General features: G+C 37.4%; 1 protein-coding gene and 1 pseudogene across 2 annotated transcripts; both read right to left on the reverse strand.

The window, feature by feature from the left end:
- Positions 1–10,716: 10,716 nt before the first annotated feature.
- RDX (radixin) lies at positions 10,717–109,831 on the reverse strand. Of its 2 annotated transcripts, none has more exons than XM_054592283.1 (16): positions 109,559–109,831; positions 90,519–90,593; positions 81,266–81,349; positions 74,900–74,995; positions 74,109–74,383; positions 65,826–65,909; positions 65,486–65,632; positions 62,735–62,831; positions 61,704–61,867; positions 55,861–55,991; positions 48,043–48,203; positions 47,116–47,208; positions 43,002–43,244; positions 41,924–42,084; positions 14,313–14,410; positions 10,717–12,414 (listed from the first exon to the last, which is right to left on the reverse strand). In XM_054592283.1, the coding sequence occupies exons 2-15, from the start codon at positions 90,528–90,530 to the stop codon at positions 14,344–14,346; spliced, it is 1,815 nt and encodes a 604-aa protein (XP_054448258.1). In that variant the 5' UTR covers positions 90,531–90,593; positions 109,559–109,831; the 3' UTR covers positions 10,717–12,414; positions 14,313–14,343. The 2 variants fall into 2 exon arrangements, with proteins under 2 accessions (XP_054448258.1, XP_054448259.1); XM_054592284.1 differs by having other exon boundaries at positions 10,737–11,306.
- A 32,209-nt stretch (positions 109,832–142,040) lies between these two features.
- On the reverse strand, positions 142,041–142,585 carry LOC129085872 (ferritin heavy chain-like; annotated as a pseudogene).
- Positions 142,586–144,179: the final 1,594 nt, after the last annotated feature.

Here is a 144,179-nt window from a genome sequence, read left to right on the forward strand (position 1 = left end):
GCACATTGTGCTGTTGTGAATGCACCTTAAACACTGAGAATTATAAAGCAAGGAGTGAGCAAAATGCCTGTTCTAGTCCAAGCCCATCTTCATGGACTATGTTGAGCTCAGGGAGGTGGCGAGCAATGGAGGGGGCATGAGTGGGGCTTGAGGTGTCCCATGGGGCAGTAGGTCAGCCCCTCTACCACTCCCAGGTTCTTACAAACCTCAGAGCAGAACCTCCCTCCGTAGGGCATTCCGCTTTTGCTTTCACATGTCCCACCATCTCTTCCTACACCCAAGTCACCCAGAAAGAGGAGGATTCTCAACTATGCTGCTCAGCCCCCCCAACCAGAGGTTGCCTAGAGACATTGAGATCTCTGGGCAGCAGTGGTCACGGCTGTGGGGAAAGAGGAAGACAGCAACTGGCTTTGACAGCTCCCACTTTATCTCTCTAACAAGAATTTAATACACTGGCTTCTGCTGCCACTTCCCAGATTAGTAACAGGAAATGCCAAGAGGTAAAGGGGTGATATAGGGAACATTTGAATCCAGCCACAAGCTCTAGTTATGTGGTTAAAAAAAAATATATATATATATATATATATTTTCGAGGATGTATGTATTCGAGGATTAAGCAACCGGCCCTAGAAGGCCAAGCAGAAGTTAGAGGAGAACAGTCCACAGAGCTTGCTTCCTCAGCTCTAAGGAGCTAGGTGGCGGGTGCACTTCATAACTGGCAGCCTCTCTTGCAGACTGCCTTCTGAGCCTTCTTTGCACCCCGGGGGAACCAGTGCAACCTCCCCACACCTGCCTCAGGTCACAGCACCCAACCTCCCCCATGGCCCTCCCTTCCAAGAGACCCAGTGTTTCTCAGGCTAACTATACCCCCCAGAGGAAAAGAAACACATTTTGAGAGGCATTGGCTCTTTCACGTTGTAAAGCCAAAGCTTGTGTTTCCCAATGATACTGTGTCTAGGGCCTCGGGCAAAGTGGAAAAATCCTGCAGCAAGGAGAGATGGGGAGAGGGAGCCAAGGTCTCGTGGGGAAGAATTGATTTTTCCCACCTCTAACCAGTGACCAAAGGAGTGTTAATTTCCAACCACTCTCTGGTTTTTGGATTTGAGAGAAGCCCTGCTAACCGCCACTGGGGGGATCTGAGGTGGCAGCGCACCATGGAAAGTGCACGCACTTCAGAATCAGACAGACCTGCTTGCCAGTCTGGTAACCCCATGGCCATACTGACAACCTTGAATGGGTCCTTATCTTGAAACTCAGTCACTTCCTCTATTTAAAAATGGAAGCTTTCACCAGCTGGCTTATTTCACTTAGCATAATATTCTCCAGTTCTGTCCATGCTGTTGCAAAAGGTAGGAGTTCCTTCTTTCTTTCTGCTGCATAATATTCCACTGTGCAAATGAACCATAGTTTTTTGATCCACTCGTTTACTGATGAGCACTTAGGCTGTTTACAGCACTTGGCTATTGTAAATTGTGCTGCTTTGGACATAGGGGTGCATTTGTTCTTTTGAATTGGTGTTTCAAGATTCTTAGGCTATAATCCCAGCAGTGGAATCACCGTGTCAAGTGGCAGTTCCAGTTTTAGTTTTCTAAGGAAATTCCATACTGTTTTCCACTGTGGCTGCACCAGTCTGCTTTCCCACCAACAGTGCACCAGGGTTCCCTTTTCTCCACAGCCTCACCAGCACTTGTTGTTTGTTGATTTATGGTCATCCTGACTGGTGGGAGGTGGTATCTCATTGTTGTTTTAATTTACATCTCTCTGATGGCTAGTGATGTTGAGTATCTTTTCATATGTTCCCCTTGGAGAAGTGTCTGTTCAGGTCCTTTGCCCATTTTTAATTGGATTATTTGTGTTCCTGGTGTTGAGTCATATGAGTTCTTTATATATTTTGGAGATTAAACCTTCCTCCAATGTATCATTGGCAAATATGTTCTCCCCTACTGTAGATTCCCTTTCTTACCAATAAAAGGAATCTAATGAACAAAGTAAACTAACAAACAAAATAGAACCACAGGCATGGAAACAAGGAACAGAATGAAACTGACCAGGGGTGGGGTGGGGCGGTTGGGGTCTAATGGTGGAAAGAAGGGGAAGGGACTAGACAAAGAACATGTATGAATGACCCACGGACATGGACACGTGTGGAGACTGACTGCGGGAGCGGGAGGCGGGGGTGGGCTGCGTGGAGGGGCGCAAAGGAGGATAAACTGGGACAACTATAACAGAACAACAATAAAAATGATTTAATAATAAATAAATGACTACTAATGTCAGAAGGGAAAAAAGAAAATGAAAATACATTCTAGTGATATATATTTTTAAAAATAAAATAAAATAGAAAGGAAAGCTTTTAACCCACCTTCCAGGGGTGTCAGTGTAATGAAATAAGATATGTGTCAAATGTCCAGCACAAAGGCTGGGATGTGAGAGCTGCTGAAAGACATGAATTGCCTTTCTGGCCAGAGACTTGAGCATCCCCTCTCCTTTCCCTCATACTGTTCAGGGTACCCCAAGCCCTCCACTCAGTGCTCTTAACAGATCCGACATTCAAAACTTCTGCCTACCCCATTGCTCTGACTCAGGCCTCTTAGTACAATTCTTACCCAGTCTCCCCACTGCTTCTCTCTCCTGAAAATCCTCTTTCCACTCTGTACCCCCACCCAGAGCCAACCCTCTAATGAGGTACTTCCAGAAAGCCTTTGAACCAACTACTCCTCCACTCCCAGCACATACTGCCTATGTGATGAAATCAGAATTCCTTATAATTTTCAAAGCCCTCCCATCACAGTAACATCCCAGGTGAACTATACACTCCCCCACACCTGCTATAGATGTAGACCATTGACCCTTCCCAAAGCAAGGATGGCGAGTGCTCCCATCCCTCCAGCCAATGCCCGGCAGCCTGCTCCCCCTGAGATAACTCCGTCTCTGTCTCACCAGCAAAAAGAAAATCCTAAGGTCCACACAAATGCCACCCAGTACCTACAGCTCTCTCCAGCCTTTATAACAGAAGTCAGACTCCCTCTCCTACTGCATACCTCTGTTCGGTCCTCGTGCTATATTTAGTTTAGTTACTTCTTAACCACTGTCTTTCTCCCTCTCGCCAAATCATGACTGCCTGCCACAAGAGCAGTGGCTATGTTGATTTCCATTTTTCCTTTGGTTGATTAATTCCTTCATTAAGCAATTGCTAAATAAGCAGCTGCAAAATTAAGTGCTGAAGGAGAAGAAAATGGGTCGAGAACTAATGGTTAGTACCACCTGCTTCATGTTCTGGGCTATACTTTAGCTATCATCCTCTTGGCTTATGCCCCTGAGGAGACCATAGTCTAAGGGGAACAAGGGAAGTGGTCCAGGATGCTTGCCACCAATGATAATGTTGTGGGAAAAAGGAAAGAGTCACAGAGAACATGGCCTTGGGCCTGGGTCCCAGAAGTTGACTGCTTTGGGCACCAGAAAATATAAGTCAGAAGAAACCATGCACAGAGACAAGGAAGCATGACAGAGCATCTTACAAGTTTAGAGAGGTTTTGAAAAAATTATTGAGGTCAAGGAGAGGAAGCTGGGATGCACACTGAGGCAAGATGGTAGACACCGAGGATTTGGGCCTTTAAACCGGAAGTACAAACAGGGAGCACAGGAGCCTGATGGGATGACCGATGCATCTACTCTGGCCAGAGTGACTTCCTTCTCTCAGTTCCCGCTCTGGCCAGGCCTGCACTCTGATGGGACCCCCGCTGCTGGCCTCGTGACCATGTCATGCTTGGCTCCTGAGGACATTTGGATTCGTGGTCCCTACAAATAGGCGATCCTGAGGCCACTAAAAATGCTGACGATTTTTAACAGGAACTAAAGGGTGGATCCCAATTTCGAAAAGGCCAGTAAAACTAGAGAAGGGTCAGCCGTGGGAGGCTGCTCTGATTGGCCATCCCCCTGAGAGCATAAATAAAACCAACTCAGTGCATAAGGGGAACAGGAGCAGAAAGGCGATAGACCTCTGAAGTCGAATCCAGCCTGGATTTTTATTGGGTTAATTTTGGACAAGGGTTTTGCCGCATAGCCGCCATGACATATAAAATCAGGAACGAATACCACTCGAAGCACTGCTCCTGGCCCAGAGCAGCTGCTCAGCAAGTGGCCACGCCTACTGCTGCCCTGGCCTATTCATTCTCGCTAGAGCACTAAGGCCTCATCTCCCCAGTTCCACTTTTACCCAACCCCCAAACCCACTCTCCACATAGCAACCAGGATATTCTCTTAAAATTGGAAAGAAGGTCAGTCAATCCTCTATCAAAAATCCTCCTGTGGGTCTGCATGTTCCACTAGGACATACTTTCTCCCTAAGACCTTTCTCCTTGCTCTAGATGAAAACTATCCAGTTGCAAAAGTGGAGGCCATGTGTGTAGACTGACCTTGCCCTTCAGCTCATCATTCTATGTGCCACGGAGTTGGACCACACCGTCCTCCCTCAGTACGGCTGAGGTTGTCCTTGTTAGTGCCGTCTTTGGGCCTGGGCTTGCTCCCCCTTTGCTCCCCCTTTCAGAACCTTCCCCACCTCTCAAGGCCAGACCTGAAGGAAATGTCCTCCGCCAACATGCTCTCCTGTCACCTCTCTAATGTCAGGTCTCATCTTGTCACCCTGCTTCCCGAGGCCACAGCAGCTGGGCGGCAAAGGGCACCATGATAACTCCGGTGAAGCCGTGTTTATCAGGTTCTGCTCTGTGGCCTGCAGCTCCCTGCACTGGCCTTCCAGCACCTTCTTCAACATGCTACACACCCTCCCCTCTCAGGGCACTTTTGTCATTTCCTCTGCCTGCTTTTGTCACTGCAGGTGCCTGCATGGACCCTTCCCTCACCACTTCAGGCCTCCACTCCAATGCCCACCTCTCAGTGAAGCCTTCCTGACCACCAGTTGTAAATTGTGACTCAGAAATCGCCTTTGGGATGTGCCCCAGAGTTTATATCTTCTCTGGCACTTCTCACTGTGTGGTCTGTGTATTGCTCATCTCCCTCAGCTGGAAATGTGAACTCTGTGAAGGCAGGGGCTTGGATTATGAGTTTGCTCTGTACATATGTGATGAACGAATCAACAAAGCTCATTTGGCATCCCATTCCAGGCGTCACCTTGGAATGTGTCTGGCTCTCCCTGAGTGAGCACAGCTCAGGTGGTAGCTGAGACCCTGGCTACAACCTACTGTGGCTCAGGGCCGTGGGTCCTAACATTCTTCTGTGGTCATGAGCTACTTGAGGTTGGCCCTTTCCTAGTATCTCCCACTGCCCCTGTCTTGGATGGGCAGGAGGTTGGGGGTGGTGGAGCCTCAGGGCTGGGGTAGGAATCGGGCCTTGGCCCTGGGCCCTATGACGTGTGGGTTTGAAGGATATTTCCATAGACAGAAATGAACAGAGTTAACACCTTTGCTGTGTCGTCCAGAGCTGAGCTATTATCTCCCAACAGAGCAAGGGAAGGAAGACATCCATGCCCCTGTTACCATACACACCACGGTAAGATGTACTAGGGCAGAGTCATTTTTAATCAGCTCCATCATCCCCAGCATCAGCCTGGAGATAGGGCAGCTTTGACTTCCAGACATTGTCTGCCACCTCAGACGCAGGCCCAGGGCACACCCAGGAGACAACTGTTGATGATTTGGATATAAGTGCTCTGTCATATAGCCATCCATAGACTCTAGATCACACCTTGTCTCTTGCAAACCCTGCCTTGACCTCCCTGGCTGGTCTCAGGACCAGGCCGGAGCACGGAGGTCAACACACAGCAGCTGGGCTCAATCATGAGCAGCTTTCTCGGAGCAAGATGTTGCAGCTGTTAGTTCTACAAGGGTCCTTTCCAACCACTCACTCTGAGAGCAGTGCCCAAGGACACAGTGGATGGTCCTAAATAGTTTCGAATGAATGAATAAAGAGCAGTATTCTCTCAAGTGACCCTGTATTTCAGAACTTGTGCCAAAGTCTCTGCATCTGTACCTTCAGGGCACCTTCTGCACAAGTCCCTTGGGGCTAAGTGAACAGGCTGCCCAGGATAACAGGACACCTCAGTAGCCTTGCTGTGTTCAACTGAGACAAAGGGAACCAAAAACAGGTCTAAGTACCTATATACTGTATCTATTTGAGGAGAAAAAAGTACATGTTACAGAAATCAATTTACTGTTTTACTGGTAGAAATTAAAGTCCAGAGAGGTTAACATATTGCTGAAGGTCACCCCACAGAATATGACAGAGTTGGCATTAGAATGAGTCTCATTTTAAGCCATGGAGGCCTGTTCACCATGAAGACAGGGAAGGGCGATGAGTCACTCTAACTTGAGGTGCCTTCACCTTTGTTCATCCAGCAACGAGAAAAAAAAACAGCAAAACAAAAAAAAGTGCCAAAGAAACATGTGAGGTTCAGGGTGCAAGAGGCTTGGCACACACAAGCACCACGGCTTCAGTGCCTGCCAGGGCGGCCTGAGGTCCTGTGTGCAGCCAGGAGCCACCAGGCAGACGCCCCTGGGCATGCTGTCTGATATATTTTGGAGGCTGGGGAGGAGGTTGGGTATCATTCAGGTCTCCTTCTCTCTCAAAGGGCAAAGGAGGACATATTCTGGTTTTAAGAAAATCAGTGCAACAGAGATAGTGATGCTCGCCAAATATTCTCGTACCTCTCCCAGCCCCTGTGGCTCAGAGTGGCCATGCAACTACTTCTGATGAGAGGAGTATGAGAAGGGACCAGTGTAGCTCCTGGGATGAGGCAGTGGAACGCCCCTGGGGGGTTCCCCGGTGCCTGTGTCCCTGTGGTGCCCGAGCGACTACATGCTCCACAGGATGCAGGGAACACCTGGTCCCCCAGAACTGCTAGAAGCAAAACCACCCCAATGCCCAGGGATTGAGGGATGAGCCTCTGAGTTGGCATTTTCAGGGACCAATAGCCTTGTCTAGTCTGACCAATGAAAATCTGAGGTTGAGGGGAGCTTGAAGGCAGGCCTGGAGGTAGGGGTACAGCTGTTGACAGTTAAGGCGGAGCCTGGCTCCAGGAACAGCCGCTCTGCGAGGGACGTGGGGAGGGTGGTGCAGCAAGGGGGTGCAGCCCTGGAACAGAGGCCTGAGAGCAGTTCGAGTGGAGTGGGCGGCAGGCAGACTCGGTCAGAGTGATTGGTAAGAATTTAGGAGTTTGTTCAGTAAAAGGCACCAGACACTAGAGAGTATGAGCTGAATGACTGCATTTATATAAACACCCAACAGTAAACCATACCTCCCCTGTCACAATTCAGATCATACTTACCTGGATCCGTGTCCTGAGGAAAACACAGGGAGACTTTGGGGGATAAATGCTCTCTTTCTGGTCTCCCTGGGGCTTTCAGTTTGTGGAGATTCTGTCCACTAATCTGCAAATGTTTGTGTTTTATATTTCAATTATAAGCACTTAAAGGGCGCTAGCTTCATCATTATTGCAAAGCCCCCTTAAGTGTTCATTAGCGCACAGCGCTCTCCAAGTTTTTACCAAAAGAGAGCGGCACATGTCTCTTGGAGTCCATTTTTAAATTGGCATTTCAGGGCTGATTTATGGCTGGCATTGGTCCTGCTGCTGTTCTCCTTAGAACAGAAATGAGTGCGATCCATAACCATTTGTTTCTCTCCAAGGCCGCAGGCTAGAAGAGGATATAGATTTGGAGGAGTTACTCATACTGACCAGGGAACGGTCTGCCGGCCCCCGTTTCCGAAGGACACCAGCTGACTCAGACAGCTTTGAGAACATTCAGTTCCAGGGTTTGAGGGGACTGATAACTGGAACTCCTTCTCTCTGCCAAGTGCTCCCAGGGATTGTGAATGTGGTCCGCAGCCCGTAGCCGCAGCCAGAGCCTCACCTGGGAATCAGACACTCTGTGTGTGTGTGTGTGTGTGTGTGTGTGTGTGTGTGTGTGTGAGAGAGAGAGAGAGAGAGAGAGAGAGAGAGAGAGAGAGAGAGAGATAGGGGAGCGGGGGCAGGGTGCGCAGCATAGTTGGCTTAACAAATCCTCCAGGTGATTCTGATGTGCATTAAAGTGGGAATCATTATGCTAAATCAATTGGGAATTAAAGTAAAAGAAAAAGCTGGTGAAGGCCATAGATCTGCTTGATCACTGATAAGCCATTGTACCCATGGCAACTAGCTTCCTGATGCTGAACCCCAGATCAGACACACTTACCCTTCCGGGTGGCCACCCCGGCCTCCTCTGTAAAACTAAGCCGTGGAGGAGGAGACATAATCTGCGCTTCCTGTGGACAGCCAGCTCCCAACGGGAAAACAGGAGGAAGGGCTGGTCCTCGGCTGCTCTCCATGCTCAGCAGTCAAGCAACTCATGCCCACTGCCCGCGAAGGGCTGAGGGTGGGCCCTGAGGGCAGGAGCACTGTGCTAACCGGTGTTTTATCTACACTGAAGGAGGGAACGTCCCCCTCCAACGTGCTCCTTAGTGACCCATTTTCTCCCTCTCCTTTGCTACACCTCTCAGTCATGCCCGCTTGACCAGGACTGAAATCCAGCAGTTTACAAGCGCCAGGGGGCTCTCTTCACAGCACTGCCCTCTTTGGTTCATGAAGAAAAGTTCTGATTTTGAGACTTCAACATGCACCTGTGTGTCCCAGCAATGAGTGTAGATGGCAGTCTTTCTGCCCCTTTGCAGAAGGGACCCCAAGAAGAAATCCAGTTGGTAAGATGCGAAGAGGGAAAGCTAAACATATTATTTCCCCAAGGTCGTTTGACCAGGTGCTGCTTTAACCTGTTGTTATCAGAATGCATTTCTTAGTAGTGAAGATAATCTTCCTACCTCTCTTATGCCTCAGTTGCCCATGTTTGCCATCCCATGACCTGAGTTGGTTGGAGCACTATGCCATACCAGGCACGTCCAACCTTTTCACATCTCTCAGCCACACTGGAAGAAGAGTTGTCTTGGGCCACACATGAAATGCACCAACACTAATGAAAACTGAAGAGGAAAAAAAAGGTTTTAAGTAAATTTACAATTTTGTGTTGGGCCACATTCATAGCCATCCTGGGCTGCATGCGGTCCACAGGCCATGGGTTGGATACTCCTGCCACCAAAGGGCTGTGGGTTTGACTCCCAGTCAGGATGCATATGGAAAGCAACCGATCAATATCTCTTTCTTGCATCAGTGTTTTTCTCTCTCTTTTTCTCTCCCCCACCCCTTCCCTCTCTCTCTAAAATTAATGAACATATCCTCAGGTGAGTAATTAAAAAAAGAAAAAAAGTATGCTACTCCCTTCCCTTTCCCAGAGGAGGAGAAACTCAAAGAACAAAAAAGATCTCAAAAATCACTGGTCAAAACACCTCATTTTCCAGCAGACGAATCAGAGGCCTAGAGAGGTGGAGTGATGTGTCCAGGTCTAACCTCTAATTAGTAGCAGAACCACAACCCACATCCAGGTTTAACACCCACAGGCTAAAAACCCTCAACCCTCCACAGCTCCATAAACAAACGTATGACCCATTGCTTATATAGCATTATCTATAGTTGGGCTTATCTTATATCTCACTATAACCAGAAACAAGTGATTATTTGTCATGTGTCTTCTTAAATACCTCCTCCCTGAATCACCAGTCCTGGCCAGACAAATCTATGTGGAGAAAAGGGTGTCAAGTGGAATCACATGGGCGTTTGCTGTGGCAGACAGCAGCCCACACTGTGCCGTCTTTATCTCTTGACCCTAAGCCTCGGGTTCTCTAATGGATCTATTAAAAGGTGAAAATGAGAATAGACCTGGCACGATGGATCATTCAGATAGTTATCTGATCAGTGGTTCAAAGGGCTCCCCCAGGTGATTTTGTCAAGTGCTTCCGGTCTATATTGTTTTAATACATAAAAAGTAGTGTTTCAGGTGCTGCTTTCGAACCCTGGCCACATGACACCCAACTTCCAGCCCCACTGCATCCCCAGGTCTCTCAGTGGAATGGGTGTCCACCAACTTTCGTTTGCAAACGAAGACAGACCTGAGAAATGGCATTTGAGAAGAAACCACAACAAAAGTCTTTTTTAATTGATCAAAATGCCTGATAACCAATGACTTCAAATAAATTGTAAGACCACTTTGGGAACAATTATTCCTTGATATTAGACAAGCAACATTATTTCTGCCAAATGAAAAGGTTATTTGCCATGTGTTCCCTTTAGTTGGACACTTTCTAAAACAGACTTAGTGTCCTTGAAAAACACCAGGTTCAGATGGGAAATTCAGTATCATGTGGGCATATTCTGTGTGCTTTTTTCTGAAAATCTTTAAGGGGTCTTTTTGTGCTTGGCAGATAAGTACCTGCCATATAATTGCAGTAATATACATTCTTGCAGGATGTAAGAGTGACTACTTATAAAATAGCTGACTCATGTCCCAAACGGTCACCCAATCCTCTAAGCTTCAGTCCTTGGACATTCAAGCCACCTCAGAGTGCCAGGAATAGTGCCACCTAGTGAATTAATAATGCTGCTTCATGTCCCAGCTCTGTCACCGGACTCCTCAACCTCCTGTCTCCAAAGGTGAGCCAACTCCACACTAACGCTCTGTGAAATCAGAGGTGAGAACCTGAGATGGGCAGGCAAGCCCCACTGGTCAGTGGGGCGGCTCCCTGAGAAGGTGATATTCACTGCTTACCATCGCCATGCAGAACCAAGTGGAAAGTAATGCCTGAGGCTGCTGTTAGAATATATTTATTGCTACATTTATATACAATTATACAAACAGCCCAGACAGGAAAAGGAATGTTGCATCAATGTCTCCAGATTTCACAGATGTGAGCCAGCAAACAGAGCTGTACACCACTGAGTTAGCTCTCAGTTCAAAGCCAAAAATAAGTCGCACACTTTTTTTTTTTTTGAAAAAGTGGAAAATTCTTGGAAATTGTCTCCATATATCCCTCCTTGCAAGCTGGTCATGCAGACTAAAAGTGGGCTCTGAGAAGCCGATGCCTTCCGGCATGTTTGGGGGATGGTGCCTTGGGGACGGCGAGCCGCAGACGCTGGCTTGGGCCGGCAGGGTGCAATACAGAATCCCCAAGTCCTGGCCCGTCTTTCCAAGGTCAGTCCCTAGGAAAGGCAATCAAGAGGGGTTTGGAGAGACGGGATAGCAAGAAAGGGAAAACCAACAGTAAACTGAGATGTGGAGAAAACCATCAGCAAGAGCCCTGGTTTCGGGAACATGTGTCCATCTGGTTCCAGCTACGATTCTGGACTTTGGGGGGTGGATATTCACATACAGAATATCGGGCTTATCTTGGTAGGTCCTTATCCTACAGTTCGCCATATGTCAGATGCCAGGGACCTGCATGAAGACATAGTGAACAGGAAAGTTCGGTAAGAAAGAAGAAAGTGAAACTTAAATATTACCATGATAGTGTTGAAATGAGCACAGCCCAGAAAGCCTTTCCACATTTCCTAAGCAGCATCAGCCACGGCTGAGCTCTCCATTGAATTATGAGAGGGATAAATGCAAGGCCGCGACACACATGTTGTTCCAGGACGACGGTGGGTCCACAGGCTCACCCTCTGAGCCCAGCCAGGCTACGGTTATGTTTGGTCTCAAAGGGACTCTAACGTAGTGTACCGGATCGTGTGAACTTCAGATCCAGAATTAGGATGAGGATAGGAGAGCACAGTGTAGACACATTCCCTTTTGGGTAGTCACAGTCATATAAACCTTTGTGACAGGCATCACAGAAGTCATTGAGCAGCCTCTGGGGCATGTGGACCCAAAGGACAAGCTCACTGTATTTACACCAGCTCCACCATCCCCCCCTCAGGCCACTTCCCACCCCAGGGGTCAGGAAAGAGTGTCTTCAGATCAGGTCTAACACAGCCTCCTAAGCTACCATCAGCCTAGCGCCTCATAGAAAGGACAAGGCCTGAAGGCTGCAAGCAAGAAGCTGTGGGTCTGAATGCACCTGACTGCCAGGGGCCTTTGGGGCCACCTGGTAACTGGGCTGCAGCCTGGCCCTGAGGCTGCAGAGCATTCTACCCCTGAAGAAACCATGGCTCAGGCTGATCCATGGCTATAGATGCTGCCTCTAATTCCTCACTACCATAATCCTATGGGCCACAGAGAACAGGAGGAGAGTCCGAGGGAGAAACCCTAAACACTGGAGAAGGACCCGAGAGCCACTTAGAAGTCCCTGTCCTTTTTCTCGGGTCAATAACATTATAATCAATTATAGAGGGGCCAGCGTTTCTTCTGAGGCTGCCAACTATGTAACATTTCAAGCTGAAGGAGGTGATGTGGTGATTGCCAATTCCTTGATCCTTTAACAAATTAATCTCTGGATAATTCAAAATCTCTGTCATCTGATCTTGACTTTTCCGGTGAGTCATGCAGAAAATTTATTTTCCTACTTCTGACGACAGTGGCAGAGTCACACTCACTTGAAGGCTTTGCTCTAAAAAGCAAAAACGTTAACAGATAAAAGTCAGTGAGGAAAAACTGCACAACATCAGGCACATTTCAATTTGGGGGCTTTTACCAATCAGCAAACAAAATGGAAAGAGTTACAGAAATTTCTTCATAGAAAGAAACGGTTTAAAGAGGAATAGCTAAACAGGATGATATGAGCATAAATTTCTAAGTGGCGTGGTGGGTGGTCACGCCCTAACAGACAGCTCTGTAGTGGGAGGTTATCTGTGCCTTGAGCGGCCCCTGTCCAGTTGATTCTGTGCATCTACGTTAACACACCTTTGACATAAGCCCTCACCACCCTCAAGGGAGCACAGAATCTTGTTAATTATCCTGTGATTCTGGCTTTGCTTTCTCCTCCATCTACGTAATCTTCCTTACTTTCACTCCTTAATTTCAAATTTGTAAAAGAAGCTGCAAAACTGTTACTCTCCAAAACATTGGAGATTTTGCTCCCCAGCATATGTTGTCAGTTTGGCTCAAATAAACTCTTATAAAAATTTAAAAAATAAAGGTGAATGGCTGAAAATTGTTTGTAGCAATCTATGGAATATTAGGAACCTGTTTTAACCAAGGATTTTAGCTCAAATATCAGGAATAAGGCTAACTGGATTATATGAAATCACAATCAGCTCCACCCCTTTCCAAACCAGAGAAGCAAATGGTGATGTTCATGTCACAAGCCTTTCAGGTGGATTTGAAACAATGAAGTATTTTGGAGCTGCTGCAGAATGTCAGAGATTCTGGTAGCCTTCAACTCATTTCAGAGCAATTAGAAATTCAAGGCCAAAAAACAAATTATATCTAAAAATCCCCCACCTGAAGCAAATATATATGACCATTTTACATAAAAAAAAAATCTAAGGAATAGTAGTTAGAATGGACATTTATTCCAGATCTTAAAGTATTGTATCTGATATATTAACATAAAGCTACGGTTAGGTTTACAGAACTTCAGAAGATGTAAATAGCAAACTGGAGGAACTCAAATGAACCATTCAAGATCTACAAGATAGACTGTATTGCTGTGGTTTTATTTAGAAATGGGATGGGTCAAAACAGTCTGTTCCAAAGATATTAAGGAATTTTAAAGCAGGCTGTTATCATGGTTGATCAATGATTTTTAAATATTTCCAAATTGAGATCAAGGCATAATACTAACCTGGTTTATGAACCAATTCCGGAATTCTTCTACTCAATATGTACGTGCAGCACTTCATGTTTAAGTATATCTAAATATTTTTTAAAATAAGTGAGACACCTAACAGCTGCACACAGGTGTCATTGTGTAAGCTTGAACTATAATACACCCCATCAAGAGGGTTCTTTCACAAAGGTAAGACAACACTCTAACGTAGTAGATGCCATCAGTTCTCCAAGGTTACAGGTAAAATCTCAACTTAATAAACTGCATGAGGCCTGGCTGGTGAGGCTCAGTGGACTGAGCACCAGCCTGTGAACCAAAATGTCACAGGTTTGATCCCTAGTCAGGGCACATGCCTGGGTTGCCAGCCAGGACCCTAGTTGGGGGCTGGGTGAGGCAACCAATCTCTGCATCTCTCGCGCATTGCTGTTTCTCTCTCTCTTACTCCCTTCCCTCTCTCTAAAAAGTAAATAAATAAAATATTAAAAAAATAAATAACCTATCTGACCTCAAAATTATTAAATTGGAGGAAGATGTTCTCGACTGACAAAGAGCCCAAGAGATGTAAACAGTTGAGAAGGCACCTGGAGGGGGTGGACTTAGATGCTGTGATGGTAGGGGTTGCTCTAAGTCTGACTGAGAATTTAGATATTATGGGGTCCTAGCATGTTGGCAGTGGACAGATAGGGCAGGTCTACTGGGAAGAGGCGCTGGCCTTGGCCCTGGTCACGTGTACTTACCTAGTGAGGGAGGGAGCCTTCGTCCTAACTGTTACATTTGCTTTATGCTGTTTTGGCAAGAACGCATCTGGAACAATGCATACAGTTTGGGTCCCCACCTTTTAAAAGAGACATCAAGAGGTTAGAAAGCATCCAGCAAAGGAATGCAGAAGGACATCAAGTGCTGAGGGGGCCACATCAGCCTGGGTCATGCAGGGCCCCTGGTAACCAAATCGCCACAGTCATCTCCTCCTTAATCTTGAACTTCTTTTCCAACCCACTTTTGAATCTCCGTAATTACAACATGAAAATAAGAATAACTTTACATCTCTCTTTTAAATAGATGTTAGAATTCTAATAGTTGTACCAACTCTACACAAACTATTCAGTTTCACAAAAATAATGGATCTCAAAGCCATACATGTCAAAGCTTTGAAACTATTAGAATAATGCATAAGACCAAGTTTACATTTTATCTGAGGTTCTCTCTTAATTAATTAATTTAGGCACTGTTAAAATGTCCTGTAGGCACCACCGAGACTTATAGACTCAAAATATTCTGGGGGTGCCTCTTTTGAAATCAACAGTTGCTATCCTTGAATAAGCCCATTTTCAATATACTATACTTGCCTACTGCAAGACTGGTGTGGGTTAAGGCAGACAAACAATAAAAATCTCCTCTCCTGCAGCCCTGCTGGCATTGCAGCGGTTAAAGAGATCAACTTCAGCCCTACTTTCTCTGGTCTGCCTTCTTCATCTGACTCACCTGCCATTCTCAGACATAGCCGCTAGCGACACCGACAACAGTCACAACTAACTCTGTGAAGAAACTGCTAAACCAGCCAAGCCTATCCATACGTGAGTTCTCTCAGTGGGGAGAATATTGCTTACAATATTTCTATGCTTGTAAGTTAAACATTAGAAAGTCAGTTACTGACAATCTTTATAAGTCAGTTATGTACCAAAAGGGCATCTCTGGTGGGCTGTTGCTCATGGAAACCATGCTATAGATGGTAGTTCAGTTTCCAGGCAGTTTAACCCATAATGAAAAACAGAGTCTTTGCAGTAAAATACAGTAGAACCCCCAAATTTGTCAATGCTAGTAATAAAGGCGGATAGGAACAATGAAACTTATTAACACTTTTATAATTTTTCTTTGATACTTTGACTTGGTGTTAAACTGGGCAGAATTAATTTGATGACTAAGTAGAACTTAAAATTTAAGAATATTTTAAAGGGAATTTGAAGTATTTTCAAAGACTTGGAAGGTTACCAGAGCTTTATCATATCAAATGTTATTTAAAAATATGTTGCTGAATTTTTCTCTTAGTCACGAGCATTACTGTCACCATGATTAACCATAACTGAGGTAGATTTACACTAATAAAGGAACAAAGGGAGAAAGGGCAAAGGAAGGAAAAGCGAATAGTTTGATGTAGATCATGAGAAAGGAGAATGGGAGAGTAAGTGAATGAATGTAAGGTACAAGAAAGAAAACAGAATAAGTGAGGGGTAACAGATAATTAAGGAAACTATTTCTCGAAGAGAAAAAGAGATGGAGATAGCAAGTCAGAAATTTCCAAAGGGTGCCACCAGGTGGAGCCAAGAGGTGAATCTAGGTGAAGGCAGAGACCCTTGAAGGGGAGTGAGGGGAAGACAAGACAAATCAAAGGGGCAGGGTATTCACCACACAGGGGGTTCAGGATTGGAGGAGCGCCAAGCCGTAGGTAAGGTCATATATCAAGTTATCCAACAGATTTATCTACTGTTAAATCTTGGTTTAACAGTAGAAGATCTACTTAATCCAATCCAGTATGTTAACAAACAAAAAGCACATACACATTATCTCAATATATACAGAAATTGCATTTGCAAATTTTTAAACTTCCTTATTATTTAGAAAAAAAGACTCTAGCTAAACAGGCAAATGCATATAACAAGAAGGTTCGTTAACCTGATAAAGAGCATGCACCAAAAACCTAGAGCAAACATGTAGTGACAAATGTTAGAAATGCTATAGAAGGAAGGAAATAATAAAGATCAGAGTAGAAATAGAGCCTTAAAAAAAAGATACATAAGTTCAATGAATCCAAGAACTGGTTCTTTGAAAAGATAAATAAGATTGACAAACCTTTGACAGACTCATCAAGAAAAAAAGTGAGGACCCAAATAAATAAAATCATAAATGAAAGAGGAGAAATAACTGACACCAAATAAATACAAAGGATTGTAAGAAAATATTATGAATAATTATATGCTAACAAATTAAAAAAAAACTGGACATGGATACATTCATAGAAAAAAATTGACACCTAGTGAAATTGAAGCAGTAGTCAAAAAAGTCCCAACAAACAAAAGTCCTGGACCAGATGGCTTCACAGGTGAATTTTACCAGACATTCTGAGAACTAACACCTCTCCTCAAACTACTTCAAAAAATTTATTTCACAAGACCAGCATTACCCTAATTCCAAAACTAGATAAAGACAAAAAATATATATATAGGCCAATATCCCTAATGAACATAAATACTAAAATCCTCAACAAAATATTAGCAAACCAAATACAGAAATACATCAGGAAGTCGTACACCATGTTCAAGTGGGATTTATTCCAGGAATCAAGGTTGGTACTACATTCACTAATCAATAAATGTGATTCACCACATAAACAAAATGAAGGATAAAAACCACATGATCATATTAATAGATACAGAAAAAGCATTTGATAAAGACAAATATCCATTTATGACAAAAACTCTCAGCGAAGTGGGATTAGGGAGAACATACCTCAAGATAATAAAGGCCACATATGACAAACCCACTGCCAGTATCATACTCAATGGGGAAAAACTACAAACATACATTCCCCTGAAAATCAAGAGCAAGACAGGGATGTCCGCTGTCACCTCTCTTATTCAACATAGTACCAGAAGTCCCAGCCATAGCAATCAGAAACGAAGAAGAAATAAAAGACATCTGAAGTGGAAAGGAAGAAGTAAAACTGTCTCTATTTGCAGATGACATGATTTTATACATAGAAAACCCTAAATATTCCACTAAGAAACTACAAGGACTGATAAATTCAGTAAAGTAGCAGGATACAAAGTTAATATCCAGAAATCAGTTGCATTTTAAATCAGTTGCATTTATATGCCAATAATGAACTAAGAGAAAGGGAAATTAAGAAAACAATACCATTTACAATTGTTTCAAAAAGAATAAAGTACCTAGGAATAAACCTAACCAAGGATGTAGAAGACCTGTACTCAGAAAATTATAATACACTGAAGAGAGAAACTGAAGGTACAAATAAGTGGAAGTACATAATATGCTCATGGATTGGAAGGATTAATGTTATTAAAATGTCAATACTACCCAAAGCAATCTATATATTCAATGCAATTCCTATGAAGATTCCAATGACCTATTCACAGAACTAGAGAACAAGGATTTCAAAAATTTATATGGAACCACAAAAGGCCCGGCATAGCAACAGCAAACCTGAGAAAGAAGAATGAAGTTGGAGAAATCATGCTACCTAATATCAAACTATATGATAAGGCCATAGTAATCATTGTACTGGCATAAAAACAGACACACAGATCAATGGAACAGAACAGAGAGCCCAGAAATAAACCTACACCTTTATAGTCAGTTAATATTTGACAGAGGAAGCAAGCACATGCAATGGGCTAAAGATAGTTTATTCAAGAAATGGTGTTGGAAAAATTGGACAGATATGTGCAGAAAAATGAAACAAGGTCACCTTCATACACCAAACACAAGAATAAAATCAAAATGGATTAAAGACTTACATGTTAGGCCCGAAACCATAACAATTCTAAAAGAAAACATAGGCAGTATAATTTCAGACACTGCTCATAGCAATATTTTATCTGCTATATCTTCTCAAGCAAGGGAAACAGAACAAAAACAAAACAAAAAACAAACAAATGAGACTACATCAAACTAAAAAGTTTTTGCACAGCAAAGGAAACCACCAACAAAGTAAAAAGACTATGTTCTCCCACAGAATGGGAGAACATATTTGCCAATACATCTGAAAAGTGGTTAATGTCCAAAATTTATAAAGAACTTATAAAACTCAACATCAAAAAAAAATCCAGTTAAAAAATGAGCAAAAGACCTGAATAGACACTTCTCCAAATACGACATACTGATGGCCAATAGACATATGTTAAGGATGCTCAAGGTCACTAATCATCAGAGAAATGCAAATTCAAACCACAAAGAGATACCATCTCACACCTGTCAGAATGGTTATCATCAATATAAATCAACAAACAGCAAGTGCTGGTGAGCATGTGGAGAAAAGGGAACCCTTTTCCACTGTTGGTGGGAATGCAGCCTGGTGCAGCCACTGTGGAAAGCTGTATAGAGTTACCTCAAGAAATTAAAAATGGAACTGCCTTATGACCCAGCAATTCCACTTCTGGGAATATATCCAAAGAAACCCTAAACTTTAATTCAAAAGAATATATGCACCCCTATAATTATTGAAGCATTATTTACAATAGCCAAGATTTCAAAGTAGCTGAAGTATCCGTAGATGAATGGATACAACTATGGGACATGTACACAATGGAATACTGCTCAGCCATAATAAAAAAAAAAAATTTTTGCCATTAGTGACAGCATGGATGGGCCTGAAAAACATTATGCTAGTGAAATAAGCCAGTCAGAGAAAGACAAATGCCATATGAGTTCACTTCTATGTGGGATCTAATGAAGTGACTGAATTAACAAGCAAAATAGAGACAGACTCACGGAGAGCAAGCTGACAGCTCTGGGTGGTGGGGGTGACTGGGTGAGGCGCTGGCGGGATCACGCAAAAAGGAAAAAGGACTCATGGACATGGACAGTGTGGTGATTGTGGGGGCAAGGGGGGGTATAAGGGGGATAAATGGTAATGGAAAAATACAATAAAAATAAATTTTAATAAAATAAAGAGAAAGAACTGCTAGCAGCATTCCTCTTAAATCAGAAGTGAGATGCCACTTATGTTGAACATTGTACTGAATGTTTCAGTCAAGTCAATTCTGTGAGACAAGGCAGAGAAATAAACATTCTATGGACTGAGAAGACAGATGGAGAACTGTCATTATTGCGGAAGATGACCAGTCATGTAGAAAGTCCAAAAGGTTTCACAAATTCTTAGAAACAATAAGAGTTAAGCAAGGTTCCTGAGTGTAAGTTAAGCAAACAAAAACTAATATCATTTCTATACACCAGCCACAAAGAATTTTAAAATATAACTCTAAAAAGATAGTAACAATAACTGCTTAGTAATAAACCTAAAAAACATATTATCTTAATGCAACATTTTAAACAACTTTACAGAGAGGCATTAAGGAAGACATCAATAAATGGAGAGATATAATATATTCATGACCAGGAATGCTTAATATTACACAGATGTAACTTCTTCCCAAATTAATTTATTAATATATCTTCAACCAAAAGTCTTTTTTTTCTTCTACAATATAGAGGAATTCTCAAACTTATGTAGAAGAACAAAGAGCCCAAACTAATCAAAAGTTTATTATCAAAACAAGGTGGAGAGACTTCAAAGAAAGCTCTTTCAGATATTAAGACTCATTATAAAGCTAAGGCTACAGGAGTTAAGACAGATCAACACTGACACAGGGACAGACAAAGTGACCACAAGACCAGAGACTACACGTGTGTGCTCGGTGCAGGGGGAGTGACAATGCCGTCGAGGGCGGGGGGGGGGGGGGGGTGGACTACCAAAGTATCTCCCAGATAAAACAAAACAGGGAATCACACTTCATACCATAAAGTTATTTCTTCCTGGACTAAAGATTGAAGTATAAAAACAATGAAACTTTTAGAAGAAAATTTAAAAACCCAGTACATTAAGAAGAATGTATAGGGGAAAAGCTTCATGGCCTCAAGGAAAAGAAGAATTTCTTAAATAAAATACACACCAAAAAAATCTTCCCAACTCAAAAGGAAAAAGATTGCTAAATTAAGCTACAATAAAAATTAAACATTTATCCATCAAAAAATCATAAAAATATGAAAATAGGAGGCACAAGGAAATAGGTGTAAAAGTTTGAATGTCAAATATTAGTAATGAGAATATAAAGAAATCTTTTGAACCAATTTAATCAAGATAAAGAACCTACTAGAAAACAGGCAAAAAACAAACAATAAAACCCAGTCATTCCAAAAAAGAGGAGACATGAGAGATTCATAAAAATAAGAAAAAAAATTTTAAAGGAGAAATGAGACTTCCAGCCAAGATGGAGGTGTATGTAGATACACTTTGCCTCCTTGCACAACCAAAGGAAGGACAACAACAAATTAAAAAACAAAGAAACAACCAGAACTGCCAGAAAATTGAACTGCATGAAGTACAACAACCACAGAGTTAAAGAAGAAACATAAGTCCAGAATGGTAGAAGGGGCAGAGATGGGCGGCTGGAGTAGAGAGGATGCATGGCAAGGTGATACACTGGTCAGGCGAGGGGGTCCCACATTCATATGTGGATAAGGCAGGAGGAACAATTACAGAGCAAGATAGAATGTGCAGGGTTCCAGCATGGGAAACTACAGCCTCAAAATCTCTGGCTTTAAGAACCTGTATGGGTCATGGCAACAGGAGAAAATCCCAGCCTCATAGGAGAGTTTGTTGGAGAGACCCACACGGTCCAAGAACATAAAAAAACCCATCCACCTGGAATCAGCACCAGAAGGGTCCAATCTGCTTGTGGGTAGCAGAGAAAGTGACTGAAAATGCGGTGAGAACTGAGCAAGTAGCATTGTTCCCTCTTTCCATTCCCCCACATACAGCATCACAACACAACAAAGTGGGTTGCCCCACCCTGGCAAATACCTATGGCTCCGCCTCTTACAACATAACAGTGCTCCAAGACAAAGAAATGTGGCCCAAATGAAAGAACAGATCAAAACTCCAAAAACAGAACTGAGAGACAAGGAGATCCCAACCTATCAGATGCAGAGTTCAAATCACTGGTAATCAGGATGCTTGCAGAAATGGTTGAGTACAGATGCAAAGTAGAGGAAGAAGTGAAGGCTGTGCAAAGTGAAATAAAGAAAAATATACAGGGAACCAAAAGTGAAGGGAAGTAAAGGAAACTGGGACTCAAATCAATGATTTGGAACAGAAGGAAGACAGAAACATTCAACCAGAACAGAATGAAGAAACAAGAATTCAAAAAAATGAGGAGAGGCTTAGGAGCCTCTGGGACAACTTTAAATGTTCCAACATCTGCACCGTAGGGGTGCCAGAAGAAGAGGAAGAGCAAGAAATTGAAAACTGATTTGAAAAAATAATGAGGAGACTTCCTCAGTCTGGCCAAGGAAGTAGACTTCCAGGAGATCCAGGAAGCTCAGAGAGTCCTGAAAAAGTTGGACCCAAGGAGGCACACACTAAGGGACATCATAATTAAGTTACCCAAGTTTAAAGATAAGGAGAGAATCTTAAAAGCTGCAAGAGAAAAGGACATAGTTGCCTACAAAGGAGTTCCCATAGGACTATCAGCTGATTTCTCAAAAGAAACCTTGCAGGCAAGAAGGGGCTGGCAAGAGGCTTTCAAAGTCATGAAAGGCAAGGACCTACATCCAAGATTACTGTATCCAGCAAAGCTATCATTTAGAATGGAAGGGCAGATGAGGTGCTTCCCAGATAAGGTCAAGTTAAAGGAGTTCATCATCACCAAGCTCTTATTATATGAAATGTTAAAGGGACTTATCTAAGAAAAAGATCAAAACTATAAATAGTAAAATGACAACAAATTCACAACTATCAACAACTGAACCTAAAAAAAACTAAGCAAACTAGGACAGGAACAAAATCACAGAAATAGAGATTACATGGAGGGTTATCAGTGAGCATGGGTGGGTGGAGAATGGGGGAACAGGTACAGGGAATAAGATGCATAATTAGTTGACACAAAACAGACAGGGGGAGGTTCAGAATAGCATAGGAAATGGAGAAGCCAAAGAAGTTAAATGTATGACCCATAGACATGAACTAAGTTGGGCAGTGGGGAGGGGAATGCTGGTGGGAAGGGACACGCAGGGCAGAGGGGGATAAAGGGGAGAAAAAAATGGGACAACCATAATGACATAATCAATAAAATATACTTAAAAAAGAATATTTTAAAATTATATTAGTAATCAAGGAAATACAAATTAAAACACAGTAAGATACTATTTCAGCCTATCAAATTTGCTAATTCTAAAAGTCTGTGATATCAAGTGTGATGAAGATGAGGCTATATACTTACTTTGGAAAACAATTTGATGGATACCTAGTAAAGTTGAAGATGTGCACATCCTGCAACTGAACAATCCCTCTCCATAGGTCTAAGCTGTAGAGGTGCTATTGTTCACATTCACTAGGAGACACACGGCAGAATATTTATGGCTATACTGATTGTAAAATAGAATGGGAAACCATCCAAGTGTTCATCATGAGGGGGACAAGTAAAATGTAGTGCATTCATTCATAAAGCAAATGTACTCACAGCAGTGAAAATGAGTGAACCCCTGCGATCTTCATCAAGATGGATGTGTGTGCATGTGTGTAATAAAACACAAAGTTCGTAAGGATGCAAAAGTAGACTTTATTTTACTGTGGACAGAAACAGTTAAAATCAAAGAAAAGAATGACATGATAAAGGACGAATACAAATGCCATAGTTGGTGAGTGTACTCTTTTAAAAACTGATACAGGCGCTGGCCTGGTATCTCAGTTGGTGGAGCATCAAGCTGACATGTCAAGGCTACAGGTTTGATCCCCAGTCAAGACACATACTAGAAACAACCAATAAATACATATATAAGTGGAACAAAAAAAAAATCAATGTTTTTTGTTCCCCCTTCCTCTAAAATCAATTTAAAAAAATTTAAAGTCAGTAAAACCTGATACAAAAGTATGTATTTTATATGTTTTAATATGTACTGTTCATAATATATATTCTTTTTTTTATATTTCTCCTAAGCACACATCTTTCCCCAACACTGTTGTAAATCAATCTCTAGTTTTTAAGTGCTTAAAACAGAAATTTATGGAGAAAAATACAATAGATGCAGAAATTATATATTGGTATTTGGTTCCAATTATCTTTGGTCTTTGAACAATTAGAATTTTGAATGCAAGGTCAATACTCTAAGGGCACTGAGTAAAAGAAGCAACCTTGTTATTCCCACAGTGCAGAGCACCTCATCTCTAAATGAGTGATTCTCAAAGAGTTGTCCCAGAGCAGCAGTACCAGCCTCACCTGCTGAAAGTCAAAGTTCCTGGACCGCACCTAGATTACTGAATCAGAAACTCAGGGAGCCGGCCCTGCAATCTGCAACTTAACAAACATCCCAGGTGAATCTGATGAATGCTGGTTTGAGAATCTCTGGCAGAAGATTTTCAAATGTGTAAGGAGACTTCATTACAACAACACAAGCCCCCCATAATCAAATCAAAATTACAGACAGCTGAGAAAAACAGATCACTGGCCTTTGGAAGAACATGACTTTTTTAAATCCTTTAATTCAGTGGACAGCAAACTGTAGCTCAAGGACCAAACCTAGCTCCCCACCTGTTCTGTGTACAGACTGTAATTTTTTAAAAAAATTTAATCAAAAGGCAAATATTTCATAACAGAGGAAAATTAATTACAACTCAGATTTCAGTGTCCATAAATAGAGTTTTACTGGAAGGCAGCCACCTCATTCACCCATATATGCCTATAGCTATTTTTGTACTAAAACAGCTATATAGTTGTTATATAGTTGTTTCATATAGTTGTGACAGACCATTTGGCCTACAAAGTTGAAAACATTTAATATCTGCACCTTTACAGAAAGTTAACCAACTTATGTTTAATTTGATATTAGAATCTACCAATCTAAAAGCAAAATATAGCATCATGATTTTATCTTAAAAATCATTTTCATTTTAATTCTACAGGTAAAAACCTCAGCTTAAAGAATAAGAAAGTCAAATCAGAACGATTTTTATCTACAAAGTAAATTAAATGACCCAGATAATCTGGCAAATGTTATTAATTGTGCTATTTCTCTCTTCAAATATTTTAATAAGTGACAAAAAGCTGATGGTGCATTTTAATGAAGTGCTCTCTCACTTTTTTTCTGAAAACTGATTTGGCAATCTCCTCCCACTCTCACTCACCCAGGTGGTTCGTGGAACCTGTAGGCCTATCTCAGGGCTGCGGGTCAACGTCCTTTCTCAGGCCTCACATTGTGGCTGTTGTCTACCCTTCCCCAAGGCTGAGCTTCCCAGGCCAAAGCCTTTCTCCCTCTGATCCTCAGCCCCTTGAATATTTTCCAGACCAAGTTCAGATCACATCACTTAAGACCTGCTCACTGAATTCCTGAAATATTTTATTCAACACCTATTGGGTGGCCAAAATATCCTATTTTTATCCATATTCATCTTTACTTCTGGAATTTCATCTCCCTCTAGATTCTTAAGACCCCTCAGCAAAGACCCTTTTGAGAGCTTTCCCACTCAATAAAAAGATGCTTTCTCACAAGAGTTAGTCATATATTTCAACTGTAAACCTTTAAACTATATTCACCTTATCTTGAACAGGGGAGCACTAAACTCTTGGCAGGTTGGTGTTAGTAGTCCACATGAAACAGCTGAATGAGCCTGGTCTTCAGTGTGGTGGGGTTTGATCTCTGGGTCACTGTTACACTACACCCAATACTTAAAGCATCCTTCCTGGCCTCTAAATTAATGGGTACATTCACTTTGTGTTATGGAGACAAGCAAATACTCCCAAGGGCACTGTCATGTATGCATATCTCAGTTGTTAAGGTAGTTGGTGGTTTGTAGTGAAAAGGATATGGGCCTACAATTCAAAGAAAACCAACACCTAGGAGAATCAAGATGGCGGAGTGAGTGGAAGTCACACTGACCTCCTCCCAGGACAAAACTGGAATTATAACTAAATTGTGGAGAAATCACCTGGAAAACAACTGAATAATGGCAAGAGAGGAGACTTAAAACGTCAGACAGACAGAAGAATCAGCTTTAGCACAACCTAACTGGTAAGGAGTGTGGTAGAGACCCGAGAAGGCAGGCAGGGCACCCACAGGAGGCAGCACCAGAAGGATATTGAAACAGCCAGATGGATCCCCCTGAGAAGAGTGGGGTCTAAACCATAAGCGGGGATCTCCACCCTACTGCACCAGAGCCCAAAAGTACACAGATAACAGCCAGCTGCGAAAAGGGCAGAGCTGCTCTCTGCCAGAGATGGGCAGCTGGAGACGTGAAGAGCCATTTAAAGGGCCAACACATAAATTTTTATTTGCAGCCACTTACCCTGGTCTCTGGGAAAGGCGGCAGCAGAGTGGGTTAGAGACGCCTGGGGAGACACTGGGGAAGGAGGCTTTGGAGAGAGAACTGAGTAGCCAGTGGGATCTCGGTGCTGACTCATCCCCCATACGGCTGCAGCAATCTTGCTCAGGCAGACCAGTCCCCTGAGCGGCAGCAGATTGAAAGGACCCAATAACCCTGCCCCAAGGAGGGACTCCACCCCACCCTGGGGTGTCTAAGCTAGCCTGCTGAGTGCAGAATGACTAGATTAACAGCTTAAGGAGACAGCCTCAGACAGAAGATTCCTGGAAGTCTCGAAAAGACTGCCTAAGATCAGACAGGGTCAATGTCTGACATCATTAGAGGCAGATACAGAAAGAAAAAACAGCAGTCTCCTACCATGGAAGTTCATACCACACAGTCAAGAAATTAAGACAGATCAATTTAAGTAGCAGAAGCAAAAAAGAAGAGCCTCACAAATAATGGGAAGACAAAGAAACACCCACCAATCAAAGGGAAAGGAGGTCCCCAGAAAGAGAACTAAATGAAATAGAGGCAAGTAAACTATCAGATACTGAGTTCAAAACAATGGTTATAAGGATGCTCAATGAGCTCAGTGAGCTCAGGGAGAATTGCCAAAAACTACAGGGAAACTATGAGGGACTAACTGCAAACTATATCAGCATGAACAAGGATATAGCAACTATCATCAAGAAACAAGAGGAAATGAAGAATACAATTTCTGAATGAAAGAACACAGTAGAAGGAGGCAAAAGCAGGCTAGATGAAGCAGAGGATAGAAGCAGCAAGCTGGAGGATAAGATAGAAAAAAGCTCCCCAAAAGGGTAAGAAAATGAAAAGAGACTCAAAAAGAATGAAGAGGCATTTAAGAGAAATGCAGGACAACCTGAAAAGTAATCATATCCATATAACAGGCATACCAGAAGGAGAAGAGGAAGAGCAAGGGATAGAGAACCTGTTTGAAAATTTAACTTCCCTAATAGAAGGAGAGAAAAAATCACACAAGTCCAGGAAGCACAGAGGGTCCCTTCAAGAGGAACCCAATGAGGCCCACTCCAAGACACATCATCTTTAAAATGGCAAATATCAAAGACAAACAGAGTATCCTAAAGGAAGCAAGGAAGAAAGAGGTAGTAACATATAAGGGAGCCCCAGTATGGCTGGCAGCTGACTTCTCAACAGAAAAGAGTACAAGCCAGAAGGGAATGGCAAGAAATATTCCACGCAATGAAAAGCAAAGGCCTGCAGCCAAGACTGTTCTACCCAGCAAGGCTCTCAATTAAAATGAAAGGCAAAATAAGGAGTTTCCCAGTGAAAAGAAGGCTAAAAGAATACACCTCTACCAAACCAGCATTGAAAAATATGCTAAAGGTATTGCTTTAAGATGATGAAGAAAAAGAGTCTATGAATACTCAGTTCCTTTCAGTCACCAATACTTGATATTACCAATATTGTTAATACTTATTAATCTGATTGTGCAATGTTATTTTAATTTACTTTGTCAAAACTAAACCTGTTTTTGTATATTTCTTGCCTATTTCTATTATTTTTAAAAAGCTTTAAATGACTTTTTTGTATTCTTTATCCATTTTTTGATTAAATATTTGTAGAATTTTTTTCCCTATTAAAAAAGACAAACTACCCTTTCTTTAGACATATGGCAAATACTTTCCTATTCCATTACTTGTCCTTTAACTTTTTTTATATGTATATTACTATATAGTCTTAAATGTTTAATATAGTCATATTGTCTATTTTACTTTTTAGCTTCTGGGTTTGAATATTTTACTTCAGGTCAGGAAAAATATTACTTTGTATTTTCTCCTAAAACTCCTTAAGATTTTACATACCGATTTTTAACTCACCTGAATATTTCTTGTATAATATGTGAAATAGGGCTCTACATTTGTTTTATTTAAAGTAATAGTGGTTCATGAACCTTATTTGTTGAATAAGACTTATTTTCCCCATTGACTTGAAATATCAATTTAATCATATATTACACTGCTAGACACATATATACATTTGTCTCTAGAATGCTCATTATATTTCATTCATCTACCTGATTATTTCTGTGCTGGTGTCATGTTTTAATTGCTGAGACTTTATAACATTTAAATTTTTTAATATTTTATAATAGATTTTGACATTTAAAAAATAAATAAAATCAATCTGCATTTCAAAAAGAAAGAAGGAAGGAACTCCTAGCTTTTGTGACAACATGGATGGAACTGGAGAATATTATGCTAAGTGAAATAAGCCAACCAGGGAAAGACAAATACCATATGATCTCACCTATAAGTGGAATCTATTCAACAAAATAAACTAATGAACAAAATAAACCACAGGCATGGAAACATGGAGCAGACTGAAAGTGACCAGAGAGGATGGGGAAGGACAACGGTGGAAAGAAGGGGAAGGGACTAGACAAAGAACATGTATGAATGACCCATGGACATGGACAACAGAGTGTGAACTGACTGTGGGAGCCGGGGGTGGGGGTGGGATGATTGGAGGAGGGTAAAGGGGGAAAACTGAGACAACTGTAATAGAATAAACATGATTTAAACATTCAAAAAATAATAAATTAAAAAAAAAAAGAAAACCAAAACCCTAAAGCAGACTATGCCACTATGGTTGCCTTTGGGCAGGTGACTGAAATGGAAAATGGAAAAATGCAAGACGACCTGCAACGTTTGACATCTTTGTGTGGGTAAGGAAAACATGCCCCTTCCTGCAGGCAGATGCGGCCCTGTGTCACCCCAGGGTACAAGCTTGCTGAGTGGGATACAAACTAAATTTGTACTTCTGTCCTGGCACTTTGGACCCTATTCTGCTTGAGCTCCCATGATCTGGCTCCTTCCCAACTTTACTCACACACCCCCTCTCCTGTGGGCCCACTCGGCTCTGGGTATACTGCATCTTCTCTGTTCCTTGAATGAGTCAAGCACTTTCTTGCGTGTCCTTGCATATGCTTTTCCCTCTACCTGGAATATTTTGAAGTGAAGATTGCAAAATGGTGTTGAGTAGGCCACCCTTGGCAAGCAGATAAATTGTTTGGCTTGCAAAACATTTTCTAAATTAAATATATATATCTCTCTGACATAAAACTTGGGAGATTTCACATGAAATTACATTTCAACTTAAATATCCAAAGCATCACTCTTAAAATGCTGTTTTTAAAAGCCATTTTCTGCCAACTCTATCTACATTTTCTTAACTTCAAAAAGAAGAATCACAGTAACACACTGAATTAAAAGATGATGCACATATTGTAACTTAGAAGATACTGTGTTCAAAAAGCACAAAACTGATCCACCTTCTTAAAAAATCAAAGAAAACTTGCAAAATCAAATTTCTTTGGAATACTTTTGCTGCCATTTGGGGGCATGGTAAAGCACCTTATGTATTAGCTTTCTTGGCAATGATCTGAGTTTGTCATTTGCCATCATTGAGGAAATGGTGGCAAAGTAAATTAAAAACTAAAATGTTACCAAAGTTAGGAGGAATAATAGTGAGGGATGGAGGCTTGACTTTAGGTGGTGAGTACACAATACAGTGCACAGGTGATGTGTTGTAGAATTATGCACCAGAAACCTATCAAATTTTGTTAAGTGTCAATAAATTAAATAAAAAGGAAAAGAGAATGGAAACAATAGCACTTAATAAATTTAAGCCAAAATGAATAGGTATCTAGGTCCCCTCCCCCAGAAAAAGCTACCAAACTACACTTAGAAAATCCTACCCTATTTACTTCCTTTTCAAAATAGTATTTTCTGCTCACAGAATGAGCAGAAGTCAGAGTTTTAACTGGCAGAGCTTTTTCACTTGGACCCTTAAAAATGAAACATTAGGACCATTATAGCCATATCACCGTTTAAGTAAGCCTGACATATACAAAAATCCAATTTCTGAGCAGTGTATGATGAGCACATACTATTTAATTTTTTAAATAAAAGTGTATCTACACCTTTTATGTGAAACAAAAAAAGCTTCCTATATTTTAGGAATGCGTAAGACACAGAAAATCATATGTAAACTTACCCTATCCACTGGACTGTATCACAATTTCTTAAAGGGGATAAAACACAGCAGTGTTTGTACAAGGATACATCACAGTATTGCTTATAACAGCAAAGGATTGGTCAAAACATCGGAAGTTAAGCAGCACCTATTTTTGTACTAATATATAACAACTTCCAAAATACACACCGTTCACTGAAAGACATGCAAAACTTTCTTGACAGAATGGTATAACATATGTGTGTGTGTATAGGTAATCTCCAAGAGGCACAAGCTGAAAACTGACCTCTGGGGAGAGCTGGAGGCTAGAACACAGAGAAAGGCTTGTTTTTCAATGTCATCTTACTGTATTTATTGAATTTTGTTTCATGTTCATGTACCACTTATTTTTTAAAATTTTAATGATATAACTAAGCTTTTAAAAATGAGTCGTTAACCGTAAAGTAGCTAAGTATGACTTAAAACATCTTTACCACTGGGCAACTTCAGCACATAGTATAATAACAGAAGCAAATGAAAATGTACTTTACTAAAAATACGTGTAATTTAATGCCTACTTTTCTAAATTAAAAAATAAACAAAAAACCAGGACTCCCAGTCAGGATGACGGTATAGGCAGACATGACTCATCCCTTCGCACAACCACATTAAAATTACAACTAAAATACAGAACCACCATCACTCAAAACTGCCGAAAATCAAGTTGAATGGAAGTCTGACAACTATCAAATTAAAGAAATCACAGCCACCCAGACTGGTTGGAGGGGCGCAGACGTGGAAAGCGCTGGTCCCTCACCCATGTGTGATGGATAAAAATTCGGGAGGGATATCTCAGGAGCAAGGAGTTCCGGCCTCAAACCATAGCCCCCAGTCCAGAGTTCCACTGACAGGAAGATAAGCCCCCACAACTTCTGGCTGCAAAAACCAGCGGGGATTGAGTCAGTGGAAAAAACTTCTGGAGCCCCAAGTAGTTCTCTCAAAGAATCCACAGACTCATGTACACAGAAACACTCCCTCTGAACTCCAGTACTGGGATAACAGCTTGAAAGGTACCAGTGGTATACAGGGAGAAACTGAAGTGTCTGGCATCAAAGAGCAGACGAAATTGTCCCTTTTCTAAATCATCCCCCAACAGAACTGGCAAGCTGGGCCATAGCTGGACTCCATCAGCTTGGCTAACAGTTTGACCCTCCTTGGAGATCCCCAGACTCCACTGCACTCAATTTATGGGTCTACCCCAGCTCCTTTTCCACATGAAGGGCTGGTCTTGGCTCATGCTTCACAACTTCCTAAGTCCTCTCAAACAAGCATAAGCTGGCCTCACTGAGCCCCAAGCTCTGCACTAGCAGCAGCCAGCCTAGATTTACAGCTTGGCTTCACTTAGGAATCTCCAAGCCCAGCACAAGTAGCAGCCATCTCAGATTGCTTCATAGCTCAGGCAGGGTAGCCCTGGGCAAAACACAGGTGGGGGCTGACCTTGACCTGCACCACCCAGGAAACCCCAGGGCCAGCACATCCAGTGGACAGCTCCAGACCACATCAGAGCACCACCGCCCTGCCCCTGTACAGCCGATCCTCCACGCAGTGTGGAGGTTGATGGTCAGTGGCCACAACCAATCCTTGCAGCTGACTGGCCTGGGTTAAATCCCTCCCATTGATCTGCCAACAGCAACTAAGGCTCAACTACAAGAGAGTGTACTCAGCCCACAGGAAGGGCAAACCATGCGTACCCAGCTTGGGTGAAAGGGGAGGCTGTGTGACTGGATCCTACAGGTCACCTATGACATTAGGCCACACTACCAAGACACGGAGACAAAGCAGCTCTAGTTAACCATCTACATAAAAACCACCACAAGAAGGCTGCCAAATTGAGTAGACAAAAAAAAAAAAAAACCCAAAAAAACAAAAAAAAGAAAAAACAACCATGGCCCAAATGAAATAAATCAAAACTCCAAAAAAGAGCTAAACAAAATGGGCATAAGTAATCTATCAGTTGCAGAGTCCCAAACACTAGTTGTAACAATGCTCAAGGAACTCAGAGAGGACCTCAAAAGCATAAAAAAGATTCAGTCAAAAACAAAGGCTACACTAATTGAAATAAAGAGCAATTTACAGGGCAATAACAGTGGAGTGGATGAAGTAGAGCATCAAATCAATGATTTGGAACATAAGTAAGCCAAAGACAATCAGAACAACAAAAAGAAAAAAAGAACCCCCCCAAAAGAGAATAGTATAAACAGTCTCTGGGACAACTTTAAGAGGTCCAATGCTTGCATTATAGGGAATCCAGAAGGAGAAGATAAAGAGCAAGATACTGGAAATCTATTTGAAAGAAAACTTCCCTAATTTGGTGAAGAAAATAGACACGTGAGTCCAGGAAGCACAGAGGGTCCCAAACAAGATGGACACAAAGAGGCCCATTCCAAGACGTCATAATTAAAATGCGAAAGGTCAAAGATAAAGAGAGACTCTTAAAAGCAGCAAGAGAAGTTAGTTACCTATAGGGGAGTTCTCATAAAGCTGTTAGCTGATTTTTCAAAAGAAGCTTTGCAGGTTAGAAGGGATTGGCAACAGATACTCAGAGTCTCAAAAAGCAGGGACCTACAGCCAAGATTGCTTTACCCAACAGAAATATTGTTTAGAATCAAAGAGGAGATAAAGAGCTTCCCAGACAAGAAAAAACTAAAGGACTTCATCATCACCAAACCATTATTACATGAAATGTTAAAGGGACTTATTTAAGATCAAAACTATGAACAATGTCAAAAAAATATCTATCTACCAATAACTGAATCTAATAAACAAAGAATAGAGACAGGATCATAGACACATAGAGCATTTTGATGGTCACCAGATGGAAGGGAGTTGTCGGGGAATGGATGAAGAGGTGAGGGGATTAAGTACAAATAGGTAGTTACAGAAAAGGCACAGGGATGTACAGTACAGTATAGGAAATGGAGTAGCCAAAGAACTTACACACATGGCCCATGGACATGAACAATGGTGGGGGAACTGCCTGAGGGAGTGGGGGGTGCTGGGTGAGGGTGGGGAAAGCGGGAAATATCAGAACTGTAATGGTATAATCAATAAAATACTTTAAAGATATAAAATTACATGTAAAAGTGAAAAACACTTTAAGTGGAGCTAAACAAATTTTAATAAAAGAGGGAATTTGGGAATAACTTAATTATTTTAATGCTTTAAAAATATCCAATGGAAAAAAATCCTTAATATCCCAGCTCTCTGGTGTTTTGCTATGATAGAAGATGTAACTATATAAATTTACAATAATCCACACAATTAACAATTGTTTGAGAAGGAAATTTCTAACTCTACTGCTGAAGGTAATGGATACATAAAGTAGAAAACTAATTTGTAGTAAAAATGGTAAACTTAATGGCAAGTTAAATACAGTAAATAAAAGGCCATAAGAAAACTTAATATTGTTTGAAGACTGGCTATTCTAATGTAAATCATTATCAGTAAGGTTGCTCATATTCAATACTCTATTTTAAGGAAACCACATTTATGTTTGATGTTAAAGAACATGCAATTCCTTAGTGGCTGAGAACTAAACTAACAAATCTAAAGCAGTGGCTAGCCTCCCTAGTGATGAATTTTGATGAATTTATCCCCAGCAGCTATAACTTACAAATGAAGAAAACTTTTTCCAGCTTCATTAATCAAGTCAGTATCATGCTTCTTGTTTGCTAATTAGCACATACTAAGTGACTTCTAATTTCTCTAACTCCTGAACATTTTATCTCATTTTCTGGTATTTTAACTACTTTACTTTCTGTATCTTAATGAATCTATGTCTCAACACCCTGATGTAACTACAATTTCCATGATATAGTCACAGGGTCTCATCTACCTCCCATAACACTAACCGTGCTTTGCATAAGTAGCTGTAGCCATCACTCTGTAAATCTCTGGAAGAATGAATGACTATATGAATGCATATGTACTTATGTATTAGTTTTACTACTTTAGAGAGAAAAAAATGCCATGCCTCCTTGTCTCCCATTCAGCATTCCTTTCATACTACTATTTAATTTGAAAAGCATTTAAGTGTCTACTGTCTAAGAGCTAAAGCATAATGGCTCAAAAACAAGAGGCGGTAGAGAACAATTTTCTTACCTGTAGACGTCATACCAGTAACGGAGAAGACATATGTACTTGCTTCCAGTCTTTCTAATGGTTGAGAACATTCCAAAAATACTAATGCCAATAACCTCTTCTAATGGATAAAGTTTACAGTTGATGCAAAGCCTTTGATACCATGTATGTTCCACAAACTTATAAATATCCTTAAAACATCAGCTTCTACTAGAATGTACTATGGCCCACTACATGAAACTATATTACAAACTTTATAGATGATAAAGTTTGGGTCCTATATCTAGATTTTATACTGCTTGGTACTCCAGTTTTTACAAAATCCAAGTATTCTTTCAGGATATTTTAAGAGTGCATATAAACTACCAAATAACCATGATTTTATTTTTTATCTACAAACAAAAACATTTTTCATACTTATGACCTACTACTTTTAAAAGATCTTAAGATTTCTAGGGGAAAAATAATAGTTTAATCAACCTAAATGTTCTAGGAAACTAAAATGAGGTACTATCAAGTATTATCTACATACCAGCAGTAAGTTGTTCCAGTTTATCAAGTTAGTGGGAAGGAAAATCATTCACTTGTAACTTAGATTAGCAAAATATTTTATTTACCTATATTCAAAAACTTTATGGCCTAAAAATTGAAATACTGTATCAGGTATTATATGGGGAAAATAAGAAAAAATAAGAAGGAAAGACAACCCATAACATAGTATTTGGGCATAATCAGATCAAATCATACTTTTAAGTTGATGGAACAAGCCTAATTAAATACGATCCTCAACTTTAAAAAACTACAGAAATTTCCAAAGTTGTTCAAAGCTGTCACAGCCAGTGAATAACTGTGTATATTGTGAGATAATCTTCACTGAGTTGGATTTTGCTGAATATAACCTCTTCAAAATGATCTTTTAAGAACTATTTCTCTAACTCCTTAAAAACCTTTTTTAGAAAAACTCTCAAGTGCCTTCTAGTCACGACATTATTAGGATCATCTGGAAGCAAAAAGGATATTGATAGAACTGCTGTTGTAAGCACTCTCTGCAGTAATAGTTTTTCAACTATAAGCTAGTATTAAAGTTCAAAGTACACAGATTTTCACTCCTGGTCAGGTATTATTTGGGAAGAGAATGCATCTGAAATCTAAGTGTCTAAATCTGATTCCAGAGAAATGTTGTGAAATAATCTAATTCAGAAATATGAAATTGCTTATAAAGATTAGAAAAGAGGGTAGAACATCTGGAATTAGAATACTGAATCCAATCTATTTTTTCTCGGATGTCTTTCTAGTTCTTTTCTGCCACTGAAGTACCCAACCCCAAAGGCTGGACAAAAGAATAAAAATGGAGGTCTTAACTGTCCCAAAAGAGGTCACTTGGAAAAATAAGTAGAAGAAAAAGCATTACTACACATAGCAAACATGAGAGCAAATGACATCCGGGTATTTCCTTTAAATTCTCAGGAGGTAGTAATTTAATTTTTTCTCATGACCACAACCTTTCTTCAGGCTAATTACAGGATACGTAGTTCTATTAAGCCTTCTTTATTCTATGAATAAAGTATACACTACATAGCAGCATGAATTTTCCTTTGGACCTAAGCTTCAGTTACCGTTCCCTTCTGTAACTCATTCCCAACGGCACCAGAAATTTTCATATTAAACCAAAACCACCTCAGCACAGGATTTGAGGCTAAATTTCTGACTGAACCCACTCTAGCTTTACACCCTAGGGTCAGTGAGCAGCAAACCACATGTTCTAGTGTGGTCAACACAGTCCACTTTTCATCTCTTGACTCTACACTGTGTATGTAAGATACCCATATTGCTCTACCTCTTTTTAGTAATACTTTCATCAAAAATTACTTTTTTTCTCTTTAAAAACACATGAAAACTAAAAGCAAAGGCAACAAAAGAAAAAATAAACTGAGCGTCATCAAAATTAAAAACTTTTGTGCATCAAAGGGTATCAACAGAGTGATAAAGCAACCCATGAACGGGAGAGTATTTGCAACTCATATCTGGAGTAAGGGATTATTTGCAACTCATATGATTTGATAAGAGATTACTATCCAGAAAATATAAAGAACTACAGCAAAAAAACCCTCAATTTAAAAAAATAGACAAAACGTGAATAAAAATTTCAACGAAAAAGATATACATATGGTCAATAAGCACATGAATAGATGGGTTCAACATCATAGAGAAATGCATCATTGGGAAATGCAAATCAAAACCTCAGTGACATACCACTTCATCCATTAGGAGAGCTATTACCAAAAACAAAACAAAAATAACAGTTGTTGGTGAAGATGTGGAAAAACTGGCACTCTTATGCACTGGTGGCAGGAAAGTAAAATGGTACAGCTGCTAAGGTAGTAGGGCAGTTCCTCAAAAACTTAAACATAGCAATTTCATTTGTGGGTATATACCCAAAAGAACTGAAAGCAAGGACTTGAAGAGATATTTGTACACCAATGTACATACACAGTAGCATTGCTGGCAATTGTCAAAATGTGGAAACAATCCTAATGTCCATTGACTAATGAAAGGATAAACAAAATATGGTACATATATACAATGGAATAGTACTCATCCTTAAAAAGGAACAGAATTCTGATCCATGCAGCAACAGGGATGAACCTTGAAAACACATGCTCAGTGCAGTCAGTCAGATACAAAAGGACAAATATTATGAGTCCATTTACAAGAGCTACCTAGACTACTCAAATTTGGAGACAGAGAGTAGAACAGTGGTTACCAGAGACTAAGAAGAGAGAGGAATGGGGCATCAGTAGCTGATAAACAGAGATTCTCTTTGAGATGACAGAGACATTCTGGAGATGGACAGGGCGACAGCTGCACAACAATGTGAAGGTGTCATTACTAAACTGTGTACTTGAAAATGGTTAAAACGGTAAATTTTGTATTATGTATATTTTAACACAATAAATAAAAAGATTCAATGGAAAACTCCTAATGCCATTAAACTTAATATTTAATACAGATTATTATTACTATACTTGGTTTGTCAGTAGTTGGGTATAAAATGAGTCTTTCTCTAAAGTAAGCAAGACTTAAAACTTAGGCACTTTTTAAAAGATATCTTTAAATACTGACCAGTGTTTGATATTTGAGCTATAAAATAAAAATTAAGTAACTTACCAAAGAAAAAGCATTCTTAAGAAACTACATTGTGCATTCTTATTGTTTCACTAATTTTTCTCTATTGATCTGCTTTACGTTGTAGTAGTTTCCTTCATCACAAAACTTTTATCCAAAATAACTAAACTTTTAAAGTAAATAATAATATAAATAGAATGATAGCATATACATTCAAATGCCAGACTTGAATTACAGACTTTTCAGTATAAAAAACAGGAAAGAGAGGGAGGTATTGCCTTGTGAGTCTAAGACATACATGCATTTCTAGGTCTAAAACAGAAAATGAAAACATTTTAATTTAACTTGAAAAAAACAACAAGTAATATTATGGCATACATTTATAAAAGTGCAAGAAGTGCATGTAATAAACCCATGTTTTATCAAAAAGAACTCTTCCATGGATCGTTGCATAAATCTCAGAAATTCTGATCTCATATTAACCACTTGGAAGATGGACTGTTATTGGCCAGAGACTTAGTAAAGGCAAACTAAAACCAGTATCACTATTTTTAAGAGCGACCAAATGACATGCATAAATATCAAAGTACGTCTAAATTTTTAAATGATCGTAAAATAAACATTAACAATTAGAACAGAGAAATACAAAAAAATTACATGGATGGAAGCAACTGACTAGATACAAGCACGGAGGAATCTGGGCATACAAATAACATGAATCAACAAAATGGTATTGCCATTTTTAAAACAATCAAGTATTGTAACAGATGAATGCAAATAGTCTTAAGAGCTATGGAAAATTAATATTTGAAGCTCCTATTCTAAGATAGGCCACAAGAAAGGGTCACAGTCATTCTAATCTTGCTTGGATATCCCAAAATATAGCTGGTACTTAATAAAAACATATTGTCTAAATGAAGATCATTAAATAAGAACCTGGAACCATGTAGTAATGGTTCCACCCGGGAAGCCCACAGCCAAACATAAACCTGAATTTAAAAGACGTGCCACAGAGTAATTATCTTAGTTAGGATCTTTAACTTTAAAATTTTGTAGAAAATAATGATGGATACTTTGACTCCTAAAGCAGCGAATGTATTGGAGAGTTTAAGGAAGGTCAACATATTGAGGCAACAAAGCAAAGAGTTACATCTTCCCAGAGGTAAAAATGGCAGCTATTACAATCTTGAAAGATGGGCATATTAAGAAGTGGGTCCACTAGGAAAAAATGGGAGTTAAGATAATTTAAGTGAAAAAGTCAAGGATTGGAAAAGCAATAAGCTTTGATATATGAAACATTATTGTGAACCAATTTTTCTGATTACCAAGGTAGAATGTGAGGAGTCTGACTGCCTTGACTTTTAGTAAGTTATCAAAACATCTGCAGAATCCACTGAGCTTTTTACATGTACTAGAATACTGCCATTCTACATGATAAACCACATTAGAACATTTGATACATAATCTAGTTTAAAAAAGAAAATGCTAAAGTTCTATTCATTTAGAACAAATTTAAGAGGAACTTATCCTACCAGCATAGTGTGGCTCCATATTTAAATATTTGCCCTTACTTTATTAAAGATATCTAAGCTTTGGTTTCATAATCAGTTCAGTAAATTAATGCTAAAGGCAGTAATTCCTTATACTTGTTTTAAGCTTTAGATTAAAATTAAACTGTTTTCATCATACATACATTGAATGTGAGGCTTTTACATCTAAAGTTTTTCTCTTCTAACAACATTACCATTCAATAAAATAATGAAAACAGGGACAAGAAATGGTATGCATTTTTTATTTTTCGTCCCAATACTAACATTGAAACTCTTTTCTAATAATAATTTGGAGTGAGAATTCCAATATAGCCTAAGGTACTTTGTAAGTGGTCATTCTAGTCTTTTAAAAAAAATCTTGTAATACAAAATTCCTTTTTCTGACAGGATCAGAAATCACTACCTACCTTTAAGAACAGCAATAAAAAAGTGAGTTAACTATTACTATAAATTGAGAAGACACCTGATTGATTCTTAAATAAATGATTCTTAGCTTTATCATTTATTTAATAATAATCATTTAATAATGATCTTCATGTTAAAAATTATTAAGAAGCTTTTAAAAGGACAATTAACTTCTGGATTTATGGTAACTGCTCTGTAATGCTACTTTAAAATAAGACTATGTATTTAAATAAATGCACTTAGAATACAGTTCTTTGAAGAATATTAGCATTTAAACAGTGAGATTAATCAAATGACAATGAAACTATCTTCTTTAGGAAAAAGAAACTAAACACTATACAGTAAAAGCAATGATTGAAAAATCTTGATTTCTGTTTTCAAGAGGGTTGATTTAATTTTTCTACAGAATTAACAATCATTACTTCCATATCAAAAAAGGTATAATTTAGGAGAAAGAGTAAATCCACAAGAATTTTGTAATTTTTCCTAACCACTTTTCATTTTTAAGATGTGATGATTTATGGGCCTAATGGAGATAATTTTCAGAAAACATACCCCAAAAAAATCCATGTTAAATAACAACAGTGGACCTTAAAGGCATGATCTTTTGTCACTTTATTGTTAACCAATGAATGTTATCCAAAACTATAGATGTAACTGTAACTTAATTGTACAACACAAAATTATGCTAATGGTAAAAGCCTCTTGGAATTTACCAAACACTCATTAATATATTTTACATTGCTATATGAACATGTGCTCTCAAATGCTAGTAATAAAAGTTTTAATTGGTTTAATCACTATGAAAACCCATATTGCAAATAGTTGTTCCTGTTTAGAAAAATTCACACAGCTTTAAAAATGGATAACTCCATTTTAATCCTAATCTACAAAGAGTATAAACAGCAAATATAACTGGTAATTTTTGAACACTGATATCAAACCGATGTAGCAATGGCAGTGCACACAATTCAAAATGAAGAAAATTAATAAAAAGCCCATGGTAGTCCACATTTTCACCTGTTATGGCAATTGCTTTAATGCTTTGGAAAATTCAACACTCATGCTTTAAAGCTTGAGTGCAGGGTTCACCATGTATTCCCCCAATGTGCTGAACAGAGAAACAGTCTCTTCAATAGTGTTTTGAAGCATGTGTACAACCACTGTACAACAGTCACTTCAAGGTTAACCAGTTATATTTTGTCCTACAAAATCCAAAAAATATATTAAATGTAACCTTTCCTTTTTATAATGTCTGCCCAGATTAATCCTTTTAAAGTCAGCAAAATCAAAAAGCGTAAGAGATATTTTCAGACACAACTTGAATCTACTGTGCATGAAAAATGTCTTAACAAAATGGCAATTTCAATAGGTAAATGTCAATCTGAATGTATAATACCAAATGCAAAGTAGCTGAACCACACAGAGAAAACAAGGCTTTCCTTATCTCCAAATTCAGATGTTTTACAATAAGAAAATGTTAGAACATATGAATATTAGAACATCTTTCAAAATGGAAAGATTTCTTCTAAAGACATAATTGAACTTAATATTTATTACCTAAAATTATAATTTATAAAATAGGATTAACAAACCAAATTTAAGTACTCTTAGTTAGAGACCAAAAAAAAAAAAAAAAAAAAAAAAATTAAGCACAATGATTTAGGAACCAAATGTGCTAAAATGATTATGTAACAATTACACCAAGAAATGAAGGTACAGACATGCTTCACCTGCTCCAAAGGCAACATCTCTGACACACAAACACGCGTGCTCGCATACACACTCCTTCCCAAGACATACAACACCTCTCCAGGAAGATAGTATACCAGTGAAAACTTACAATTTTAATACAATTCAGAGTCCCACAGTTCAGCTCAATAAAAAGGCAGTTAAAAATTTAGCACTCTGAAATATTTTGAAGGAAAAGAAAATCTCAAACATAGTCGTTCATGATTGAAAGTATTACTATGCATTATAAAACATTTAACTTTAACACTCCATTGTGTTGACCAACCAGTCATCGCAGGTGTAGTGGTGAGGTAGTATTACTGTCCCCTCATGGGACTGATGTTTTCATATGCTGCCCTTCCAGGAAGGTCCAGAGTTTTTAGTGATTATAGTCAATTACCAACAAATATGTATTTTCTTTTATTAAATGTCTGTCTAAACCAATCTGTGAAAGAGCAGAACTTTAAAAATCTTTCAGACAACTGTTATTTGCAGGTAGTATGTCATCAATAAACTCTTCTAGGGAACTACTACCTGCTCTCTACACCTTTGTGAATAGGTAGGCAAGGAAAACCAAAGGATGACAGAAGATGACACACTAATCAATTCAGCTGTCAAAGATGACTGTAATTAAGTAAACAAGGATCAAATATCCAATAATGTAATAAAACTGGGATTAAAAAATTAACCACCAGCTGCACACTACACTGTTAAACTTTCTAATCCTTCTCATTATTTACAGCCATTTTCTACACGATTATCAAAGACTGTCCACCTGTGACCTACACTCATTGTAACACTGCCAATGATCTGCATTGCAGCAGAATTGTGGCTATGGGCACGGCAAGATATGAGAAGGGCATACTGAGAAAATATGAGAGAAAATGTAAAATACAGGCAGGTAAAATAAGGGGCAAGGGAAAACAGAGTCCTCAACCTAAATGCTCATGAAAATCATCATCATTCTTTAAAATGTACAAAGTGCTTAAATCACACATACACATTTGTCAGACATGATAATTAGTGTTAATCTTCAACAGAAAAAAATGGAAAATGCAAAATATGAAAGGAGGTGATGAACACTGTCCTCCATTCCCTGGCTCAAATGAAATAGAAAACCAAGCATGATGTCACACTGCCTTAATGTTGAAGAGCTCCCCTTAAATATGTCTTTTAGCCACCAGAGTCAAACTGGTATAAGTGCTTTGGCAAGGTGGGATGCATTCCATCACATCTGCAAAGGCCTGCTTTTCTCTGTTGGTGGTTCAGCTTATGAAGAACATGTATGCAAAATAACAGCTCTCACATTGCTTCAAACTCATCAATACGTTGCTTGGTATTGCCTTGTCGAATCTGTCGCAGAGTCTTGTATTTATCACGGCCTGCTTTAACATTCTCAGCATGAAGAACATCATTTTGTGTTTTCTTGGTTTCATCTCTGGCTTGGGCTAATTCTGAACTTAATGCCTATGTTTAAAAAATAAAAAAGTATAACTTATTTTTTTCTTAGATTTTAAAAACTTAAGAAAATGACTTAAAAAATATTAAATTTCTTAAAAAAGAAATTTGCTTTTTAATATATTAAAAATTCCACTGTTAAATCTTTAAACTGTATAACTTTGTTTTACTTTTAGCAATTGTGGGGATAGTGGTTAGGAAGAAATACCCATGGCTTTTCATTTCTATACCCAATCAACTATTACGATTTTGCGTATTGATCTAAATTTCCTTAACTTTCTCACAATACTTGAAATGACTTACAGAACTTTAATGTAGCCACTACAGAATAATGTTATTGTAAGATCCAAAAACTACACTATGAGAGATGTAGTTTTCTCCAGAAGTCTTTGCATATTTATTACAATTATCACCTTTCTTTTCTTTATTAATATCTAAAGATTTCACCAATTAAAAAATTAGGAAACAATGGGAAAAAGTCAAGGAATATTAAAATTTCCTATTTTGCTCTCATTGCATAATTATATCAATAAGTAAATAAGTCAGATGATGTAATGTCACACAGGTATCCTATTAAATTATCATTGCTTTTTAATATACACTGTTTAAAAACTAAATTCGTTTGTTTTTTAAACACAGCATGAAAATACTTTTATCTTTAAACATGGGTCAAGCTATAATTAAAGATTAATTCACTAGTTCAAGCCTGATTACGTAAGGCTAACAAACTCCATTTGCTAATGGAGTCACGTAAGAAATGAAATGATGCGCCTGACGGCCAAGCACTCACCGACCAATCAATCACAAGGTCAGCTAGTGTTAAAGCTTCCAAAAACCAAATGTTCCTTTCTAGTAACTTTGTCTTGATAAATGAGGGAAATGCAAACTATATCTTAAATATTTATACAACTGCAAATTTTAAATACCTGGAGTTGCTTTTTAACACGCTCATTTTTCTGTGTTTCTGTTACACGTTCCTCCTCACTTCTATGGTTCATTACCCCATCATTTGATAATTCAGCACTAGCCTCAGCATTATTTTCATCATGTTCATCATGTTCATTTTCGGTTGGAGGAATGACTGGTGGTGGTGGAGGTGGAGGGGGGGCAGACATTACGCTTTTTAACTCTTCTTTGGTCTTTTCCAAGTCTTCCTGGGCTGCATAAGCCTGAATGTTAAAAATAAGTTTATCAGCAACTTTAAAAATCGGTAATTTAAAGAATGAAATAATGCTTCCTAACAGAAACTGTATTTCAGGCAATGAAAACAGGCCCTGTTGCTGAAAGTTCTACTTATAAGATTGCCAGCGAGTAGGAGTAACAGAATTTTAAAAACATTATTTTGAAAACCGTAATAAAATTATTAATTCTGTCAAGGATTATCAAGTGCACTAAAATTGTCCTATAAATTATTAATGAGAAATGGATATTTGTGTAATGCCAAAGAATGCCACACCTAACAGATTACATTTTAACCACAAGGGGGGAATACAACCAGACAATGGAGGAATCAGGCTGTAATTACTCTAATCCAATAATCGATTAAAACATTAATGGTAAGTTAACCATAGTAAGTGTCATCTGATAGAATAAAACAGGAGGTATTCTAACAAAACCAAATATTTGGGAGATCCTATTGTACGGGTATGCCTGAAAAGTTCTGCTTTACACTGTTGTCCTGGTGTAATTATTAACGGCAATCCTTCCTTTTCACTTTCAAAAATATTCTAATTTGGATGATAAATTATATGGAAGTCTCACTTATGAGGCATTATAGCCAAAATCTTCTAACTTGAATCCTTTACATTTTTTGGTCTATCCTTCCACTTTACAGGAAATACTGGTGATAAAAGAACAAGCTGAATGACACCATGAAAAAGCAACTAGACAAATACAGGAGGAGGGGAAATCTGGGTGCTTGAAATAGTTCAATATTATAAAAAGAAGAACTATCCTACTTTAAAATAGAGCAAACAGATGCAGTGCAAAGTCCTACTCTGGATACTGACCTGGCAAATTTAAAGACTTTTGGGGTCAATTTTGAATACAGTCTGCCCAGAAAAACCCCCACACATGTATGTTCAATTAATTTATGAGAAAGCAGACACGAATATACAATGAAGAAAAAAAGACAGTCCTTCAATCAATGGTGTGGGAAAAATTGGAGAGCCACATGCACAGGAGTGAAACTGGATCACTTTGTTACGCCATACACAAAAAATCATCTCAAAATAGATCAAAGATTAGAAATTAAGTCCTAAAACCATAAAACTCCTAGAAGAAATCACAGGCAGCAAGGTCCTTGACATTGATCTTGGCGATGATTTTTTGGGTCTGACACCAATAGCAAAGGCAACAAAACAAAAATAAACAAGTAGAACTCTATCAAACGATAAAGCTTGTGGACAGCAAAGGAAACCATCAACAAAACAAGAGGACAGCCTACCAAATGGGAGAAAATATTTACAAATCGTTTTTCTGATAAGGGGTTAATACCCAAAATACATCAAAAACCTCATACAACTCAATAGTTTAAAAAAAATCCAATTAAAAAACAGGCAGAGAATTGAATAGATATTTTTCCAAAGAAGACATACAAGTGACTAACAGGTACATAAAAAGGTACTCAACATCATTAATCACCAGGGAAATGAACATCAAACCACAGTGAGATATTACCTCACACCAGTTAGAACAACTATTGCCAAAACAATAACAAATAGTAGTGTTGGCCAGGATGTATGTATTGACGGTGGGAGTGTAAATTGGTGCAGCTGCTATGAAAACAGTATGGAGATTCTTCAAAAAAATAAAAAATAGAATGAGCATATAATCCAGCAATTCTACTCCTGGGCACTTACACAAAGGAAACAAAAACTCTAACCTGAAAAGATATACATATCCCCATTTGCACTGCAGCATTTTTACAATAGTCAAGATATGAAAGCAACCTGAGTATCCACTGATGAATAAATGGAAAAAGAAAATGTGGTGTGTGTGTATAAATATACCTACATACATACTGGAATATTATTCAGCCATAAAAAGGAAATCCTCCCACTTGTAATATCATGGACAGACCCTGAGAACATTAAGCCAAGTGAAATAAGTCAGAGAAAGACAAATATTTATGCTTTCACCTATACGTATAATGTAAAAACAAACAAAATAACTGAGCTTATGGATACAGAGAACAGACTGTATCCATTTATTTCTGGGCAGACTATATTCAAAATTGACCTAAAAAGTCTTCTATAGCTAATTTGCAAAGCCAATATCCAAAGTAGGATTTTGCACTGCATCTGTCTGCTCTTATTTTAAAGTAGGATAGTTCTCCTTTTTATGATACTGAATTATTGCAAACACCCAGATTTTCCCTCCTCCTGTATTTGTCTAGTTGCTTTTCATGGTGTCATTCAACTTGTTCTTTTATCATTAGTATTTCCTGGTTACCAAAAGCAAGGATGGGCAAAATACAACAAAAGGGTTAATGAGTACAAATTCCCAGCTATAAAATAAATCATGAGATGTAATGTACAACATGACAACTGTAGTTAGTAACACTGTATCAGGTATTTGAAAGCAGCTAAGAGAAATTAAAAGTTTTCATCTTAAGGAAAAAGAATTTGTAGCTATATACAGTGACTTACTGTGGTGATCATTCACAATGTATACAAGAACTATGTTGTACACCTGAAACTAGTATGTCAATTATGTCAAAATTTTGAATATAGTCTAATAATAGATGAGATGAAAACTGACTAAAATGAAATAATGTATAGAGTATGACCTCACTGTGAACACATAAATGTGTATGATACACACACACAAACAGGAAAAGATCCTGAAATAATATACACTGAGTTGTGGCAATATTGATCCTAATCTGTGGGAATGTGATTCCTTATGTGAATTTTCTAATCTCCGTAAGTCATAGGATTTGCCCTGTCATGTGTTATTCTTAAATTTATGTGTCTCTGAAATTCTAATAAAGTAGTGTAACAGGTAGGTTAACAGATTTCTTTTCCTTTTGTACAGTTATAAGTACATATATAAACAATTCTCAATATATGAAAAACTTCCCTATGAAATTTAAACTGCTACAAAACAAATATAATAAAAGGAACCATATTCATTTTATTGTAGAAAAATCATAATTTAAGAAGTAATGTTAAAGTCTGAATTAAGCTCTCATTATCTTATATTCGCGACCCCTCCAACTAAAGCCTTAGTTTTCACTTGTGTGTTATTTCAGACAATAGTGGTTTCATTTGCTTAAGAACTCATGTTAGAAATTTCAGTATCATCCTTATTACATCCCTGTAATTTAACTTTATACCTAAACATCTGGTTGCCATGTCCTTTTGAATCCACCACAAAATGTCTCTCCCAATTCTTGTTCTTTATTCTCACTGCCATAGCCTTAGTCTGTGTCTTTAGCTCTAAAGTAATCCTACCCACTATCTCAATTCATCCTTCACACTAATCGTTATTTTTCTAAAACTGTACCTGATCATGTTACAGACAATCCTGTTTTAAAATCTTCAGAACTCATCGTCTACAGATACTCTTCATCATCTTGCCTTAGCAGGGCATTTATAAATGCCCTTCCCAACTTAATTTCCTCTCTACCTTTCAAGACACATTTCCCAAAATTTCTGAACTGCTTGCTCACTGACTATCCTCAAATCTGTCACGTACTTTCATACTTCCTATACTCATTCATTTCCCTCTGTCTGGAGTGTCTTCCTTTTCAGTCTCTAACCATTCACAATCTTTTCTACCCCAAAGGTGAATTTATTATTCAAGATCCAGCTTAAACTTGCAATTTTTTCCCTAACATCTGCCTCATTTACCTCTCCTGTCCTCCCAAAGTACTTAGCTTACATCAACAGATTAATATTTACCACAATACACACAGGAATCTTCCTCCTCTAAATTATTACAGTTATCCTATATTCATCTCCATAAATTCAGCATATTGCTGAGTACAAAACAGGTATTCAATAAATGATAGTGAATGAACAGATAAATGATTACTTTTTGTTGCCACTCATTAGCTTCCTCTTCCTTTTTCCTCTTGGCTACTTCTAGAAGTGTAATCCTGGCAGTGAATTCAGCAAGTTCTGCTGCCTAAAATAAACAATAAAATTACCAAAGCTAAAAAAAAAAAAAAATGTCCATTAATTTATACTAAGTCAACAAGGCTTTCGTATATATGCTTGGGCTGTTTTATGTTTTTTTAGATAGTCCTCCATTTTTTAAGAAGGTAATATTTCTTTAAAATCATAAATGTCTTATTTACAGTAGGTGTAATGAGCTAGTAAGAAAAAGTGAAAGAATTTTTATTTTTCTACAGACAAGAACTTATGCATGTTCCAGTAAAAGGAACTTAAAATGTGACTTATTTTTTAACTTTTTTTCAATAAAGTATTTGCAAAAGCCTACAAAAGAAGAACTGTATTTATATAATGCTTCATAGTTTAAAGAGCACTTTGTCAAATAATCTCATGATTTCCCAATAATCCTACTAGACGGCATGGTTGCTTTTCTTAAAAAGAGGGATCTGAGGCTCAGAAAGACCCAAAGACAAGTAAATGCAGGAACCATCTTTTAAGTGTCATGCCTAATCCTTATTATTTGCAAGCTCACTAAACAAACAAAAACTCAATCACATATGGCCTAAGATAGCTTAAAGGAGTTACAATTGTTGTCAATTTATCTAAAACAAAACATGCCGGTTGTTTATGTAAAGTTTAAGTGAATCAGAATCTTTTGTTAGCATTAGGCTTCATTTATCTTTTACTCTGTTTCACTTTTAAGTTTATTTCCATACTTTGTGATTAAGTTACTTGTATCTTTGCTTTCCTTTCCCAAAGACATAATAATGTACTTAGTTTAACAAGGTTAACTCCATGCTTTTGTGTAAATTTTTTTTCTTCTCAAGGTAGAACGAAGGTTCCTTACTAGCTGTTCCTGATTCTTCATCTGGTCAGCAGCTTGTTTTGCAATAGCTGACTTGGCCTCTTCAGCAGCTCGACGCTCCTTTTCAAGCCTTTCTGCTTCTTCTTTTGCTCGTTTTCGTTCCTGATCCAATTCCAGAGCTTTTCGAGTCTGTTCTTCCAGTTCTGTCAAAAACATGTATGCCCCCCACCAAAATAATTAATTCCAGTTTTAACAGTTATCAAAAGAAGCCAAAATAGTAGCAAGGAATCTAATCTGTATAGTTTCTAAAAATTAGAACATCTACAAATGAACTTATACCTCTTTTAAAATTAATCCTCATCCAAGGATATGTTTATTTTAGGGAGAGAAAAGGAGGGGTGGGGATGGGAGAGAGACAGACAGACAAACAGACACGTGAGAGAGAAATGAGGATCGATTTCCTCCTGTATGTGCTCCACCTAGGGAATCAAACCCACAACCTAGGTATGAACCTAGGAATGACCTGGAATCGAACCCACAACCTTTTGTTTTTGTTTTTTAAAGTTATTTATTTATTTACTTACTTACTTACTTACTTATTTATTTATTTTTAGAGAGGGAAAGCAAGAGAGAGGGAAACATCAATGCGTGGTTGCACCTCGCGCCCCCTGCTGGGGACCTGGCCTGCAACCTAAGCATGTGCTCCTACACTGGGAACTGACGACCCTTTGGCTCACAGGCCGGTGTTCAATCCACTGAGCCACACCAGCTAGGGTGAACCTGCAACCGTTTGCTGCAAGGGATGATGCTCCAACCAACCTAACCATCTGGTCAGGACATACACCTCATTTTTAACTTAGCAAAAACCTTATAAATTTTAAAAAATCTATTCCGCTATTTAAAAATGCCAAGAAATTAAAATCCGCATAGCTGTTTTTTAAAAAATAATCTCTTCAACAATTTTTTTAAAAGTTTTTAATTAATTTATTGGGGTGACATTGGTTAATAAAATTCCATAGGTTTCAAGTGTACCATTCTACATCACCAGTTATTTATTGTAAATATTGTGTACTCACCACCCCAAGTCCTGTCTCCTTCCGTCACCATTTACTTCTGTCACCATTTACCCCTCTATGCCCTCTTCCCAGTAGAGTGGAACAGAGGTGGGGCAGAATGCAGAGCCTGAGGCCTGCACTGTTCTACAGGATGAGGACAGGGATTTAGACTTTGGGGCTGTCAAGGCAGTCGAGGCTGGAAATGCCAAGATCCTGAGGAGGAGTGAATAGTCAAGTAAGCCCCAAGTCTGCTTGCTACTTCCCCTCAAGATTTGCCAACTCCTAAAATGTACACATACAGGGTCAGACACTAGTAAATAAGGAAGAAGCCACTGGAAGAGGCTGAATGGCTAAGCAGACAGTCATTTCTGCAACTGGGGAGTCAAAGGCTGGAGCTCAGGGCCCTCTGACACAGAAAGGCCCTCATCAATACAGTCTTTCAGATGACACATTCAAAGGGCTACAGACGAGCAGAGAAGGAAAACCAGAGAGAGACCAACTAAAAGCCTGAGACCCAGTTCAGCTCCATCAAGATGATCTGTACATATTCTGCCAGTCCAAAGAAAATTAAATCCTCTCTAAAGGAAAATAACATCACCCAGAGTCTCTACAACTTTGCATACACAATGTTTGGCATTTAACCAAAATTACCAGGAGATGGGACCAAATAACCCCCTCTAACCACCTACACCCCAAAATAGACTATAGACTAGACCCAGAGATTATCCAGTATTACAATGGATTATAGTGAAGTTATCAAATTAGGATATTAAAATAATTATGATGACTACTTATCTAGAACAGCTGGGAAATAAGCAGATCATGAGGAGAAAAGCAAAATCCACAGAAACCGATCTTCAGGCATCTTACAAATCCTCAGCAAAGTACCCGAGCGCCAAAGTTTCCTTTATAATTATGAAAGTTCAACCTATATCAATCTTTACCTTCATTTTACCTCTAATATTTAGGTCCACAACTCATCCAAAGCCCCTCCATAGAGAAACATCTACTAAAAAAATCAGTAGGCCTTTGACAGAGACCCAGATACACTACTAATTTTATTTTAGCAAAACCATGGGCCACTGGAATCATGCACTGAACCCCTCCCTGCAAAAAAAGAGATAAAACATTTATAACCACCAAATAATCCGTAAAACTGCAAATGTAAAGAGCATGGGAACTCCTCCTGTGACGGATGAGGAAAGATTAAGGACATAACACCTGAAAAGGCCAGACTTGGAAGGTAGGGGGACCCAATAAAAAAGGTACATTCAGAAACTGTTATGACATCTTCAGCCCATAGAAATTTGCAGAGAAGACACTCCAACAACTGACCTTCCTCTCTTGGACTTCCCATCTCCAGAATTTACTCTTCAGAAGCTCTCTATTCAGAAAAGGATTACAAATAAATAGAATGGGAAGCTATGGAAAATGAGAGGAAAAGTATCATTAATGCAACAAACAAAGAGAGAAAACTGCCAGCCCAGAATGACCAAGGAAACACATTACCTGCAATACAACAGAAGAGGATACATGCTGCAAAATACACAGAATATCTGAATTGCTGACTCAAACCAAGGAGTCCAGTATCGGCAGATATTAAACTCTTCTGCAGAATTAGCTTGTCCTGTTATAAACTAAATGGCCCCCTATAGTACCTTTTTCAAGTAATTATTTTCCTTTTCTCAACTTCAGGCTTATAATTTTTAAAAGTATGCAATGTGCAACAATAATTAATGCCATAGAGGCTACCGTTAAATCAAAGAAATATATAAGCCCAAGTGTTATCTTGTTTTTCACAATCACTGTGTACTTACTGCATGTATTTTGTTGTATACCTATTAATCATTTATGAGATGTCAGTTACCAATCTTTCTAGCTACAACTGGTAATTGAACAGTGTGGCATTGGCAACAGGATAAACAGGTTAATGAACAAAACAGAATCTAGAAACAGACCCATACATACACAGTCTTCTGATTTTGTGACAAATGTGACACTGTAGTACAATGGGACAAGGATGGTCTTTTCAATAAATAGGTCTGGGTCAGCTGGAAACACATATTGGGAAAAAACCTTGACCCTTACAAAAATCAGTTCCATATATAGATTGTGGATGTAAATGTGAAAGGCAAAACAAAGCTTTCAGAAGGTAGTTCATAATAACGTATTCACAACCATAATGAAAAGAGTTTTATAAATGGAACTTAAAATTTAAAACTCTTCATAAAGACACCTTTAAGAAAGTAAAAAGGTAAACAAACCATAGAAGATATTTTACAATGCATGTAACGAAGATATTTTTTCAGATCAATCTGAAAAAGCAGAAAATCCAATTTTTCTTAAATAGGCAAATGTTGTGAAAGGACATTTTGTATACAGTTAAAAGCATTTGCAAAGGTGCTCAAAATCATCAGTCATCAAGACAATGTACAGTACTCACTGTGCTCACTAGAATGACTGAACAAAACAAAAAAAGAAATTCTGATCAAGTAGTGAAACTGATGGTGAAAATACAGAGCACATGAACTTTCATTCACTACTGGTAGGAATGAAAACTAATACAATCACTTTGCAATAATGGTGGCAGTATCTGCTTTAACTAAGTATAGCTGTTATCCAGGAATTCCACTCCCAGGGTACAGCTCCCCAAAATTAATACATGTGTGCTCTGTTCAAGAATGCTCATGGCCATCTTATTTTATAAAAGTCCCAAACTGAAAATATCCCTAACGACCACCACCAGTAGAATTTATAATGGTATATACGTGCGATCAAGTATTTCAGAACAACATAAAAGAATAAACTATAGCTACGTGCATACATTCAAGACAAAAAAAATTTAAAAGCCAAATATAAGAGTGCATGAATTCACTTATATGTAGTGTAAAAACATGCGAGACTATTCTTAGGCACAACATCAAAAACACAAGCAACAAAACAGGAAATACGTTGGACTTCATCCAAATTTAAAACCACTGAGCTTCAAAGAACACCATCAACAAAGTAAAAAGACAACCCTCGGAATGAGAGAAAATATTTGGAAATCATATATATCTGATAACTGACTAAGGACTTGTATCCAGATATAGAAAACATTCTTACACCTCAATGACAAAAAGACAAATGATACAGCTGAAAAGTGGGCATGCCATTTGAAAATACGTTTTCCCAAAGAAGATACATAAATGGCCAGTAAGCACATGGAAAGACGCTCAACACGAATAAGCATTAGGAAAATGAAAATGAAAACCACTTCATACCCATTAGAATGACTATAATCCAAAAAACAGACATTAATAAGTGTTGGTGAGGATGTGCAGAAATCATATATTGCAGGTGGGAATGTAAAATGGTACAACAGCATTAGAAACCAGTTTGGAAGTTCCTCAAAAAGTTACATATAGAGAGTTACCATATGACCAGCAATTCCACAACCAAGTTTATACCCAAAAGAAATTAACACATATGAAAACACAATAATTAGTACACAGATGTTCATATCCTCATATTCACAATAGCCAAATAGTGGAAACAACCCAAATATCCAACAACTGATGAATAAGTAATGTAGTATTATCCACACAATGAAATATTACTCAGCAACAAAAAGAAAGGACTGCTTGATGCACCCTACAACATGGATGAAATTTGCAAACATTATGCTCAATGAAAGACAGTGACAAGTCACAAAAGACCACATTTTGCATGCTTCCATTAATATGAAATGTCCAGAACAGGTGAGTCTACAGAAATAAAAAGTTGCCTAGAGCTGGGGAAGAGAAGATTGGGAAGTAATGGGCATGACTTCTAACAGATGTGGAATTTCTTTTTGGGGTCATAAAATTGTTCCGAAATTGTGCTGATGGTTACACAACTCAAAGAATACACTAAAAACCATTCAATTGTACATTTTAAATGGTTGTGTGGTATGTGAATTATATCTCAACAAAGCTACTATAAATAAATAAGATTAAACTCTATGATGATATAAATCAGAATGATATGCCACATCTGGAGTGAAAAAAATTACTGAGGAGGGACACATGGAAGGATCCCTGAGTGCAGGTAATGTTCGGTTATCTTGTTCTTGGTAGTTACAAAAATAAATCTGGTTTGTAAAAATTCACAAAGCCTTATACCTAAGAGGTATGCTACATTACTACATCTATGCTATACTTCAACAAAAAAAATTTCTAAAATAAGTTTCAGAAAATCACAGAAAACTAAGTTAGGGATTTTATACTTCCATTTTAGAAATTAGGAACATTAGAAAATCAAGAGGTTAAAATAACTTGCCTATGGTCATATTCTAAGTTAATGACAGAATTAAAGCTTAGCTGTTATTTGTAAACAATGTAAACTGAAAGTGGACAAACCCTGCCTACTCACATCAACTACTACTTTTATCACATCAACATGCTTACTTTCTTCACTGCACTTAAAACTATATAAAATGACTTGTATTATCTGTTAAAGAACAGAGCATAGTACACAATGCCTAACAAGTATCCAGAATGCAATCACTACACCCCCAATTCTTTCCAGTGGTTTTTCTTTTTGAATGTGGAAATTCACTTCGTTATTTGTTGAAACAGTAACTGAATGCAAGTCTGGCTGTATTCAAATACAGTCATCAATTTAACTTAAGGATGGTTAAAAAATGATAAAGGGAGATAATTAACACTGATAATTACAGAAATGTAAAATGGAAGAATGGTTTTATTAAATGATTTGTGACTCACTTCAAATAATAACTACTTCAAAAAAATTTTTAAATAAAATTATAATAACATCGGAAAGTTTCTTCTCAAAAAAATTACAGGTTTATCTACTAAGTATCATGACTTAGGTATGGCCAGAGCTACTGCATCTGAATAAGAATTTAGCATAATTTACAAGACAATCATACAGATTTTAGGACAGCTTGGAAAAGCTTTATTACTAGGAAAAAAATTGAATGTCCTTTTCCTTAAGATGATTGATTTAAAATTGTCTTGATAGGGATGCTCTATATTCTTTTTTATGTTCTAACTTCCTTATATTCTTTAGTTCTTCTTTACTTGAGTAGCTTTCTGTATGTAAATTATGTTTAGTATACATCCTAAATAAATGAGATTAAAAGGTTTAGTAAGTAGCTATTCTCTCAGAAATGGTATTATATAAATGAAAAAGTCCTGTCATTCAATTTCTTCTTTAAAATCAGTCCAGTATCATAAACTTTTTTTAAAAAACCACTTTAGTACATTCCAGAGTTTGTTTAACAGCATTCTACCTCTAAAACTACTCCTTATACTATTTACATGGCACTTAGTACACATTACCTCACTTCATTAATATTTCTGCCACAACAGACTTCACTACCAGCATGCTATATGTTTGTATTCATAAAATGCAGCACAAAATAGGCACTTCGTGAATGTCCACTTTAATCAATTAAAAAGGCATCAACATCAAGCTGGAATTCAGAAAATAAGTTCTGCCCTCGTGTTACGGCCTGTGAACAAGTCTCTTTGCTACATCTGGGCTTTGAACTAAATAGTTTCTAGGTCTTTTCTAGCTTTGAGAAGTGAGGTTTCTAAATTAGTCAGAATAAAACCCAGGGGTTTTTTTTTTTGTTTCTTCCCTTAGAAATTATTATTTCCAATCCTCTTGTAATTAAAATGATCAGTCAGTTTGTGGACTTACAGCAATCTTTGTGACTTCCTCCCCTAGATACTCAATTGCAAATGACTCTACCAGCTGCTCCAGAGCAGCTCCCCACTGAAGTAGGCTGGTGTTAGGAATGAAAATAAACCTGTATGAGGTTATTATTTAATAACCCTTACATAGAATAAATAATAACCTTATTCCATTTCTAACAGAACTAACGGCTGATTCTACTAGTTGTCAGGAAAGCAGGTATAAATTCTAGTTTTATAAATAGATTTCATGTGAGCCCCAAGAAACTACTGCTTAGGAAGGAGGCAAACATCTTATTTTGTTCAATACCTTCTTCCTTTTGTTCTCCCACTATTTGTTGTTTGAAAGTAATATATCCTAGAATTATTTGATATAAAGCACTCTCTCCAAATCTAATGTACCCTTTCTATACACTGTAGCATTTTGGTTACACATTGCTTAGGAAGTAGATTCTTCACAACATTCTCTATGTTGTGTAGTTTTTAATATACTGAAATCAAATTTAGAGATTGAATCCAAAGCAGTCTGTATAGTCAGAATAGATTAAAAGAGCCTTAAGGTACTTAAATATCCATAAAGCACTGCATACATGCTTTTGTTTACATGCCAGAAAGTATTGAAAATGTGCTTTTGTTTATGGAACCCCAATCAAGAAAAATAAATTAATATACATAGTCATTTACAATATAGAATAAGAGTACACATGAAAACACTTGTTTAAGTAACTAAAGAAAGAGAAAAAACACATAAGCATTGCATACTGAATTACATCGTAAACATGTTTACGATGTAATTCCACCAAGTTTAATTTGGCAATTAAATGTAATTATTCTCTGCAAGACACATAAGTTTTAATAGTAGTAAGGAAATACTACTATCTGACCACAAAGCAATGATTTTTGTCTTTCATTTTTCTAATTTAATCTTTTCCAGTAGTTTTTTGCTTTTATTTTATTATTTTTTCATCTTTATAGTATTTTTATTGTATTTTTTTTCCATTGCCATTTAGTCCCCTTATACCCTTCCCCTCCAGCAATCACCACACTGTTGTTCATGTCTAAGAGTCCTTTTTCCTTTTTGCAGAGCAATGGTTTTGAATCCAATGTCAAAAAGAAACTTTTACCTTTCTGGGCTTTCAGTGTCTGTTCTTCAATTTGCCTTAGACGTTCCATTAGCTCTTCCTTTTCCCGTTCTATTCTTTCCTTTTCCTTTTCTGCTATTTCTCTTTTCTTCTTTTCATTCTCTAACTGCGCCCTTAAAAAGAGTTACAATTGTTTTGTGACAAATTAATAACTAGAAAAATCCACTATGAAGAAACTACAGCATAAATATTGTATCTTCATTATAATCATCTGTGTTAAAAAATCACATAGTTAAAAATATAGAAGTACACTGTTACATACACATATATTGGATTATAACATGTTTCTTATTGTGGGGTCACAATAAATATAGTTAAATCACTATTTTAATAATATTAAAATGTTAGCCCTTTTAGAAAGGGTCTCAGACAAATTCTCAAAACTGTTAGGAGAGTGAAACTGTCAAATATCTCTCTTGTTAGCAAAGCATATTTTAAAATACAGATATGTGGGGGGGAAAAACGTTGATTTATCACTTGCATACTCAATGATCTTTGACAATAAATTAGAGGTCAGCACAAAAGGTGTTAATTGCATAGTTGCCATACCCAAGAAAATGACTTTAGGTTATTAGGAGCTTGAAGGGAGCACACAAGACTGTTTTAAAATATCCTGGGAAGGCAACAATTTGCAATAATTAGCAATAAATGAATGTAAGTTTAATTTCTAAGGTAGGACCAATTTATCCTTAGCTACAACATGACAAATCAGTTATATTTCCTTTGACAATTCTATTAGCATGAAAGTAGGTATCTATTTAATGCTGTTTAAAAAGATCACCATGAAACCTAGGTGGAAAGACTGCCTCCATCATTTAGCTGCATCTGGCATGGGCCTACTGAAACTGTTTCTTTTAAATATGGCCAAATTCATCCACTGAGCATGAGCCTACCCTGGGTCTGACTCTATGATGAAGGCCAGAAATATAAAGATAAAAAAGAATTAGATGTGACACTATGTTAATCATCAGAAATAATACCTACTTAATAAGTTTAATCAACAATACTGCCATCACTTTAATGGGAATAATTTTTTTTAGGTAAAAAATGGATTACGTTCTCATTTCTGAAACTTATCTGAGTATGTTTAAATACTCGCAAAAAAGACATCACTGCCATCTAGTGTTAATTCTAAATGCCAGGCACAAAGTCACATGGTTTCTCAACCTCCAGGCTCTGATAAATTCTTCAGTAAAGTTTCACTGAAGTTACTTTCCTTACTCTGTAAACCCCAAATTTAAAAATTCCTATAACTCCTGGATACCTATCTGTCCCCAATACAGAAAGAGAATCTAGCTTGGGGTAAACAGAATTGTGACGAGTCAGCATGTAAGAAAGCTATCTGATGTTAATCTCCTATGCACCAAACCAAACATGAAGTTTAGGAGTCATTATACCTCCCCAATTAGTTAATGAATCCTCACGGCATTTAAGATTCTAGGGCCTGAAGCTGATTCATTCGAGGAGAATTCACCTATGTTCAAGTTCCCTATGAGGCACTTTTTCAACAGCAAAAGGAAGAGTCAGCCACTAACCTCCCCCCACCCACCGCCAGACTTGGCCTCACTCTGCAGCACATTCACCTCTTTCTTCCTATCCTATTTTGATCTACAGAGTATACACAAGTATGTGCAGGCAAAGAGGTTTAAGGACTTGTGAGACCCCCCTCTCTAGAAGATATGAGTGTGACAGAGGCTTAAGTGAGTATGTTTCCCAATTTCCTTGAGCAAAAGAAGGGCCTGGTGGCCCCACAGAGGTTGCTGCCTTTTCTGTATTCTTTAGGAAGTTGAAAATGCAGGCTGTCCCTGAAAGCAAAAGCACAGTACTTTTCAAGTAATTGCTAGTATGGCCAAGGGCTACTCTTTTTCATGTTAGGCTGCTAGCAGTCTCAGCATGTTGATTAGTCACCCCAGCCTCTGCTCAATCACATCCAGTGCTGCCAAGGTTCCCTAAGACAGTTACTTTCCTGCCTCCCTCTGAGGCCGAGACTCACACCACAAACCAGATCACAAGACCTAAAGGCTACAACAATATTCCATGAACTCAGAACCTGTCGGGTCCAGCTCTGGCACACATATGGCCCGTTCTAGAGATGGGTGCTGATTTCACTTAGTTTTTCCCTATTGACAATTCATTTGTTCTTTCTCAAGGATGGAGGTAAGGAGATATAGGAACAAAAAAAGACTGAAGGTAACTTGGCCACAAGCAAGTTGGTGGGTAGGAGCAGGGAATTAGCCCTTTGTATCAAAAAATGGAATAAGTGAACAGCAGATACTTAATTGATTATAATATTTAAAACAATATACACAGTTGACTGCTGCACTCTCATGAAGCCTCTGTCTCATATCTTGTAAGAATTCTCCCCTGACTACAGCCATCACCAACTAACACGCCATTCAATTAAAACAAACGCCTTTGGCTCACCACATCCCTTAGTTAAACCTAGTTTTGCAGGTCTGTCTGATTTCCCTCATGAAACTGAAGAGCTTGCTTCTCCCCTAAACAATGTTCAATCACAAGGACTAACCTGGTCTATTCGCTGGCCCCGAGGCAAGCCATGGATATTCTCACCTCTACATGTTTGCTTACGTCAGCTTCCTCTTCTGAAAATCTTACCCCTCTATAACTCTCAAGCCTATTTTTAACTTTAAAGCTTTAGTAAAGTCCACTTTCCCCATTAAGCCTCTTGTGTAATGATGTAAATCTAAACCACAGATGTAAATATTTTTGTTTAGAGTTTGGGCTTGGAAATGCTCATTTGATCAAGTTGTTCTATTTCAAGAATACAAATAACCTATTAATAAGCTATCAATTCTCTGTATTAACATGCAAAACACAAAATACTTTAAAATAACTTACACTCTAAAGACTATCATATGGGCCCAATTACATTTTTCTTAAGATAGAAAACTAGTATGAAACTTCTATTCAGACTATGTATTAAGAATTATTATAATAGCTAATATTTATTAAATATTTGCGTACTTCTGTCATTATTTCTCAAAAAAACCCTTAGAGGTAGAGGTTTTCATATTAAGGGTAAGAGAATAGTGGCTCAGCAGGTTTTTTTCCAACAAGTGTTAGAAGAGGATTGAAACCCAGATTTATCTAGTTCCAAAGGCTGTATTCTTTGTATGACCCCAACTGTGTCCTACTGATACAGGCAGCCAGCCATGACACAAAATATCTCATAGCTAACCTACAATTGGTGCATGAGCATCTGATTTTGAATTGGAAACTTGAGGCTGTTTTTAAATTTGGTAACAATTTTAGCAATACAAAAAATGTTCAGAATTACAGAATAAATCATCATCAATTTGGATGCAAATAACTTCAGAGCACAGACTACAGAGATCCATAACCCATGGTACTGGGTTATATATAACTAATATATAGCACCATTTTCATTGTGAAAAACCCAGTTATGAGAGTTATGGGGAAAGAGCAGGATCACATATACCAAAGTATTACAGGGAAAGGGGCTTCCTTCCTGCCCCTTCCCAACTGCTGTTGTTGCTCAAGAGAGCCCAGCAGCACAGGCAGCATACCTCTGAGCATTCCCCCAAGTATGTCTGCTGGCTACTTTGCCAATGGGCTTGACCAAAACTGTTTCCACATATACAGTTGTCATTTCTCTCTCTCTGACCTGTAAAGCAGGGAATAAATGAAGACTTGGCATGCCATTTCTGACACTTGCCAAATCCCTATGTTGCTAACATAAAATACCTTCTAGGCATTCAAATGAATAAAACAGTTACTGAATTCCTATAGTGGACAATGCTTGCTAATGAACAGCTATAAAATTTATCCAACATAGGAACCATAGGATTCTTACTGCGGCAAAAAAAAAAAAAAAACAAACAAAAAACAACTTTAAAGTCTTTCATTTTCCTCTAGGCCTGACAGTAAGAAAGCTATAACACCATCACCACATTGTACTTATTAATGATACTACATATTCTAAAAGCCATATAGCATGCCTCTCTATGCCTGAGAAATAAAGAAGAAGTAGACAAATATGTTTAAGAATATAAGTAACAAATCAACATTGTAGACAAGCAGAACAGTTAGGACATTACTGAATGATGAGTATGCGATAATACAGCCAGATCTCTGTATCTCTCTGCGGGTTCCTCATGTGGGGATTTAACCAACTGTGAATTAAAAATACTTGAAAAAAGTTATGTTGTTGCTTATGTGCACTATGTAGTTAGGCCTATAACTGTACTGAAAATTTAGAGACTTCTTTTTTTGTCATTGTTCTTTAAACAATACAGTATTACAACATTTATATAGTATTTACGTTGTATTAGGTGTTATAAGTAATCAAGAGATGATTTAAAATATACAGGAGGATATACACAGGTCATATGCAATACTATACAATTTTATATACAGGGCTTGGGTATTTGTGTGGGTCCTAGAGCAATCCCCTACAAAGGATGACTGTAATTTCTGAATATATAGAAAGTAAAGCCCAATAAAGAACTATTTTAAAAAGCATATAACTCTAGAAGCACAATGTGATCCTAAGCCACATGAGAGCAGTAAAAAAAATGACAGAGCCCAGTCAAAGTAACTAACCAACTTAGTATCTTTAATGGAGGGTCAGGAGTTACTGGAAAGTTTCATATCTCTATAAAACATGTTTTGTAATACAGTAAACTTTCCTAAGGCAGATAAATTGAGGGAAGAATCTGAATTAAAGATGTGAATTATAAAGAACATTTAAGTAAAAAAAAAAAAATTCATTAAAAACACACTAAAAGCAGAGGCAGCAAAATTATATTTAGCAGAGGGCCTATTTATTAAATTCAAATTACGTAATTTCCAATGTTTGAAATATATAAATTTACATATATTTAGGGCTCCTGACTATTGTTTTCTTTAGGAGCTACTCTATTTCTTAAATTATTATTCTACTCTACAAAGGTTTCTTCAATAAAGGTTAACTTCAGTTTGGTGTGTAAATTTTTTCAAATAAAGCACAAAGATTAAATCAATCTAGAGTCAGATTTGGGGATTTTGTTGCCAGACGCACCAATCTGGTTCCAGGGCTGACAAGAATTTTAATCAATCTTTCCATTTCAAAAACACTCAATTTTATACAGTTAGCAGTATCTTTTTTTGAAAGTCCAAGTGAACAATGGTTAAAAAGATCAGCATTGTTGACAAGGGAGAACTGGTGTTACTACACTCTGTACACTGACTTTTTGAATTCTACACTGCCCATGACACTGTTTCAAAGAAAAACATTCAGCATATTTTTACCCGAAGTCACAAGCAAAACAAACCTGAAAATTTTACACTATATCCAAACCAATGTCCGTCAGTGACAAGCAAGAATAAAAGAAAAGCACACCTGTGAAATCATGAAAAGCTATTTACTCAAAAATATCTGCTAGATATCTAACTTGAAAATTATACATACTCATTTTAAAGTGGACAGTAATACTGTGATTCAATTTTAATACAATGAAAAGAGTGTAAAATTCTGAGTGTGTTAAAGAAACTAAGCATTGTTAAATTTTATTTTTATTTATGTATTTATTTTTATCCTCACCTGAGGACATGCTTATTGATTTTAGAGAGAGAAAGAAACATCAACATAAGAAACATCAATCGGTTGCCCCTCACATGCACCCCAAATGGAGATCAAACTCGCAACCTAGGCATGTGCCTTAAGTGGGACTTGAACCCGCAACCTTTTTGTTTACAAGATAACACACCAACCAACTGACCCCACTGGGAAGGGTTATCACTCTTAAATTTTAAATAGCCGCCTTCTACCAATCTACTAGGATGAAAGGCTATAAATTCCATACCTTTCCAACTGCTTCTGATGTTTCTCCTCTCTAGCCTGAGCCTTCATCTGTTGTACTTCAATAGTATCGGGCTTCCTTCTTCGCATGTACAGTTCATGGTTTCCCATACACAAAGCCAAAATCCGCTTATTGATTCTCAGACGAGGTGCATAAAAAACAAAATCCTAAACAAAGTATTCTGAATTTAAAATCTTCCTGAAGGACAGTCTTTCTCACAATAATGTGTACTAAGTTTCAACGTGTGGTTATGAATTCTAATGTCACATTACATACAGTTTAGAAATCATAAGATTTCCTAATTCCTAGTGAGTATACCATACTTTCACACAACTGGTTCCTCATCTTTTCATTCCCCACCAGTTTTGTGGAGAGGCTAATAATCTTATATTCTCAATATATTAAATGTCATTTATTATTTTTTTCTTCTCCAAAGTAACAATTAGCATCTGTTCTTCCACCTCAGGACGGTTTTTTTGTTTGCTTTACCTTTTGCCATATTTATCTCAAAATTGGATGTTCAACTTTTTTAACCTAGAATTGTTCTCCTTATCATTCTGTCTTTTCAATAACTATTTTAGAACACAACAGTATGCTTGACACTAGATGAATCAAAGAATCTATAAATATAAAGATTTAAGTTTAACGCTTCAAGTTACAAAAATACAACATTCATGATGCAAACAAAACTCTACAAACAGGATTAATACAGAATAGGGCTCCCTTTGCTATATTCTAGACACCAACAAACAAGCTTTTTAAAATTGCTTCTTAGGAATGGTGATTATTTTCAATCACCTCCTAATATCTTATATTTAAATTTCAGTTAAAGTAAAATTCTAATATTTATATGTTGTAACAAGATGAAAACTGTATTTTTAACAATTATTATTTTATCATTAGGAAAGTTAAACTCTAGAAAAAGAATATTCCTCAAGACCAATTCAATAAATGAACAATGTCATTCTTCAAGTAATACCATAGCAAAGTGGCAGAAATTTAAAATACATAAAACATTTTTAAAATTTACTTACAGGTGCCTTTTTGTCAATTGGCTTTATAACAAATTTTTTGTCATTAAATGAAATATTTCTGATTTCACTCCAGGGAAAACCAATTTTTGGAGTTAACCTTAAAAAAAAGTGAGGGGGGAGAGCATATCTGTAGTGAGAAGCATGAAACAATGGACAAAATTTGTATCAACTTTTTGGGGCCAATTTAGTTCAATGATCAGTCTTAAGAGTTCCAGATTTTCAAAATGTATTAACTTACTCATAACATACTGTTGACATTATCTTTTAAGGGTGAATTTGAATAATTAAATCACATAAAACAGCCCTGGCTGGTATGGCTCAGTGGGCTGAGTGCCAGCCTGTGAAGCGAAAGATCACTGGTTCGATCCCTGATCAGGGCACATGCCTGGACTGTGAGCCAGGTTCCCAGTTGGGGGTGTGCAGGTCGATGTTCCTCTCCCTTTCTCCCTTCCTTCCCTCTATCCAAAAATAAATAAATAAACAATTTTAAAAATCACATAAAACAAAGACTATCCCAAAAATTTCATCAATGTGTCAGAAACCTTGATTTCCTTGTTAGGGTTTGCACACGCTCTATGTAGGTTCAAGCTACTACCACTATTAAGTTTAAATATGTTTAAGAAGGGGGGCAGAAGATAGCTTTTCTAACTTTTCATATGAATTATGAACCTAAGTTGCTATAAAATTATTTCCTTCCTGTTTAATTTTAAAATGTCTGAATTACTTACGAATATACTAAAAACACTAAATTTTCAGTGCACTTTAATAGGCTTTATGGTATATGACTTATATCTCCCACAAAAAAATTTTAAACACTCATATACACAACTGTTTGGGTAAACAGAACTGAAATTCTGACTCTGTGACTATAAAACTGTTGTCGCGATTTACTACCCCACACATAAAGATTTAGGGAATCAGACAGGAAGAAGTAATTTTATTTCTGATTGTCAAATATTTTATTGTTTCATCAAATGTGTCACTGCTATCCAACAAGAGCATGAATGACTGTGACACCTATACTGGCCAAAAGGCCTATTTAGTCAAAGCATTCTGGTAACAGAGTATGAACTGCTGCTACCTAATTACAGTCCTTTTAATTCTTAAGCAGACTGACTGCAGTGCATCAAATAATTTTCTCTACAAAAAACATTTTTTACTCAATATGCATGCTCCACACTGTCCCTTATAAAGGACACCAAGATATGTCACAGTTACCTACTTAAAAGAGAGGCTTATAATTTTTTTTTATTTTTATTTATTTATTTTTAGACAGAGGGGAAGGGAGGGAGAAAGAGAGGGCTAGAGAAATATCAATGCGTGGATGCACCTCACGCATCCCCTACTGGGGACCTGGCCTGCAACCCAGGCATGTGCCCTGACTGAATCAAACCGGTGACCCTTTGGTTCACAGGCCAGCGCTTAATCCACTGAGCCACACCAGACAAGGCCGGAAGACTTATAATATTTTTAAGGTAATATTATACTACATTTACATATTATTTTTAAAAATTCTAAAGAATTTCCTCATATAATTCTCACAACAACCTTCTGAGGTGAGTCTGGCAGTTATTCAAATTTCACAGTTAGTAAGTTGACCAGGGTCACAAAAGTAATTAATAGCACAGCTGGTAAAAGAGCCTAACTAACCTTTTAAAGTTGTACCCTATTTTGATTTTTTTTAATTTGGAAATAAGTTAATAGATGAATATATTCTCATTATAAAATGAAATTGAACCATTACAGAAAAGACCAAAGAACCTGTTTTCCATAATCCCCAATCCCTCCTTCCTATCCTGAGTAAACTCCCTTGCTCTCATATTCCCCATCTTTATCCGTATCAATATATATAATGAATACACTAAGAAAAACTAATTCAATAATTTTTAAAAGAAAAAAGATTTGGCCTATAATAGTCTTAATTTTTGCTTTTCAAATATTTTCCCTTCTGAATGATAATAGCATTTTAACTTGCTTTTGTAATATAAATGAAAAAATATATCAAAGTCAGTAAAATGCTCTCTTTTGGAATGATCATGTATGTATATGTTTAGAAATGTGTGTTTTATTAGATACCTGTAATAATGAAACTAAAAATTTGGAACCAATCCAGAATAAAGAGGAATGCCTTTAGAGAAGGTGCCACTGGTACAGACTTGGATGCTTACGTGGTATGATAAATAAATTAAGGAAAGGTATAAAACAGTAGTAGCTATCATACCTGAAAGGTGTTAAAAGAGCTTGATATACTTTATATTAATATAAAAATACCTGGTCAATTTCAAAATAAAATTACACTGTTCACTATTTTTAATACAGGAACAGTTTACTAACATCCAAAAATATTCAAAACAAGTCCTATAAAATATTCAACAAAAAAGTGTTACAAACACAGTAAATCACACATTTTAATTTCATTGTCTCATTGTTCCCAATTTCTTATATGTTAATTTCAATGTTATACCTGTATGCCAGGCGTAACATTTAAAGAATTATTTTTCACCTATTGAGGAAATAAATTTTAATTGTTACTAGATATAACTCACAAGAGATCAGGAAGCATACTTCAAATAAAAGTGAATCTACCCATTTGACAAATACACTGAGAAGTAAACCGAAACCACAAGATGTTGATAAAATGAAAACATGGTATTTGAAAACTTTTGTAGCATTAATTAATCTTTTAATTTGAAAAAAAGCAGTAAGGGTAATCAAGCCAACCGATTAATGACTAATATACTATTTACTTACTTGTCATCATGCTCATAAATATTCAGACCCAAAGCATCAACACCTAGCCACAATTCAGTTCCTTTTTTATTTTTTATTTCAAAGTAGTTGACTCCATACATTTCTAGATCTTGTGCAATCTTCAGGTATTCCATCATAGAATCTTCCCTGTTGAAATAAAGCTTACTATAACATATTTAAGAATATCTGATAATGAACAAACTACAAAAATACTTTGAATTAAAATTTAGTGTTTTATTCATATAAAGTCAAATGATCTTTGAGAGGTAATCTTATGTAATAATTAATATTATGAAATAAAAATACTTTAATTTGAAGAAAACAAGAGCCATCCAAATACCTTAGCATTCCTCTATGTTCTTCATGCCAGTTCTGTATTCTTTCTTCCCACTGCTCTTTTGTCAATTTGTGTTGTTCCAAAACACTATAAGGAAAAAAATCTATGAAAATGCCTCTATCACTGAAAATCAATATCCTTTTAGAAGTCTAGAATCATACCCTGACTGTGGTGGTTGTTATATAAATATATACAAAATAAAACTGCATAGAATAAATTCAGAGAGAGAGAGAGAGAGAGAGAGAGAGAGAGAGAGAGACACCCCGCCCCCCCCCCACTGTGGTGGTTGTTATACAAATATATACAAAATAAAACTGCATAGAATAAATTCAGAGACACACACACACACACACACACCCCCACACCCCCTCCCCCCACATGCAAAATTGCTGAAATCTAAGTAAGATAGGTAGATTGTATCAATGTAGATATTTTCACTGTGATACTGTACTGAAGTTGGGTAAAATGTTACCATTAAAGAAGGCTGGGAGAAGGATGCATAGGATCTATTATATTATAATTGTATGTCAATCTACAATTATCTCAAAATAAAATTTCTCAGATCTTGAAATTATTTTGAACAACACATTTAAAATAGTTATTATACAGATAGTTTATAAGAATTCAAATGTTTTAAGTGACTAAAATACTGGACAAAAAGGGGAAAGTGACTCATTATTAATAGACAAATTACAGAACAGACTGAAAATCAGAATTTAGGCCTTACTTCTTTTACTGTATTTTTGTGCTAAATTTAATTTTATTTTCTATTAGTAATACTTTATATAAATGTGACAAGTCATATTTTTTTACTACCCATGCACTCCAAATAACTTTTCATTAGTTTCTTTTGCATCCTTCCAGTGTTTCTTATGCAAATACAGAAACACACAAACTGTGTTTTCTACTATTAATTTTTTAATACCAAATCAGCAGATTCAATATACCTACTATGCATGCTATAGAGTATGTATTTCTATTCTCTTTGGGTCATAATGTTTTCCTTAGTGATGAACCCTCAGATCCTACTTTACTAATAGCAAAAGATACTGTGTTAAAATATTATTGTTTTGCTATATAAAAATTTTACATGAAACCCAGGGATTTCTTGGCAATATAAAAGAAAAATCTTAGAATGCAATCCTCCATTGGACAAGTTACTGTCTAGAGTGGATCACTCAATGGCGTTTCAGACAGACCATTATGTTATTAAAAACTGCTCCTTTCTCTCTGTATCCTCTTTTAAGCCCTTGCTTTGGGGGAAAGGAGTTTTGTCTTCTTTCTTAGAGTATTTAAATTTCCACTTTTTTCTTGACTTGATCCTCCCTCTCTTGCTGCCTGGCCTGTGCTCACCAGCAGGAATGCAATCAGCCTTGAACGCACAATCAATTCAGCCCGCTGCTGGTATCAGGATGTTAAACACTAAAGCTCACTCCTTCCTGTCTTAAATACTGCAGCTAAGGGATGATCCTTAGCTCATTCTCTTTAAGTGATTATGTGTACTAAATGGCCACAATTATGTTGCTGCATGTGAATACGGTGTTTAATGAATATAACTACAAAAATCACAAGGCAAGAGAAGTAAGTAAATCTGAAAGCACGGGTTAATTAAATTGGATGCCACTAGGATTTCTGCTATAGCTTTTTATATCCTGTATTTCAAATACCATTTGTTTGCATTTTGCATAATGTACTTCTATTAGTCAATCTGCATGACCAATTTGCAGGTATGCAAAACTTCCCACCCTCTTTTTCTTCAGTCGAGAGCCAAAGAGCCCTTCTTCACACCGAAGGCCAATCCATCCACTTGACTTTAAATCTATCTGGGCCTTTAAATGGCTTTTCTCTCCACTTCCTCAGGATCTACACTCCATCCTTTATGGAAGGAGACATATTTATTGTTCCTTGACCATATATATTAGCATTTCTACTTGTTTGTGTTACAGAGGGCAAAGACCACATCTGTACTGCTCACCACTAAGTGCCCACTGTCAGTCCTCAAAAGTACTCAAAAATTTGTAAAGCAGTAAACAAAGGAAATTCAAAATCAATGATGTGCTTTCTCTAACAGACATGCCTATAAACCCATGCCTCCTGTTCCCAGTTTTTTTCTTTTTCTAAACAGCAAACTTATTTTGAGACCTGCCCATTCTGACTGTCCTTCATATCCACCCCTTACACCCACTGCTGGAGGTCCGCCATGATCTGACTTCAATCCCCAACGTTCTACTCCAGCTGTTCTAGGGGTCACCTCCAATTTCCTTACTGTTAAACCCAGCAGACACACTAGTGACGCTCATTCTCAACTTCTTTGTGCCATTTGACACTGCTGACCAGTCTCTCCTTAAAGCATTCTTTCACCTTGGCTTCCATGATGTAACACTCCCCTGGTATTAATCTCAATATACTTTACAGGAGCCTTTCCCTGTGTACTTAAAAGTAAAGTTCCAATGAGGTCTGCCTCAGGCCTTTTTCTTACTCTATGTGTACTTTCAGGTCCGTCTCTTTCATTCCTATCTGTTTGCTAATTACTTCCAAAACTGTGTGATAGCTCGAACTGGTCTTCAAGATCTGAACCCACATGGAGAAATGAATACTAGCTCTCTCTCTTGGTTATACTGAAGATATTTCAAACTCAGTATGTTCAAAACTGAAATCTACCTCCTGCAAAATATATTCTCTCCCCACATATGTCGGCAAAAAGGCATTACCAACCGCCCAGATGCCCAAGTCAAAAACCTGGGATATAAAAATTCACATACATCAAACTCTTTTTAAAGAAGATACTATCTGGTGGAGCTGAAAGCTAAACTCGACTTTGGGAGAACAGATTGCTTGCGTGGATTTTTTCAATATAAGAATTAAAAGCACTGACTGGACATCCGAGATGGCAGAAGAGTAAGTGAAAGCTACACTAACCTCCTCCTGAAAGACCAATCTGGAATTACAACTATATTGTATAGAAATCATCTTGAATAACCAACTGAACACTAGCTGGAGAGAAGCCTTACCACCACAGACAGACAGAAGAAAACACTTCAGCAAAATGCATCTGGTATGGAGTGTGGAGGAGACCTGAAAGGGCAGGCTGGGCTCCCACAGGCAGCAGCTTAAGTGCCAGAGGGATAGTTCAATGGCCGAGGTTGGGATTCCCCCTGAGAAGTGTGGAGTCTAAATCCCAAACTGGGTCCCCCCAGCCTACAGCAAAGAAGCCAGAAAAGAACGCAGATAACATCCAGCTGTGAAAAGGAGCAGGGGTTCTGTCAGCCAGGGAGAGGCTGCTGAGATGCAAGGAGCCTTTTAAAGGGCCAAAGCACAAAATTTCATTTGCAGCCACTTATCTTGGGTGCCAGCAAAGGGAGGGCAGAGTGGACTAGAGACACTTGAGGAGAGTCTGGGATTGGTGGCTCTCGGCAGAAAACTGAGGGAAGAGCCACCAGGATCCACATGGGGAGCCATCCCCCACACTGCAGGAGCCATAACCCTCTCACAGAGCACTACTCTCTGAATGGCATCAGCCTGAGGAGGAAGCAATAGCCCCCCACCTCCCAAGAATTACTCTGCCCTACCCTGAAGTTATTATTAAGCCTGACTGCTAACTCAGATTGATTAGATTAAAACTGATCAGTTTAACAGCTGATTAGTTAACATATAAGGTGAAAAATACAAAAAAGCAGACAAAATGGGAAGATGAAGAAATAAGACCCCAAATGAAAGAAGGGAATTTTCCAGAAGAACCAAATGAAATGGAAGTAAGCAGTTCATCAAATAGTTTACAGTAATGATTATAAGGATACTCACAGCATGAAAAAAGACATAGAAACCACAAAAAAAGGATCAGTCAGAAATAAAATGCGGTATCTGAGATAAATAATACACTGAAAGGAATAAATAGGTTATATGAAGCAGAGGATTGAATCTGTGTTTTGGAAGAAAAGGTAGAAAGAAACACGCAGAGCAGCAAAAAGAAAAAAGAATTTAAGAAAAATGAGGAGACCTTAAAAAACATATTGGACAACATGAATCATAACAACATCTTCACTATGGGAATACCAGGAGGAGGAAAGTGAGCAAGGGATTAAGAACCTATTTGAAGAAACAATAAATGAAAATGTCCCTAAATCTGGTAAAGGACACAAGTTCAGGAAGCTCAGAGCTCACAAACAAGTCTGACTCAAAGGGGCCTACACCAAATCACATCATAACTAAAATGACCAGGCTTAAAGATAAGAAGAGATTCCTAAAAAGCTGCAGGAGAAAGGCAGGTAGTGACCTACAAGGGAGCACCAATAGGACTGTCATCTGATTACTCGTCAGAAACACTTCAGGCCAGAAGGGAGTGGTATGAAATACTCACAGTGATGAAAAGCAAGAACCTACAACCAAGGCTACTTTACCCAGCAAGGCTATCATTTAAATTAGAAGGACAAATAAGGAGCTTCCCAGACAAGAAAAGGTAACGGAATTTGTTAACACCAAACCTGTACTACAACAAATGCTAAAGGGCTTGCTTGAAGAAGAAGAAAAAGAGAAAGGGCGGAAAAACACCAGAGGAAAACAAGCAACAATAACATGGCACTACATACACATGTACTAATAATCAACTTAACTGTAAATGCCTTAAATGCTCCATCCAAAAGACACAGGGTAGCTGAATGGATAAGAAAACAAAACCCATATATAAGCTGACTCCCAAGAGACCCATCTCAGATCAAAAGATACATACAGACTAAAAGTAAAGGGTTGGAAGGAGGTATTTCATGCAAAAGGAAAAGGAAAAAAAAAAAAGCTGGGGTAGCAGTACTTATATCTGACAAAATGGACTTTAAAACCAAGGCTAGAGTGAGAGACAAAGAAGGACACTACATAATGAAAAAGGGAACAATCCAACAAGAGGATATAACCCTAGCAAACATTTATGCACCAACATAGGAGCACCTAAATATATAAAGCAAATCTTGATAGACATAAAAGACTGACAGAAATACAGTCATAGTTGGGGATTTTAACACCTCACTGAATTCAATGGCTAGGTCTTCCAGGAAGACAAACAACAAGGAGAGAGTGACCTTAAATGACACACTCTATCAAATGGATGATATCTTCAGAGCATTTCATCCCAAAGCAGGAAAATATACATATTTCTCAAGTGCACATGGAACGTTTTCTAGGACAGACCACATGTTAGGACAGAAAAAGAGTCTGAAGGATTTAATAAGACTGAAAACATATCAAGTGTCTTCTCTGACCACAATGCTCTGAAAATAGAAATCAACCACAAGAACACTGAAAATCACAAAGATATGGAAGCTAAATAACATGCTATTAAACAATAAATGGGTCAACAATGAGATCAAGAAATAAATCAAATGATACCCTGAAACAAATGAAAACGAGAACACAACAATCCACAATCTGTGGGACACCAGGAAAGCAATCCTAAGAGGGAAATTCATAGCAGTCCAGGCCTATCTCAAACAACAAGAAAAAGCCCAAATAAACAATCTAACTTTACAATTAAAGGAACTTGAAAAGGAACAACAAACAAAGCCCAATGTGAGTAGAAGGACATAAGATCAGAGCAGAAATAAAGAAACAGAATCTAAAAAAAATGATACAAAAAAATCAAGGAATCCAAGAGCTGATTCTTTGAAAAAGATAAACAAACCTTGACAAATAAGATAAAGATAAATAAGATTGACAAACCTTGAACTAAGCTCATCAAGAAAAAAAGAAAAAGGACCCAACTAAATAAAATCAGAAATGAAAGAGGAGAAATAACAACTGGCACCACAGAAATAACAAAGGACAGTAAGAAAATATTATGAACAATTACATGCCAACAAACTGGACAACCTGGACAAAATGGATAAATTCCTAGAAGCATGAACATACAATTTTCCAAAAATAAATCAAGAAGAATTAGAGAATCTGAATGGACAAAATTACACTAATGAAATTGAAGCAGTAATGAAAAAACTCCCAAGAAACAAAAGCCCTGGACCAGAGAGCTTCACAGGTGAATTTCACCAAACACTCCGAGAAGAACTAACACCTCTCCTTCTCAAACTATTTCATAAAATTCAAGAGGATGAAAGGCTCCCAAGCTCATTTTTAAGAGGAGAGCATTATCTTATTTCCCAAACAAGATAAAGACACCACAAAAAAAGAAAATTATAGGCCAATATCCCTAATGAACATAGATGCTAAAATATTCAACAAAATATTAGCAAACAGAATACAAATATGTATCAGAAAGATCCTACACCATGTTCAAGTGGGATTTATTCTGGGAATGCAAGGTTGGTACTACATTCTCAAATTAATAAATTTGATTCACCACATAAACAAAATAAAGGATAAAAACCACATGATTATATCAATAGATGCAGAAAAGCTTTTGATAAAATCCAACACCCATTTATGATAAAAATTCTCTGCAAAGGGGGAATAAAGGGAACATACCTCAACATAATAAAGGCCATAGATGACAAACCCCCTGCTAGCATCACACTCAACAGGCAAAAACTACAAGCATTCATTCTGCTTAAGATCAGGAACAAGACAGGGATGTCCACTTTCACCTCTCTTATTCAACATAGTATTGAAGTCCTGGCCACACCAAACAGATAGTAAAAGCCATCCAAACTGGAAAGGAAGAAATAAAACTGTCATTATTTGCAGATGACGCTGATACTGTACACAGAGAACCCCAAATATTCCACCAAGAAACTACTAGAACTAATAATTGAAGTCAGCAAGTAGTAGGATACAAAGTTAATAATATTCAGAAATCAGCTACATTTTTATATGCCAATAACAAACTAACAGAAAGGGAAATTAAGAAAACAACACCATTCACAATTGCTTCAAAAATAATAAAATACCTAGGAATAAACCTAACCAAGGGTGTAAGAAATTGAAGAAGATACAAATTGGAAGCACACACCGTGTTCATGGATAGGACAAAATAACATCATTAAAATGTCCATACTACCCAAAGCAATCTATAGATTCAATGCAGTATCTATAAATATTTCAATGATGTATTTCACAGAACTAGAAAAATATTTCAAAAATTATGAATCACAAAAGGCCCTATATAGCAACACTGATCCCATAAAAGAAACACAAAGTTGGAAGAATCACTCTACCAAGTATCAAACTATACTACAAGGCCCTAGGTATCAAAACAGCCTGGTACTGGCGTAAAACCAGACACAGAGATCAATGGGACAGAAGAAAAAAACCCAGAAAAAAACCCAGAAATAAACCCCCACTTAATGAAAAAATTAATACTCAAGAGAGAAAGCAAGCACATACAATGGACTAAAGATAGTTTATTCAAAGGTGTGGGGAAAACTGGACAGATACATGGAGAAACTAGACCACCTTCTTACACCACACACAAGAATAAATTCAAATGAATAAAAGACTTAAATGTGAGACCTGAAACCATAAAAATCCTAGAAGAAAACAGAGACAGCAAAATCTCAGACATTGTGCATAGAAACTTCTTTCAGATACATCTCCCCAGGCAGGGGAAACAAAAGAAAAAGACAAATGGGACTTCATCAAACTAAAAAGATTTTTGCACAGCAAAGGAAATTGTCAACAAAGTAAGTAGACAACCCACAAGATGGGAGGACTTATTTGCCAATACATCTGACAATAGGCAGAGCAGAATGATTATGCCCATTTTGCAGATTCAGATATCAAGGCTTCTAGGTTTGGTACCTACAGATTCTAGGTTTGGTACCCAAAGTAACATAATTAGCAAGGAGCAGAATCAGTATTCAGAATTTAGGCTTCCTGTCTAATGATTTTTCTTATGCCATGCTGCTTTAAATAATTTATAGAGGCAGCAGTATACTGCAGGTAAGAACAGAACACTAAACTAGTAGTCTGAAAACTGAGTTTAAAATGCCTTTTTCAAAAGTTAGAAACTTAATTTTAATTCTGTGCAGGAAACACAGGCTGGTACTTATTTTCAAAAGCATTTATTAAGCATCTATTTGCCTGTGTAAGAATTTTTACCAAGCAGCAACAGTCACATTCTCCCCTAGGTCCAAATCTCCATGTATTGCTTATCTTGTAGAAATAGAGACGAGGAAGGTTTAGGTAGTTGCAAATTATATAAATCTATGTAGCTACTGAGTCATAATTTTTAAAACTATACTCCCTGACTCAGTTGGCAACTTGAAATAGTTTTTTTAAAAACTGTATTTACAAACTTCTGAAATATAATTTTTCAGAGAATATAACATAAAAGCATGTTTCACTTACCGCTGTGGTAGGAGTCTATCATTAGCCAGGTAGCCTGGTTTGTGAATCTCTTTGTTATAATCTCCATACTTTGCTTGGACAGCATAGGAAGCCAAAAGGACTGCAGTTTCTGGAGGGCAATATATCTCATCATTTAAGATAGCTTCTTTGACTTGCAAGAAGAAAAGTCTCTGGGTTATTTCTTGAATTAATTCCTCAGAAACATCTTCAGGAAAGAATTTAGCTCTAAATTTGAACTGTAAAGGATTCTCTTTTTTAACATCTTGCTGTGTAACCTGGAATAGTAATTTCAAGTATAATCAACAAAAATCTTAAGTTCAAAATAACTGAATCCAGTCACATCAAATTCTTTTTATAAGAAAGTAGGATGTAAAACATCAGTAAGGTTCTAAATCTACAAGATTCTAAAGTTTTAAAAAATATATTTGAGAAAAAAAAGATTCTACGCTTACAAATACGGCCTATAACGCACAGATTCTAGTAACTAAACTGTAACTTCTCTTGAGAAGCTTATTCTGTAGATGTTTAAATAAAAGTCAAAGTACTAAGTTATACCTAATAATATTTCTTATGTGGTAAGTTTTCAAATAGGAAAAGCAAACCTTCCTTTTTCTAACGTAAGTCGATGGTGCCTTATTGAATTAAAAGACATGAGACCTTTAATAATTCACAAAGATAATTGCAAGAGGAGGTCCGAATCAGTCAGACGCTAAGCTTTTCTGGCACAAATATAAGATTATTAACTTGTAAGTAACTTAGTTATTAGCTGATTTTTAGTATACATACTTTACCTTTTTATTTAGTTTAAGCCATGTAGAATAACCTTTGCTGTCCACATACTGCAGCCCAAAAAACCAGACCTCACGCAAACCAACTGTTTTCACCACCTTAAAAAATAAAAGTAAATTTCAGCTCAACATTCACACTATACTTAGATGGCACTATACTTCAAAAGAAAAACAAAACTATATAGGTATTATAGATATATTCCTTTGTTACAGAGAAGCTCTTTTTTAAATTTAACATGTTAATTAAAGGAATATTTCTAAAAACTTAAATTCAGGTTTGTATATTAAATTTTATAGTATCATTTCAGTCATATTAGATCCATTTTTTTCTACTTCCTTTTTCTTCTCAACTCCCATCATGATCTCAACAGGTAAGAAGAATCTGGGAAAATGGAAATAGAGCTGTCATAATCCCATTTTACTATTTCAATTTAAGCCCACAAAAAATGCAGACTTGTGTAGCCACTATGAAAAACAGTATGGAGGTTCCTCAAAAAACTAAAAATGAAACTGTCTTATCACCCACCAATTCCACTTCTGGGTATATATCCAAAGAAACCCAAAACACTAATTCAAAAAAATATATGCACCCCTAGCCTCAGTAAACTGAGCACCAGCTTGTGAACCAAAAAGTCACTGGTTCAATTCCCGGTCAGGGCATACTCCTGGGTCGTGGGCCAGGTATCCAAGTGGGGACGGACGAGAGGCAACTGATCAGTCTTCCTCTCTCTCTCTCTTTCTCCCTCCTTTCCCCTTCCTCTAAAAATATATAAATAAAATCTTGCACCCCTATATTCCATTTACTACCACAACTATACTATTGGTCAGGCAAAACAAACAGCACCATTTTGGTGACGAAGAGTCTTTGAAGAGATATAAGTGCCATGGCCCAGGTTATCCGGCTGGTGATTTCACCCCCGCTCCTTCCCTTCACTCGTCATTGTGTAGTCTACGTTTTTCCCTCACAGAGCATGAAACCATTCTTGGAACATGCCATGAAGTTCAGCCTTCTACAGCTTTGCTCTTGCTTTTTCCTGTCTATAATGTTTCTTCTGTACTTTTACCTCCTGTTGAATAATTTATTCCTTAAGGCCCAGCTCAGCTAACATGCCTTCTGTGAATGAAGCTCTCCTACATCCAGATAAAATGAATCACTTGTTCCTTGATGACTCCCACAGTACTCTACCTACACTGCTATTAGAACAAGGGCTCAATCATATCATAATTAACTGTATTAGCAGTATGTCTATACTCTCCTTGACTGTCTAAAATTAAGGACAGAGATTTGTCTTGTTCATCTTAACATCTATGTCATCTCAAAGAATGATCAGCCTGTGGTAAGCACTCAAAAGTAGTACAAGTAAATAAAGTGCTAAATTAGGACCCATAGCCAGGATTGTACCAACACTCAACATACTGTATTTTTTAAAATCTATATTTAAAATAAGAAAATTGAGCCAGAGGAGATGAGAATTTATTAACATTTAGATAGCTTTACAGAAAGATTCAACATTAGTTCTTAAGAGGTAAATAACTGTTTTGGGTTTACTTTTTTGTTTTGTTTTGTTTTGTTTTTACTTTTAAATCTATAAACAGGCCAGACACGCTGACTGGTGAAGGAAGCTCAGTAGATTGGGCAATGTCCCGCCAACCAAAAGATCGCCATTCAATTCTAGTCACAGTACATGCCTGGGTTGCTGGCCAGGCTCCCAAGTGGGGACATGCGAAAGGCAACTGATCCATCTTTCTCTCCTTTTCTCTCTCCCCCTCCCTTCCCCCCTCTCTAAAAATAAATAAATAAAATTTTTAAAAAAATAAAAATATGCCAGGCTCTTGATTTCAAGATATCAAAACTGAAGCCTTCAGTTTGCTTTCCTTTTCTTGAAAAGTTTCACTGAAATGACAGACAAAACACAAACACCAAATTAAAAATAGGAAAAATTATTTAGTTGTGCTAAGAAAGGTTACCATAAAAGAACTCAAAACTGAGAAATTTCTGAATGATCTGGGATCTATTGTAAAAACTCACACTGATGCAAAATCTAACCAATGCCAAACAACATAACTTACACATGAACAAAGACCCCAAATACTTTATCTTTGGCAATAGAGCCACATAAAACATTCCAGCTCAGAGTGGCAAGGTAGGAAATTTACACAGGTCAAAGGCAAGAGCGAAAAGTGTATCAAATCAAAGTACCTGACCTCAGCCTCTGCCCCCAGGCTTTATGTGATTTGCAATGCTGTTTAAGTAAAAGAGGACTTGTCACAGTAGGCACCAGGGATTGTACCTTAACTTAGGTTACCACAACACCGGGTAGGGCAGGAGAGCTCAGCTGTGAAATTCCTGGAAAGGTCCTGTATTTTCAATGACTCTTTTCCTACTTCTGGAAGTGTCCTCAGAAACGTTCAATCACATACATGTACAGAGTGAGGCAAAAGTATGTTTACAGTTATGAGTACACAAAACAGAATTTATTCTTGTATTAATAAGTATTGTACTATTTTCCATATGAACAGCTGTAAACGTACTTTTTCCCCACCCTGTGTAAGTTAAAAAAAGAAAATGCTTGGGCGCATAACTACACTATATGTATATTTATTTATAAATTATACACATGCTATCATACATATTATAAAGCACATATTTTTAAAATAACTGAAAGATGAAAGACAAAAATATAAACATTTTAGTATTTTTTTTCTTGTATCCTAACAGATCATGTGGTGCACTCCTTAAGGTTATGAATACTCTAATCCCACAGGTAGAAGCTGGAAGATGAGGCTAGTGAAGGAAGAGTCAGCAGGGAGCAAACAATGAACCTTAGGCACTCAACCTGAGCCTCCTACACACAGCAGATGGTCTCAAGCCAACATCATAATTAGAAGACACTTTGCTGCAGGTGGATTCATGCAGCTATGTATCCTCATTTGAGGGGACCCCTATCTCTTGGTCTGCTCCTGGCCTAACCCTGAACCTACCTACCTGCCAGCTCACCCCATAAACTCACTACACCCAAGGTAAAGCCTGCTCTTAGATTCTTACACTCAGGCTCAAGAAAATTTGTCAGGAAACAGAACAGCAACTGTAAGAACTGGCAAGAAAGCCAGGAACAGACAACAATCCTTAATCTGGACCTTCATTTACAATATGACATATAGTATATGTGTGCTGTATGCATGTATGTAAAATACTGTTCTGTATACTTTACATGGAGTCTCAATTTTCACAACCGCTTTCTAAGGGAGTACTGTTGTCATCATCCTAATTGTATGAAGGAGAAAAATGAGGAAAAGGCAGGAATCTGTCCAAAATTAAACAGTAATAGCTAGGGTTCTACTGCAGACAGATGTGGCTGCAGAGCCCATATTTTTAAACTACTACATATTACTGCACTATAATAAATGGGGTTTCATTATCCCTGGAATCTAAACTAAAACAATTCTGCTTAATAAATAACAAATATTTATTTTTCAGTATCAATACCAAACAGGTCCACTTGCTTGTTAGTTTTTGTTACCATAAGCATTTCACTCATTATATAAATAACATTTCAACTTGCTATGAAGTACAATAAATGCTAACTCTACTCACATTTTTATTCAAATAGGATATACATTACATATCGGCAGTCTAAAAGAATCAACATAAGTGGATATTAATTCACAAGGTAAAATATCTATAATGCAGAGTGAATATAGCTGCTTATGATTTTGTTTTAAACATCTGCTCACTCACACACACACACACACACAGACTTTCGTCTTCCAAAAAGGCCTTATCAGGGCTTTCAAGATCATTAATTACCTAATCAGGAGATTAAGTATACCACTTTATCAAGAAGAAAAACAATTTTCCAGGAATTTCACATTTTTATTTCATTATATTATGGATCAGTATGTGACAGAATGGCACCTATTAAAACCAAGATATGTAATAGGTTGGTACTGCTATAACACAAGAAACTCTCCCTCATTCTCTAAGGCAGTGATTTCCAAACTTTTTGATTTCATGGCACAAATAAACTACTCACTAAAAAATTCTGCGGCACACCAAAATATGTATTGTTTGTCAATCTGACAAAAATAGGTATAATTTTTTAAATTTTATTTATTGCAGGGAGAGAGGGAGAAAGAAGGGGAGAGAGATAGAAAGGGGGGAGGGAAGGAAGGCATAGAGAGAGAGAGAGACAGAGAAAAAGAAACATTGATTTGTTGCTCCACGCATTCATGCATTCGTTGATTGATTTTTATATGTGCCCTGACTAGGGATCAAACCTGCAACCTTGGCATATGGGGATGACACTCAAACCAACTGAGCTACCCAGCGAGGGCAAAAATAAGTATAGTTTTGATTCATTCACACCGGACAGCTACTGTTGTATTAGCTGTCATATTTTTACTGACAATTTAAGTGAAAAGGGGTCAGTGCCCTGGGGAGGACGGTGAAGGCTGACGTCAAAAGCCAGGTTAAGCGCTTGGCAAGGTTGCCTCGACCACTTGTATCTGCAAGGCAGAACAAACTGGCAACTGGCGACAGCCCAAGCCCCGGGGCGGGCGGAGGAGGGGGACAGCGAGAGAAAGGAGTAGAAAACCACAAGCTTCCACTGAAGACGACTGCAACCTTTGCAGAAGAAAGTTTTACCCTGTAGCTAGCCTGGGAACGGAACGATCTGTGCCCACAGCGTCCCCCTAAGTCTGCACAACTCCCTCGTGCTTTATCTAACCAACCCCCATAAAGTAAATGCAGAGACCACAGTCACTGCCACTGTCTCCCCATCAGAGGACAATGTCCCACCTGGCCCCCCCGCTTTTCTCTAAATTGTCGTGTTGTGTTATCCTTTCTAAATCTCCCGTCACCCTCGCTCAGGGACCACCACTCCGCGCGGGCCATGGCAGTGCCCCTGACTAGTCAGGTACTTCATGTTTTAAAAATTCTTGCAGCACACCAGTTGAAAGTCACTGCTCTAAGGTTTTAATCTGACTATAGACTACTGCTCTCTTGTTCATATGTAAAAGTTCATATAAAAGTTAGAAGACTCATGCCATGCAAGATATATCACTTGCCTCCTCTTTGCAATTATCAATTCACCTTAATCATTTGACCCCTGGCCACCAATCTTTCTCCTCCTCTTCTCAATAAAGCTTGATTACTTAGAACACTGCATACAGCATTACCTAAGCAGCTTAAATTGAAAAAACCAAACCAAAACTAATGGTTTAAAGTAGGCCCCAGATAATAAAATTAGAATTCCTGGAGGGGGTTTCCAAATGCTGCCCACCCCCGCAACCCCCGTGCTGCCCTTTTTTAAACCACAGGTGACTAAAATGTGCACTCAGGAGAGAAAAAAAGACAAACATCAGTAATCCAAGTTCCTTAACATAACACCCATGTTCTAATCCCAGGCTGGCAAGCGAGCCTATGACATCAAAGTGTTGTTGGGTGCCTACTCACAGCCTGTAATTCCATGTCCTTGTTCCTGACATCCCCTGTATCTCCAATACGCATCTACTCCACTATGTGGAATGTCTCCAACTTCCTCTTAGTCTTCATTACAATGCATAGCAGATATGAATACAATATGGACAGATCTTGAGAATATTATTCTAAGCAAAGTCAGTCAGAAAAAGCTAAAAATCATACGAGTTCACTCATATATGGGATATAGAACTGAAACTCATAGACATAGACAACATCATGGTGGATACTAAAGGGAAGGGGGTCGGGGAGTAGTAAAGGGTAAAGGGAACGAAATATATGGTGACGGAAGATGATTTGACTGTGGGTGGTAGGCACACAATACAATATACAAATCATGTATCAGAAATGTACACTTGAAACTTGTATGTCCCTATGAACCAAAGTCCCAGAATAAATTTAATAATAAAAAAAGGTGAAGGGTTTAAGACGTACAAATTAGTAGTTACAGTATAGTCCCAGGGTTGTAAAGTACAGCATAGGCAATACAGTCAATAATATTATAATACCTACGTATGGCGCCAGGTGGGTACTTGAAATATTGAGGGGACTACTTTCTAAAGTATATGATTGCCTTATCACTATGGTATACACCTAAAACTAATACAAAATAATACTGAATATAAACTGTAATTGAAAAATAAAATTAAAAAGAGATGACAGCTAAAAAACAAAATGCTAGTATTTATTTACTTTTAAATCCTATCCCTCAAATCTAGGAATAAGGAATATCTACACAGCTGTTCAAGATATCTGAATAGGTACTGTAAAAAATTCCAGTGCTACAATGTTGCACTATCAGTAAAGGCATAGAGAGACAGAGAAAGAAGTGCAATAGCACGCACACTGATGGTGTCAAAAGTTGCATACGTCATGTGGTTAAATGATACCTGGTCAAAAAGTTGTTTGCCAGTGGTATTGGGCTGGATGGCAAATTCCAGCTCAGCATCCATTGTGGTTACTCTCACATTGATCTGTAATAAAAACAAAAGAAATAATCAGTAGGAAAGAGAATACACTTACTTTTAGGCAAAAGAAAATACTTTTAACTGATTTCTAAAATAAAGTGATATAATATGCAGGCAGTAAAAAGTAACTGCATAACTATACCTAATACTTTGATAAAGTGATACAGTTTGATTTCAATTATAGAAAATCTATAATTTGTTTTGCAAAACAAAGATCTTATGAAGTTGTCTTTTAAGAACTTTTATTGAATTCATAACATATTAGACTCCAGGCCATGAGTTTTCCATATTCTCATTTAGCCCGTGCAACAATACTAGGAACTATGTTCATTTCTATAGAAACTGAAAAGAGTTCCCATTATTTGCACTATGACACAAGAATATCAAATGCAGAGCAGGTATTTAAACTGAGGTGTAACTTGGAATTCTTTGAATGTCATTCACTATCTCATTTCTTTAAACACCAAAAGCAGAGTTTTATTTATACTGCAAATATACTCTTCACTTTTTAAAAAGCATTCATCCTGCCCTTTGTTAGATTCTATTTCAAACTCTTATTTCTTGTGTGTGTAAATACCTTTCTAGTTGGATTATCTTACAAAAAACTTAACATGACTTAACCAAAATAATTTTAACTCCAGAGTAGCATCTTTACCTAGAATTCACAATGATGTGGTGCAAATATATCCTTTAAACTTTAACTCCACTATTAGAACTCTAAATCAGACTTATTTCTCCTTTACATCTTTTACTCATTAAAACAACCACAACTCTCTACACCTATAGATCATCTTTCTACCTTCTCTAATCAAATAAATCTTACAGATCATTCCTTCTTTGAAGTAATATCTACTAGGAACTACCGATAAACATAAATTAGATGTAACATGTGTAAACAATATAACATAATAAAATAAACCAACTGTTACATAATAAGAAATGCATATACTTGGTCTTCATCCTGGTTCCTGGAAGAGCTCCTAAAACCTTTGGAATTTCCTGAGTTAGAGACTCAAGGAGCATCTTCTGTTATTCATAACAAGCCCCTTTATACATAACAGACTTTATGCTAAGGGCAGGGGGGTGGGGAGGGGAGGTCAGAGAAACCAACTATGTGATTAGAAGAACCAACCATGTTATTAGAGCCACTCACCCCAATCTCCAGGGAGAGGAGAAAGTAGGAATTGAGTTCATCATCAGAGGTCAATGATTCAATCGACCATGTCTATGTAATGGAATTTTCATAAAAACCCAAAAGGGAAGGTTCAGTGAGCTTCTGAGCTGCTGAATGCACCCACATGCAAAGAAGATGGTACACTCAAATTCTACAAGAACTGAAGCTCCTGTGCTTAGGACTGTTCTGGATTATACCCTCTGTATCTCCCTCCTCTTCATCTATATCCTTCATTCGTACCCTTTACAATATCCTTTATATTAACCAGTACATTAGTAATAAGTGTTTCCCTGAATTCCATGAGCTGTTATAACTAATTATAGAAACTGAGGAAGGAATCATGGAAATCCCCAATCTGCAGCCAATTTAGATAAAAGTGTACATAACCTGGGACCTACCACTTGTGATTGGTGTCCGAAGGGTGCAAGGCAGTCTTATGGGACTGAGCCATTAACCTGTCCCTGCTAAACTCCAGGTAGTTGGTGTCAGAATGAATTAAATTATAGGACACACAACTGGTATCCACACAGAACTGCAGAATTGCTGGATATGAAAAACCAACATATTTGGAGCCAGAAATGTTTTTTCATTCACCCATAAATCTACCACCACCTCTTAACGAGAAATAACAAATAATATTGCCTATACCAGTGTATTTCTTCTTTGTGAATTTCTCTGTCCTCAATTCCCCACAGGTAAGCACTAACCTGAATTTTGTATCATTCTGTTGCTTTTTTAAAAATAGTTCTATCACAAATGTAGGTATCTATATGTCAAGTTAGTTTTTCTTGTAATTTCATTTTTCTTGATTAGTACTTACTAATATTTCTTGGTGTAGGCTATGGTAACATGGGTATATTTTATGAAAATGCATAAACCTATGATATATTTGATAAAAAGTGTTGACAAGTATACCACATTGTAGTTTGCTTTTTCTCAATTGCAGTTCTAACATTCACTGATGTTTTTGTGAGTAGTAGTTTTTACTGCTATACAATATCTATGTTAGCTAATAATTAATTTACCCATTTTCCTGTCAATACACATTGTTTCCAATTTTTACCATTAAGAATAGTACTGCTATGAACATTCTTATACATATCTCCTAGTGCATATGTGTCTCGACAAGTTTCTCTAGAAGTATATAGTCGGAAGAATTCCTGGGTAATAAATTATGTATACTTTCAACTTTACCGTGTAATGTAAAATTGCCTTCCAACATGACAGTATCGACTTAAATTCTCATGGACAGCATCTAAGAATTCCCACTGATCTGTCTTTTCACCAATAGTAGGTATTATCAGAATTTTTTTTAATGTTTGACAATCTAGTGGATGTAAACAATATTTTCATATGGTCTTAACGTGCAGATCCCTGATTCCTAATGAGGCTGAGAATATTTTCATATGGGTAGTATGCAGAATTCTAAGATGGCCCCCAGAAATCTCCATCCCTGGTATTACTCGCGTGGTTGTTACATTACATAACAAAATGGGTTTTGCAGATATACTTAAAGATACTAACAACTTAACCTTAAAATAGTAAGATTATATGACTAGACCTAAGCTAATCATGTGAATCCTTTAAAAGCAAAGCTTTTTTTCTGAGTGGTTATAGAAGTCAGAGAGATTCAAAATTTGGGGAGGAATTTGACACAAAATAAGGTTCTCTGGTTGCTAAACTGGAAGGGTCATGGGGCAAGGATTGGACAACAGCCCCATTAGGAGCTAAGAGTGACACCTGGCCAACCACTAGCAAAAAGATAGGAACTGCATCCTCCAGGAGGAAGAAAAAAAGAAAAAAGATCATTTTGCAAGGAAATCAATTCTCCCAGTAAAAGGAATGAACTTGGAAGAAAATCCCAAGCTCCAGATGAGAAGGCAGCTGAGCGAAATCTTGATTCCAGGCTAGTGAAATCCAGAGCAGAGACACCATCCCATACTGCTAATCTACAAAACTGCTCGATATAAACGGATGTTTTAAGCTACTAAAATTGCAGTAATTTTTTACAGAGCAACATAAAACCAATGTTTATTGACTACTCAGTCTCCTCATTTCTGAAATGTCTGTTCATGTCTACTGCTTATTTTTCTAATTGGGTTGTCTTTTTCTTATTCCTATGTAGGAAATCTTTATATATCCTAGATACTGTGGATTATTTGTGTTACAAAAAGTTTTCTCACAGCAGTTTGTCATTGTACTTTATAAAGTGCCTTTCTTTATGGTAAACATATCCTTAATTTTAATATTGAATTATCAATGTTTACATAGTTTTTGTGCCATATTTAAGTATTTCTCTTACTGAAATCAGAACATTAACTAATCAATATACATTTAATATTTTCCTACTGAGGTTTTACTTTTTGTAAGTTGTTTTCAATGATTTTTGCTTATGATTTGATGTAGAAGTCCAATTTCATTCTTCAATCCCCATTAGGATAAAGATAGAGAGACTTAAAATATCCAAACGATGTATACTAATTAGTTAAGTCATGTTCCAAAGATGACTCTATCATGAATCAAATGTCTATGGGTATGGGTCTGATTCTGTGCTAATTCTGTTCCACTGGTCAATTTAACCATTCTGCCAATACCATATTGTTTCAATTACTATATCTTTAAGTAAGTCCTGATATCTGATAAAGTCTCATCTCATTATCTTCAGAAATATCTGAGCTATTCTTAGCTCTTTGTTTTTGCTCTTGACTTCATATAAAATTGTAAACTTTTCATCATAAATCATAATCAATACACTACAATGATTTAAATTGGAACCACATTATATTCATTAACACAACAAATTCTCTTGAGGTAATGACAACTTTTCAACACTGACTCTCCTATCCATGGCTACGGTTCTCTCTGTGAATTTAGGTCTTCTTTAATGTCTTTCAAAAAAGTGTTAATAAATTTCGCCATAAAAATCATATTAATCATTTGTTAGATATCCTTCCTCTAGTTCATTATGGTTTCATAGCTATTATAAATACAAGTCCACAATCCCTTCACATCCTAAAAACATTAAAAAAATGAAGTTTATTAGCTAATTTCTAGCAAAAAAATTGGAGTGATGGGAGACTAACTAGTGAATTAATTCACCCCACCTCTAATGAATATTCAGAATGATCTACAGAAGTATTAATGTTTTTGAGATAGTGCAACAGACAACGAAAGTTTCATGATAATGGCATGTACACATAAATACAGCATATTAGCTTTCCAAAATCAAAAGAATCCCAAATACTGAAACTCATCTAGCTTACAGGGTTTCAAATTCAGGACTGTGAAAATGATGAAATACCTTTCCAATTTTTTTAATGGTTTTGCTTCTGTAGAAATGCAATTGATTTTCATATCAATCCTTTTATCAGTTCTCTTGCCAACTGTTACAATAAACCTGTAAATATTTGTTTACATAAACCAGGAGCCAAAAAACTTTTTCTGTAAAGGACCAAATAGTAAATATTTTAGGCTTTGCAGACCATAAGGTCTGCTGCATCTACTCAACTATGCTGCCATAGCAACAAAGCAATTACAGATAATAAAGCATACTATGTTCCAATATAGCTTTAGACACTGAAATCTGAATTTCATATGATTTTCACATGTGAAATATTACTCTTTTGATTTTTTTCAACATTGAAAACATAAAACCATTCTTAGTTTGCAGGCTATACAAAAGTATGCAGCAGGCTGAATTTGGCCGATGGGCCATAATTTGCCAGCCCCTTATATAAAAGAAACTTAACATTTATGTTAGATGGGATAGATAGCAAACCAAGGCAGGGAGGAGGGAAACATGTCTCACCCACTAACTCAGCAGTCCTGAGCCTGGTCTGATAATACTGCCAGGTGTTCCCAATACAAGAAACACCATGCTAACACAGGAGGACAGTCCTTGAAATTCTATGAATCTTCTCCACTATGTGGAAACAAAAGCCTCTGTAACTGTGGCTTCACCCCAAGCCCAGAGAGGCAGGAGAGGGTCCACACTGCCCAAAAGAAGAAGCCCATAACAACTTCAGCTGACTGCCTACCTACCTCTGGTCACTATCTGTTTTACACGGGAGTCCCTAATGCTTAAAGAGCCCATAATAATTTTGGGTAACTGCCCCGAACTTTATCTCCCTCCTGTCACTTTTCTGTTTACAACAAGATAAACAAATGGAGTCTGGAACAAGATAAAGGATTTGAGCTAACAGATTCCCACATATTCCTAAGTTTTGGTAGTCAAGTCCCCCCAGGAAAGCTGGCACCACCTTAACCTGTCAGTCAATATGTAGCTTCTTCACCCCAATCCCTCCAAGTATGTAAGTCCTCAGAACAAAGGACTCTCGCTCTTGGCAGTGTGATCACCCACCTTTGGCCACCCTTACCCTGCTTTGCCAAAGTCTTTCACTCCCACACCTTAGCTAGGCCTGTTCTCTTACATGAGAATGAATCACCAGTAAACCCTGCTTGCATGCTAATAGATTTGCTGATCTATAATTCTTTACTGCGTTGGCAAGAAGAACTGAGTTTCTGGACGTTTCTCCCATAACATCTTCAAACAGTGTTTTTCCTTTCCAGTTCTTGAGCTTTTGACCTCTTTTTCTGTAAAGGTTTCTGTTCATTGTGGAACAGTAACTGTGATAGTGTATATCTTTTATCTTGGTCCTGATTTAAAAAGAAATGCTTCCACTGTTAACACATTAACAGCTTTTGCTGTAGCTTCTCTTCTATGTCTAACTTCAGAGTAGTGGTTTTTGTTTTTTAAATCATGAATAGTTCTTCAATTTTAGCAACTGTTCCCTCTAAATTTATCATATAATTTTTCTCTTTTAAACTAACCATGTTAATTGTGACACCATAGACTGCTTCTTGTTTCACCACCAAAATGTAATAGAATTAGAGTTGGACATATGGCCAACTAAGCTACAGAACATTTCTCAATGTCTCTTGCTAGTAGATATGGCTATGTGACTAAGCTCTTACCCACAGAGCATGAGCAGAAGATATACATGCCACTTCCAGGCTTAGTCATAAAATAGTTAGCATGCTTCCCTATGCTTTTTCCTCCCTTCCTGCTGGCTGTAACCCAGACATGGCAACTAACTCACCTGCAGTTATAAAGACATTAACGCCCTACGCCAAAAGTCCACAAACTTCCTGGTCTGATGATCTCTTTATACTCTTAAAAATCACAAAGCATCCCAAAACTCTCGTTTAGTGGGTTATCTATCAACATATACCACATTAGAAAGTAAACTGAGAAAATTTTAAGATATTAATTCATTTAAATGTAACAAGAATAAACCTATTAGACATTAACATAAATAACATGAACAATACACATATCACATCAGTATCTTTAACATAAAAGCACTGCAAGACAACTTTTAAAGCCTTTTCATTTCATCCAAATAATAATTATCTGAGGTTATCAAAGCACATTATTAAATCAACTATATTTTACAATTTGAACATCTACAGAAATTGTCACTTGACCTAGGTTACATATCTACTAAATATAAAGCTGGGTCAACAAGATCAGTGTAAAATACGAAGATCAAATTAAATTTCTCCAAGTTTGTGTTTTGAAATACTATTTCATTTTTGGGAGAGTGGGGAGCAGGTGTGACTAATTAAATACTGAGCTACCAAGTTTAAAGGAAAAAAATACATTACTTTTAATAGCTTAAAGCATTTTCTTCTCAAATTTTTATGCATTAACAACAGGTAGCTTATGCCCAACTGTATATACAATTTTGAATCCTTACCCTAAGGAATAAATAATCTCCACTCAGTTATACTGACAAGAGTTTTCCAAAGCAGTTGCAAACTTTCACAGTCCTCTGAGAAATACATTAGAGATTTCCAGTTGATCCACATACTTATAAACTTTATACCATTAGTCTTCAACTTTAGCCCTTCTAATGAGTATAAAGTTGTATCTTACTGTAGTTTTAATTTGTGCATCCCTGATAACTAAAGATATTAAGGATCTTTTCATGTGTTTGATGGCTAATAATATAGGTTCTTTTGTGAAGTATTTGTTTTTTCCCATTTTTAAAAAACTTGTCTGAGTTCTTTTTTTTTAAGATTTTATTTATATATTTTTAGACAGAGGGGAAGGGAGGAGAAAGAGAGGGAAAGAAACATCATATGTGTGGTTGCCTCCCGTGCGCACCCTACTGGGGACCTGGTCTGGAACCCAGGTGTGTTCCCTGAGTGGAAATCGAACCAGTGACACTTTGGTTCGCCATCTGGCACTCAATCCACTGAGCCACACCAGCCAGGGTTGAGTTCTAAGAACTTTATATTGTGATTATTCTCTTGCATTCCATCTTAACATTTTTCTTATTACTGTCTTTAATTTTGATGAAATTCAATTTTTTTCATGGTTCAAACACTTTATGATCTTTAAGAAACAGTGCCTACTCAAGGTTGCAAAAATGTTTCCTCACATTTTCTTCAACAGTTTTATAATATGGGCATTTGCAGTTAAGTCTATGATCCATTTACAGGTAATTTTTTTGTGTGATGACAGGTTTATGCTCATGTTTTCCTATATGTATAAGTTTTTGTTCCAGCACCATTTGCTGGAAAGAACTGAATTTCCTCATTGAAATTTGTGATAACATTGTTGAAAATATACTATTTTCATTATAATATATGTGTGTAGGTGTATTTTTGTTCCACCAATTCTATTAGCTATCCTTTCAACAGTACTACACTTTCTTATTTTTATAGCTTGTGAATAAATCTTGAAATTCCAGAGTGTTAAGTATTCCAACTTTGTTCTTTTTAAAAATTGCTTTAGCTATTCCATATAAATTTTGGTTTGGCAGTTCCCCATTTACATTTTACAATCAGCGAGTCAATTTTAGTCAACGAAGCCTGCTAAGATTTAACTGATTGGAATTGCATTCAATATACCATGACATTTAAGGAGAATTGACATCTTAATGTTTTCTAGACATATCTAGACAATATATACTTTTCTGTATATTTAGGTCTTTAGTTTCTCAGAAGTTTTCAGTATAGAGATCTTGTACAGTTTCTGTAAATTGATTTCTAAGTATTTTATGTCTATGATGCTGTTACAATTTTTCAAATTTTGCTGCTAGTATATAAAAAAAGACAGCTGATTTTTAAAAATGTAAACTTCTTTCCAACAATTTTGAATTTAGTTATTAGTTCTAGTAGTTGCAAATAAAAAATCTACTTCTTCCTTTCTGATAGTTATGACTTTTATTTCTTTTTATTCTTCTCCTCCACAAACAATGCACACTTTGTTACCTGCTAATAAGTCGAGTAATTCCAAAGTGATATCCATGCCAGAAAATTCCAATAACGATAACCAGTAATTTTCTTAAAATAATAATTGACCAAAAGAAAATTATTGGAAAAAAACACCAAAAGTTTGTTAAAGAGCATTTATCTTAAGACAAAAGGAATAAGACTTAGTCAAGAATTACATTACTATAAAAGAAAGTAAAATGAACACACATGTACCCTTCAGTAAAAAAAATTTAAGACTATATAATATCAGCATTGGTATCACCAGCATCAAAGCCAAGATTATGAGACAATTATTAATGCATGAACCTCTCATTCCTCCTATTTAACAGTAAGTTGTTATTTAGTAAGCATTGAATGTGTACAACTTCTTCTAATGCTCACCATATATATCTCCATTTTACATGTGAGGAAATTAAGAATTTGAGAGACTGAACTAATCTAACAAATGCACTCAAATTAAGCAGCAGAGCCAGGACAAGAATTGGAGAGTTTGATCGTAGAACCCATAAATTTTCATCTTAACTACAATGTTACCTATACCTCCTCTTCACTGGCCTACATAATACTGTAGTCCAGCCACATTGTCCAAAAAAAAAAAAAAAGAACAGTAATATTACTGTTTTCCTTCCCAACAACTCTACTATAATACCTAGTCTTGTTTCAAAAGGAACTTAATGTTATGTAAGTACTGGCAAAAGTAAAATAAAATAAACTTACTGGTTTCGGCATTTTCTCTCTCTTCTTGTCACCTTCTTAAAGTTTCTTCACTTTTATAAATTCTGTTGTCACCTTCTGTAAAGAAAAAGCATAATCATCTTTTTAATGCTTTTATTTAAATGTACGTATAGAATAAAATTTAAATATTTTATTTTTTAAATATATATTTTATTGATTATGCTATTACAGGTGTCCCATTTATTTTTGGCCGCTTTACTCCCATCCACGCGGCAGCGCCCCCTTCTTCCCAGCATTCCCCCCTCCGGCCTTAGTTCATGCCCATGGGTCATACATAGAAGTTCTTTGGCTTCTCCATTTCCTGTGCTATTCTTAACCTCCCCCTGCCTATTTTGTACCTACTATTTATGCTGCTTATTCCCTGTACCTTTTCCCCCATTCTTCTCCCTTCTCTTCCCTCTGACCTCCATTTTTATGATTCTGTTCCTGTTCTAGTTGTTTGCTTAGTTTGTTTGTTTTTTTGTTTTTGTTTTTAGGTTCAGTTGTTGATGGCTATGAGTTTGCTGTCATTTTACTATTCACAGTTTTTGGTCTTCTTTTCCTTAGGTAAGTCCCTTTAACATTTCATATAATGAGGGCTTGGTGATGATGAACTCTTTTAACTTGATCTTATCTGGGAAGCACCTTATCTGCCCTTCCATTCTAAATGATAGCTTGGCTGCATACAGTAATCTTGTCTTTCAAGACTTTGAGTACTTCTTGCCTACCAGGTTTCTTTTGAGAAATCAGCTGATAGTCCTAGGGGAAGTCCTTTGTAGGTAACTGTCTCCTTTTCTCTTGCTGCTTTTAAGAATCTCTCCTTATCTTTAAGCTTGGGTAACTTAATCATGATGTCCCTTAGTGTGTGCTTCCTTGGGTCCAACTTCTCTGGAAGTCGGGACTCTCTGAACTTCCTGGATCTCCTGGAAGTCTACTTCCTTGGCCAGACTGAGAAAGTCTCCTCATTATTTTTTCAAATCAGTTTTCAATTTCTTGCTCTTCCTCTTCTTCTTGCACCCCTATGATGCGGATGCTGGAACATTTAAAGTTGTCCCAGAGGTTCCTGAGCCTCTCATTTTTCTGAATTCTTGTTTCTTCATTCTGTTCTGGTTGAGTGTTTATCTCTTCCTTCTGCTCCCAATCGTTGATTTGAGTCCTGGTTTCTTCCCCTTTACTGTAGGCTCCCTGTATATCTTTCTTTACTTCACTTTGCGTAGCCTTCACTTTTCCCTCCGTTTTGTGACCATATTCAACCAATTCAGTGAGCATCCCGATTACCAGTGTTTTGGGCTCTGCATCTGATACGCTGGCTATCTGTCCATCGCTTAGTTCTATCTTTGGAGCTTTGATCTGTTTTTTCATTTGGGCAATATTTCCTTGTCTCAGCGCGCCTGTTAGGTTGGAAGGGGCAGAGCCTTAGATATTCGCCAGGGTCAGGCAACCCAGGTCACTGAGTTGTGATGCTGTGTGTAGGGGAGGGGTCTGAGAGGGAGCAATGCCACTTGCTCGGCTCTTGGCCAGCTTTCAGTCACTTCCCCCACCACCCGCAAGCAAACTGGGCTCTCTGGTGCTGTATCTCAGCTGGGTGGGTTTGTGTATGTTCACGGACCCTGCGTGTCTCTCCAACGGACTCTCCTGTGAGGCTGCAAGTTTCTCCTGCCGCTGCAACCCCCACAGGTTTTTACCTCTAAGGGTTTTGAGGCTTTCTTTTCCCGCACTGGAACCCTGGATTGCGCGGTCTGTCTCGTTCCTCAGCTGGTCCTCATGGTTTATCCGCATGCAAACGTGGGACTGCCGGGTCTGCCAGGTGCCCTGCCTTGCATCCTCTCCGCCCCAGCTGCCCGTCTCAGCCCCTCCTACTGGTCTGGATGAATGTTTCTTCTTTAGTTCCTTGGTTGTCGGACTTCCATACAGTTTGATTTTCTGGCAGTTCTGATTACTTTTGGTATTTAAATTTGTTTTTGTCCTTCTGGTTGTGCAAGGAGGCAAAGTGTATCTACCTATACCTCCATCTTGGCCAGCAGTCCCATTTTATTTTTTATTTTCTATTTTTATTGAATTATTGGGGTGACTGGTTAATACAATGATGCATTTCAGGTATACAACTCTAAAAAATTAAAACAATTTAAAATGTAACTTTATAGCAACAGAGAACTCTCACTTTTTTGTAATTTTCAACGTTTTCTACTATTATTTCACATTCTATAAACATTTATAGCTGTGATTTAAAACAGCATGAGTCTCTGATAACAGTAATATAAAGCATATTGATCACCAACTAAAACTTTAATTAGAGACAACACAGAGCAAGGAACAAGGGCCCAAATACTGTCATTTGAGTCAGATTCACCCACTAGACCCAGGCTGGTAGACACAGAGATAGTAAAGGTGAAGACAGATGGACTCAGAGTTTAAAGAAATGAATTCAAAAATACTTTTCAACCCTTTTTCTGTATTGCCATAGATAAAAGGAAATTCTGACTAATGTAAACTATGAAAGATAACTTTATAAAGAAAATTATTTTTTCCCCTTGGAAGTTTAAAAATCCTAGTAGAGAAAATATACAAGCAGCTTATTCACCTAAGATGTATAAAACAGCCACAGTCTACACTTAGCAACCTGCATGCTACTCACCAGCAAGTCAGTGGCCTTCCCTGAAATGCAGATAAAACCAATGTCAAATTTTATCTTCTCCGCCTATGGTAAGAAAAGTGAGTCCTAATCCAGAAAAACCATCATGCTGTCGTCTTAGGGCAGATGTTCTTACCAACATCTAACAAAAGTGGTTGTTCCCCACAAATCTACCTAAAGATCGAACAGTCTTAATCATTATTCCCTGTCCAGGAAAAAAATGATTATCATTCCAATTTGAAAATCTATAATGAGATGTATATTACATAAATTATTACTTGAAGATCAGCTTATTTTGGTAATATCTCTGCCAAGAAACTTTATTCATTATACTAGCTTCAACTAAATTAATACACAATCAAGCTTCATGTTTTTAAACTGTATTATCAATTGTTTTTTTAAGATTTTATAACTAATAAAACTGAAAATTCAAATGGAATAAAATTAAAGCATTGAAGTTAAGGTCATTTCCCTAAATTTTACTCAATCACGTGCCAATAAACCTCTCTCAGAGGGAACTTCTGAGTTTTTTATCTAATATATTGGGCTATGAAATTCAGTTAAAGTAGTAAACTTGTCATTTCCTCACTCTTATCATTTCCTTGACTTTTAGCTAGGAAATGATAGGTAGATATTCCCTTCCTATGGTCACCTACTTTCATGAACCTAAGTGTGTTTCAGTTCTATCTTCTAACTCCATACCCTCTGGGTCCCAACTTCCACTGCCTTAGTTCAGATCCCTCTCATCTCAGGTCTTAAAAATAGCTTCCAAATACACCTGCTTTTAACATCTATACGCCAGTAACTTCAAAATCTGTACATATCTCCAAAACTTACCTGGCTAACTTGGCTTGCTCAACATATAAAGATTATCTCAAATATAATATGGCCAAAACATTTAAACCCCTACTCTACAGCTGAATCTGCTTTTCTATAAGAGTCTTGGTGATATATTTCTAGAAACTGTATTCTCTCGTGATTTTTTATATCTTTATTACCTTTGCAGGTATAATCCCCCTTTTTGCCCTCCATTTTGCAGAAGTTTCCTAAGTTTATTGGTCTAAAGGCCAGCTTTCATTTCTGATTTTGTTTCTTACATTTTTCTTTTGTTAATTTGTTCTTTTCACCATCATTTTCCTTGTCCCTTGTTGGCTTTATTCTGTGGCCCATTTTCTAGTCTGTAAAGGTGAAAGGTTAACTAAGTAGTTTCCAATTCTTTTTCTTTTCTAATATGTGCATTAAGTCATTAGCTAAATATGTCCAAGGTTAAAGCAGCTCTAAATATAAAACGATCTTCTTATTTTGCCAGGTAAAATATTTTAAAATAATTTTTATTTGAATACGTAAAATAACCAAATATGTACTTATTAGTACACTTAAATATTAAAACACAATCTATAAAATATTAATTCAGACTATTGTTTATCTCATATGTCATAAAACACTTTTCTTCAAACTCCTGATGGGAGACATTAATGTATAAAAACTTTTTGAGTAACAGTAAATTTTCCAGATTACATGACCACTTTTTGAATCAGTACATGATACTATCATTGAAGTTTTTATTCTAAGCCACAATTACCCATTTATGTAAAATATTAGGAGTTTTTTCCCTATTTGTACTATTGGGATATATTTTAGTATTTATAATGTAGCCAGAATCTATAATTTTTTTAAGTGATTTTTTTAATCCTCACCCAAGGGTATCTTTTTATTCATTTTAGATATACTGACAGGCTCCCCCACCCTCCTCCTTCATGTACCCAGATCAGGGATGGAACCTGCAGGAACCTGCAACCTGAGTATATGCCCTAACAGGGGATCAAACCTACAACCTTCTGGTGTATGGGACTAAGCTCCAACCAACTGAGCCACCCAACCAGAGCTTAAGTGATTTTTTTTTTTTTTTTTTAAAACATCAGATCTGTGCTAGATTTCTTTGCCTCTTATCAGATGAGCTCCGAGCTTTCCAAACTCACATGTACTAAAAGGCACTTCAGGTCAATGTGGCCATCTTGAACTTTCATGTTCAAGAAAAAGAGAGCGAGTGTAAGAACTGCAATTAGAGGGTTCCTAAGAACACAAATTTAAATATCCTTTTCTGGGGAATATTTTTTGAGAAAATATCTTACCTTCTATTTGAATCCACAGAATTTTTCTCAGCCATTTTAGTGGTTTACCACACAGGTGTTTATATGTAATTTTTCACTGTTGTTTAGCTCTAAATGTTTCATTTCCTAATTATGATTTCTAATCATTACTAAGAACTTTTATAAGTTTTCAAATGAAATGGTGAGAGGCCTGGGGACAGATTGCTATCTTTTTATTATTTATTTCTAAGTTTAGTATACTACAGTCAAAGAATTCACTTAGCTTTCCTTTATGTTTAGTACTTGGTCAATTTAGGGTTTTTTTACTGCTCCAAACATAAATAAAAGTATATTTTCTGCAGTTGATAAGCTAGATCAAGCTAGACCAAGTATTTAATGTTTTGTTTACTGTCTCTCTATTATTCATTTTAGTTTACTTAATCAATTTGAAGAAAACTGAGTAAATTTTCCCAAGTACGATGGTGGATGTTAATTTCTTCTTATAGATTGCCATTTTTAAATTTATATGCTGTAAGCTGTTATTAGGTGAGCATAGGTTTACAATTGTTACACATTTCCAGTGACTACCTCCTTTTTAATTAAGCAATAATTTAATTGCATACAGAACTCTACACTGATGGTTATTCCCTCAGAATTCAGAAGGTAATTATTTTCCAGGGATCTGTTACTGCTGAAAAGAAGTCAGGTGTCAATCTAACTCATTCCTCTGAAAGCAATATATCTTTCTTCTCTGCTTTGTTTAAAAAAAAAAAATTGGGGGATGATGGGGGTGTTCTTCAGATTTGCTTCATTTTGTACAGGATTTGGTAAGCTTCTTTAATCTAACAACTTGCACTTTTTATAAATTCTGGAAAAGTATTAGCCATTGTTTCTTTCCCATTTTTTCTTTTCATTCAGCAAGTCTTCTTATATACATACTGGGCATCTTATTCCCTAACCATGCCTACTTTCTCATACTTTCCATCTCTTTCTCTGTCTGCCCAACACTCCTCCAATTACTAATTCTCTCCAGTTGTTTTTAATGTCCATGGGTTTAATATTCCAGTAATTATATTATTTTTTTAATTCCAGAAATTCCTTTTCTGGCTTTTTAAAAATGTTTATTAATAATGTTATTTTATTGTATAATTTGTTTTGAATCCTTTTATCTCTATGTCACTATATTATTATTTTACTATTTTCAGTTCATTACAGCTTACTTCTTTAGGGTTTGTAATTTTGGACAGAAAGCCCATGTCCTTTACAAATGTGGGAGTCTGACAAACCTTGGGTTGTGTATGTATCCCTACAAAGGTTATTTCAGATTTGCTCCTTTCACAGTACAATAAATTTTAACTGTCCTAGACCGATTTTTACATTTTCTTGATTTAGCACCCATTGTCATATCAGACCGCATGACCACACCACCCCAGAGAAGTTAGCAAAGACCGCCCATATACTGATCATGGGCAACTCTCATCAGTAAGGAACAAAGGATATAAAGGAAGCATTAATTATATGCTAGGGTATAAATGAAGTGAAAGCACTCAAATTATAGAAAAAACACTTCCCAAACACAGGTCTAGCTAAGCAGATAAATTAGTACAAGTATATTGGTCTGCAGAATTTCTAAAGCTACGTATTACTCACAAATACTAGAACTAAATAAAGGTAGGGTTTTTTCTGTTTAAGAAATTAACTTATCCAAGTTCTCAATTAAGAGTTACTTCTGGTTGTACTCTATAGAAAAGGACCTTTCAAGCAAAATAATCCATCATTAAAGTTTTAAGTTTAAAAAGAGAGTTCTGCTGACATAAAAAATATATATTATAGATCAATATACATAAAACCAGGTTTTTACACAAGCTAATTAATTTTTTTACATCCCCAGAAAGCCTAACTATCAGGACCTCACCAAAGCCTTCACAAAAACAGATATGATTAACTTCTAAAAGAAGCTTCTAAAAATGTTTACTTTCAGACCAGTGTTCTCTCTTAAAATTCAAGTTAGTCTTCAATCTGTTTTACTTCAAGTTAGTATAAATCACCTGAGAAGAATATGGCTCTACCTCCTTATTCACCAGTTTAGCATAAAGTTATTACTTAACACTGCCTTGTATTTATATAGTTGTATGTTCTTATACAGCATTTAGTTTTCTATTAACAAAAATGAGGAGACACACAACACAGGTAGCATATGGATACTTTACAGTTAAAGAAATATCTGCATAAAAGTGACTTGTCCTAAATCACATGGATAATAAATGACCAAATGGACTTTTGACGCCTAGAGTCCAGAGCTCTGCCATGTACCAACCTTCTTTTTGTATTTAAAAAAAAAAAAGGTAGGAAATAATTTCATTTGTAAAAAGAAAATAACAAATGTATAAATGGTATAGCTACAAAGATTCTATTTACAGATTCTAGTTACATATAAAAGTACATGTAAGACAAATACCATATGATCTCACCTATAAGTGGAACCTAACCAACAATACAAAGATGCAAGGAAAATAAGACCAACAACACTGAAAGGAAAAGAAACCAACAGAGACAAGAGGGAAGGGGGGGAGGGCGGGGGAAAAGGAAGGGAAGGGAAGGGGAAAGTCAGGGAACATATAGCAAGGGCTCCTGGACAAAACCAAAGGGGAAGAGTTGAGGGAGGGAGGGAGGGGGCAGGGGAAAGTGGTGGGGGGTAGGCAGAGACAAATGTATTTGAAAAAATAAATAAATTAATTTTTTTAAGAAAAGAATTAACTGATAATACCAAAAGCTGACAAGGAAGCAAACAATTGCAAAACAAAAAACAAAAACAAAAAACCGAGAAATTAGGAAATACTGAAAGGTTAGTTAAGAGGTTAGATATATCTGTAGGCTTTGCTAGGCCAAAATACAGCCAATCAAAATGTTATCAAAAAAATATTAAGTAACGTGGCAAATTTTTCACAAACTACAGAGTAAAAATGCAGATTATAAAACCATACATATGGTATCATTTTTCTTTTTAAAAAGTATAGCAAAACCAGAATGATCACACTCTAAATTATTAAGTCTCTAAGGAATTAGAATTAATCTATAAATTTCTAAAATAAAAAATGTAGAGCTGTAAGAAGAAAAACAAATTCCTTAAAATGAAAGAACAAAAATTGAAGTAACTAAACTAAACTTGGACCTATAACTTCGCCATAACATTTAATAAAATCTAAGTAGGTTAACCTTTTTTTTTCAAAAAGAGACAAGAAAAACAATTCCATGGATGGACCTGGAGAACATTATGCTAAGTGAAAAAAGCCAGTCAGAGAAAGACAAATACCGTATCATTTCACTAAAATGTGGAATCTAATGAACAAACTGAACTAAAGAAAAATGGTGACAGGTTCATAGATAGAGAGAGAAGGATGACAGCTATTGTCGGGGGAGGCTGGGGTAGAGGAATGAGCAAAAAGAAGAAAGGACTCGTGGACATGGACAACAGGGTGCTGATTGCAGGGGGAGGGGGGCATAAAGGGGTTAAACAGTAATGCAAAAAAAAATACAGTAAAGATTAAAAAAATTATAGTTTCAGAGGAAAATACGATTAAGGAAGATATATAGGTTATGATGAAAACAAATATATTTTATTTAAAATCCGTACTTAGGTAGAATAAAATGAACATCAAAATTAAAATAGAAAAATATGCAACAACTATAACAAAAAGTTACTATGGAAAGTGAAAAATAAATATATAAGGATAACACTTGGACCCCACTCACTAAAAATGGTTAAGTGAGAAACTCTATCAACAAATACTATGGGAAATAAAAAGTACAGCTGTCCTACTGATCAAAACTAATAATCAAAATGACTTTACCTGAACCTGTAAATTTTGTTAAACAGTGTCACCCCAATAAAAAATAAAAATAGATTTTAAAAAATGCACAATGACTAAATATTACTGATTATATACTCATTAAACTCTCAAAGTAAGTATTAATTGTGCATGCCAGCACTGATAAGTCTGTGTTGGTAAACAAGTAGATAAACACCGCTAGTAGCTCCATAAATTGGCTCCAAATTTCTAAAGTAAATTGTCAATACATAAGAAAAGCTACTCTTTCTGAACAGGAAATTCTGCTTCTGGAATATATCCGAAAGAAATAAACAACTACAAAAGAAGGTAACCTGTACCAAAATATTCTCAGCAGCACTCCTTAAAACAGCCAATCATAAAACTACAATTAATGTTGAAATTATTCTATGTGACATGATAAACCAGTTTTTTTAGCGGTTTAGTATGACAAGTTATCAACATTAACATATGGATAAGTGAGAGGGCAGAACCACCCATTTTAACTAGGTAAAACTGTAGGTATCCTTACAAATGATATCTGAATATACAGAACTGAGCACTTAATTCTAATCAGGGTCTCATTTCTGTTAAGTTCCTAATTTTAAAAATTAGATGAGAATTTATTTCACTAAATTGTTTATGTATCAGTTTACTAGCTTATGTAGTATGTTATAAATAAGAATTCTGCCTGAAATTTTTTAGGATGAGCCTGTATGTAAATACAATTAAAATCTAAGTTTTTAGCCCTGGCTGTTGTGGCTCAGTGAATTGAGCACTGGCCTGCAAACCAAAGCATCCTGGTTCAATTCCCAGTCAGCACAAGTGCCTAAGTTGCACGCCAGGTCCCCAGGTGGGGGATCATGAGAGGCAACCAGCCACACATTGATGTTTTTCTCCCCCTCTTAAAATTAAATAAAATCTTTAAAAAAAAAAAGTCACATTAAAAAAACCCTAAGTTTTTAGCCAATCAAGTGACTATTGAAAAATATTTATATCACAATATTATTTAACCTCAATTGAACACTTCTAGTCCTTCAATTGTATTAGCATATTTGTTATTGAAACTGGCATCTGTTAGTAGCAGGACAGACAAACATCACATGAAAAACCATGATACATAACAAGATACATATCCTAAGGTTCCTCCTCTAATTGATTCATTTTGACTACTTTGCCAGTATCTTCCTTTCTAAAAATTGGTAATATATAATCACCTAAACCACTGTATATCAAAGATACATAGTAAAAATCAACTCTTCTTCCCTCTGCCCTCATTATACCTAATTACTGAGGAAAAACTAGTCCCTACTCCCCACTCTTCCTAAATTTCTAGTAGTCTTTCCCTCCACAGCCATGGCAGCAAAATAACCAATGATTAAGAGATGTTGCCAGCATACATATCCCCCACTTCCAGAATATTTCATGTATATTCTCAAACACTAAATGTCACATTTTAGAAACAAATGATTAATACAAAATATTCTCTTCATTTTCTCTTTAACCCTAAAGGCACCTTAAAACAGCCTCCTCTCTACCTCATGAAATGGAAAAACAGCCTCATACTTAACACCTTGCACTATAGTAAGACTGCTAGCAACACAACACACTTTTCCTACCTGTCAGGTGGTAAAACAGGTGTTAAGTCTAGTCCACACTGGGCCTGCACTAAAGCTTCAATAATTTATATCAGGCTGCTTAATTTTACTCTTAAAATAATCTTTCCCAAAGCCTAACTATAATTTTTTTGTCTTTTTCCCAAAGCCTAGCTGTAAATTTTGTCTTTGCAACACAAAAGTAATCTCTGAACACAATTTTGGTCTCTCTACAGACTAAAAAATTACAAAAGAATTCCTCTGCCAATTTACTGTGAATTGGGAAACAGTATAACAAAGAGAAGTACACACTGAATTAATAAGGTAACTGGCAGTCAAATCAATAACAACATCTACAAAAAGAAGGGTTTTTAAAAAGATTTTATTTTCATGTTTTTTAAAGATTTTAGTTTTATTTGTTTTTAGAGAGAAGGGAAGGGACGAAGAAAGAGAGGGACAGAAATACCAACGTGTGAGAGAAACATCTATTGGTTGCCTCTCACGCCCCCCGTAACTGGGGATGTAGCCCACAATTCAGGCCCGAGTCCTGACTGGGAATTAAACAACCACCCCTTGATTCACAGGTCAGAACTCAATCCACTGCACCACACCAGCCAGGGCTACAAAAAAAAAAAAGTTCTTAATTTTACCCACCTTGGGTCTCTCTGATGAACCCTATGAACCTCTTCCTATAAAATATTTTAATTTATTGATTTGATAAAGGAAGGGAGAGAGGGAAAAACATCAATTTGTTGTCCCACTTATTTATGCATTCATTGGTTGCTTTTTGTATGTGCCCTGATCCAGGTTAAACCCACAACCTTGCCCTGCCTGGTAATGCTCAGTGGATTGTGGGCCAACCTGCAAACCGAAAGTCTCAGATTGATTCCCAGTCAGGACACATGCCTGGATTGTGGGCAAGGTCCCCAGCTGGGAGCATCTGAAAGGCAACCAATAGATGTTTCTCTCACATATCGGTATTTTGCTCCCTCTCTTTTCTCCCTCCCTTCCCCTCTAAAAAAAATAAAATTTTTTTAAAAACCCAAAGCCTTGGCTTGTCAAGATGACACTCTAACTAACTGAACTACCCAGTCGGGGTAAAATGCACAAAAACAAATCTGCCCTGACCGGGTAGTTCTATTGGTCAGAAGGTCGTCCCTATATGCTAAGGTTGTAGATTCAATCCCAACTAAGGCACGAACAAGAATCAACCAATGAATGCATAAATAAGTGGGACAACAAATCTCTCTCTCAAATCAGTAAATATTTAAAAAACATATATATATCTGTTTGTTTCTCTCTCACCCTTCTCTCTAAAAAAAAAAAAAAAAAAAAAAAAACCCAGTATGTAAGAATTTTTAAATGCACAAAATGAAATACGTAAAATACCAAAAACAATTATATTGAAATACAATGATCAAAATACAAAACATACAAACTTAGAGTAATACATGTGCTTCTTTATTAATCTTTAAACAACAATATCTACTAGTGGGCCTAATAATTAAACTTCTAATGATGAGTATAAATGTCACTTTAAGTTATCCGCAACGGTAATGGATTATGAACTATCTGCAATTTCTATTGGAAATAGTCTCTGCTACTGTTGCCACATTCACAACGAAAGGAAATACATAAAGATGTAACTCTTTTCCCCTAACCAAATTCATATAGACCAACAGGCTTAAAACCTCTAATATACTCAAACAATTTTTATTTTATGTTTAGCTCAGTGTTAATACTGCATTTAATAGCACTAACAATGCACTTTTACCTATATAATGCCATGTGATTCCTCAAGTGAAACAAAGAGGACAAGAGTTTTAAGCTCCATTTTGAAAACAGGCCAATAGCAAGGACAAGGGTAGTGAATGGAGGGAGTATTTGTTGAATGCTCACTCTTCAGTCACTTTACATTATCTAATTTTCGTAACTGCCTTTCCTCCCCTTCCCCCCCCAAGATAGGTATCACAATCCCTCATTCTTTTTTTTTTTCTTTAATCCTCACCTGAAAGAGGAAGGGAGAGAGAGAAACACAGATGTGAGAGAGACACATCAGTGTGTTGCCTCTCCTACATGCCTAGACAGGGATAGGACGCATATGCCCAGGCCAGGGATCAGACCTGCAACCTAGGCATGTGTCCTAACCAGGAATGAACGAGCAACATCTCAGTTGCCATTCGACACTCCAACCAACTGAGCCACACTGGCCAGGCCACAATCCCTCATTCTTCTTTTAAGTTTTCTTTTTTATTGTATTTTTTTCCATTACCACTTAACCCCCCTATACTCTTCCAAGGAAATTCAGATTCAGGTAAGTGACTTGCCCAAAGTAGTTAGTCCAGTTAACAAAGTCAGAGGTCCATTAATATCCTAGTTCTGGGCTCTTCTGGCTACCCTATTCTGCCATTTTCTGACATTCTAGGTAAATTCATCCCAAACAATTACTAGAGCTGTTCAAGAAGTTTAAGCTCTTTCTTCTGTTGTTCTCACATCAAAAGTCTACCTCTAAAGATGTTTCAAGTACACATTAGTACTGACATAATCACCTCAGTAAATGGATTTCCTATAACAATGATATTAAATAAGGTATTAAGCACTTTCTTACATAGGAAATGATTTTTGTTCAAGGATGTCTTCAAGGAAATAAAATTCAGCATTTTTAGCAAAATATACATGTTATTGAAAATGCAATGTCTAGAACTTAAATATAAAGAACTGCAATATTTAAAAAGCTTTACGTTGAATTTACACTCTTCTAAAAAGAATTTTATAAATGTAAAAGAAACACCGTATCTGTGTTATTCCCAAGGTGGGTAGAAAAACAAATAACGCATTATCATCTCAATGATTAATTTTAAATACTACCAGGTAAGAAAGCTAAATCCAGTCGAATTTCTTCATTTTACATTTATAGAAACATAAAAATATCATATAAGAAATGTTTATAATAGAAAAACAAAGATAGGTTCAAATTTGTTGCACTGAATATTAACCACAGTTTATGAATATGAGAGCACTTATACTTCATGATCTACCTACAATATGGCACAACTCTATTCCTATTGCAGTGTGACCTTCTCAATATCTTACACATCAAATATAATAAGTATTTGGCATATAATTATAAATATTTCAATGTATGAAAGGTATCTTAAAGCAGGGGCTGGCAAACTTTTTCTATAAAGAACTAGCGAAGTAAACTTAAAATTTTGTTGATCTTATGGTCTCTGTTCCAATTCCTCTGTTGTTGTAGCATCAAAAAAGACATAGATAATATGTAAACAAATGAGCTATGATATGTTCAAATAAAACTTTATTTACAGAACTGGCAGTAGGCTGACTCATGGGCCATAATTTGTCGACTCCTGCCTTAAAATAGTTTAGCAGGAAAGCAATGCTTTTCATTCTATAATTTAAATAAATTTGGCCCTGGCCGGGTGAGTCAGTTAGTTGGGGCAACACCTGGTACACCAAACAGTTACAGGTTCGATCTCTAGTCAGGGCACATACCCAGGGTTTGGGTTCAATCCCCGATCATGGTACATACAGGAGGCAACTGATCGATGTTTCCATTTCTTTCTCTCTCCCTTCCTCTCGAAGATCAATAAACAGATCCTCTAGTGAGGATTGTATATTGTAAAATATGAACTCACATATTCATGCTAGATTATGTATGACAGATCAATCTTGTACCTGATTTTGGTGGGAGTATGAAAGAACCCAAGACATTTGGTATATGAATAAGGAAAATAACCTAATAAAAACTGAGTTAGAAGGGCAATTTCATTACCATCGCCAGTGACTGGCTAGGTACAGAACATGTGCCCCAATCGTGACCAATGACACTAAAATATCTGCTGAGGGGCTTCTGGAAAAGAGACAGTTCTTCTCATTCCTTTGCTTTTGTGTCTGGATGGGATGCTGGTCCTGCTGTAGCCGAACTGGAAACAGGGGGAAGCAATCTTATCACAAAGCTAATGGAAGACCGCAACTCATGTGAGTTGGAAAGAGAATGAATCCTTGATGTTGTTATTGTTATTCTTGAGCCTCTAGATTTTATTATGTAAGATAATAAATTTCCTCATTATTGAAGCATGTTTGAGAATTTTCTGTTATGGCAGCAAAAGCATCTTAAGTGATGTAAGGACTTGAAACTGAAGACTGCCACTTCACAATTTCACCTGCAGCCAGTCCTATTAACTACGACTCTTCACAAATAAAAGGAACATTTAAGGTTCTGAAAGCTCAGGGACTACCTACAACTCAGAAAAAAATAATGTATCAATGACTGATACTGAAATTCATAATTTTTATAATTTCCATAATTGAGAATAAAATGCAGTACCTCCTTCTTCAATAACTTTATCTTAAATATTTTTCAACAGGATTTTCTTTCCTATAAATCCAGGGGTTGACAAACTTTTTCTGTAAAGAGTCAGACAGTATTTAAGTTTTGCAAAAAATATAAACTCTGTCATTACAGCTCAAAAGCAACCAATATGTAAATGAATGGACATTTCTGTGTTGCAATGAAATTTTTACAAAAGCAGGCTACATTTGGCCTTGCAAGCCAGTTTGCTGACCTGATCTCTAAACCAGTTAACAGTAAAGAGTGTCTTTCTCAAACTTATCAACTTTACTAGACCTTAAAAATAGTTTACTTAAGCTCTGGCCTCTCAGTTGGAGAGTCCTCCCGTAAACTGAAAGGTCGTGGGTTCAATACCTGCTCTGGGCACATGACTAGGTTGCGGGTATGGTCCCCTGTTGGGGGTGGGGATGAGGGGGCATTGGGAAGGCAACTGACCCATGTTTCTCCCTTCCTCTGTCTGGAATCAATGGATATATCCTATGATGAGGATTAAAAAAATTTATTTAAAATACATATAAATTATGCAGAAAAGTAAAAAAGTAACAAGCTTTTCTTGAGCATTCTAGTCATACACATTAGATCACTTGATGTAAAATTTAGCTGCCTTATTTGTATATAAGAGCCATAAAATTAATTTAGAATTGTTAAAATATAACAATTATTACAATAGAAAAAATACAACTTATTCATATGCGAATGTAAATAAAACTCTTTTAAACTAGTGAACCTGCAAGGATTTCTGTATATACATACCTATTATTAAAAGAAAAAATAAACCATCCTATGTATCTCCTAACCTGAATGAACCCCTCTCTTCCAGGAGGCTGAAATTAGAGTTAATAATGGAAGAAAAAAAAGACAAGAATCACATGAACATTATTTTCTTTCCAAACAGTTCCCAGGTAGAAATACACACATTATGTGGACATTTCACTACGCAAAACTATATAAACCCTTTTTCAAAGGACACCATTCTACATTGACATTTATATATGACATTCTAAGAAGAAAACAAGAGGTGAATTTCACCTGTAATCATTAGTCAAGAAAATCTGCACATATACATAAGCACACAAGAATTTTTATAGGACAGTCTTTTTCATCTCATGGCACACATTAACTATTAAATTCTGCAGCACACCAAGAAGTAAATTTTTGCCCTTCTCATGAAAAAAGACATAATTTTGGTTTGTTCACAATGGACGGCTACCGTTGTGTTGGCTATTGTCGTTTTTCAATAATATTTTTTAAATTCTCACCCAAGGATATGTTTATTGATTTTAGGGAAAGGGAGAGAGGTAAAGAAGCGAGGGGGGGCAGGGCGGGGCCCACCCAGAGAAAGAAAAACACCCAACCATCTATCAGTTACCTCTGGCATTTGCTCTGACCTGAGAATGAACTACAAAGTAGAATCAAACTGCAAACTAGGTGTGTGCCTCTGACCAGGGAGCAAACATGCAACCTTTTGGTGTCTGGGACGACACTCCAACCAATTCAGTGGCTCAGCCAGCGCTGCTGTCATTTTTTTATTTGACAATCTAAGGGAAGAGAGGTCAGTACCCCTGACTAAATAATCAGATCTTGCATGTTTTAAAAATTCCTGTGGCACACTGGTTGAAAATCGCTGTTATAGGACATTCCATTCAGCTGTTTCATGCAAATGATGAAAATCTGAGAAACATTAATGTTTAAAACAGAAATAAACACCATTTCAATGTCTGTTCCAAAGTAACCTTATTTTTATAGGCTTTAAATTCAAAAATAAGATATATAAAGTATATGTTTATCCTTTCATAAGCACTGGCATTTTCTACATACCAGGAATTGCTAATGGCAATACATACTTATGAGAAACAGGACTAGGAAAGAGGTTGAGGGGGCTCTGGGGACTGAGGAGGACTTTTACTTTCCCCTTTACATTTTTTTGGGTCTTAAAACTTTCTCCTAAAATTTATTACTTTTTTACTTTAAAAATGGTTTAAAATATATCATCAATATAAATTAATATTGAGAAATACAACAGGAACTAAAATGATTAGGAAAGGCAAAAGTTCTGTGAAAGAAGCTAGAGATTAACGAATTCTCCAGGGTCAGAATGGCCACTTCTACATCATTTAGGTGAGAAGACACGCCGGCTGCAGAAGCTAGGGACGTTTCCTAAACAGCCGTTAGCCTTCAGGAACACCAACAGGCATTAAAATAACCATGTATGGGTGGAGTCTACAGCAACCCAATCCAGTTCCACTGAACCAGTACCCCAAGAGTGGTTCAGGGTAAAAAGTGTCCCCCAGCTCTCCATCTGTAGGAGGTCCAAGCCATCCAAAAAAGATGACTTCCTTGGCTTCCCAGATTCACAGCAGTAGCATAAAATTCTATTAGCTATGTTCTATCAGGTATGCTCCACCAGCAAAGCTCAGCCTTCACAATCTTAATAGGACATGTTTTTAGGGTTTGGTCTTTGGGAAATATTACTAAAAATATGCCATCTTTAAATGGCGTAAGTTAAAACACAGTAAGTTTAAAATGGATGAAAAAGAAGGATCCCACCATCATCCAACATTTCAGACTCTATTACATTAGACTATGGATAGTAGACTTAAGATTGAGAACTTAAAGATAAAATATATAGTCTTTCAACAGCCTGCAAAAGATTAAAATGAATAAAATATCCAATTCTGCCCTTGAGAATGGTGAAGCAATAAACAAGAAACAATCCTTGTTCCCCCGTTCCCCTTCCAAGACTACTAAGGGTTAGCAAAACAGAGAAGGCATAGTAAAGCCTGTCATTCTTACCCCCGCAGAAAAAAGAATGAATTTAATTTCCAATTAAGTAATAACAATGTCTAAAACAAACAAAGGACAGACACAACATACTTCCCCCACACCGAAATTATTTTCATTCTACAAATATTTCTGAGCCTCTCCTACCTGCTCTTCCATGTGAGGGGATACAGTAGTAAACAAACAATTTATAATCCACAAGAGCAAGAATTTAATATTTTTAAATGCTATAATCAAATTTTGTGTCATTTAAATAAAAGTGTAAAGAATTCCAATGTATTTCTATTTATTCCTTCCTAAAAACGTATTAACTGCTCATTAAACTCCAACCTATATAAAAGTGATTAAACAAAGAAACAAAGTCAGTGCAATCCTTTTTAAAGCATACTATATTAACTTCAAAATAAATGTTCTAAATGTCGTCATACTTGAGGTAAATTACTATTAGTAATTTCTCCGGAAGACAAAGCACACTATCTGAAAGCAATGGTATTAAAAAAATAATAATAAAAAATTGCAAGTCTGAGTATTAATCATCTTCCCAAATCTAATAATGCTCTTTTGGCAAATGGATTAAGCCATTATTTATTCGGCAAAATGAACGAGACAATTGTTCATTCAGAACTCAGTGAGAAATATAAAAGAGTATTTAGGGTTAGTGTTCTAAAAAATGCTCCGTAAACAATAGATTGTAATGTTTATGTCCAAGAATTCGTCTACCAAATAAACCCTTACTAGCTGAGGCTTTTACATTCACATCATGCCAGTCCTGGTGCCACAAGACTCATTAAAATGTCTTCTTGAAAATCTCAACTGTATTTCAAAATACACCTTAGATGCAGTTAACTTTACATTTCCAACCTCATTAAAAACCACACCTTAAGGGGGGAAAAAACCCAAATACTGGGAATGGTTAAAGAACCATAGCATATCTATATAGGAAGTGTTCTTTTTTAAACTAAAAAATGTAGTGCCCCTTTTTTCTAGTTAGCCTAAGAATTAAGTTTAGAACCCTTTTAAGGAAGCGGGGACTGTAATGAACTCAACTTGTCTGGTGGGGTCTACGACACCAAGTCGGGCTGCCTTCGTGGCCGGAGCAAGTTTCTAAGGCTTCAAGGTCGCCAGCAGCAGCAGCAGCAGGTAGACAGGAGGGGACGGGAAACGCGGCCCTCGCTCCCGGGTGCGGATGGCCAGGAGCGGCTCAGCACCCCAAACCCAGTAATGCAACATCTCCTTTGCCGCCAGGGCGGAACACACGCTCTCTAGTAATTCAACACCCTTACTTTCAAACTGGAGGCCGGGGAAGAAGTTCTAATAAATTCCTTCCCTGCACCGCAAATTCTATTTCTATGTACGCTAATATCTGTATTTTCAAACTACCCTAAGGAGACGCGCCAGGCGGAGCCCAGGGCCGCGCCCAGACGGCGGGAATCCGACCGTCCCCGGAGCACATAGAAGGGTCTGGGACCGAGGCCAAAGGAGGACCCCGCGCCCGCCGGGAGGAGAATCGTGCGACTGCGTGTTCGGGCCGCAGCCCGGTCAAGACTCGGACCGGGCCTCGCGACTCCGCCGAACCAGGGAGCGGCCTGGCCAGACAGCTGGGCCGCTAGGGCGGCGGCGCCGCGGCGCGCAAACAGACGCGCGAGGCCCTAGCAGCGAGGGCCCCCGCAACTTCTCGCCACCTCGGCGTCTCTGGTGGAGCCGGGGAGCGGGGGCGTTGGGGGAGGGAGGGCGCCGGCGGCTTACCGCAACAGAGAGCGGGTCCTCCCGCCCGGAGTGTGGCTGGGGCGCTCAGCGGCACTGCCGCGCCTGGCGCTGCGGCAGGGAGGGAGAGGCGCTGGTAGGAGCGGTGTGGAGAGGACAGGCGCCGCTGCCACCGCAGACAGCTCCGCAATATGGCCGCCCAGTGGCTCGTGAGGTGGGGGGGAGAAGGCGGGGCTGCCCCGAGCCCCCCGCCTCCCCCTGTCGGCCGGCCGGCCTCGCGCCACTACCAGAGCGCCAACGCCGCTGCCGCCGCCGCGAAAGCCGCCCGAGCCCCGCCCCGCCCCGCCCCTCGGGCTCCCAAGTGCCCGCCGCGCAGGGCGTCGACGCGGTTCATCGTAAGGGAATGGGCCCCGCGAGGAACTGGCCGTGGCCTCCGTGAGTCCCGGGGGAAATGGGGCGATTGCGGAGGAAGAGAGACTTTCCAGGGGCTGGGCACGAGTGAAGCCGGCTGTTAGGGGAAGCGGAGCCGCCCACCCCAAAGCGCAGAGAGCGCCCTCCGCCTCCCTCAAGAGTAGAAACTTGAAACTAGCGCTGGTGCCAGAAAACTCACCGAGGGATTCTACGTCGCCCACAAGGGGGAATTCTTCCCACAGGGAATCCAGAACCACATAGTGTGTGTTGCTTAGCTGTTCAGATTGAAAGTCCTGGATTAAGAGAAAGAAATGGGCCTATTTTAGAGGACTTTATATTTGCAACAAAGAAGGTTAAATTATTTTGGCAGGCCTTACCCAACTAGAATAACTTGCTTTTTCGGGGGCAGTTTTGAAGTTCCACCAAAACCTCTATGGATGTGGCCCCAAACGAGAGAGGAGACTTATCTAGGCGAGGATATTTGATAATTTTTTATTACCACCGACATTCTTTGGCATTTGGAAGAAGTCGATTGAAAAGTTGGAAGTGAAGCCCCGAAGCGCAACCAAACCTAAATTTTTCTAAACTTAGAGAAAAACATTTGATCATACTCTAGCCTACTCACTTAAGTTAGTGGCTGGGACTAGATAGACTTCTGGTCAGTGTTGTGTCATCTATGACATGATCCCTCTCGCTATTTTCTTCTGGGATACAAAGAGTAAAACTTGTTATATAAATACATAAACAGCAAGTGCACAAAATCAGATTAGCCTAGCTTGCTCTGTAGTACTTCATATAGTTTACTTTTATGAACAAACTTTAGATTCAAATAAAAGCCCATGAGTGTACTTAACTTTTATAGAACAATAATTCATGTACTTCCTTAGCATTTGCCTACCCTGAGACAGTAGCTTTTCCTGGAACTCTCTCCCTAGATCACTTTGACTATACTCTTCAGTGAGTTTCACTTGTTACCCTTTGAGACCTCTGAACAATTAAAAGCCCCAAGAGTCAACTCAAAGACCTTTAGATTGCAAATTCCTCAAGGATGGAGGGATGGAAGGCAGGTGTGGGGTTTTTTTAAAATTTTTATTTAAAGATTGTTCCCTGACCTTCTCTCTGGAGTGCAAGAATTACCCACAAGTTGCATGCATAATAAAGTAATAAGTGAATTCCTAGGTGGTACACTAAGTAAAAGTATATAACACACTTTTGCAATGGAAAGTGGAGGGATTCGTTGTTATGTACCAAACCCTGGTGTAAAACGCTTTTATATGACTATTTCTTTTAACAGTTACAACACCCCTGTGCTTGGGAGGAGAAAAAAAACAAAGAATGAAGAGAGCCTCAAAGTAGTTACGTAATTTGCTCAATGTAACACAGCTGTAAAGTGGCAAAGCTATGACCAAACAAGTTACTTTTGACTCCAAAACCTTGATTTTATTTATTCTTTACTATGCAACAGCAAACAAGACAAAACAAAAATGGTAACATTTCAGTTGGCTATCATATTAGTAAATGTTTAAGTAAAAGATAATATCCAAGACTAAGATAAAAAGGGTGCTCACAGACGTTGTGAGTGGATGTACAAACTGAAATAACCTGTTTAAAGAGCAATTTGTCACTGTGATTCAAGCTATTAAAATATCCATGGAAACTGTCATCCCATTTCTGGGATTCTTTCTGAATGAAAAATCTGAAACAGAGCAAAAGCTTTATTCATAAATTCTACATAAAAATGTTATATATAAGATGCAAAAATAAATATGTAGCATTTTTGGTAAGAATTTTAAATGTTTAATGTATATAACATCATGGCAAGTGGGTTTTTTTAATAGTAAATATGATCACACCAATGTTAAAAAATATATGAAGTATTAGAAAAAAAAGAAAAATTGAAACAAGAGTTGTCTCTGCATAGTGTTTCTATAGGCATTTTTTTTCCTGTATTCTATTCTTCAGTATCTTCTATGTTACTTTTGCAGTATAAAAAAAAAATCTAAGTTTTTACTGCAATATGGCTGTCAGTTACACAAAAATAGCAAATCTGAGGCAGGCTAATAAGAAGCCAGGAAAATTCCTTGGCAAATGGAACGGGGAAACAGAGAGACAGCTGACTCGAACTGGCCTCATCCAGCACCCTGACTCACCTGCCTCCTTCTCTCTCGCAGGACCACTCCCTTAAGCATCAAGCCTGCAGGACAATGAGATTCTGATCAGCCTCGAATAATCTTAGAAACAAAACCTCGAGTCTGCTGACCACAGAGACAGAGTTTTGGTCAAACTAGAGTTGACATCTAGGGCTCAGCTGTGTTTCATCTCCAGGCCCAGAAAAGCAGCAAAACCAGAGGAAGCAATGCCATGGCCAATATCAAGCCCAGAAACAATTACCGATGGCCCCCTACCCTAGGGCTGACCAATCTGTAGAGACCAGAACCATCACTCTATAAGCTCACTTTGATGAATCAGCTAATTAAAGGACACATCTGGATGAATATTCTATTGAGATCCTCCCCTGAAATCTCCCCTAAAATTCCAGCCCTTAGAAAACAAAAGACCCTTAAGACAAACATCCCAGTGCATGGCCTCTCTCTGGAGCAACCTCACACCATTCTTCAGCCTTGTATCTTTGCTTTCTTTCTCCTAAGCTCTAAGTGTCCCCACAAGACTTACAGCCAGGGTAGCTAGCAGCGATAGGTCATCCCAGGCTAACCCCCTGAACCTGTCTCCAAAGGCCCATCTTTTGCCTCTGTAACTTGTTTTCTGTGTCCATGGAGCCCAGCTGGCTCACTTCTGCCTCTGTGACTTTCTGAAAGGCCAAGGCAGCTCTCTAAGTAGCCCACTCAAATCTTTCCTTTGAGTGTATTTTTGCTTTGCGTACTAAATAAACTTCCTCTTGTGCTGGAGTACTTGGCACTGAATTCTTCCTTTGCTGAATTCAAGAATCAAGAGGCTACGCCACTTGTAACAAATCTACTTCCTAAGTGAGGCTCTTTTGTGAAGAATTGTAATGAACGGAGTTGACAGGATTTTATAGTCAGAAATCAGATTTAGTGTTGATTGTAACTAATCTACACACACCATAGTTTTAGCTTGTTTCTTACATCAAATACACACACCTTTGAAAGAAATATTAGAGACTTAACTGAAAATTTTCTTTCTCAGTTTAATTCCAACGTTTCAAATTTCAAGGGAACAATATCACATATTTGCTAAAACTACCTTTTTTCAGAAAAAAAATCCAATGGCAATATTTGGCAGGATATCTGTAGTAAACCAAGGCACGTAGGGGGAGGGAGATGTGTCTCACCTGTTAATTCAGCAGTCCTGAGCCCAGCACAATAAGATTGCTGGGCATTTTGAACATTACAAGCAAAAATAGTACAAGAGGAGGGGCGTCCTTGAGTCTCTGTGCTGGGAAAGGGAGCCTCTGTAGCAATTTCACTAAGATAAAGAGCCTTAACTAGCTGAGAAAGCCTTTGTAACTGTATATTGATCCCAAGGTCTAGAATGGGAAGGAGGGGAACCTGGATGCAGGCTAAAGTATATAACCCCTGAACCCCAATAATCAGGGCACTCAAATTAGCTGAATGTCCATTTGTAGCTTTTTTGCACAAGTGTATTTCATAAATAAACTTGCTACTTCATTTCCACTGTATGTGTTGTCTCTCGAATCCTGTTGGCAGTGAGGCAAGAACTGAGGAGGGAAGCCCCTGATGCTGGTCTCCTTAGAAACAATATCAATAGCTACAAATAAAAATTGTTATATATGCACATAATGTACATTAAAAAGAAAGGCCAAAATCAATCCATTATAATCTATCTCTTAAGTCTTTTATGCTATCCTACTCTACTCCATCATAACATATTGGCTAATTCTTTTTGTTTTTAAATTACTTATTTATTCTTAGAGGGGAAGGAAGGAAGAAAGAGAGGGAGAGAAACATTGATCAGTTGCCTATCACACATGCCCTGACTGGGGACCTGGCCCACAACCCACGCATGTGCCCTGACTGGGAATCTAACCAGTGACCTTTCACCCTGCAGAAGGTCACCCAACCAACTAAGCTACACCAGTCAGGGCTATTAGCTAGTTCTTAATTCTAGAATAGTTACAAAGTGTTTATCTTACTAGCACATATAAAAGTACTTTTCAAAAATGAATAAAATTCATTTTTGCCAGTACAGTTAATAAATAAAAGTTTTCTAATCTAGAACAAACATTGAGTTCCAACCCTTTGTTGTTCGAGTAAGACTCAGTCCCTTCCCTTTAGATTCAGTACCTAGAAAAGCAAACAAATGCTGTGCAATATGAGCTATAATATAGACACATAGTGTCAAGGGAAACAGAAGAGAAGGCAATTAACTCTGCCTAGAGAACAGAAAGCCACAAAGGAGGGGAGAGAGTAAAGGGATGAGTTGTGGGAGTCAGGAGGCAATCAGCTTCGAAAACTGAGTGGAAAAATGGCGTTGATGTTTAGACACAAATATGTGCCACAGTTTTCAGAAAGGTAAATTGAGATCATCTTGGGAAATTCAGAATTTACCCTTCATCCTTGAGGAAATAGGAATCCATAAGAGGTGTTACAAAGAAGAATAGTGTGATCTGATTTATATTAGTAACTGGCTGCCATGTAGATCGCTTGGGAAACTGTGTGACAGCGAGGGTGGAGGATGAGGTCATCAGGGACTCCTCCGATGGACTCTTGCTATAAAGGTCCAGGAACAAGAGGATGAGAGACGGGACTTGGGAGGTTGAAAGGAAGAAGAGGGAGTAGAATCTTTTAAAAGTTTTGAGAAGTAAGAGAAACGAAGATGATAAAATGATTTCAGGGTCTCCAATAGGCACCATCATGATAAATGGGAAGCATAAAAGAAATAGAACTGAGAGATCAAGATAATTAGGCAGATTAGAAATATCCTATTAAGTGTCTATAGGTAACATAGGAGCAAATGTATATTCAGTAACTGGAAATATAGGAACTATAAGAATAATGGAAAGTGAGATAGCCAATAAATACATGTTAAATAAAGGAACATACAGCGATAATGTGATGAAATACACCTTTCATTTCCAACTAATTCTTTGAAAAATATAGTTTTGTTCAAGCCAATGGTCTTTATTTCAGTGTTAGGTCTTAAATTAATCTGAAGCATAATAATGTATGAAAATTTTCAATCAAAAATTTTTATTTACCATTTTATAAAAGCTATAACCATATAAAATCACAACTATTTTTAAAACCTTTGCATAGAAAGAAATGCAAAAGATAATTTCTATTATAAACCATGGTATTTTATACTCTTCACACTATCTTGCATATTTAAGTACACATTCAAAATTTGTTTGCCAATATAATAACCCTCAGGAAAAAAAATAGACAAGGTAAATAAAACTATCTTATCACCTGCTTTGTATGCCTAGTAAGCCATAGAAATTTAATTGCTGATAGAAGCTATAAAATTGCAGAACAGTCAATAGAGTTTTGATGGCTAATATACCTAAACTAATAGTCAAGAAACCAAAAACCTATTTCTACTTATATTATCTCCCTATCTAAGGTCAAATTATATGAGTACATAGTTCATAATATATTTACAAGTATGAGCATTTTAATCTTCAACAAGGTTAAAGTTTATAGTTAATCCTCTTTGTCTATATAATAAAGCCAATTTGGATTGTGATACATGGCAATAAAATTTCCAAGGTAAATAATACACATAGTGAAAAGAGTCTAAATGAGGGAAATCTATATCTTTGGCTTTATTCCCAGTTTCTACAAACAAGTTGCTAAGTGACCTTGAAAGATTCAATGGGGTAGTCTGTAATTTACTTGCAAACAACATTAAAAGAGGGAGAATGTTACAACTATTGTGTCTTTTCCAGGGATTGTTTTCAGACATGTAGATTTCCAGGACTAAAGGAGAACCTCAAAAAGCATTGAATTCCCTCTCCAACATTATTGTGGAATGGCCATCCCATTAACTGTGACTTTCTGCCACTAACTGTGAAAGCTCTAGAAAAGAAGTGTCATTTTAAATGAATTCTCAGTTCTCTCATCTATTTAAATAAAGGAGCTGGATTAGGCAGGCCATCTGTAGGCATTCTTCAAGCTCTAAAATTCTTCAACTCTGATTCACATGTAAAATATTTGATTCTTATATATATATTTCATAGTGTAATTTCTAGAATTTCTAGAATCCATTGTGTATTTATAACACAAGCATTAAACATGTATGCAGAGAATCACTTATCATGATATTTCATCATTTTTGACCCAAATATCCATTAGTTTGTGACTCATGGACATGCAATAATCCAGATATGTGAATATCTAAATAATAAACCTGCCCTGAACATTTAGTACTGAACATTCTAGGCAGCTGTTTTCTTTTCTTTTTTTTTCTTTTCTAAATATATTTTGTTGATTATGTTATTTCATTTGTCCCCATTTTTTTTTCTCCCCTTTATTCCTCTCTGCCCTGCACGACCCTTCCACTATTCCCCACCCCCTTAGTTCATGCCCATGGGTCATACATAGAAGTTCTTTGTCTTCTCCATTTCCTGTGCTATTCTTAACCTCCCCCTGCCTATTTTGTACCTACTATTTATGCTGCTTATTCCCTGTACCTTTTCCCCCATTCTTCTCCCTCCTCTTCCCTCTGACCTCCATTTTTATGATTCTGTTCCTGTTCTAGTTGTTTGCTTAGTTTGTTTTGTTTTTGTTTTTGTTTTTAGGTTCAGTTGTTGATGGCTATGAGTTTGCTGTCATTTTACTATTCACAGTTTTTGGTCTTCTTTTCCTTAGGTAAGTCCCTTTAACATTTCATATAATGAGGGCTTGGTGATGATGAACTCTTTTAACTTGATCTTATCTGGGAAGCACCTTATCTGCCCTTCCATTCTAAATGATAGCTTGGCTGCATACAGTAATCTTGTCTTTCAAGACTTTGAGTACTTCTTGCCTACCAGGTTTCTTTTGAGAAATCAGCTGATAGTCCTAGGGGAAGTCCTTTGTAGGTAACTGTCTCCTTTTCTCTTGCTGCTTTTAAGAATCTCTCCTTATCTTTAAGCTTGGGTAACTTAATCATGATGTCCCTTAGTGTGTGCTTCCTTGGGTCCAACTTCTCTGGAAGTCGGGACTCTCTGAACTTCCTGGATCTCCTGGAAGTCTACTTCCTTGGCCAGACTGAGAAAGTCTCCTCATTATTTTTTCAAATCAGTTTTCAATTTCTTGCTCTTCCTCTTCTTCTTGCACCCCTATGATGCGGATGCTGGAACATTTAAAGTTGTCCCAGAGGTTCCTGAGCCTCTCATTTTTCTGAATTCTTGTTTCTTCATTCTGTTCTGGTTGAGTGTTTATCTCTTCCTTCTGCTCCCAATCGTTGATTTGAGTCCTGGTTTCTTCCCCTTTACTGTAGGCTCCCTGTATATCTTTCTTTACTTCACTTTGCGTAGCCTTCACTTTTCCCTCCGTTTTGTGACCATATTCAACCAATTCAGTGAGCATCCCGATTACCAGTGTTTTGGGCTCTGCATCTGATACGCTGGCTATCTGTCCATCGCTTAGTTCTATCTTTGGAGCTTTGATCTGTTTTTTCATTTGGGCAATATTTCCTTGTCTCAGCGCGCCTGTTAGGTTGGAAGGGGCAGAGCCTTAGATATTCGCCAGGGTCAGGCAACCCAGGTCACTGAGTTGTGATGCTGTGTGTAGGGGAGGGGTCTGAGAGGGAGCAATGCCACTTGCTCGGCTCTTGGCCAGCTTTCAGTCACTTCCCCCACCACCCGCAAGCAAATTGGGCTCTCTGGTGCTGATTCTCAGCTAGGTGGGTTTGTGTATGTTCACGGACCCTGCGTGTCTCTCCAACGGACTCTCCTGTGAAGCTGCAAGTTTCTCCTGCCGCTGCAGCCCCCACAGGTTTTTACCTCTAAGGGTTTTGAGACTTCTTTTTCCACACTGGAACGCTGGATTGCGCGGTCTGTCTCATTCCTCAGCTGGTCCTCATGGTCTATCCACACGCAAATGTGGGACTGCCGGGTCTGCCAGGTGCCCTGCCTAGCGTCCTCTCCACCCCAGCTGCCCGTCTCAGCCCCTCCTACCGGTCTGGATGAATGTTTCTTCTTTGGTTTCTTGGTTGTCGGACTTCCATACAGTTTGATTTTCTGGCAGTTCTGGTTACTTTTGGTATTTAAATTTGTTTTTGTCCTTCTAGTTGTGCAAGGAGGCAAAGTGTATCTACCTAGTAGGCACCTGTTTTCTAATAGCGCTTTAGTTTTATTTTAATTTAGTGGAATCTATAAAACAGTTTAATTTACTGTAGAGGAAGGGTGCCCTGCACTTTGCAAAATTTCAAGTGCATGAGATTTAAATGTTACTGTGGTGATTTTATAATACATTCACAAATTAATTGAAACTCCTTCCTTCAAGTGATGGAACCTAATTCCTCACCTCATGAGTGTGGGCTGGACATAGTGACAGGCTTCTAACAAATAGAATAAAGGAATCGATTTTATATGACTTCTGAGATTAGATTGTAAAAGGCACTGCTACTTGCTCCTCGTTGGCTCTCTCTGGAGTCACCTGCTTTAGGGCAAGCCAGGCGCTATGTCAGGAGGACACTCAAGCAGCCAATGGAGAGGCCCATATGGTGAGACATGGAGGCCTGCCAGGAGCCAGTGAGGACCTGAGTACATCTGCCAACACATGTGAGTGAGCCACTGCGGAATCAGATGAATTTTCCCACTTAAGTCAAGCCTTCACATATCTGTGGCCTGAGCCAGAACCTCCCAGCTAAACTCTTCCTGAATCCTTGACCCACAGAAATGATGAGATAAGTTTTTCTTGCTTTAAGTCACTCGGGTTTGGGGTAACTTTTATGTAACAATAGATAACTAATGCATATACCTGTATTTCTACTCTAATTAGGCCACTCCTTAATTTAAAAAATGATTCATTTATATAATACAAGCATACAATTTTAGAACTTAACAAGACTTGAAAGAAAAGATTGCCCCTTATTTTGCAAAAACAGCAATTAAGATCTGTAGAACTTGTCTTGCTTAAATCTGGTATGCTTCCATTGTTCCCTATCTCAGCCAGAAATGTAGGAGCCATCCTTAACACTTCCCTCTCCAGCACCTCTTTAATACTCAACTTATTACTTACTCCTATTGCTTTCACCTCCTCTTGCCTCTGTTCCCTCTTTTATATCTATACCACTCCCAGTCAGGTCACACCACAATTTTTCTTCTGGACGCCAAGCAATAGCTTCCTAACTAATCTCAGATCCACTTGTGCCCCTACAATTAGTTCTCAAAACTGAATCCAGATTTAGTTCATTGAAATATAATTATAATTATCTCATATCTTTTCATTTCCTCTCCCCACCTTCAGACCCATTTGTTGAATTCCCATTGATGATGATTTGTACTTGTTCTCCAAGCTCAAGCCATTCTGGCTTTCCGTCTTTACTAGAATATGCCTATTATCCCATCCAGGCCACTGAGACTTTGTGTATGCAGTTTCCTCTGCCCCATTCATCATAATCAAGGTTGTACTGACCTCCCTGCCACCCTCGGGATATATACATATAATCTCACCAGTTTTTTATCCACTGGCCTTTTGATGGGTACTTGGGTTGCTTCCACAACTTGGCTAATGTAAAAAATGTTGCAATGAATATAGGGGTGCATATATTCTTTCAAACCAGTGTTTTGGGTTCCTTTGGATATATACCCAGAAGTGGGATCATTGGGTCAAAGGTAGTTCCATTTTTAATTTTCTGAAAAAAACCTCATACTGTTTTTTGTAGCAGCTCTACCAATCTGCACAAGGGTCCAATTTCACCACATCCTCGCCAGTACTTGTTATTTGTTGATTTATTGATGATTACCATTCTCACAGGTGTGTGGTGGTATCTCGTTATAGTTTTAATTTGCACTTCCCTGGTGATTAGTGACATTGAGTATCTTTTCATATAACTATTGGGCATATGTATGTCCTCTTTGGAGAAATGTCTATTCAAGTCCTCTGCTCACTTTTTAATTAGATTGTGGTTTTTGGTTTTGTTTGTTTGTTTGTTTTTTTGATGTTGAGTTGTATGAGTTCTTTATTAACTTCTTATTGGCTATATCATTAAGAATATCTTCTTTCATTCAGCAGGTTGTCTTTTCATTTTGTTGCTAGTTTCTGTCAATATGCAAAACCTTTTTAGTAGTCTCATTTGTTTATTTTTGTTTTCCTTGCCTGAGGAGACATATCAGAAAAAAAAAATTGCTAAAAAATTGTCAGACATTTTACTGCCTATATTTTTTTCTCAGAGTTTTATGGTCTTAATCTTACATTTAAGTCTTTAATCCATTTTGAGTGTATTCATGTATATGGTGTAAGAAGGTGGTTTCGCTTCATTCTTTTGCATATTCCTGTCCAGTTTTTCCAACAACATTTATTAAATAGATTGTCTTTATTATATGTTCTTGTCTCCTTTGATATATATTACTTGACCATATAGGCATGGTTTTATTTCTGGGCTTGCAGTTGTGTTCTATTCATCTATGTGTTTGTTTTTGTGCCAGTATCATGCTGATTTGATTACTGTTGCCTTGTTGTATAGTTTTATACCAGGTAGCATGATACCTTCAACTTTATTTGTCTTTCTCAAGATTGCTATGGCTATTTGGGGTATTTTATGGATCCACATAAATTTTTTGCATTATTTGTTCTAGTTCTGTGAAAAACACCACTGCTATTTTCATAAGAATTATACTGAATCCATAGTTTACTTTTGGTAGTATGGACATTTTAATGATATTTATTCTTCCTATCCATGAGCACAATATATGCTTCTATTTATTTGTATCTTCTTCAATTTCTTTCTTCAGTGTCTTATAATTTTCTGAGTACAGGTCTTTTACCTTCTTGGTTAAATTTATTCCTAGGTTTTTTGTTTTTGTTTTCTGGATGCACTTGTAAATGGGATTGCTTTCTCAGTTTTCCTTTCTGATAGTTCATTATTGGTGTATAAAAATACAACCAATATCTGAATACTTATTTTATATCATGCTATTTACTGAATGCATTTATCAGTCCTAGTAGTTTGTAGGTGAAATATTTAGGGTTCTCTCTATATGGTATCAAGTCATCTGCAAATAATGACAGTTTTACTTCTTCCATTCCAATTTGGATGCCTTTTATTTCTTCTTCTTGTCTGATTGCTGTGACTAGGACTTCCAGTACTATGTTGAATAAGAGGGGTGAAAGTGGAATACCTGTCTTGTTCCTCATCCTAAGGAGAATGCTTCTAATTTTTCCCCATTGAGTATGATGTTAGCTGTGTGTATGTCATATATCCTTTTTATTATGTTATGTTTTCTGTCTTCCTACTTTTTAAATTATGAGTGGGTACTGGATATTGTCAAATGTTTTTCTATATCTATTGAAATCATCATATTATTTTTATTCTTCATTTTGTTTATGCGATGTATCACGTTAATTGATTTGTGGATATTGAGTCAACATTGCATCCCAGGAATAAATCCCACTTGATCATGGTGTATGATCTTTTTAGTGTATTGCTGAGTTCAGTTTTCTAAAATTTTGTTGAGGATTTTTGCATCTATTTTCATCAGGGATATTGGCCTATAATTTTCTTTGTAATGTCCTTATCTGTTTTTGGAATCAGAAGAATGCTAGCCTCATAAAATGAGCTTGGGACTCTTCCCTTCTCTTAAATATTAGGAATAGTTTGAGAAGCAGAGATGTTAGTTCTTTTTTGAATGTTTGGCAAAATTCACCTGTGAAGCCATCCAGTCCAAGACTTGTTTGTTGGGAGTTTTTTTGTTTTGTTTTTTTAATTACTGCTTCAATTTTGTTGGTTGCAATCAGTCTGTTCAGACTTCTTCCATCTTAATTCAGTCTTGAGAGATTTATGTTTCTAGGAATTTATCCATTTCTTCCAAATTGTTCAGTTTGTTGACTTATAATTGTTTATAGCATTTTGTTATAATCTTTTGTACTTCTGTGGTGTTAGTTGTTATTCTTCATTTCTGATTTTATTTGGGTCTTCTCTTTTTTTCTTGATGAGTCTGATTAAAGGTTATCTATCTTGTTTATCTTTTTAAAGAACTAGGTCTTGGTTTCATTGTTCTTTTGTATCATTTTTTTAAAGATCTGTTTTGTTTATTTCCACTCTGATCTTTGATATTTTCTTCCTTCTACTCACTTTGGGCTCTGTTTGTTGTTTCTTTTCTAGTTCCTTCAGGTACAAGTTCAGACTGTTTATTTGAGATTGTCTTGTTTGTTGGGTAGGTCAGAATTGCTTTGAGTTTCCCTCTTAAGGCTGCTTTTACTGTGTCCTTTAGATTTGGGGTTGTGTTTTTTTCATTAGCCTGCACTTTCCATCAGTCACCAAATCCTACTACTATTATTTTTTAAGTAGTCTTCCAACCGTATTCCTTCTCTCTAATTCTGGTACCTACCACTATCTTAGACAATCCAGAGTTCCCAGGAAGCAGAGGCAGAAGCAAAATTTATGTGATTTTTACCAGGAAATATAAAACTAGGGAAGCTGGAGTGAGATGAGGGTGAGTGGGGCAGGGAATGAAGCAGAACCAATACCAGGGTCTTTGCTGAGCTGGCCATCACTTGGTATCAAGCACAACTTCATGCTCAATTTTATAAGAAAGTTCTCAGAAAAGAACATGAATGACTGCATCTCAGAACAGTATGTCCAGGTGAGAAAGGAGGAGAAATTCAACCATTGTTTCCTATAGAATGAAACACACCCCATCAGACGTTAACTTCCTTGCAGTTCCAGCTTTTTGCATGGATGCTGAACAGGTCCCATGATCTCCCATACTTCAACATTAACAGGGAAGCCTCAGCAATGCAGTCAATAGGCATGGAACATGGGCACAAGGGGAGTTCCATCACATGGCAGATGCATGAAGTCCAAGTACATGCAAGAACTGGTACTGCATCGCAGTTGGTTCCAAACAAGAGGCCAAAGCCATGGAGACAGGTGAGGCTGGAAGATCTCAAGTACATAAGAGATGTCTGATACAACATGCATCCAGCAATTTCTGCCATACTACTCTAAATTTGAATTAACTTTTCACTGACAAAGCCAGTGAACTCTGGGTACTCTGCCCAATACTGAGATGCTTACACAGTTGAATTAGTAGCAACAACTGTAGAATGTAGCAACCACCTGCTCTAGGCTAGGTAGTTTGCTAAGAGCTTGTTAGGTACTATTTCATTGAATCTTCACAACAGACTCAGTTGGAACACATGACTTTTGTTTGGTTATTTATTTTTGTTTTTAATTTTATATATGGAAACAAATAGAGATGTTAACATAGCTGGTAATCAGTAAGGCCAGGATTTATACTCAGGAAACCACTCAAAGCTTGAATGCTGCTCTGCTGCAGAGCATTAATAATGAGAAAATTGCAAAATATGTTATATAATTTTAACTATTCCAGGTACTTTGCACTTTAATTTGAATTTTAGAATCAATTTATAAATTACAAATAAAAAGAAAGCTAAGATTTTGATTGGGATTTCACTGGATCTATAGATCAATTTTGGAAGAATTGGCATTTTAATAATACTAAGCTTTCTAATTCATGAACACAGTGAATTTAAGTATTCTCTAATTTTTCTCAGCGATGTTTTGTAGTTTTCAGTGTATAGATCTGAACATGTTGGCTCAAATTTATCACTAAATATTTTATATTTTTGATGATATTGTAAATGGTATTGCTTTTTTAAACTTCAAGTTGACATTGTACATCACTAGTATATAGAAATATAATTGATTTTTGTATATTGATCTTGCATCCTGTAACATTGATAAACTCAATCATTAGTTTTCGTAGCTTTTTTTTTTTTGTAATATCATAGGATTTTTCTATAGGTGATCACATTGCCTGCAAATAAAGGCAGCTTTCATTTTTTTCAATATGTGTGCCTTGTATTTCTTTTTCTTGCTTTATTGCACAGCTTAAGACTTCCAGTACAATCTTAAATAAAAGTAGATAACTTTGCCTCATTCCTAATTTTAAAGCATTCAGTCTTTACTATTAAGTATGATGTTAGCTGTAGTTTTTCATAGTTCTTTTTATAAAATTTATAAGAGAGAACTCCCTTTTATTCATATTTTGAATAGATTTTGAATACTTTAACATTTTGAGCATTATTTGATGTTTGAGCAATGATTTTAATGTGATTTAAAATTTTTCACCAAATACAAGAGGAAGTCATTTTAATTTTATTTGTAGACTTCCATGGATTTACAGTATGTACAATTAATAAAAATAAAGAATTTTCTCATTAATATTAAAAAACAGATATTTGACTTCTTTGTGACAGCTCCAACGTTAAATATAACCTTACATGATTTGAGGTTGAAGAATATTTCCTTTTTACAACCAGCAGCTTAAAAGTTTAGTTTTGATATAGTGTGACAACTAGGAAAGTTAATTAAACTGCAATTACTGCAATATGCTAATAAATACAGATATTGGACTTCAAATACATGTGTGTGACCCTTGAGTCACATGTTGTAGGGGATGTTGGAGTAGCAGTGCTGTTTCTGCTTTGCTCTCCTCCAGGAGGGAGTGAAGCAAGGCTGACGTATTGGCACTGTGACTCTCCTTATTTATTGTAATGAGGCATGACAAATACATATTTCAAGGAAATTAGGCTATGTTAAAGTCATCCTTGAAGTAGACTAACAAAGTCAAAAAAGAACCATTGAAAATAAAATTCTCCAAACACCCAGAATCAAAAAGCTGATACCAAAGACCCATTGTTTTTTGTTGTTTTTTTTAATCATAGGTGCATAATGTACCATATTATGAAAATATACAAAGATATTATCATAACTTCTAGACAGATTGTCAGGAAATCCTCTTTTTTAGAAAAAGAAAAAAAAAGAACCACACCTAATTTACTATTATTTGGAAAAATCCATTGGTTTGTGTGATAAACACTAAAATAGACTGATTATGTACTTGGCTAGGTTCCAACCCATTTTTCTGTGAACTCTAAGATAATGGACCTTCATTGTTCTGTTATCGTTGCCAATTCCTGCCAGATTGGTCCTCAGCAGTTACATGGGCTTCTGCCATTTATCAAAAGTCTGAGGCTTAGAAGTCTCTACTTGTCTAAAATAACAATCCATTTGTTTAATAAACATACATTTGATAAATTTGCAACATTTACATGGGATTAGTATACTTCCACTACTTGTAAATAGAGGAAATGTGTAAAACCATATTGCCTTAGGAACTATTATGAAATCAGCTACATTTACCTTTAGTAGAGACATTTTCTCCATTCTTTAATTTGACAATGAATATTTTAAATTTCACTAACATAATAAATTTCTATTACTTAAAAGAAATCATATTTGGTAAAACAGATAGTATACTCAAGCACACAGAATTAGTGGTAGTGTTACAAAATTACATAATCTCAAAAAAGGGACCTGATTTCATTTAAGAATAAATTCTCATAGAATTCCTATGCTAGATTTCATCTTCTAGAAATAAAGATTTCATCATGTCCTCTGGCCTTCTTTCCACCATTTAACTTATGTACTGCCAGAGCTGTACAATTCTTTTGCCAAAATTTCTTTTTGCATTTTAATCATAAAACCCTCTAGTTCTGCCCTATTAAGGAATAGGAATATTTTATCAATTAGACTCTAAACCTGTATTTTTATAAATCTCTAAATGTTGGTTTATAAAAGAAGGATAACATCACCTCAGAAACTATCCTACCTAAGCTTATAATTGTGTTTTCTTTTGGTTTGGGTGCATAAGTATATGATAGATTAGACTGCAAAGAACAATGAAAATAGGAAGACAAAGACATTGAGTTCCTAAATTCACTTTGGAAAGCTATTTTGAAAAGTAAGCATCAAAATAGAAAGTAAAGAAGAAAAAGATGGGAAGTAGAATTTTAAATTATTTTATGTCACAAAATATAACAACAAATATTTAATATACTTTATTTGTTTATATTATTCCAAAGGGGTTAAGAAAAGATGATGTATAAAATCTTAACACAAAGGAGAGGAATCTATATGTTTTTAAAAATTTTAGCCCTGGCTGGTATGGCTCAGTGGATTGAGCACCAGCCTATGAACCAAAAAGTCGCCGGTTTGATTCCTGGTCGGGGCACGTGCCTGGGTTGCAGGCCAGGTCCCCAGCTGGGGGCACTGAAGAGGCAACCACACATTGATGTTTCTCTCCCACCATACCTCCCTTCCCTGCTCTCTAAAAATAAATAAATAAAATGTTAAGATTTTATTTAAGGAGAAACAGTTCAACAATCAGAGATTTCTATATCTATTATTAAATCTTAAGATTTTACTTATTTATTTCTAGAGAAAAGAGAAAGGAGGGAGAAAGAGAGGGAGAGAAATATCGATCACTTGCCTTTTGCATGCCCCTAACTGGAGACCTGGCTTGCAACCCAGGCATATGCCCTGAGTGGTAATCCAACCAGTGACCTTTTGGTTTGCAGGAACAATGCCCAACCCACTGAGACAAACCAGTCAGGATGGAATATATACATATATTTTTAAAAAACTAGAAATAGACTTTAAAAAACCGTTAACATCTGGGCCATTTCAGAGTTGTGAAAGCAACTGTGCGCCCCACAACAGTCTGCAAGTACTCTCTGTCAGGAAGACAAGGTAAGCTGGAAGGCAAGTTGGATTACACAGCTTTTTATGGCTACCTCGAAGCCCTTAAACACACTAGAAGTTCACAGTGATATTTGTCAATGAGTTCCATTTCCCATCTTGGACTGAGCCCTGATACTCTACTCAAAGGCCGTAGCCTCCAAAATCCCCACTCCCAGGGTAGGGAAGAGGCGGCAAGGATGGGGTGGGAACCATGGTTGGGCTCAAGTAAGAGGGTTTAATTTCATGGCTATGCCAACAAACTGAGCAGCTGTAGAGGTTGCTGTTGAACTTAGTTTCTGCCTCTGGATGGGTACCCACAGACAGGTCACCTCACCTTCCTATGCTTATGGTTTTCCCTTATATTAAAGGAACTAACTTTATTGTAATAATCATTTTGCAATACAAACATATATCAAATCATCACATTGTATACCTTACACTTACACAATGTTATATGTCAATTATATCTCCATAAAGCTGGAAAAAAATAAATAAATGAAGGCACTGAAGACTACTTATTTTAGGGTCTCGTGTAAGATAAGTCAACAAGATTTCCCTGTGAGAGAAGACAAATGCTTTTCTTTAGGGTAATAAACATTCCTCAATTCCAGAAAGACAATCCTTCATTTGTTCTTCTGCCCTGACAACAGGAAGTCACAAGGCCACGCTGCAAGCCCAAGCTTTCACCTCCTGCCCAAGGCCACGCTGCAAGCCCAAGCTTTAAGAAAGACCACAAAGGGAAGGTAAAGATCCTGAGGCAAGAAGTTATTGGTGTGCCCTACTGTTCATAACTCTTCTCCATTTTGCTTTGTCACTGATTCCCTGGCTCCACCACCAGGACCTTTGGAGCATTTCCATTATTTATCTTGATTTAGGTGTGGGAAATCAGCTTTTCTCTTGGTTCAGCTGGGGCTTGGTTGGAATTTTAAAAAAAAACAAAAACAAACAAAAAGAACTGAAGGAAAAGAAAGCAAATATGAGAGCAGACAAATGGATAAGTTTACAAAACCCAGATTTTTTTTCCTAATCTCATGGCCGTCCAGCTGTCGTCTGGTTGGATTGGCACAGTTTGTGGAGTTTACCCAGCTCTGGTTCTTTTTCCTGGCCTCCACACTGTCTGGCCTGATAGGGTGGAGGCTAGACTGAGCTCCTCGGATTTCTGGCCCAATGTTACCTTGGAACAAACTGTTTCTAGTGGAATCTCAGACAGGATTTTTTGTTCTTTCTGGAACTTGCTTCTGGGTCTGTTCTCTAGGATCAGCCCTTTGATCATTAGTTCCAGCGTGGGCCTCCACTGATTTTTCTTTTTACAGCCCCTGATTTGGGTTCAGCTTTTTATCTCTGTTCTTCTAAGTAGAAAAAGCATTTCCCTCCCTGATTTGTAAGGACTGTCTCCTAATCGTCAGGCATTCATACCTAGTCCAGTTAGTCTTTATGGCTGTGGCCCATGGAAATCCTACTTTTGCTCAAATCCCTTTCTTCCTGCTTGGTTGGTTTGTCTCAAGCAGACTATTAAGGTTTATGTTCACATCATTCATATATATTATATGCACACACACATACCTTTTTCATATGTATATGAAAGATATATAGATATATCTTTACTAATTTTATATACATATATACCTTTTTCATATATATATATATCTTTACTAATTTTCTGTCTAGTTGTCCTATCAATTACTATAGGAAGAGTTCTGCTGAGTTCTTTGGGGCCTCTGTTGTGCCTATGGACCAATTTCCAGTCATCTAAATATGTGTGAAGAGCTTATTTAGCCGATTTGAGATGAGTAACTTTTCTGTGGTGTTACATTCAGATGCAGGAAGAAGTAAAAACCATAGAGGCATAAGGCATTGATGGAATCATAAAGAAGTATGCTTGGGAGATGAAAAACAAGAAATTACCTGTCAACTATAACTGAAAAGAGGGCTAGCATGAAGCCACTTAGTTAATTGTTAGCAAGATGGTTTGTGTGTATATCTTTTAAAATGTTAGGCTTATCTTACATTATGACTTGGTGTTCCTGTACATAAAGTTCAACTTTTAGTATGGTATAAAATGCCCTTTAAGATCTACCTCAGTGTCTTCTTATTCGTCTCACTTTTCATTTCCCACCTATTTTTATATCTCCATGCAGTTCCTACACATCATTTCCTATGCCTTAATAACTTTCCTTGACACATTTCTACTTGCCTGATCATTTAAGGCCCAGAGAAAAAGTTATAAATATTGTAATACCATTTTCAATTCCTGAAGGCAATGTATATTCTATTCCCTTATGTGTTACAGATAAGAGGATGTTCAATGAAAGACGGATATTTGTCTAGCTCTAGTGCAGAGTGAGATTCAACTTACATCCTCATCTCCCTGCACACACCAAAATAAATATTTGATAGACTGAAGATGAAATTTTTAAAAGTGAGATACAGTAGAAAAAATAACAGGGATTTTGGTTAAACATGGTAGACTGAATAAAAGACAAAAAATTCTCTATTTTCTCCTTAAAACCTACTAAAATAACCTAAGTGCCTAAAGGGAAGGTAGCAAGAAGTGAAATAGTCTTGGCCCTGTGTTTCAGAAAGATTCAGGCATGTAGTCTTCAGCAACCTTTGAAGGCAGGGGGATAGAGTTGGGCAGAAAATAGGAAGTTTAGTTGAAAGGAGAAGTTAGTACACCCAGATCTGCTCTCCTACCATAGGACCCTTTCCTCACCTTTGCAGAAAACTGGAGCAAAGTTCTCTTTGGAGAAATTGAACAAGCAAGGCTTTGAACTCTAGAACATTAGGCAGAGCTGAAAGTGGGAGTGAGCAGGTTAGGGGGAGGGGTGTCAAATTAAAGTCAAAATAATGATTAGTGGGATCTCCCAGAGTTCTGAGAGGCAAACATATTATATCCTTTAGATTAGAAATTATAGGATTTTTTCTTGTGAAACTGGCCAGCTCCAAAGAACTTAATTTTTATTTTTATTTTCTTAGAATTTATTGATTTTTAGAGAGAGAGAGAGAAAGAAAGAGAGAAGGAGATGTTGATTTGTTGTTCTACTTATTTATGCATTCATTGGTTTAATCTTCTATGTGTTATGTGTCCTGAAGGAGGATTGAACTCATAACACACGGGTATGGGGACAACACTCTAATCAACTGAGCTACCCAGCCAATGCTAGGACATTTTTAAAAATATACTAATATACAGAGGAGACAGCTCAAAGAAGCAGTTACTCAAGTAATTAATTTTGAGGTCCACCCATTGACATGTTCTGCATCTACATCAAGGTTTTAAGGGTTTTGGTTTTTTTTTTTTAACAATTTTTATAAGAGTTTATTTGAGCTGAACTGACAACATATGCCAGGGAGCAAGACCTCAAATGCTCAAATGCTTATAGTTATTTCTTTTTATTCTTTTTTTTCTTCAAGTGAGTTTTAGAAATTATTCTTCTAAGATTAAGATTCTTCTAAGATCAAGTCTTTAAAATTTAGAGCAAAAGATTATTCCTCCCAGTGATGACTAAAGGCTGGGCTGTATGGAGTTGCTCAGCTTCTTTTGCCCCTTGAAGGGGTTTAATGAAGAAACACCATTTACCAAGACCGAGTCTCTGGCAGCACAATGTTGGCAGATCCATACTTCCACCTTTGCACAGGCTGCTTCAAATTTGTTATAGAATAATCTTATAGAGAACTTAACTTTGCAGTATAGATCATTTTTATCAGAATTATTATTCCAAGCAGCCTTGTTTGTAATCTAAGAGTTTTCAGTATATAATTTACTTTTATTAAATAATCTATTCCCTGTGTAGAAATGTAATCAACCAATGCAAGAAAAATCCTCAAATTTGAACAGATTAATCTTCCTCTTGGAAAAAAGACATAGAGGTCATTCTACTCTTCTATTATCTAGGGAAAAAACAAACAACAGGCTGTGAAGGCTGTGGAGATAACCATGTAGGCTGACAACAGGCCAACAAGTGACAGGGCTATGGCTGCTTCTGGGAAGACTGTGGTGGAGAAGATGGTGACTGAGTAAATGACAGCTGAGGAGATGGTAGCAGATGTGGTCACAACAGACTCAATGGCTGCTGAGGCAGGAGAGTTAAGATAGCTGCAGCCTAGGTGATGGGTGGTGATATGATATCTCCTTGTGGCAAATCCAATGGCAACAACGGCCAAGATGGCTGCCCCCCAAGGACAACAGGCCATATTGGTGATGGGAAAGGCAGCAGCTGTCAGTTAGGAGAAGGTGACAAAGTTTCTATGGCCACAGGAGCTAGAAGGTAATTTTTTTCAGTAAACAATGAGATTTTTTTCTCTTCTATCCCAGGTCCCCAGAGCTGCAAGTGGAAAACAGGCCAGCACAGGCATAGCTCTTTTCCATGGATGTGAGTTGTTGCCTAGGTTCTTTGCAAACTTCAAGATAAATAGCCTGGTCATCTCTAATGTGTTTATATGTGAATGGTCTCTTCTGTGGTCCAGGAAAACTAGAATATGAGCAAGAACTAAATGCTGGTTGCTAGAAACAAGAACCACAGACCTATAGGTCACCTCCACATCAGGGCTCCAGCCTTTGGATTCCCTTTCCTGGCCCTTCTGGAGGTCAGTGCCCCATTCTGAACACTTAAGATTGCAGTTGGAATTGCTGTCCACTTGAGGCTAGGCAAAAAGAGATAACAGGAAAGACTGTTGATGGGGATGAAGATTCTGTGAGCAGGGACTACAGGCTCAGAAAAGGGTTGGTTTCTTCCATGTTCTCTAACACTTTGACACACTTTTCTCTTTTCTCTGTGTTACTGGCCAATTCCTTAGTAAACAGAAATAAGCCAGTTGCGGCAGATACTTTCTTGTTGCACAGTCACCCAAGGCTCCAACTCTTCAGAATATATCCTCTGGCTCCTGCCACATACTGTGTCCATTGCTTGCACATATGTGTGGTGCAACCAACATATTCTGACTCCAGAATAAGTACTTAACTCCAATCCTAATTCTTCCTGTGTGTCAATTAGTCTCAGTTGGGCTCTCAAAACAGGCTTGCCTAGTCCTGCTCTTGAAAATAAAAATTTTAAAGTTTGGAATACACATCAAGTTTGTATATTTAAAAGGTCTGTATACATATTTATTTAAAATGACTAGTGTAGGCAGGAGATATTGATGAAGACTTGCATCCATGTAGCTAAGGATCAGTATAGCTTGTGGCATACATTTTTGACCTAGGATAAAATCAGGAGAGAAAAAATACCTCTCAGAAAATAATGGAATCACAGCAAGCAATTCTGGGGGGCCCTGGGCTGGTGACATTCAGGATCTTGAGCAAAGAAAAGAGCCAGTGTTCAGGCATTTGATAATACTGGGCCATTAGTTTAGAGCCAGACAACCATATAGAAAAACCTGATTCTTCTCTCTCCCTCAGGCGCAGATACCACTTTCTTCCTTCCCTTCTTTTCTGCTTTCCTCCACAGACTGCCATTCTTCTCCCATTGCACATCAACAAACTCAGTACCAGAATTCATGTTCAGGGCATAAGGCTGAGATGTAATAAGCCTCCTTCAATTCCACATGCCGTCTTGGAGAGAGGGAGGAAATAGAAAGAACCAAGCATTTACCTCACATCCCCGTTGCCACAGTGGTTAGCATGTCTTACATTTGAGAAAATTGTGAAGTAGGAAATGAAAACGGATGTAAAACAAAAGTCTCTTTTCAATCATACAAAAAAGCATTTTGCCTAATTAATCATGAAACTGAAAAGTAGCTCAATTTAGAATGGAATGAGTTTTGCTCTTACTATGTAAGTAAATGCTTAGACTACACACAACACAGCATCACAAAAATAATACCATGAACAATTTAAAACAGGAGGGAGACTGGGGCTGTAGATGTGTGTTTGGGTCACATTATGTTTCGCACTTTGGGTAATAAGTTGATTATGTGATCAATTCTCACACCTATACAGTAAGCTGACTTGCACAGAGTAAAATGTTCTTATAGCACCACAATATTTACTTGTATTAGTTTTCTATTGCTATATACCAAATTACCCCCAAAAGTTAGTGGCTTACAATAACAATAAAAAATTATTATCATCAAAGTTTCTGTGGATTAGGAATTCAGGGTGGCTCTGGCTCAGTCTCTGTCATGAGGCTGCAGTCAAGATGAAACCAGGGGCTGCAGCCATCTGAAGGCTTGCTGGGGACTGGAGGACCTGCTCTCGAAATGACTCACTCTCATGGTTAGCAAATGGGTGTTGGTTGTTGGCTGGAGACCTCTGCTCTTCTCACATAGACCTTGCCACTGACAGGTGTCCTCCTGACCGTCATTCCTGCAGAGTGAGAGAGCCAGGGAACATGGTAAAAGTGGCAATGCCTTCTGTAACTTTGCAGGAAGTCATACATTATCACTTCCATCATATTCTAGTTTAAAAAAGATCCAGTCCAACCTACATTAGAAGAAAGATACTAGGCTCCACCTTTTGAAAGGAGGAATGTCAAATAAATGGAGGACAACAATGCTGATTATAAATTCTGTTTCCCCATGCATATTTTGGATATAAAATCTTTTTTCTCTTTAAGGTAGACTCACTTGCTCCCTAGGCCCCAGTGTTCATGATATAACTTCTTAGTTTTCTTAGGGAAAAGAACAACAAGGACTGTAATATGGGATTGTTTTGTCATTTCTACTGGTCAATCTGAATTTTTGAGTTTTGAATGATGTGATATCAAAAGATGACAAAATCTCTACAGCTTATTTTGTAGCAAACCATGAAAGAGGAATAAATATGTGAATATATTTATCTTTAAAATTTCCAGTTATCAATTTAATGTCTCTCAGCTCCAAATCCACCCTTCTTTGTCCTGTTTCTATAGACCAGTTTTTCTCCAAACATCTATTCCGGTTAATTCCAGGCCACTTCTGCAGACCAGCTTCAGTGCAGATCTGCTGACAAGCCCATTCACCACGGGCAGGAGTGTATTTCTGTGGTAACCAGGCTCTCTTTGAAGAGGTCTGATCTGCTCTACTAAGTCCCTTGTTCTTACATTGTTCACTTTTCTTTAGTCTATAGTTAATAGCTTCTTTTTTGCACTTGCTGCCTGTGGATGTTTTGGAGTTCTTGTTCATCCTTTTCACTAGTTAAGTACCTTTTATTATTTAACAATTCTTTATTTAAAAAGTTTCCTCTTTTAGTAACTGGTGTGATTTCTCTCTCTTGACTAGACTTTCACTGCAATAGAATTCATATCTGGAGTGGTCCCAGGAGATAGACATGAAAAGATGGATTTTGAGAACTGTGTGAAGTGTTGAGTCTCTTGCCAATGGTAAATGAGATGATAGTAACCAGGGATTGAAACTAGGAACCCAGGGAAAAGGAGATGCTAGTAACCCAGAATGTAGAGCATTACAATTAAGTTATCACTTATGCTTAATGGAATGCCAATTAAATAAGTTTTGAGGGAATGCATGCAGCTGCTGTGCTTGACCATTATAGACTCTTCAGAGTGCATTGAAGGTCAGACAGAAAAACAATAAGAATCTCAGGTCCTATACCTCAGTTAAAATCATGATCTTGGAACCACAATCTATGACACCGTTAAAATAGTCTCATATCTTGTAGCTTTAGAGTCAATGTTATTGAAAATTAAACATAAAACTTAATTTAGTGGGTTGCAGATTTAAAACATTAGCTGAATTTACAGCATCACTAAGTATTTTGTATGAAAATTAGGGCAATGATTGGGACATTATGGCCCCCTGAAACCTGAGATGAGAACATCTGTTTGAACTCAGATGAAACTGAAAATTTGAGACCCCTGAGTCTCCCTTCCCAGTAGGGTAGGTTTCCGTCTTGTACCCGAGGTTACTAGAAGTGACATGTGATCATGTCACTTCTGGCATATGCCTTGCAAGGGAATGTTCTTTCTTGTCAAGACCCACCTCACTCACCCTCTGTTTTTGCTAAACCCATAACTATGATCAAATCTCATCATGCTTCAGAGGGGCAAAACAACTACAGAAGGTAACAGATTACACACCAAAAGAATTGCAAGATTTTGTGACTATATATCATCAGAAATGGAGATATTTATGAAAACGGATTGTAAAGGCATTAGGCTAAGGAGGGAAGAATATAAAAATGGGTCAAATGAACTGATACTGTTGGACTTAATAGAGATTCCAGATTTAATGTGTTAGCTCATGCAGCTATTGGGGCCTTTAGCAGCTAACTTGATGGATTTACTGAAACTTGGACTGACTGGTGACCTATGACAATGATATTGATACTCCAGAGTTTTCCTGGCATGATTTGGAGGAGGAAACCCATAGGTTTAGGAAGACAAAAAGTAGGTCATTATGTGTGACCTGCATACCTACTCTTTAACTAGTCCTTTTTTTTTTTTTTAAGATTTCATTTATTTATTTTTAGAGAGGGGAAGAGAGGGAGAGAAACATCAATGTGTGGTTGCATCTCCTGCACCCCTTGCTGGGGACCTGGCCTGCAAACCAGGCATGTGCCCTACACTGGGAATTGAACCAGGGACCCTTTGGTTTGCAGGCTGGCACTCAATCCATTGAGCCACACCAGCCACGGCTAACTAGCCAGGGCTAACTACAGTCCTTTTTAAGTCCTGGAACACTTCCAGGGGTACCTGCACCCCAGTTTGAAAGTCACTGGTATAAAGATTATTTCAAGAGGCTTGGCACTAAAGGGAAGAAATAAGATAGTAACTCAAAAGGGATGCAAAATCAAGAGAATTTTGTTGTTATTATTGTTTTTTAAAGTAACAGATTTACATGTGTTAAGACGCAGGTAAAGAGAGAAACAGAGAGGGAAGATAAGCATTCAGACATGAGGATTATACATGTTTGTGATCTCATGTGTGTGTGTATGTGTGTGTGTATGACCTGTGATTGCACTGTGATTATATATATAAATTATTATATATAATATAAATATATATATAATCACAATGCATGTGGATTTTACATGGTCCTGAGGATTGTATATGAGCACGGCACGGTAATACCTCCAGGAACTAATCTGTTGCTTTCTGAGTTTTCTCTCCCTCCCTTCCATTCTGTCACCATTTCTCTTCCCCGAAACACAATGATAGCCATGAGATAGTTATTCACTTCATGAGCATAAACAAAAGTTCAAAGAAGGTTTATTTCCTTGGGCCTACATAAAACTCTGGCCGGGTAAGGCAAGGGAAAGAGTGTAGAAATTAGGTTTGAGAAGATGAGAAAAGAGGGCACTTTTAGCCTATGAACCAAGACTGAATACAGAGCTACTTGTCACTAACCACCCATTGCTCCAACATCCTCCCCAGTCCTCCCCTTGCCTGCTCCTTGCCTGTGGTCACCTACCTTGTAGCATTCTCACACACTAGTGAACCTTCTCGTTTGGACACACCATGGTAGACATGGTGTATCCCCCTCCCAGGGTGGGATGAAAAGAACAAATTGGAAATGTCCCTATGTGCTGGGTTAGAGTGTACATGTATCTCTCTTGTTTGCATAGATTGTAGCTGTTCTTTGGACAGTGTTATGGCACTGCCAATCTTTGTTACACAGAAAGAAGTTACTTCTCTCCTGAGCTCCTACCTGTAGGTTTTCAGTTGTTTTGTTGTTGTTATGGACTGAATGGTTTTGTCCCCCAAGAATTCATACATTGAAACCCATCCTCCTGTGAGGATGGTATTCGGTGATGGGGCCTTTGAGAGGTGATTGGAATTAGATGAGTCCATGAGGACCGAGTCCTCCTGAATGGGATTAGGGCCCTTACAAGAGTCATAGGAAGCTTTCTTTCTCTCTCTGCTCTTCACCATATGAGGACACTGTGAGAAGGCAGCTGTCTGCAACCCAGAAGAGGGTTCTTTCCAGAACTCAACCAAACTGGCACCCTGATCTTAGACTTCCAGCCTCCAGAACCGTGAGAAATATATTTCTATTATTTGTGAGTCATCCAAGTTATGGTATTCTGTTATAGCAGGCTGAACTAAGGCATTTTTACAAGTAAGGTTGAATAAAACTGGTGACTAGACTCAGAAGTAAAACTTGGAACATGGACTTATGAGAACTATATATGACTTTAGTGTCACTGACACACATCCCCCAAAATGGAAATAACAGCAACAAGAAAAAGAAATTCACTTAAACCTTGGCAGCTTACCGGGTCACTAATTTAGGACATGGATATTTAAAAATATGTAAATAAGTTTTCTGATACATATTAATTTTGAAGTAAAACTGAGTAGGTATATGGAGGCATACAAAAGCAACAGAAAAACAAATAAATAATGCCAAAGAATGTGAATTAAATATTTGCAAATATTATAACATTATAAGTAATGTCTGTAAGGAACTCTTTATTTTCCTTTTCAAATATATTCCAAAGAAATGAATCTGTCATCTGCCACCGAGCTGAGGAACAGAGGCTGATTATGATATACTTTGGGTCTTCTTTAGAAGTACCATTGCATTTTTTTCATATTGTACTTTTTAGTAGCTGTTCAAAAAACAGTGTCATAAATTTGGAAATAATATTGAAATATCTCAGTTGATAAATGTCTAACAATAGACACCGAGCTCCCAAGACTCTTAAAATTTTTCTGTCCTGTTTTACTGACTTTTTAATACATAGTCTAATGTTACAGATTTTGGTATGAACATAAAAATAAGCCACAAATTAAGATCTAATCAATACAGTCAAAATACATGTTCTGAATCATTTTTATATTCAGTTAATGTTAGTAATGATAACATATAGTCCAAAAGAGTCCTAAAGTTTGAACTCTGTGTATAAATAAATATATATACATACTTGAATATAAATGTCAAGATTATATATGCAAGTGTGAAAACACAAAAAAAGTTCTCACAAAGAGTAAAAATGGTCGGCTATGTATTATGCCATGTAATTAAATCACATTGAAAGACAGAATCTTCAGTATCAATTCTTATCTTCTGTGGACCTTGACAAATACTCTCTTGGATGATGTAATGGTTTTCCTTACAAAACTGTAGGGTAATATTTTAATTATATTTAGAAAGAAAGATACTGTACTTGGATCTGCAAAAAGAAATTAAGAGCTCTGGCATAAATGAAGATAAATATAAAATTGTTTTTTCCCTTATTTTTAACTGCTCTAATAGATAACTGATTACCTAAAACAAAAATCAATTGCATCAATATTTTATTTTTTATAGCATATTAAAAGTATATTTTATGATAACTGCAGCACAAAGGATAGAAGCATAGAGTTGGAAATATTCTGTTGTAAGGTCCTTAGCAACATGTGAAATACTATACTGTTATTTGAAGGTGGGCTGTGATGAATTAAGGATGTATATTTTAAACCCTAGGGTAAACACTAACATTTTGAAAAATGAGATATAAATTGTAAGCCAATAGTGGAGATAAAGTGGAATAAAAAATTCTCAAATAATTCAAAAAAGGGCAGAAAAAGATGGAACAAATAAAGCTAAGATGATAAATTTTATTTTATTTTGTTTTGTTCTTTCAACCATTTCTTTTACTTACAGTTTGTGTTCAATGTAAATCAATTCCATAACATGAGAAATTACTATTAATCAAAGCATAAGTATACAAACACAATATACAATCCAAAATAGATGGACAGCATTTAGATATGAAACAAAAGCATATGGTGTTCAAGGGTAGGTTTCTAAAGATGGAAAAAAAGAAATGACTTTGCTTATCAAGACTACTGTGGCCTTATTAGAACATCTGGACTCCTTAGATGTTCTACTTATTAGAACATCTTATTAGAACTACTGGAACATCTAAGTATCAGTATGTGACCACGAGAACAAAAAACTTTAAGGAGTGTCTATTTTTAAAAAGGTTTCTGTGCATCGAGGCAATCTGAAAAGATTCACTTTCCAGAATCAAGCCCACATTAGGTTCTAACTATCTAAAAATGTTGACCAATGATAGAAAGTGTTCTAAATGTATCTATTTTGATTAATATTTTTTAAAAGTATGTACAGAAAGAGTATAAAAGTTTTTCTGAATTCATTGTAAGCTTCCAGTCTTTACCTCCCAAATACCTAATTTACAGTTTTGGCTTCTTCATATATTTGCCTTTTCAATTTTAAGGTTTGTCAATTTTACCTTCAAAACCAATCATTTTTTAACTTGTAAAAAGTATTCAGAGATTACTCTCGACTTCTGGTCAAGATGGAGATGTAGGTAATCTGTACCAGACAACTCAAGCACTTCAGTGCCAGGAAGATAAGTCCCCATAATTTCTGTCTGTAAAAACCAGTGAGGGTTGGGTTGGCAGAAGAAACTGCAGGATTCTCAGGCATCTCCTCTTAGAGGGCCCTGTACATGGACTTACTCACACTCACGCCCTCTGGGCTCCAGCACTGGGGCAGTACCTTGAAGGGAACCAGTGGCATACGGGGAGGAACTGGAGTGTCTGGCATCAGAATAAGAGCTGGGGGACAGCTTCCTCTAGGATAGAACTGTACACAGCAGCCATTGTTCTTTTTCTGAGTCCTCCCCCACACAGAGCACCAGTGCAGTGGCATCATATCAGAGTCTCCATCAATCTGCTTCACATGCTTAACCCTGCCCTGACAATTACATAAGGCTCTGCACGATCCAACTTACAGATGCACCCAAACTGGTAACAGTGGCTCTCCATATCAACTGCAGGGTTAGGCCAGGCTTCAGACCTTCTGAAATCCACTCAAACAAGCAACAGGTGAGCCAAGCCCCTGGACTCCTTGTTGAGTGGTCCCATGCCCAGCCCTAGCAGTAGCTATCTGCAGATTGCTTTATAGTTTACACCAAAGGGTGCCAGACAGAAACAGGTGGTGGATGATCTCGGCCTGCACCACCTGGGAAACCCCAGACCCTGCTCACCCAATTGACAGTTACAGCATGTTGGAACAGCACCACCCAACCACCTCTACAAGCTACGGTGGGGAGGTGGTTGATGGCCAGTGGTCACAGCCAGTCCTACCAGCTGTCTGGCCTGGATAAATCCCTCCCATTGACCTGCTGACAGCAATCAAGATTCAACTACAAGAGGAGGGAACACTTAGCCCACATGGAGGGTGCACCTCAAATACCCAGCTTGGGGGATCAGAGAGGCTGTGCCATTGGGCCCTACAGGACACCTACTACATTAGGCCATGCTATCAAGATACAGAATCAAAGCAGCTCTACTTAATACATAGAAACAAACACAAGGAGGCTGCCAAAATGGGGAGACAAATAAATACAGCTCAAATGAAAGAACAGAACAAAACTCCAGAAAAAATAATTAAACAAAATGGAGATAAGCAATCTATGACATGCAGAGTTCAAAACACTGGTCACAAGGATGCTTAAGGAACCCAGTGCGTACTTCAACAGCATAAAATTATCCAATCAGAAATGAAGAAGACACTAACTGAAATAAAGAACAATTTACAGTGAATCAACAGCAGAGTGAGTGAAACCAAGAATCACATCAATGATTTAGAACATAAGGAAGAAGAAGACATCCAGTCAGTACAGCAAAGAGAAAAGAGAATCCAAAAAATTGAGGGTAGTGTAAGCGGCCTCTGGAACATCAGATATTCTAACATTCACATCATAGCGGGGCCTGAAGGGGAGGAAAAAGAGCAAGAAATTGGAAACTTATTTGAAAAAATAATGAAAGAAAACTTCCCTAATTTGGTGAAGAAAATACAAGTCCAGGAAGCACAGAGAATCCCAAACAAGATGAATTCAAAGTGGATACTTGAAGACACATCAAATTAAAATGCCAAAGGTTAAAGATAAAGAGAGAATCTTAAAAGCAGCAAGAGAAAAGCAGGTAAGTTACCTAAAATGGAGTTCTCATAAGACTACCAGCTGACTCTCAGAAGAAACTTTGCAGGCTAGAAGGGATTGGCAAGAAGTATTCAAAGTGATGAAAAGCAAGGATCTACAACTTAGATTACTCTATCAAGCAAAACTATCATTTAGAATCGAAGAGCATATAAAGTGCTTCCCATACAATGTAAAGCTAAATAAATTCATCATCACCAAACTATTGCTATATGAAATGTTAAAGGGACTTAATTAAGAAAAACGAAGATCAAAACTATGAATATTAAAATGGCAATAAATACATAACTATCAACAATTGAATCTGAAAAACAAACAAGCAGAACAGCAACAGAATCATAGATATGGAGAACACTGGCATGGTGGCCAGCTGGGAAGGCAGTCTGGGGAAACAGAAGAAAAGGTGAGGGGTTTAAGAAGTACAAATTGGTGATTATAGAATAGGCAGGGGGATGTTAAGAGCATGGATAGGAAATGGAGTTGCCAAAGAACTTATATGCATGATCCTTGGACATGAACAAAGGAGTAGGGATTGTCAGGGGTAGTTGGGGGGTTCTGGGTGGAGGGGAACAAAGAGGAAAAAACTGGGACAACTGTAATAGCATAATCAATAAAATTATATAAAATTAAAAAAGTATTTGACATATGCAGAAATAAAAAGCATTTGAAATTAGTTGAGATCATTGTACTTGTAGTCTTTGGCATTAGTTTAGCTAAATGAACCTGGCAATCGTGTTGAATATAAACAAAATGTACTCCTTAGGCTTGGATTTGGGGTAGATTCAATCCATCATTGTCATTGCACATGTCAATTACTGCACAAAAAGTCAAATGTTACATCAAATCCAAAGCCTCAGAGGAAAAAGTTCAGTTCCCAGGAGAACGATGATAGGTTAAGAATGTAAAATTTTATCTAGAATTATATCAGTATTAACTTTGCACTGTAAAACAAAACATTGAGGATTTACAGGAACACCTGGATGGTCCTTCTAATGTACTTATAAATAAAACCATAGCTTTTTGCATTACCTGTTTTATGGCCTTATAACTTTAATGAACCAGATGAAAACTGACTTTTTTCCACATTCCATCCTTTATCTCTAGATAATATAAAATTTACTCATTTTCAAGGTAGAATTTTATGTGTCCATTACTTCTTAAGTCACATTTAAGGAAATTGCCTCTAAAATAATTTATTTTGGATGTGTCTTTCTTCATCTTGTACATGGAAGTCCTGCAGATTTGATACTGACATTCATCATCTAGTCAAACCCTGCACATGTACTTCAAACCAATAAAATTTAAGATCTTCAACATTTTCTGTGTTAATAATATTAGGTGTAGAACTAGTAGATTCAATGAGACCTGTTTTTTTTCCTTGTCATAGTGGATGTCTAGATGCCATTTGGATTGGGTTTTGGGTTTTTTTGTACCAAATTACTTTATTTGAAGGAAGGGTACATATGAAATACATAAGTGGATGATTTGGTACAAGTTACAGAAAAGATAAAGGTAACTCCAACATGCACGTATGGCTTCAGTGATCAGGGAAGTCACTCCCATGGCTGTGGGAAGGCAGCCTAGGGCTTAGCTCTCTTCACTGCTTTCCAAAGTGTCCTTGTCAAAGAGATACTCTGGCATGCTAGGCTCAGGGGTCCCCAACCTGCACAAGTTGGTTATGGGGGGACCTAATTCTTTGATGGATTTCACCTGTTCATCCAAATAGTGAGTCTCAATAAAGTCTCACAGATGAGGGTCATTTTTCAGTGGCCAGTTTGTGCAAGTCCAGTAGTGTCTGATTCACACTTTTTTCAAGTGTAATGCACACTCCATCGCATTCATCCCATTGTCCCAGTCATCATTCTCTGGTTTCTGGATATCCTGAAGGAAGATTCAGCCACCTCCTTGGTTCTGCAGCTTAATCAATTTCTCAGAATGTTCCTTCTCCTCATGAGATTGGTGAGGAAAATATTTGGCTAAGTTTTTCAAAGTCACATCATCCAGGTCAAAGTAGTAAGACATGGACATGTAGAGGTAGGAAGTGTAGAGCTCCAGGTTAACCTGGCAGTTAATGGTGACCTCTAGCCCTGGTGGTAGTTCTGACATACCTGCTAAGTGGATGTGGTCTTCATGGTGGGTGTCTGAGGACAGGCAGCTCCCTAGTGCTGGAGAGGTGACGGGGGCCTTGAGGCAGCCAAAGGCTCCCATCACCACAAAAAGGCACCTCACTAATAGGAGGTGGCAGAAGGGTGGATCTGGGAGGCTGGCTGCCATGGGTGTCGAGCACCGGTTCCTGTCAAGCACTCTTGAAGCAGGAAACCACAGCGACTCTCTACAAAGACTGCATTGGGTTTAGAAGATGGAGAAGGATAGATGGCTCTTGGCCTGAGTCTTTTAATAGTGGAGATGTAGAGGGGAGAACAGACCATGAAGAGACTGCCTGTTGATGACAGAACACAACCACTTGCCCTCCTGCTGGCATTTGTTGGACTTAGGGTACTCAAAGTATTCTGGGAGTGGTTGCTTATGGGTGTGTTGGACCAGTTCTTTAATTTTAATAAATCTGCATGGGTAGAAGCAGTGCCAGAAGCAGCAACCTGAGTCTGAGCCTGGCTACCATGGCTCTGCCCATGCCCATTCTGTTGGTGTGAGGCAAGTCTCAGTGGATGTGAGGTCCATGGAAAACGGCTGGTTCTGGGTGGGCACAGGCAAAGTGAGAAAATGGTAGATTTTAATCCAATCATATCAATAATTATATTAAATGTAAATGGTCTAAACACACCAATTGAATGACAAAATTGTCTAAATAAAACAAAAAGATTGGATAAAAAACAATACCCACGAATATACTGTCTACAAGAAACTCACTTTAAAAATATAAAGACAGACAGGTTAAAAAATTAAATCTAGCTTAATTCCATATTTAGTAGGGTAGACAAAAAGTCCAATGTCAGGCATTATTGCCATCTCTTCTCCCACAATTAGATGGCACAAAACTATCAGAGCCTATGGGTAAAAAAGGAGGTCTGGTCCTTAATCTACATAAAGCTACACTTGTTCCTTATAGTACTACATAATAGTATTTTCAATGGCTCCTTAGTTGCCTCTGAGTATTGCTGCATTGGGCAGGAAGAGCAATATCCTTTACAGTGATCTTCTCTACTGGCCACAGAGTCAGCTACGAAGGACCTCACCTCTGCTTTCAATGATACACACTCAGTGACACAAGAAACACCCATCTGAGTTCCTACCTCTCTAAGGCATTGTGTAGGAGCCATACAAGTCCCCACTAGTTGTAGAATCTAATAGCTTCACATCCTTCCCAGTCTCTCTTTTTCCAGATTGGATCCCTCCCTTCTCTTGGATAATTCATCTCTGTTCTCCTATTAACCTACTTTAAGAAATAAAAACATTTTAGCTCTTCTGTGGTGACCAATAAGTCCTAGCCTTCAATTTGCAAAGCTCTGGCTTCTCTCTTTAAAGAGGCTATGGTGTGGTGGTAAGGAAGTACCTGTGTAATAGATATACATTCGCCTGTAAATAATAAACCTATAGTTGCTCAAACAAATATGGATTTATTTTTCTCACTTAATAGGAAGTTAAGTGCTGATCTTGGTTCTCTAAGTCTATGATGTCAGTGTTGATGTGCCCGTGGTTCTCCTGAACTTTTCCTCATGGTTACAAGATGACATTGAATAGGCAGCCCTCAACTGCCTTCAAGAGACA

The sequence above is a fragment of the Pteronotus mesoamericanus genome, unplaced genomic scaffold (genome assembly GCF_021234165.1).
Source record: "Pteronotus mesoamericanus isolate MK-2021 breed Mesoamerican mustached bat unplaced genomic scaffold, CSHL_Meso_final scaffold_36, whole genome shotgun sequence".
NCBI classification, from domain to species: Eukaryota; Metazoa; Chordata; class Mammalia; order Chiroptera; family Mormoopidae; genus Pteronotus; species Pteronotus mesoamericanus.

Excerpts from the sequence above, each read along its gene's own strand:
- RDX (XM_054592283.1), bottom strand. Across the intron at positions 61,868-62,734 it reads CAATTGACAAAAAGGCACCT|GATTTTGTTTTTTATGCACC; the intron begins GTAAGTAAATTT and ends TACTTTGTTTAG. Across the intron at positions 42,085-43,001 it reads GTGTTAAAAAGCAACTCCAG|GCATTAAGTTCAGAATTAGC; the intron begins GTATTTAAAATT and ends TTTTAAACATAG.